This window comes from Desmodus rotundus, chromosome X, assembly GCF_022682495.2.
Source record: "Desmodus rotundus isolate HL8 chromosome X, HLdesRot8A.1, whole genome shotgun sequence".
Taxonomy (NCBI): domain Eukaryota; kingdom Metazoa; phylum Chordata; class Mammalia; order Chiroptera; family Phyllostomidae; genus Desmodus; species Desmodus rotundus.
The window spans coordinates 63,307,777-63,450,808 of record NC_071400.1 but is presented as its reverse complement, the minus strand read 5'-3'; the positions used below and the strand labels follow the sequence as shown (position 1 = coordinate 63,450,808).

The 143,032-nt window shown below is 44.4% G+C and overlaps 3 protein-coding genes, 1 non-coding gene and 1 pseudogene across 8 annotated transcripts; 2 read left to right on the top strand and 3 right to left on the bottom strand.

The window, feature by feature from the left end:
- The first annotated feature begins 21,741 nt into the window (after nt 1–21,741).
- On the top strand, nt 21,742–26,728 carry TSR2 (TSR2 ribosome maturation factor). Its single transcript, XM_024564398.3, has 5 exons — nt 21,742–21,876; nt 22,056–22,146; nt 24,867–24,958; nt 25,459–25,629; nt 25,870–26,728. The coding sequence occupies exons 1-5, from the start codon at nt 21,793–21,795 to the stop codon at nt 26,002–26,004; spliced, it is 573 nt and encodes a 190-aa protein (XP_024420166.1). The 5' UTR covers nt 21,742–21,792; the 3' UTR covers nt 26,005–26,728.
- Nucleotides 26,729–26,886: 158 nt separating this feature from the next.
- Nucleotides 26,887–66,019, bottom strand: FGD1 (FYVE, RhoGEF and PH domain containing 1). Of its 2 annotated transcripts, none has more exons than XM_024564367.3 (18): nt 64,928–66,019; nt 48,104–48,277; nt 47,621–47,798; nt 47,058–47,496; nt 45,672–45,761; nt 44,836–44,984; nt 43,138–43,294; nt 42,893–43,031; nt 36,276–36,334; nt 36,003–36,149; nt 35,518–35,610; nt 35,269–35,348; nt 31,146–31,176; nt 30,351–30,452; nt 29,869–29,994; nt 29,530–29,691; nt 28,333–28,476; nt 26,887–27,814 (listed from the first exon to the last, which is right to left on the bottom strand). In XM_024564367.3, exons 1-18 carry the CDS (start codon nt 65,232–65,234, stop codon nt 27,509–27,511), a joined length of 2,883 nt encoding a protein of 960 aa, XP_024420135.2. In that variant the 5' UTR covers nt 65,235–66,019; the 3' UTR covers nt 26,887–27,508. The 2 variants fall into 2 exon arrangements, with proteins under 2 accessions (XP_024420135.2, XP_053773364.1); XM_053917389.1 differs by lacking the exon at nt 64,928–66,019 and adding an exon at nt 50,295–50,311.
- Nucleotides 66,020–67,672: 1,653 nt separating this feature from the next.
- Nucleotides 67,673–67,779, bottom strand: LOC112308232 (U6 spliceosomal RNA). Its single transcript, XR_002975151.2, has one exon. It is a non-coding gene; the product is annotated as a U6 spliceosomal RNA (small nuclear RNA).
- A 17,141-nt stretch (nt 67,780–84,920) lies between these two features.
- On the top strand, nt 84,921–130,591 carry GNL3L (G protein nucleolar 3 like). 4 transcript variants are annotated; one of them, XM_024564349.4, is made up of 16 exons: nt 84,921–85,005; nt 87,189–87,254; nt 99,265–99,305; nt 100,252–100,347; nt 101,045–101,161; nt 101,963–102,046; nt 106,903–107,038; nt 115,640–115,743; nt 117,387–117,531; nt 119,645–119,732; nt 120,246–120,420; nt 120,505–120,647; nt 120,872–121,008; nt 122,804–122,931; nt 128,507–128,711; nt 130,248–130,591. In XM_024564349.4, the coding sequence occupies exons 2-16, from the start codon at nt 87,236–87,238 to the stop codon at nt 130,328–130,330; spliced, it is 1,701 nt and encodes a 566-aa protein (XP_024420117.2). In that variant the 5' UTR covers nt 84,921–85,005; nt 87,189–87,235; the 3' UTR covers nt 130,331–130,591. The 4 variants fall into 4 exon arrangements, with proteins under 4 accessions (XP_024420117.2, XP_024420116.2, XP_045054567.2 ...); XM_024564348.4 differs by having other exon boundaries at nt 84,980–85,113; XM_053917225.2 differs by lacking the exon at nt 84,921–85,005 and adding an exon at nt 91,686–91,821.
- Nucleotides 102,538–106,655, bottom strand: LOC112308161 (DNA (cytosine-5)-methyltransferase 3B pseudogene; annotated as a pseudogene).
- Nucleotides 130,592–143,032: the final 12,441 nt, after the last annotated feature.

Here is a 143,032-nt window from a genome sequence, read left to right as displayed (position 1 = left end):
TCTTTCTCTTCTCCCTCTGGCACCCCTATGATGTGAGTGTTGGACCTCTTCAAGTTGTCCCAGAACATTCTTTTTCTTCTTGTTGCTCTGATTAGTTGTTTTTGCTGCCTTATGCTATAAATTATTGATTTGATTATCGGATTCATCCGCTCTGCTGATGTTTTGCTGTAAATTGTTCTTTATTTCAATCAGTGTATCCTTCATTTCTAACTGGATCTTCTTTATGCTGTGGAGGTCCTCACTAAGTTCCTTGAACACCCTCATAACCAGTGTTTCGAACTCTGCATCTGATAGATTTCTTAACCTCCATTTCATTTAGCTTTTTCTAGACTTTTGATCTGTCATTTGGCCATGTTTCTTTGTCTCCTCATTTTGGCAGCCTCCGTGTGTTTGTTTTTCTGCATGAGGTACAGCTGCTTTGACTCCATGTCTTGGTAGTGTTGCCTAATGTAGTAGGCGTCCTGTAGGGTCCAGTGGCACAGACTCCCCTATCACCCAAACTGGGCACTCAAGGTGTTCCCTTCATGTGGGCTGAGTACACCTCCTCTTGTAGTTGAGCCTTGACTGCTGTTGGCAGATCAATGGGAGAGATTTACCCAGGCCAGTCAGCTGCAAGGGCTGGCTATGACCACTGACCGCCAACCTCCGCCCTCCGTGGAGAATCAGCTGTGCGGGGGCAGGGTTATGGTGCTCTGACGTGGTCTGTAGCTGTCCACTGGGTGCGCAGGTCCTGGGGTTTCCTGGGTGGTGCAGGACAAAATCAGCCCCCACCTGTGTTTTGCCCAGGGCTACCCTGCCTGAGTTACAAAGCAATCTGAGATGGCTGCTGCGTGTGCTGGGCTTCGAGATTTCTAGGTGAAGCCAAGCTCTGAATCTAGGCTGCTAGCTCTGGACTTGGGGCTCACTGAGGCCAGCTGCTGCTTGGTTGGGAGGATTTAGGAAGCTGTGAAGCATGAGCCAAGACCAGCCATTTATATGGAAAAGCAGCATGGGTGGGCCCAGAAGTTGGGTGGGGTAGAGTCTCTGGGAATCTCCAATGCAGGTAAAACAGTGTTAGCCAGATTGACAGAGTCTCAGATATGGCACCAGTTTGCCAGCTATGTGTGGGAAGGGTTTAGAAAAAGGACAGTGTCCTCTGCTCACCTTGATGTCAGACACTTCAGTTCCTTCCTGTATGCCACTGGTGCCTTTCAAGCTGCTACCCTGGTGCTGGAGCTCAGAGGGAATGAGTCTGAGTAGGTGAGTCTGTGTGTGGGTTCTTTAAGAAGAACTGCTTGGGGCTATAGCAATTTCTTCCACTGACTCAGGCTCTGCTGGTTTTTAGCCAGAAGTTGCAGGGACTTATCTTCCTGTAACTGGAACCCTGGGCTGGGGATCCTGGTCTGGGGCTGGGACTCCTCACTCCCAAGATATCCCTCCCAAGTTTTTATCCACCATATGTGGGTGTGGGACCAGCCCTTTCTGCACATTCACCCCACCTACCAGTCTGGATAGATTTGGTTTCTTTAATTCCATAGTTGTCAGATTCCATTCAACTCAAGTTCTGCCAGAGCTGAGTGATGGTTGTTCTATATTTTAGTTGTAATTTTGATGTGGTTGTGTGAAGAGGTGAGCCATGTCTGACTACGCTGCCATCTTGCCTGGAAGTCCCCACCAGTTACTACTTGAGAGCCACTTGATCTGATAAGAGAAAGACAAGTGTAGTGATAGTGATCTTAGAGGAAGTCAAGAGGCCTAAGGAGAAAGGATTGAATGGGGTCATCATAAAGAGGAGCAGAAATAGTGTGAAAACAATGCTAAGCAGTGTTCGTGGAATCTCAGGGAAGCCCCCAGTGAAAAGAATTGCCCCTGGTGTATGTAGCAACAGGAATGGCTCTGGCACCCAGCAGGGCAGTGTATAGTAGCATAAGGGCCCAAAATACGTAGGAAATCTGGTCAGGCAAATGAGATTCTTCCAAGAATCTTTAAAGATATTAGGAGATATTCTGGATTTTTCAAGTGGCTAGTAATTGATGCACTTCATGAAAATGTTAAAGAAGTAGGAGATCCTATCAGGTTGTACTTTTTGGGTACATCCAGGCAGAAAGCCTGTAATGACTTTTGGATTTGTCTAATATGAATGCCTTGTCTTGAAGGCACTACAACATTGACACCCCATCACATTCATTTATTCAGTAAATGTTTGTTGAGTACCTGCCATATATTAGGTTCTGGGGATGCAGGGATAAGTAAGACAGGCAAAGTCCCTATCATCCTTGGTGTTTTCTGGTTGGGAAGAGAGACACTGAACTAATAATTAAGTAAAAATATATGTAGACTCTGAATAACTTTACAACTTTTTTTTGACAGATCCTGCCTCAGGTTTATTTGTATAAATACCACAGGAGGATATCAACCTCATTCATACAGCAGCTCAGGTGTCACACCAGTCCTTTCATCCCCACATCAGCAGAGGCCTCTACTCTGGGTTCTCCACAGGGGCTTGGCACTTTTGGGAGCCTGAACAAAAGCCTGAGCCAGAGCTATAGCATGAGCCACAGCCACAGCCGCAGTCTGGGCCTTGGTTTGAGCCTTGGCCTTGGCCTTTGGCCACCACAGCCAGAGACCCATGACAATGCAGGCATGAGCACGGTTCCAAGCCTGGAGTGAACAATGTAAGCAAGTTGACTGAGCCTGTGGCTGCTGCGCTTTGGGACCTTGGACTTGACCTCTTGGGGCTTTAGCAGGGCCTTGATAGCCTTGGCACATGTGCTTGTGGCCTTGGCATTGTTGCCCTTCATCCTCTCAGGCCCTTCTTGTTGTGCTTGTTGGCAAGGCACATGTTGTTCTGGAATTTGGGTTCTAACCTCTTAAGAGATTTGAATCTTTGTGATCGGGGTTTCTTGATTATTGTATGTATTTTATTGATTATGCTATTTATTTGTCTCAATTTTTCCCCTTTGCTGCTTCCACCTGGAACCCCCTTTCCATCCAGCAGTGCCCCCCTAGGTTCATGTCCATGGGTCTTGATAGAAGTTCTATGGCTTCTCCATTCCCTATACTATTCTTAACATCCCCCTGTCTATTTTTTACCTGCTAGCTATGCTTCTTAATCCCTGCACATTTTCCCTCATTCACCTCCTCCCTGCTCCCATCTGATAATCCTCCAAATGATCTCTATATCTATGATTCTGTTACTGTTCCGCTTGTTCACTTTGTTTTTTAATTCAGTTGTTGATAGTTGTGAATTTGTTGACATTTTAATGTTCATAGTTTTGATATTTTAAAAATATATTTTATTGATTATACTATTACAGTTGTCCCACTTTTCCCCTTTATTCCCCTCCACCCTGCACCCCCTCTCCCACCAGCATTCCCTTCCCTTAGTTCATGTCCATGGGTCATACATACAAGTTCTTTGGCTTCTCCATTTTCCATACTATTCTTAACCTCTCCCAGTCTATTTTGTACCTACCATTTATGCTTCTTATTCCCTGTGCCTTTCCTCCCCATTTTCCCCCCTCTCCCTCCCCACTGATAACCCTCCATGTGATCTCCATTTCATGTTCTAGTCGTTTGCTTAGTTTGGCTGTGTTTTTTCCTGTTGAGTTGTTGATAGTAGTGAGTTTGTTGTCATTTTACTATTCATATTTTTGATCATCTTCTTTTTCTTAGATAATAAGTCCCTTCAACATTTCATGTAATAAGGGCTTGGTGATGATGAACCCCTTTAACTTGACCTTATCTGGGAAGCACTTGGTCTGCCCTTCCATTCTAAATGAAAGCTTTGTTGGATAAGAGTCATCTTGATGTAGGTCCTTGCCTGTCATGACTTTGAATGGTTCTTTCCAGCCCCTTTTTGCCTGTAAGGTCTCTTTAGAGAAATCAGCTGATAGTCTTATGGGCACTCCTTTGTAGGTAACTGTTTCCTTTTCTCTTGCTGCTTTTAAGATTCTCTCCTCTTTAATCTTGGGTAATGTAATTATGATGTGCCTTGCTTGGTGTGTGCTTCCTTGGGCCCAACTTCTTTGGGACTCTCTGTGCTTCCCTGGACTTGTATGTCTATTTACTTTGCCAAATTAGGGAAGTTTTCTTTCATAATTTTTCAAATAAGTTTTCCATTTCTTGCTCTTCCTCTTCTCCTTCTGGCACCCCTATGATTCAGATGTTGGCTCTTTTGGAGATGTGGAGATATCCCGGAATCTTCTTATACTCTTCTCATTTTTTTTTTTGAGCTCTTGTTTTCTTCATTCTGTTCTGGGTGAATGTTTATTTCTTCCTTATGTTCCAAATCGTTGATTTGATCTCTGCCTTCCTTCCATTCACTGTTGGTTACCTGTGGATTTTTATTTATTTCAGTTAGTGTAGCCTTCATTTCTTCCCTTATGCATATGCCATACTCAGTGAGTTTTCTGAGCATCCTTATCATTAGTGTTTTGAACTCTGCATCTGATCAGTTGGCTCTCTCCATTTTTTTAAACTCTTTTTCCAGGGTTTTGTTCTATTCTTTCATTTGGGCCATATTCCTTTGTCTCCTTAACTTGTCTGCCTCCCTGCATTTGTTTCTGTGTATTAGATAGAGCTGCTTTGGCTTCCTGTCTTAGCTCACCTGTTAAGTTGTATGGGGCGGTGCCTTAGGTTGCACTGCCTAAGTGTGCAACCCACTTCACTGCTTTGTGGCTCTGTATATGAGGGAGGGTGTGGAAAGGGAACAATGCTCCTGCCTGGCTGCTGGAGGCTTACTTGGCACCTGCCCTGTTTTCAGTCACTTCGTCCACTTCCTGTATGCTACTGGTGCGCTTCTAGCTCTTGCCCTGGTGGTGGTTCCCAGAATGTGTGAGTTTGCATACAATCTATGACTGTGTGGGCCCTTTAAACAGACTCTTCTGAGAGGCCCACAGTTTCTTCCACCACTCCAACCCCTACTGGTTTTTACAGTCAAAAAAAAACAAAAAAAAAAAAAAAAAAAAAAAAGAAGTTGTAAGGCTTTATTTTCCTAGTGCTGGAATCCTGGGCTGCTTGGTCTGGCCTGGGGCTGGGATCACTCTCTCCCAAGGCATCCCTCCCAATTTTTCTGCAGATACATGTATGTGGGACCTCCCATTCTTCTGCTGCTGCTGTCTCACTGGTGCCGCCTTGCTGCCACCACACCAAGTCCTCTCCACCCCAGCTCCCCGTCTCCACCCCTCTTACCTATCTGGATGAATATGGCTTCTTTAAATCGTTGGCTGTCGGACTTCTATACAGTTCAATTTTCTGGCAGTTCTGGGTGTTTTTTGTTTTGAGGTTAGTTGTGATCCTTCTTGTAGTTCCAGAAGGAGGTGACATGTATCTACGTATGCCTCCCTCTTGACTGGAAGTCTGTATCTTTGTGATTGGGGTTTCTTGATGCTGTGTCTGGGCCTTTTTCATGACTGGTTATGCCTGGTGTGGCTCTTGGATTTGATTATATGTGCACTGGAGCCCACTGCTCCCAAAGCACCTAATAGAGGAAAAGAAGAGGGAGGCTGCAGTGCAGTGTGGGAAATATGGTCATGAGCTTTACAACTCTTAAGGTGCAAGTACAGTCAGATCTTTTGTATTTATCAAAATTAAATCAAAACTGGCTTGAGCCTTCATGGGCCAGATTAACAAGAAATTTAATACCACCCTCTTTGGCTCTTCTCTTCCTCTGGCTTATCCAGGGGTTTACATAGTCCACAAAGGTGGTTGACTTGATGGCCATGTCTCAGTAGAGAAAAGCCTCCACTTCCATGTCTGCCATTGTGTTTCATTGCCACAATGTGTCACTGTTGAACACTGGCTTGCTTCCATCGGGCACTGCTGGTCTACTGCAGAGCAAAGCTTTCCTGACTCCATCTTCCAGCTTGTGTTGTTGTGGTCCTTCAAAGGTTTCCCAAATTGCAGCTCTAAGTGACCAATGTTTCTAGGTGTACACCCTGGTCTTCTCCTTAAAAATATTTTTAAAAATATTTTATTTATTTATTTTTAGAGAGAAGGGAAGGGAGAGAGAAAGAGAGGGAGAGAAACATCAGTGTGCAGTTGCCTCTCAAGTGGCCCCCACTGGGGACCTGGCCGTCAACTGAGGCACGTGCCCTGACTGGGAATTGAACTGGTGACCCTTTGGTTTGCAGCCCACACTCAATCCACACCATCCAGGTCAGACCTCACTTTTTCAGAGGTACTAGGTTCAAATTGAATTACATATTTGCTCATCACAGACCCTCCTTCTTTGCATTCCCTGTGGGTTTATCCTAGGGTTTGAGAGGCTTTCCTCTTCAAGCCCCTGAAATTTGCTTTCATGGGCTAAATAACCGCCTTGCCTCAAAGGAGGGCCCAGATCTAATGAATCCACAGAGCTTTGTTAACCCTTCCTGGGGGAAAATACCTTCCAAACCTCACTTTTCCAAAGATGACCAAGGGTGGAAGCAGATATTTATTTGATATTTGGCCACCCAGTATTCATTCTCCATTCTTTTGGTAATAGCACCCTGATTTATGAGATTAGAGTTATCACTGCCCCCATTGGATATAGTCTGGCAGGACTGTCAATGATGATATCAAGGGATGGGCATATGACCCAAACTAGATCAGCTGGATCTTGAATAGGGAGGGCAGTGCTTCTCTGCACTCTAATGTGCATATTTATGAATCACCTGGGATTCTTGTACAATGCACAATCTGAGTCAGTGAGGCCTGAAATTCTGTATTTCTAAAAAAAAAAGTCCTGGCTGATGCCAATGCTGCTGGGCCACAGACCATCAGTCCAGAGCTGCTCTCGATCCTGTCCTCTCTGACCAGAATCTTTACCCTTTCCTTCCATTCTACAAGTTCCCTATATTGTTACAGCAAATTATTTTTTTATATTCAAGGTGACAGACTTGATTCCTAATGCTTCAATGTACTATTGTGTCTCCATATAGCTAGCACCTAGTTTTTAGCTTTTATGTGCTGCTGATGTCATCAAAGACATTCTGTTTTGTGTGCCGCTTTGTGAAACTATTAAGGCTCTCGGGCATCTTCAAAGGGATAGAAAGTTTCTTTGTCCAGCAACAACTGGAAGAAAGCTTTGGGGAGCTATGTACATAGATGCTTGACTGTTCATCTAGTTTTACTACTTTTGTAAAGAAAGAATGTCTGCACATCACTGTGATTTTTTGCATTGATGTCAAAGTTTCCTTTAATAATTATTCTAGTTCATCATGTTGCTAGAACGCCGTGTTCAAAAGATTTGGTGTTACAAAATCAGAACCTTGTTAAAGGGAGGCAAGGAGAGAGATATGGTTATGGGGTGATCTGAGCTCCATGTCCCAAACTCACTGTTCTCACAGTTACAAATGCATGACAAAGTACAAGTTTCTCAGTGTGTGCCTGAAAGATTGTTACTAGGCTGGTAAGGACAATTCAGAAAGTTCCTCCTTATAAAAAAAATAAAACTTTGAAAAAAGGACTGATCTCTGTGAGGGTTAATCTTTGAATAAAGCCCTCATATGAAGCCCTGGTTCCCAGAGATGGAATGAACGCCTGAGGACATAGTCATTATTATGGATGAGGCCCAGCAGCTGGGAATTCCAGGAACTATTCAGCTCTGGTTTCTCCCAGGCAAGGTAATGAAACACTCTTATGGGATTTCCAGCCAGGGTCATATTTGGTATGGAGCAGATTCCATACTGGAGGAAGCAAAAATTTGAGTGAGCTTTGCTTGTCCACACTATTCTCACAAGCAATGGCCCCAGCCTGCCCAACATTTTGACCTAATGACTGTGTCTCCAAGGCTCCAGAAATTTTCCAGCAGCTAGTAGCTTGAGTTATTATGTCCACTGGCACTTTGGGTTACAATAGGCTTATTATGACATAGTAATTTATTGAAGTCTCCTCATAGGGAGCAAAACTTGAATCCCTAAGACTTTATTCATTAGTACTCAGAATGCTATTTGAGGGTATCCCTTCAAAATCATTTTTATAAGGCAGAAGATCAACCTTATCTCCTCACTTATAACTGTGGGTTTTGATCAATATTCTTTGGTTGCAAGTAATAGAAAGTGGTCCTGTCTACCTTAAGCAAAAAGGGAATTATGTCAAGGCCGGGGGAGAACTCACAGGATTGAAAGGAAGGCTGGATAGACAGAAGTTCTTCAGCTCATAAGGGAACTTGTTAATAGCAGAAAGTTATTAACAGGTTCTCCTACATATCACTCGTGGAATGAATGAATGAATGAATGAATATCAATATTTCTATCTTTGCATCACTAGATACAAAGCTCTGACATCCCAATTAAAAAAAATAATGATGGGATACGAACAGTCCATTCACAGAAAAGGAAATACAGTGGAGGAATGAGTGTTAGAGTAAACTGTGAGAGATACTAAATAAACAGAGGTGGTTCTTGCCCACAGGTGGCACATACACTATTGGGCTGACTTCCCTAGGGCAGGACCCAGGTCCCACTATTCTCTTCAGGGATCCCCATCAAATGCTTTGCATAAATTAGCTACTTTAATCCTCACAACAACTCTGTAAAATAGGTATGATTATGCCCCATTTGTTCAACAAAGAAACTAAGGCTCAGAGAGGGGATGTGGCTGGCCCTAGGTTGTCTAGCTAGGAGGTGGCAGAGGGAGGTTGACCTCATACGGTTATTTCCCCTACACATGCTGCATTGGTTGCTATAAATGGTTGTGCAGTTTAGAGGATGAGTGGGAACTGAACTGAAATCTAGTCTGTGATCCACTCAAGCCTACTGCCCCTTTCTGAACCTGTGTCTATGCAAAAGTGGTTCATTTTAATTTTTTTTATTTTTTGAGGTTAGTGAGGTGTGTGTATATATGTGTATATATACATGTATGAATGTACTTATTATTGATATATCTAAGCTATTCTTTTTTAAAATTTTTATTTATTTATTTTTAGAAAGGGGAAGGGAGAGATAAAGAGAGGGAGACAAACATCAATGTGTGAGATACGCATCAATATGTTGCCTCTCTCACACCCACAACCAGAGACCTGGCCAGCAATCCAGGCATGTGTCTGGACAAGGAATTGAACTGGTGACTTTTTGGTTTGCAGGTCGGTGGGTGCTCTATCCACTGAGCCACACCATCAGGGCAAAAGGGGCTCATTTTTAAAAAGTTGTCCATCCAGGAGCGTGCCTTTTGCACTACATTCAGAAAATGGCACTGTATGGGCTAGTAGCAGCCTAACCTGCTGTATCTCTCTGTGGTAGGCATGGAGAGCTATAATTGTAGGTATGGAGGGGTGGCTGGTTAAGAAAGAGGATGGTTAACATAGGATGAAAAAGGCTGTTAGCTTGAGAGAGGTGGAAAGAAACTAGGTGGAACATTGCAGGAGGGAAAAGGACATGCTAGAGGCACATGCTGTCCCTGTGAATTTCCTCAGGCCTATGTGAGCTTCTTGGTTCAATCTGGGGGCTTGATTTGGGGGCCAGAAAATCTGTGGGGCTTATATCAGGATTTCAGTTTGAGAGCTGCATTTAGAGGGGCTTAGTTTATGAGGCTCTCCTGCATGGCTAGTTCTTGGATGTAGATGACTCCAACATCCTGGGCTCTCAGTTCTCTGACCTCATCTCAAATCTTGTCCTCCAGCCACCTCAGCCTCCCACTTCCATGGTCACAGCCTAGCCCTTGACTTTAGCAAACATGGAAACTCCTCTCCAAATCTCAAATTCAAACATACCACTCTCTAATCATCACTTCCTGGTCCTCTAGCTGAGTTACTGTCATATCTGCTCCGCATAAGAATTTTTCAGCCACATCTCAACCCCTAAATCTTTCACCCCACAACCTTTTCACTGCCCCTCACTCCCCTCATGATCTCACTTCCCGTCTTATCTAGTGTGATAGGCAGAATTCTAGGATGGCCCGCATGATCTCTGCCCCTAGTGTTATGCCCTATATAATCCTCTTCCTTGGAGTATGGGCAGGACTTGTGACTTGCTTCTAACCAGTAGAATATGCCAAAGGAGATGGAAGGTTATCTATCTATCTATCTATCTATCTATCTATCTATCTATCTATCTATCTTATCTATCATCTACCTGGCTACATCTTGCTAGTACACAAGGAACTTAACTAGTAGCCTTGAGGAGGCAAGCTGCTATGCTGTGAGCTGCTTACAGAGAGAACCACATGGTAGGGAACTTGAGGCAAACCCCAGGATCTGAGAGCCTCAGTTCTGCAGTCACAAATGACTGAATTCTGCCAACAACCACATGAGCTTGGAAGAGAATATGAACTAATATATGGCCTCGTATGAGACTGCATCTCTGGTCAATAACTTGATTGCAGCCTGTGAGACACTGAACAGAGAACCCAGGGCTTCTAATACATGGAAACTGAGACAATAAACATGTGTTGTTTTAAATTACTAAGCTTGTGATAATTTGTTATGTAGCAATAGAAAACTAATATGCTCAGTTTAGATTTCATTATTCATCATAATTACTCCCTTGCCAACTATTCTAGCCCTTGTGGCTGGCAGAAACTGAAGTGACCCCCAGTGATCCCCAATGCCTGGTGTTCATACCCTGTGTAATACCCTCCCCTTAATTGTGAGTAGAACCTGTGAGTTTCTTCTAGCTAAAAGAAAATGACAAGAGTGATGGGATGTCACTCGGTTTAAGATGGTATGTCCATCTTAGCATGCTAGAGTTAGAGAGGTTCTCCCTTGCTAGCTTGGAAGAAGTAAGCTGCCATTTTGTGAAAGAGCCTATGGAGCAGGCTATGTGGCAATAAACTTGGCTTCTAGCAGCTGAGATCCATCCTTGTCTGAAAGCTAGCAAGAAAATGAGAACCTCAGTCCAACAGTTTCAAGCAGTTAAAGTCTTTCAATCCCTGAGAGAGCTTAGAAGTTGACCTGTTTTACCTAGTCAAGATTCTGATGAGCCCTGGCCGGGTAGATTCTGTTGGTTAGAGCATCATGTTGATATGCCAAGATTGTGGGTTCAATCCCCTGTCAGGGCACATACAAGAATCAACAAAGGAATGCATGAATAAGTGGAACAACAAATCGATATTTCTCACTCACTCTTTCTCCCTTCCTCTCTCTCTAAAATCAATGAAAAAAAAAAAAGACTGATGAGAATGTAGCCCCAGTAGACGTACTGAAGCCTGATGAGAGCCTGAACAAAAAGACCCAGCTAATTTGTTCCCATACTTCTCATAGAAATTGCGAGAAAATAAATGCAAGTTGTTTTAACCCTCTAAGTTTGTAGTAATTTGTTATATAGTATAGAAAATTAATAGAGCTCAGTCTCCCATCTTTATGAGGCAGGATATTAACAAGCTAGGAAAATGCCTTGGCAAGTGGAATAGGGAAACTGAGACAGATAGCTAAACAAGCTGGCAGAGCAATTTACATCCAGGTGTGGATGGTCACCAGGGTAGAAGGCCCCCAGTGCCTGGCAGGAGGCAAAACTAGGATAACAAGGACCTTGCTCCCAAAAGCAGCAAAACCAGACAAGCCACCCAAGGCTTACCTCGGCTAACCTCGCAACCAGCTGCACTGAATAATAACCCCCTGCCCTGGCACCCAGAAATCATCAGAGACTGACCCTGAGAGGACACACGTGGAAGGCTGCTGAATACTCTATTGAGATCATCCCCTGGGGCCTCCCCTAAAACCCTTCCTTTTAAAACAAAGGTGACAAACACAAGGCCCTCAGGCTGAATCCGGCCGTCACCTTGTTTTATCTGGCCTGCCGTTTCTACCCTGCGGCAGCTCCGAGCTCCTTGCCCCTACTTCAGTAGTTACATTTATACAGTCCTGAATGACATTCAGCCCTTTGAAGGAAACCTTGAGGCTGATGTGGCCCCTAGGTGAAAATGAATTTGACACCCCTACCTTAAAAGCTTTTAGGATGTAGGACTTGGCTCATGTCCTCCCTTTCCTGTCCTTCCCCTCCCCCTCCCCGCAGGCACGCACCTCCTAAACTCTGGGGGACCTCAGGAGGCTTGTAATCAGGGTAGCAATGGGTAGTGGCAGTTTGTCCTGGGCAAACCCCCTGAACCTGTCCCCAAGGCCCCCTTTTCTCTGACCTCTAGTGAGCTAAAGCAGCCCAGCCAAGGCTCATTTCTTTCCTATAACATTTCCAGAGAGTCAAGGCAGCCCTGCTTAGGCCCTCCTGCTGCTGCTTCTATGTTAAGCCCTTCCTTGTTTCACTTTTCCGGCTTTAATAAACGTACCCTCATAATCACCTGGGCTTGTGTTGTGAACTCTTTCCTGCATGAAGTCAAGAACCCATACGCTACCAGCCAGCCCCAGGCAGATCCACTAAGGACCAGGTCCCCTTTCCAGTAACATTTATACTGACCTGCCCAAGCACAACCCAGGCGAGTCACAATGCCCCACCTATTCCACATGTGTATCAGAGCAGCTGAATGGTACTAGAGAAAAACCAAAAACCACACAAGTCAATTGATTTCACTCTAAATTATTGATTGCAGACCTCAAATGGGCATTAATAGCAGAGCAATCCTGCTATGCTCACTTCCACACTCTCAGAGTTAATTTCATACCTTCCCCTCTGTCTCCAAACCTGCCGCATCTCAGCTTCTCCCTCACCTTCAGCTGATGACCTCATGTCACCCTTCATTAAGTAGATAGGACTCAATAAATTCAATTAAAAAGAAGAAGATAAATGAATTCAAGTGGGAATTTCCCTATCTCATCACCAGATCTACAATCCTCTTGGCATACAACTTCTTCTTTTTCTGACTTGTCACATGGAGGAACTGTTTCTCCCCACATTGAAGACCATTGCCTCTAATTCTGCTTTAGGCACCTCCCACCTGCTTAAGGACTTCATTCCTTCAGTTGCTCCCACCTCTTCTGCATCACCAGTTCCTCCTCATTTGGGCTATTCTTGTCAGTGCATGCATATGCTTTACTAACTACCATCTTTATTAACTCCTTTGAATTCCAGGAGTTCTTACTGCTACTGTTTATTTCTGTTCTTTTCCCAGCAAAGCTTCTCAAGACATAGGTTACACATTTCTTTCTCTACTTCACTTTCCAGTCACTTTTCAACTAACTCCAGTCTAGTTTCACACAACTGCATGCAACCTGATCTTGCCAAAGTCACCAAAGACTTCATGTTGTCAAGTCAAACAGACAGGTTCTATTCTTTTCTACTCCTACTTGTCCTCTCAGTAGCATCTGACACAATCAACCAGTCCCTTCTTCTTGAGATATGTCAATTTCTTCTCATTTTCCTTTGCTGACCTCTACATGTTGGCATTCTCTGAACCTGTAGACCCAGTTGCCCCCTTGTCATCTCCACATTCATATCTCATAGGCACCCCAAATTGAACATGTCTAAAATGGAAGTCCTGGTATTTCTCCTAAGTCTGTCTTCCTGCCACATTTCTCTATAGTAATTATTGGACCAGAAAGCTGAGAATCATCCCCTTCCCTCACCTCTTACACACTCAGTAGTATTTATTACAGAGCATTGTTGGTTTTAGCTATAAAACTTATCTTAAATTTTGTTTACGTTCCCCTGTCTCCACTATCACTAACCTACACCAAACCACCATATCTCTTCCCTATGGTCTCTCTGCTTCCACTTTTGCCCCTCTACATTTCCTTTTCCACACAGTAGCCAGAGTGGTTTTTCAAAAAAGTGAACCATGTCATTTCATTATCCTGCATAGAACATTTTGCATTATATTTCAAATAAAATTCAAGCTTCTTGACATGACTAATAAGGCCCTTGTCTGTGTCACACACATCATCTCTTGTAGCTCTTTTCCTCTCATAATAAGTTCTGTTACCCTGGCATTTGTGTGTGGAACCTTCTTCCTCTGGCCCTCCATTTCCTCCTTATGAGTGCAGCTTAAATGTTACATCCTTAGAAGCACTTTCCCTGGCCACCCTATTAAAAACTTCTGACCCTGGCTGATGTGGCTCAGTAGATTGGGTGCCGACCTGCAAACCAAGGGGCCGTCAGTTTGATTCCCAGTCAGGGTACATGCTGGGGGTGCAGGCCAGGTTCCCTGGTAAGGGATGCATGAGAGGCAATGACACACTGATGTTTCTCTCCCTCTCTTCCAATCTTTGTAAAAATAAATACATAAATAAAATCTTTATAAAAAACTGTTCCTTTCTCTCCTGTTATGCTGACTCAAATGTAGGCCCTGTAAAAGCAGAGCCTTTTTCTGTCTGGTTAGCACCCTAGTGCTTAGTGCAGTGTCTGGCACATATGCAGCACTCCACCAATATTTGGTAAATGAGTGAATGAGGCCGTTTATCTGAGAATCTGAGACCGATGTACCTCAATGAGAAGACTGAGATTGGTATGAAAGGCAAAATGCACTAAACAATTTAGGGGATGATTTTATTCAAGCTATTGCAATAGAAAGACTGTACACTAATGAGAAATGTCTCAAAGAAAAGGGAAACTGGGATTTTATGGAGGAAAGTAGAAAAGGGTAGATGATTTGGGAGTCTTATGATGTGGTGAGGAAAGATAGAGGCAGGTCTTATCTAAGGAAATGAAGAAAGGAGGAGCTGTGTTTTATCTTGGAATATGTGGGAGCAGGAAAGTCCTTTGCAGTTAGCCCTTTATCAGAGCACAAAAAAGTGAGAGGATTTTTGACCATGGCTGTTTCTCAAAAACACAGGGCTCAGAAGAGTTTCAACATTGTCACTGGTGCCCTTCCTGGGTGCTCAGTTGGTGGGAGCATTGTTCTGTACACCAAAAGGTCGTGGGTTTGATTCCTTGTCAGGGCGCATATCTAGGTTGTGGGTTCAATAACCCCTCAGGGCACATATGGGAAACAGCTGATCAATGTTTCTCTCACATCTGTCACATCATGTTTCTCTCTTCATCTCTCTTTCTCCCTTGCTCTTTCTCTAAAACCAATAAACATATCCTCTCGTGAGGATAAAGAATTGTCACTGGTAAAATCTCAATGTTAGTGTAGGGGCTCGATCTGAATATTCCAATCTGAGGAATCAGTTTGGAATCCTAGTGTAGGCATTCCCTCTGGGAGTCTATATTTGGGTTCAATCTGAACAAAATGAGTGGATCACCTATGGCTATCATTGCAGGTAAGTCAGTCTGGAGGCTTAGCCTGAGGGATTCAATTTCAGGACCTCTATTTGATAGATCAATTTCAGGGAGCTCCAGCTAGGAATTTCACTCTGGAGAACTCAGCTGGACACTTCTAACTGGGTGTCTGTCTACTAGGCACAAAGGGCTCACTCTGGATGTGACAAGCTGGTGCTTCATCCAGGGGTTCATTGTGAGGTTGGTGACGTGAGTTTCATTTGGGGAGGCTTAGATTATGCCCTCAGTATGGAGATCTGAAACTTCATTCTGCAAATGGAGTCTCTTGTACACAGCTTGTGGAGCTTCTTCAGGGAGCTCCAGCAGGGTGTTTGTTCTGAGAATATCATTTTGGGAGTTCGGTCTAGAAATTGGACCATGTACTTTATGGTTGCCTTCTAGGGGCTCAGGCACTGCTATCTTAGTATTGGGGATAAATCTTACTGTATGTGTTAGTCAGGAGTTCTGTCTGGATCACTCATTGTTAGGTGCTCAGCATCAAGATTCAGGCTTAAAGTGATGAATCACTGTGGCTCAAACATCAGCCCATTTACCTGGCATTGGATATGATTACATGTAACAGAAAACCACCAAATAATAATGATTTAAACAAGATAGAAAGCTTTATTTCTCTCATGTAGAAATATTTCCAAGGAACTGCTCCTCTCTTCCATTTAAATCTCGTTGGCCAAATATTATATTCTATGGTTGTACCCAGTTTCAAGGGAGACTGGGAAATATAGTCTTTCAGTTAGACTTGGGTCTACCCAACTAAAAATACAAGTTCTGTTCCGAAGGAGGAAAGGAAGAGTAGAGTGTGAGGCTAACAGCCTTGAGCCCCTGTCTTGGCTTGAGCCCCTGATTCTGTGATACCATTTTGAGTACTCATTCTTGGGTATGAATTGAGAGTCTGAGAGGTTAGAAAAACTCAATTTGTAAGAATCAGTTTTACAATTACAATTGGGGGGACCTTGGTCTAGAAGCTTACTCTAAAATATTCAGTTCAATTTCTGAGAGTGTGGACACTCTGGTAAATTCAATCTACAGATTCCTATTCTTGGTGTTCTCTTTATAGGGTGCCCAGACTGGGGGATCATTCTAGTATTTCAATGTGAGAGTTCAGTCTGGGAGCCTGATTCTTGGGGTTCTATCTGGTGGCTCAGTGCAGGGTCAGATGAGCCTTTATATTGCCAGTCTGGTGCTTCAGTCTGGTCTTTGGGTTTGTGGGCCCAGATTTTGAAGCCTCAGTGTGAAAGGGCTAGCTCAATTTCGGGGATTAGCCTCAAGTCATCATTTTGGGGATTCACTGTGGCATCCTTAGGCTGGATTGTCAAGGACCCCCTCTCTCTGGATTCCCGTCTAGGGACTCATTTTTGGCATAATGTCTTGGGAGCTCAGTCTAGGGGCTCAGTGTGGGAGCTTCTTAGGGGGGTCAGTTAAATGGATAACCTAGAAGTTCATTCTGGGACACTTACACTGCGGGCTCAGTCTTTGACATGTCAATCTGGTCATCTTCATCTGATGGCTTAATTTAGCCTGAAATGTTCGCTTTAGAGTAGGATCTAGAGTAGGAGCACTTAATCTGGACTTCTAAAGTGTCATGCATAGAATTCAATTTGACTGTATGTGTATTTGAATGCAAAAAGAATCTATATCTCATTTTCACTAACCTCCAATGAAATTTGACATTTCTTTCAATAATGAATGTAGGCAACCCACCACAGTAGTATTAGCAGTAGCTATGACTTTATCACCGATACACGGATATTTTTCATAGCAGATCTCTTAAAATATTGTTCACACTTATCATTATTTTGAAATTGCAGTACTGTAGTCATTTAATATGTTAATTGATCATAGTATTTATTGCATTAATAAACATATAATTCATTGTTGTAATATTTTGATAACTGTATTTTAATATAATTGGTTTCCTTTGTAATCCTATATTTTATTTTATGCACTTAAAAACATTATTCTGGGGAGAAATATATTGGCTTCACCAGATTGCAAGATAGGTTCAAGGCACAAAATAAGTAAACATCTCTGTCACTTAGTATAGTCAGCCTGAAGCTCAGTCTCAAGGCTATCCCAGCTTTCATTCAGAAGCCTTGGCTTGTTGGAGCCCAAAAGGGGGCTCCATGTGTGGGGATTTCTAGCAGGCCTGCTGTGATATTGTGATTTATAATAAGGTATAAGCATTTGGAATTTGGTCTTCCACCTCTTTTCTAGCACAGAACCCCTAATCCCCCTTTAGAATTTCCTAAGTGATGACAGTGGTGAAAGGTGTCTTTTGTCATGCTAATGTGTGACTTTTGGGAAATTCCTAGGTAACCTAAAGACGGGGGCTGGGAGCCAACCAAGTGATTGGAGGGTTGGAGCTTCTAGTCTTATCCCTGAACCTCCTGGGAGGGGAGAGAAGCTGGAGATTGAGTTCAATCACCAATGGCTAATGATTTATTGAATTATGCCTATGATGAAGCCTCCATAAAACCCCCAAAAGACAGGGTTTAGAGAGCTCTCAGGTTGATAATCACGTGGAGATTTGGGGAGAGTGGCGCTTTTGGAGAGCGTGGAATCTGTACACCTTCTCCATACCGTGCCCTATGCAGAATCTTTTCCATCTGGCTGTTCCCATTATGTCCTTTTGTAACAAACCGGGGATCTACTACTAGTAAAATGTTTCTCTGAGTTCTGTGGGCTGCTCTAGCAAATTAATAGAATCTGAGGAGATGGTAGTTGGAAGTCTCTGATCCATAGCTGTTGGTCAGAAGCACAGGTGGCAACCTGGATTTGCAATTGGCGTATGAAGTGTGGGTATGGGGGTGAGTCTTGTAACCCTTAACCTATGGGATCTGATACTACCTCCAGATAGATAGTGTCAGAATTGAGTTGAATTGTAGGACACACCCAGTTGAATGTTGGAGAATTGCCTGGTGGTGTGGGAAAAAAAATCCACACTCTTTGGAACTGGAGACCAGAATCTAATCTCCATGTAAGTTTGAGGCCTCAGACCCTAGGAACTCAGGCAGAGGTGCTTAATCTCAGTTTATTCATTTGGGCCTCTTTGAACTCAATCTAAATTGCTGTGTCTGCCAGAAGGAGTCCCTGGAGCTGGGTAGGAGTTTGTGCTTCCTGACTTTATCAGTCTGGGAATGCTCACGATGCTCCTCTCACACCACACAGTTTCCTGCCTCTGATTCTTTGTATACACTATTTCTTCAGCACGAAGGATTCTTTCTTTTAGGAACAATCCCACTCTCATGCAGAAATTCCCCATCTCCAGGCAAAATTCCACTCAAATTTTGTATCACCTTAGGCATCATCTCTGAGAGCCTTGTCACAACCCCCACTGCTGGGTCAGGGACCCCCTCTGCTGGTCTTTCTGGGCTCCTGTGCTCCTTTCTCCTATGACATTGCACAGAGCTGGAGAACTAATAAAGTTTAAGTTTCGGTGCCCTACACTTACACAGGCCAGTTCCAAGTCCCAGGTTGTTTTATTGAGCATTGTAAATTTCAAGCACATTTAACATTTGTCACTGCACAGGAACAATTAAAAACCTGAAATTTTACAGCTTACATGTAAAAGAAACTAGATAGAGACTTCCCCAAATTTGACAACCATCTTAAAATGTACATTACTAATAATAACATGTTGCAAAGTTGAAGGTTTTCTAAATACCAATAATAAAAAAATTGATCAACTGAATGGGATTGAATTCATTTTATTTTCTCTAGGAAATATTATTACTAAATTGTCATATTTATTTACAAGAGGGTATCAAAAATGAAAACATTAGTAGAGGGGTGAATCTTCTACTAGAGACAGTTAGAAAGGCAATTACCATTAGAGAAGCAATTAATAAGAATATTTTATTTTTCTGGATTTGAGGATGTTTGTGGTGTTTGTCAGCTTAAACATTATAATTTGTAAAATTCAAGATTTCTTTTGTATATCTGAAGCAATATTCACTGTCATACTTAAATTTGTACTATTTTTCTCTTTTTAAAAAATATTTTATTTATTTATTTTTGGAGAGAGGAGAAGGGAGGGAGAAAGAGAGGGACAGAAACACTGATGTGTGAGGGATACATGGATCAGTTGCCTCTCATGTGCCCCCAACTGAGGACACAGATTGCAACCCAGTCATGTGCCCTGACTGCGAATCGAACTGGCATCCCTTTGGTTCACAGGCCAGTATTCAATCCACTGAGCCACACCAGCCAGAGCTGTACTATTTTTCTTAAACAGGGCTTGCAAAATTGTATCTCCTTCAGGCCCTTCAAAACTTAGATTCACCCTGAGCACTGATCATATTCAATGGTCCTTGGACAAGTTTTGCATGCCACACTTTGAGCTTCTTGAGCATCTGACCAAACCCCATGACCCAGCAGCATTCAGCACAGGGCCAGGCACAGAACCATCCAGTACGGTTTATTAACAATGAATGGTCTAGTCCAAAGTTTGCAAACTTTGCTGTTAGAGGAAGTCATCTATAATACTTTTCTAAGAACAGCTTTATTCTTAATTTTGATGTCTCTGGTTATATTTAGGATTGAAAGTGGAAGGTGGGGGTGGGTAGGGTGGGGAAAAGTGGTGGTGGGAAAATGGAGACAACTGTATTCAAACATTAATTATAATAATAATAAAAAGAACAGCTTTATTGAACCCTGGCTAGTGTGGCTGAGTGGATTGATCACCAGCCTGCGAACCAAAGGGTCACTGATTCCCTTCCCGGTCTGGGGCACATGCCTGGGTTGCAGGCCAGGTCCCCAGTAGGGGCCACATGAGAGGCAACCACTCATTGATGTTTCTCTCCCTCTCTTTCTCCATTCCTTCCCCTCTGTAGAAATAAATAAATAAATAAATCTTTAAAAGAACAGCTTTATTGAAATATTATTTATAAGTTTCACTCATTTAAAGTGTACAATTCAATGGTGTTTTAGTATATCCTCAGAGTTGTGCAACTGTATTAGTTTGCAAGGGCTGCTGTAACAAAGTACTACAGATTGGTAGCTTTAACAGTAAAAATTTATTTTCTCTAAAGTCTGGAAGCTAGAGGTTTGAGATCAAGGTGTTGGCAGGTTTGGTTTCTTCTGAGTCCTTTATCCTTGGTTTCCAGATGTCCACCTTCTCTCCATGTTCACATGGTCACATCCCCATGCAGGCATGTGTCTTGGTGTCTCTGTCTCTGTCCTAATCTCCTCTTCTTACAAGGACACCAGTTATATTGGATAAGGATGTACCCATATGGATTCAGTTTACCTTAATTATCTCTTTAAAGGCTCTATCTCCATATAGTTCTACATTCTGAAGTATTGGGGGTTAGGGTTTCAACATATGATGAATTGAAAGGGGCAAAATTCAGCTCCTACAACAACCATCACCACATGTAATTTTAGAACATTTTCATCACTCCCAAAAGAAATCTTGTACCCATTAGGAGTCGGATACCATTTCCTTCCTCTCCAAGCTCTGAGTAACCATTGATCTATTTTCTGTGTATAGATTTGCCTATTCTGTACCTTTCGTAGAAATGGTATACAATGTGGTGTTTTAAAAATATATTATTTATTTATTTTTAGAGAGAGGGGAAAGAAGGCAGAAAGAGAGGTAGAGAAACATTGATGTGAGTGAGAAACATCAATCCAACATTGATCAGTTGCCTTTCACATGCCCCCAACTTGGGGAGCAGGCGCAACCCAGACATTTGCTGGATAACACCCAGAACACTGAGCCACACTTTTTTGACTAGCCAGTAGTGCTGTCAACTTTTTCATTCCTGATTTCAATAATTTGAGTTTCCCCCCTCTTTTACTTAGCCATCTACCTAAACGTTTGTCGATTATGTTGATCTTTTCAAATAATCAACTTTTTGTTTCATTTGAGTTTCTCTGTTGTTTTTCTATTTTCTATCCCATTTCTGCTTGCTTTGTGATTACTTGGTTCTTCTTTTTCTAGTTTCCTGAGGTAGAAGGTTAAGTTATTAATATGACTTGTCATATGGGCATTTATAGCTATAAAATTCTCTTTAAACATTGCTTTAGCTGCACCTCATACATTTTAGTGTGTTGTGTTTTCGTTTTCATTCAATTCGAGATGTTTTCTAATTTCCCTTGTGATTTTTTTCTTTGACCCATTTGTTGTTTAGAAGTGCGTTAATTTCCACATATTTGTGAATTTCACAAATTTCTTTCAGTTGTTGATTTCTAATTTCACCCCACTGTGGTCAGAAAACATCCTTTGATTGATTTCAATCCTTTTAAATCTATTGAGGCCTGCTTTGTGATTTAGCATATGGTCTGAACAGGAGAATGTTCCTTGTGCACTTCAGATAAGTGTGTATTTTGCTGTTTTGGGTGCAGTGTTCTACAGATGTAACGATGCTTTTTTAAATGCAGATTTTTAGGCTATGTTCTCTGAGGTTGATTCTTCTGCCCAGGGACTGGTATCTGTATTGTTAATAAGTTCCTCACATCTTTTACGAGCAGTACAGCCCAGAACCCAGGGGCTCGGAACCCATGGACCCACGCGTCGCCCACTTCTGGCTTCATTTGATTTAAATAATTGCACGCTAGTAACTATGTTGGTGCCATCCATTGCTCCGATCAATTTTTCTATTGCTCTAGTCTTGCTGCCAGGTCAGCGGAAAGAAGACTCGGTTCTCAGGCTCGGTTTTCGATTCTGCCTGGGCCTTGCTGAGGAGGGATTGGTTTGCCTGGGCATCACGTGGCGCTTGGCCAGATGATGGCGGGCGCCGGGGAAGATTTGAGAGCCGTCTTCGGAGCTGGCGTTCGCGCTGCCCTGGAGGCCTGGCCTGCCTTGCAGGTGAGAGGGGCCGCGGCCCGGGCAGGGGCCCGGGCCGGGAATGGTTAGGGCCTGGAGCAGAATAGGAATTGGCCGGGATTGGCGCTTGACGCTCGGCGGCACAAGTGGCGAACTCCTACGTCACCTCAAGCGAGTTCTTTCTCCGGGCTGACGTGGTCCACTTGGGCCTATGTTCACAGATCGCTGTGGAGAATGGCTTCGGGGGAGTGCATAGCCAGGAGAAGGCCGAGTGGCTGGGAGGTGCGGTGGAGGAGTACTTCTTTCGCAATGGTGAGTGTGAAGCGCTGCGACTTGTGTGTGTGGGGTTGATGGTGTTAGGGAACGGGGGAGCGTGGAGGCTGGAGCAGAAGGCAGGTGTTGGAGAGTCCGCATTTACTCTTGAGCAATTGTCGGTTGGTACCTGAGGGCTAGGTGGAATGAATACAGGCTTTGGAGTCAGAATCCTGAAGTCAGATAGATGCCTTTCAGGGGTATCACCCTGGACAAGTCATTTTACGTCCGTGAGACTCACTTCCCTAATTCTTAAAATGGGTATAAGATCCATCCCCGAGTCACATAATTTTACTTAAAATTTTTCTGCAGCAACTTTCATAAAGTAAAAAGAAGCAGGTGAAATTAATGGTATTAAACTCAATATATCCAAAATATTTCAACATGTAATCATTATAAAATACTATTAATGATATGTTGTACATTTTAGCATTAAATTTTCAAAACCTGCCGGGTGCCCTGGCTGGTGTGGCTCAGTGGATTGAGCGTGGGCCTGCGAACCAAACGGTCGCCGGTTCTATTTCCAGTCTGGGCACAGGCCTGGATTCCGGGCCAGGCCCCCAGTAGGGGGCGCATGAGAGGCAACCACACTTGGATGTTTCCCTCTCTTCCTCCCTGCCTGTCTCTCTAAAAATAAATAAAATCTTTAAGAAACACAAGCCCTGCTGGGTATTTTGCACATTTAGCACATCTCAGTTTGGCCTAGCCACATTTTAAGTGCTCAGTAAACACATTTGTCTATTTGAACAACAGAGATCTACACCTTTGTTGTGTCTTGAGGATCGTTTAAGAAATAAGGGGCCCTGCAGAGGGCCTTTTGCATAGTATTAGTTTTACAGAATTCTTCATTCAGTTTTTTAGTCTTGGAGATGACATTAGGCAAAGACCTTTTTTCTCAAGAAGATTACAATCTAGTGAGGGATCCATATAAAGTAAACAGGCATTTACACACAGGGTAGAAGGTGTTCAGTAAAGAGGAACTCAGGGTGCTTGGGTAACATAAGAGTTGGGAGGAGGTTTCTCTTGGAGACTGTTAGAGGAGGTGGGGATTGAGCTGAGGTTTTTTTAAAGATTTTATTTATTTTTAGAGAGGGGAAAGGAGGGAGAAAGAGAGGGACAGAAACATCAATGTGTGGTTGCCTCTTGCATGCCCCCTACTGGGGACCTGGCCGGCAACGCAGGCATGAGCCCTAGACTGAGAATCCAGCTGGTGACCATTTGGTTCATAGGCCAGCACTCAGTTCACTGAACCACACCAGCCAGGGCTGGGCTGAGTTATAAGGGATAAGAAAGAGTTAACTAGTTGTGGGAGGCAGGGATAGCAACATTCAAATGAGTTCTGTGGTATGAGGAGATTATGTTATATTTGGAAAGTGGTAGGGTGCTCAGTACTGGAGTTAAGTGTGTGTACGTGCACGTGGCTTTGGGTGTGTGGAGGAAAGGACTGGTAGAGAGTGAAGCAGAGGGTTGGGGAGGCCCCTGGAAAAGGGTAGGATGTGGAAGGCCTTACATGCCTTTGATTTTGTCCTTTAGGCCAGCGTTGACCAAACGGCATAGTATGGGAGAGTAGTTCTGTTAGATGTTCATTGAGGAAAAAGATTCTCTAGTTAAATTATGTAAGAAAAGCACTTTCCTTCAGCTCCTACTTAAGAGTCACAAGAATCATTAACATAGTGAAGGCTTGGATAAGGATAAGAGTTAACAGGAAGCCTGTTTGCCTTTGTTTCCCTGCTAGCTTTCTAGACAGATTGCTTTAAAACCCAGCAGGACAGTTACTTCCCAAAAGCACAATATGAACACTGCAGTAGGTGAGAAAAATTAATCGGCAGGTTCTAAGGTGAGTAATAGAGTGGGATTTGCTGACTAGGAAGTTCAAATAGTAATCAGTGTGGAGCAAGGACTGGAGAGGGAAAGACTGATGAGGAGGCTGTTTCTGTGTAGAAAATGATAATGTCCTGAACTAGGGCAGTGGTGATAGTCATGGAAAAGAATGGGTGTATTAGGGACTTGGAGATGGTTTGGCTGTAGAGGAGGAAGGAAAAGGAGACAGGTTTCTGGTATGAGTGCCTGGATGGATGTGGATTGGGTGCCTTTCATGGAACAGAGGAACCCTGCAGGATGGGAAGCAGGTTTTAAGGGTAAGGTGATGAGTCTGGCTTTGGATATGGAGGGTCTTAGGCACGTGTGAAACAGGTAAAGCATAGTTTGGGTTGGAGACAGATTTGGGGGATATTAGGTTAGAGTGTTTGGGAATGCCAAGGGGGTGGATGAGGTCTCCCAGAGGGAAAAGAGAGCGAGGAGCTTTGTGGAAAAGAGAGCGAGGAGCTTTGTGGAAGACATTCTTTAGACATTTTCTAATTCAGAAAAAGAATATGGGCCCATGAGGTAACTGAAGCCCTGAAAGGGAGGCTTAGCCAAAGTCACACAATAGGATGTTGATGTCAAGGCTATGATATTTCATCATCGCAAGTGCTTATGTCCATTTCTTCTTACCTATGCCATTGGTCTGTGGCCTCCTGTATCTGTGGAGCCACAGTTATGAAGGGTCTTTCATGTTCAAACCTGGACATGCAGAGCACTTCAGCAAATAGAAGGCTCACTGTTTGGATCCTTACTCACCAACCAGATGTGAACCCAGCACATAGGTATTGAAGAGTAGCAGGCAGGAGTGATGAAATTGGTTGGTCTTTGACCAAAGGGCCCTATTCTTTCCTACTCAGCTGACTTGGAGCTAGATGAGGTGGAGGACTTCCTTGGGGAGCTCATGACGAACGAGTTTGATACAGTTGTGGAGGACGGGAGTCTGCCCCAGGTGAGCATGTCATGGACACAACCGCCATCTCTTTGCCTGCAGTCTTTCTTCTCCCCAAGTATTTTTTTAGGCTAAGACTCTTGGCTCTAACCATTCTTTTCTCGAGTCTTGCATAAGAGCCTTTTCTGACCCCCTATTGCCTAATGGGAAATGTAGTCTTTCAAACCCTACTTCTTCTCTTTTCTCTTGAGACATTATTCTCAGCCAGGTCTATTCCTCATCTGCATCCCAAGGGCAGGTCAGGCCAGGTACTTTTTCACCCCTGCTCTGGTTAACATCACTCCCCCTACTGGGATTGCCTTCCCTGCTAGGAGGCCCTCCTTCAGTGTCTCAGGCCTTTATCTGAGCCCTTCATAGGTGGTTCCTTCATTTGTGAACTTGGGGAAGAAAAGAGCCCCATTCTCTTCTGGAAAAATCCAAACCCTTCCCCACTCTTTCTGCAAACATGGGCTGTTGTGGGTTCTATAGACAATCCAGCTGGCTGAATGTTTTCTTGGTAGGTGAGCCAGCAGCTGAATACCATGTTCCACCACTTCCAGAGGGGTGATGGGACTGCTCTGAAGGAGATGGCTTCCAGCATCACCCAAAGAAAGTGCAGGGTTAGGGCCACCACACTTAAGACAACCAGAGAGACAGATGAGGATGATGCGGACAGCGTGGAGGACATGGAGGTAAAAGGGTTGCCCCTTGGGTGGGGAGATGTAGGTATTTTCAATTTTCTGGGAGATCAGCTAGTATCATAGGGAAGTGATGGGGGTGGGATGGCAGTGGTTGTATTATTATCTAGAGAGGGCAGGGAACTTTCCTAAGGTCATGCAGCCAATCCTTGCAAAGTTGGGAGAGCCTGGATCTCTCATTGGCCACAGCTGGGAGGCATCGTATTTAGCTGTTTTTTTTTATTTCTCCTCCAGGTCACAGCTACGAATGATGGGGCAGCTGCCGATGGAGTCTGCCCCAAGCCTGAATCCTCTGGTCCAGACTCCCAGACTATTAAGGAAGAGGATATAGTGGAGGATGGCTGGACCATTGTCCGGAGAAAGAAATGAGTGGGTCTGGAAATGGTTTGGGCTCTTATTTGCTAGTTGTTTTTGAGATTTTTTTCGAGGCTTGTGGGCCTTTGGACTGGTTATCCCATCTCCACCCTCTCCCTCTTCCCCTGTCAAGCTTCCTCCAGGGGAAGAAGAGCCCTAGGATCCTTGGTCTTGGGGTGGTAGGGCCTGGTTAACCACACCCCCTAGGGTCATAAGTTACCATCTGAATGAATGATGATGCCTGGTTTCCCAGCGCAGTGCCTTGGGTGCAGTCAGTGGGAAGAGAGAAGGGTGAGTGGGTGTGGCTGTGGCTGAAGTAGCTGAATGCTGTTTGAGAGCGGACAGGTAGATTTATGAAGGGAGAGGACCAGCAGAACCAATATTTTCGCTGGGTCAGGAATAGTGAGATGAACATGCAGCAGGGAGAGATTCATTGATGATGTGAATGAAAGTTATGACACCTCTCCCACTTCCCTGCTGCACACACACACAGCAGGAGCAGCAGCAGCTCTGTACCCCTGCCAAGAAACTGGAACCTCCCAGGGACACTCCCTTCTTGCAGCCCATCCTCCAGCCCTGGGTTCCTTCAGGAATTCTAAGACCTTGGCAAGGTGGTGAGCTTGGGTGACCTGGGCTTTGTTTTTTGTTTCCTCCAACCTCTTTCCAAACTCTTCATCTAATTCCATTGAAGTCCAGGGATGAGGCCTAAGACCTGAATAAATAATACCTTAATGTCTAATCTGTTGCTTGACCTGTTGTAAGTAGCCTTGGAGTCATCCTTCTGGAAGCTGAGGTTCAAAACTCAGCAAGGGAGCAGTTTTGGGGCCCACCCTAGCAGTCCGGGACTTTGGACAAACAGACAGACAAGTGGAGCACAGCAGTGCTCTGAAAGTTTCCGTAAGCCTGAAATAAACTGTATTTTTCTTTAAAAAACAAAACCAAGAGTATCCATTGTTCTCCCCCCTGTTCCCCTGTCCTGCCCGGTGGCCCTGCCATGGGTCTGGACGATAAAATAATGGGTAGCCTTGGGGCTGGGTAGAAGCTGTAAGCCATGGGGAGGCAGGAAGGATCCGGTCACTGCCCCACCTAGCATACATGTGGAGACACTGGCTGAAGGGGCAGGGGTGGGCCAGGGCCAGGAACTCACTGGAAGAACTGGCACTTGACTCCAGGTGTCCTGCCTCTGGTACTTTGGGGTGAATTGGGTGGAGGCAGGATCTGCAGGGTATTGAGGGGATGGGGAAAAATGGCCTAATTCAGGCAGGTCTAGCAACGATTCCCACCCCCTCCCTGTGGACAGGGATTACAAAAATTTAACATCACTAGGAATATTTTTTAAAAGCCCACGTTTTGTGAAAAGATGAATTTAAAAAAACCCAAGACCCAGCATTTGGGATTGCAAGTGCCCATGATGGGAGTTCAAGTATTAACTGAGCTGGGAGGGGAGAGGGCTGGGGCCCCCCATCGGACATGGGCAGCTAGAGTGTGGGGCAGGGGGCCCCAGTTCTTCCCAAACCCTCTAGGTCTTATCTCGGGTCTGGGGGCCTTCAGAGGGTTCAGCAGTGGCTCCTGAAGCTGCCACCTGTGCCTCCTCCATCTCCCTGTCCTCAGACAGTGTGGGCCCTGGGCAGAACGTGTCACCACGGCCTGCCCGGCCAAGCACAGCCATCCAGCGCCGCTGCAGCTCCTCTGTCTCAGGACTGAAGTACCAGCTCAGGTGGCTCTGGGTGATCTTGAAGACGTGCCGTCTGTCAGGCCGCTCTCCTGCCTCAGGAGGCCCCACCTCAAAGCCAATGAGGGGCAGGCTGCGCTGGGCTTTCACATCCTGGGGAAATGACAGAGCCAGGGTCACCTTGGAGTTTGGCTTCTCACCAGCTTTTCACCTGCTAAAACCCCTCTTTTCCTTCAGTTGCTCAAGAACCTTCTAAGGCTCCACTGAGAGCAATAGGAAAATGTCAGAACTGGGGTTAGGATGCAGGTTGGGCTCAAATACCCGTTTCCTCCTATACCCTAAAACAGCTGGGCTAGTCTCGTTAGTGTATACCAAAGTTTTCAGGCCTTTGCCTAGGCCGTTGTCCACACTTACATGTTTACCCCATTCAAATGGGATCTAGCAGTGCCCCATCTGCACTCTGGCTTCCTCCAGGAAGCTAGACCCCTCCCATGACTCACCCCACTTTCCCCTACATACATTGGCCCACAATGCTTATTTCTAGATAGTCTTTATCTCACAAGGGTGGGGGTTGTGATTTCCACTTAGGCTCCCCCAATTTGCCAAGGCCGAGGAGAAGTCAAGGAATGAAGGGAAAGGGCTGAAAGGACCCAAGGGAGTAGGATGCACACCTGAGGGGCTCCATAGATGTACAGCACCAAGGGTTCATTTTCAGGGACCACAAACCATGCCTTGTGCCAGCCTTTTCCGCCTTTCTCCATGTAGTGCAGGAAGCTGCAGATGACGCTGTTCTCTGCAGCCACTGAAGCCTGTTTCTGTGACCAGAGATATAGGGGACATCAATGTTGATAGAAGGCCTAGCCTGGCTCCTCTGGGCTTCAATACCCCGTCAGTGTAGGTACTGCTATGCCCATGCTTCAGGTGAGGACGCTGAATTCAGGTGGCAGTGCTGACTTGCCCAATGTCTCCCAGTGAGTCAGTCCCGCCATGGCTGCTACCTCTTCTAGTTAGGTGGGAGGTGTGTGCAGCTCTCAGCAGGGACACCTGAATGCCAGTCAGGCATTCTTCTATCAGTCCATTTATTCCTCAAGTGATTTATGCATTTATACCTCACCTTTTTGTCATCTTTTGTCACATATCCATTCCCTATACTCAGTGAGAGGCAATCTAGCATTGTGGTTTAGGGGCTGGGGGCTGGATAAGGCAGAGTGGCTCAGAATCCCAGCTCTAGGTGAAAATGTATTGACTTGGAAAGAAAGCACGTAGAGCTATTATAAGGATTAAATGAATTCATAGATGCAAAGTACTTAGAATAGTGCCTGGCACAGAGTAAGGGTTCTTTAAATGTTAAATAAAATAAATACCTCGATTTGGTTAAGAAACAAAACCAAAATGTGCACGCGCCTAGAAAGATAGGAAGCATAAGTGTTAGTGGTTATCTAGTGGGTAGAAGAAATAGGGTGCTTTTATTATTTTTGTTTATATTGTCTAATTTTCTCCAGTGCACATGTCCTACTTTATAATAAGAAAAGAATTTGTTAATTAAACATGCAAGCTCTGCCACTCACTGGTTGTATAACATGGGTTAATAACCTCCTTGGGCCTCAGTTTCCGCATTTGTATAATAGGGATAGTAATAGCATGGATAGATTAATTACTGCAAGATTAAATGTCTAAAGCACTTAAATAAAATACTGGCTCATTCACTCACTCTTGCATTCATTTTACTCACTCCAAGCCTGGATGTTCCATGGATGTACATGGCACCATGCGGTTTCAGAGATAACCAGGCCTCAGTCACAGTGGGTGGTGGCTGGGATCCATGTGGTTCATGTGTGAGGGTTAATGGTCACAGGCCTGGCTCTTACCTCCAAGATGGACCTCCGGCGCTGAGGCGTATGCTGGCTGCAGGCTGGGCTACTCCCAGGCACCCCGTGCAAGGCCACGTAGCAGTCAGTGCACACACGGTTGGAGCGGTTGTTGTCATAGATGAGGCGGGCCCGGAACTCGGAGCACTTCCCACAAACCACCTGGAGTGGCAAGTGGGCAAGAGATGCCTGATTCCAGAAGGCCTTCCCCTTCAGTGTATCAATTCCCACAGCTGACTCATGGCCTCTTCCCCACTTGGACCATGCCCTCTCAGAAGTGGGCCTTCAGGCTGCTGGCCCATCCCCTCCCTAGCTCTGCCCCTGCCTCCCAACACTCACATGCCCGCAGGCCTTGCAGTGGTGCCTGCGCTTGGTGATGGAATTGAAGGGCTCCTGGCAGCGCATGCACATGGTGACTTCCTTTTCTCGGATGGGTGTAGGTGCCCGCTTCCCTAGATCCACGTTCTGGAGAGAGGGCCAGGTCCCAGGTCAGAGACAGCTACTCCCCCGTCCAGTTCAGCCAACCCTTGCGCCTGCCCCAAGACTTGGTTTATCATTAGGAGGCAACAGATACATTCAGAAGACCTGTGTTTGAGTCCTGCCTCTATCCCTACCTCACTGTGCTACTGAAGACAAGTCCCTTCTACTTACTGGGCCTCCATTTCTCCAGTAACTTTTCTGTGGCCCTACCAACAGAAAACTGCTTTTGAAGTCATGCACTGCCTCTCTGATCTTTATTCTCTGGGAAGGGGAGAGGAGCATCTCAAGGTAAGGTGGGGACTTGGAGGCCCAGTGTAGATGGAAGGCATGAGGACTCTTACTGGAGAGTTAGGGGGTGTGTCTTCATCTTCCCTGTTTGTTGAGTTCAACAGTTTGAAGGTCTCCAGCGTCTGTTCATGCTTCAGAAGGGTGGAGTTGATGGCCTGGGGAGAAGATATAAGAAATGAGAGGTGAGATCACCTCACAACCCACCCATTTCCAACCTCACCTCATTATCTTATGACCTAGCCCAGAGTCAGAAAAGTTGGGTTCTAGGCACAGCTCTGCTCCTTGCTAGTTATACAACCTTGAGCAAGTCCCTTCCTATATCCAGGTCTCAGTTCTTTTTTTGTTTGTTTGTTTGTTTTTAGAGAGAGGGGAAGGGAGGGAGAGAGAGGGAGAGAAACATCAATTGGTTGCCTTTCATATGTGCCCTGACCAGGGATTGACCCGCAATGTAGGCATGTGCCCTGACTGGGAATCAAACCCACAATCTTTCCTTTTGCAGCACGTAGCCCAATCAACTGAGCCACACCAGTGAGGGCTCAGTTCTTATATTTGTGAAATGGGGGAGGGGGATCAGTGGCTGCAAAATTGCAGAAGGCCTTCCTAGCCACCGTCTGGGCTTAACTCACTGGAGTTACACTCTCAGAGGAGCCAGCTCTCTAAAGGAAGAATTTGTGAGTTTCTGTTTAACATCTGGACCTCAGTGAGCTTATCTGTAAAATGGGGATGGTAAAGTTTGTTGTCCAGGCCCATACCGGTCAGATGTGAGTATTAGGAGAAAGTTCACCAACCCCTGGGAGACCTGTTAATACTCCTCCAGCCCCCTACCACAAAGCCTTCTTGGATGTTACCTGGACCCAGTCTTTCTTTTCCTCCTCAGTCCTTGGGGGCAAAAAAAAAAAAAAAAAAAGATGTTGGGTTAGGCAGGCCAAGCAAAAGCAATTGGAGTGGTAAAGAGCAAATGTTTTGGAGTCAAAGAGACCTGTGTTTGACCCTCTCCTCCTTCACTTATAACTTATGTGACCTTAGGCACATCAGTTAACCTGTTTGCGCTTTTTTATTCAATAGTTACTAATACCTTCTAGACTCGGTGCTAGGAACATGGGCCTCAGAGAGGTCCCTACCCTCAAGGAACTCATGGTCTGAGGTTGGGGGAGAGACAGGGACAATACAAGGGTATCAGTGCTGTGAGAGTGAAAATCGGGCTGAGGAGTCCAGAAGAGGAGACCTGCCCCAGCCTGGAGTTTGAGTGGGGGCTGGTACACAAGGGTTTCCTCAAGGAGGCGCTAAGCTTCAGGTAGAGGGATAAAGGTGAGGTGTGTAAAATAGTATGCAACATACAACAAACCATCAATAGTTCCCTCTTGCTGGAATATCAAGTTTGAGAAAGGAGGGTAGTTTATTTTTCTTCACTTGTAAAATGGAGATGACAAGTATTCGTCTGGGTTGTTCTGAACAGTAACTGAGGTGACACACACATGCCCAGCATAATTCCTGGTACACTAGGTGCTCAATTAGTGTGAATTTCCCATTTTCTTTGCCTTTCTCCCCCAACTACTGTTTGCTCTGCAGTTTCCAAGACCTCTGCCCTGGTTGCAGCTCCATCAAATGTTCACTAGGAATTGGACCCAGCCTCTTGGCTGATTCCCTCCTGGTCTCTTCTAATCCCCTTCCATGTCTACACTTCAGATATAAAAAGTATTTTTCTACTGTGAAAATATAAGAGTATATACCCTTAGAACCACTTCATGAAAAACTAAGGATGTGAAACAATATTTAGCTATAAGTATGTCCACTGCAGTGCTATTTATTTTGAAAAATTGGAAGCAGCCTAAGGGTCTAACAGGGGATCAGGTTAAAAAAAAAAAAGTACATCGCTACTGAATGGTATGTCATTCACAACGTGAATGAGGTACAAAGCTGTTCATAATATGTCAAGTGAAAACAACATATGTAAAATACACATAGCATTCTGTTTTTGTTTAAAGAATATATGTGATGGGAGTGTTTACATTTGTCAAAACTCATCCATGGTACACTTAAGGCCTATGCATTTATTTCACTGTTTAAAAATTTTGCCTCAAGAAAAGGAGAGGACCTAAAACAAATAATGAACTTTAGTTAATGATATATGTACCAATATCTTTAGGGGTGAGGTGTAGCAATGTCTGCAACTGACTTTGAAATGCATTTTAAAAAATCAGATGGATTGGTGGATGGATAAAAGAATAGATTTATAGGAGCTACTATAAAGGACACAAGGACAAAATCAAGGGGGAGGGTAGAGGTGGGGGAGGGAGGTGGGACTGGCTGGGGTGGGGTGGAGGGATGGGGAGAAAATGCAGACAATTGTAACTGAATAAAAATAAAAAAATAAAGAATAGATTTATGATAAAGTAAATATAGCACAATGTTAACACTTGCAGAATCTATACAGTGGGTTTATGCGTGTTCACTGTACAATTCTTTAAGCTTTTCTGTATTTTGGAAATTTTTCCTAATAAAATATGGAAGGAAAACACATGTGTGTGTGTGTATGTACAAATATGCAAAGAGAGGAAAAGCCTCAAAGGGGATCTACCAACATATCAGTACTGGTTCTCTCAAGGTACTACCGTTCTAGGGAATTTTACTTTATTCTGATGGTATTCTTTTCAAAAAAATTCTTTTTTGTTTATATTCTATAATTTCTTTGCAGTAGAAAATATTGCTTTTGATTTTTAAGAGCCACAACAGTGTATTTGGCAATGCAAATCGAATACACAGGGGTAGAGTGTCATGTCTATAATTTACTTTAAAATGGTTCAGTAAAAGGCACACATGGCAAAATGTCAATAGTTGGTGACTTCTAAGTCAGTGGTTCTAAACCCTGTTGCATGCATTAAAATCAACTGGGGAGCTTTAAAAACTCCCCATATTTAGACTACAACCCACACATATTATTAAATCAGGGTCTGTAGGGGTGGATGCCAAACATCAGGTTTTTAAAAAGCTGAGGTTGTAACCAAGGTTGAGAACCAGTTGTCTAAGTAGTGGGCATATGGGTGTTTGCTGCATTTCTACTTTTCTCCATATTTGAAAATTTTCATCAAAATACAGGGCTCCAGCACAAATAACGCCCCTTTTTTATTGCAAACTTTTATTACAAAATCATAAGAATGCAATTTTATAACATAACAATATCACGCCCAAGCACATCATATGACATTTTAGGTGAAATGTTCAAATTAAAACTATAAATTATCACATCCATATTATTACCCTACCAACTATACTCAATGGCGTTCCTTCTGCTGGATCCTGTATATTTTTAAAGGGCAGTAAAAGTCATTGCAGAGCAAACCCTCCATGCCTTTCTTCAGCCACTAGGAGGAAACCTAACACTGCTCAGTGCACCCATCTGGGTCCGGCATCTCTCAGCAGCCCCCTCTCTCATCCTCCCAGCCATGTGGCTTATTACTCAGACTCTTCCTAGGCAGTACTGGGCCCCATACCTGCCCTCCCCGGGATGTGCCAGTTGGCTTTGTTCTCCTTTTCCTGGCTGCAGGCCTCCAGGCTGCTCTGTCTCCCAGAGATTCAAATACCCTCTAGCCCACATTTGTTTCTCTCTAGCCTCTCTATAGTCCCAGCAATGAGGATTCCGACTCTTATTTCTCACTTCCTTGCAGCCTGTCAGAAACAGGTCATCTAGCCATGTGCATCCATTCTCCAGCCCTGACCATGACTTCGACACCTATCCCCTGGGCCCTCAGAAGGCAGCATGAGCTCCAATCCCAGCTCTGTTCCTTTCTAGCTGTGGGACCTTAGGCACGGTGCATAACTTTTCTGTGCCTCAGTTTCCTCATCTGTAAAATGGGGTAGATGGTAACAGTAGCTACTTCAAGGGTTGTTTTCAAGCATTGAACTAGTCAATTTATACTCAAATTGTTTAAGTTAAAACAGTGCCTGGCATAAGAGCAAGTATGTCTTCATTAAATTTGAGCTACTATTATAATCATCCAAGTAGAGGAGAGATAAGAAAGAAGCCTCTTCGTGAAATGGTTGGGTATTACTTTTAAATTTGTTACTATTTAAAATTTTTTCTTATGGAAAATTTCAAGCATACAGAAAATCAGACAGTATAGCACAGTACATTAAATATATACCCACTATATAGATGCAAAATTTTCTTTTTAAAAAGATTTTATTTATTTTTTTAGAGAAAGGAGAAGGGAGGAAGAAAGAGAGGGAGAGAAACACTGGTGTGTGACAGATACATCAATCAGCTGCCTCTCGCATGCCCCCTACTGGGGACCTGGCCTGCAACCCAGGCATGTGCCCTGACTGGGAATCAAACCAGCGACATTTTGGTTTGCAGGCTGGTGCTCAACCCACTGAGTCACACCAGATAGGGCTAGATGCAAAATTTTCAAATATTTTGCTATATTTACTTCATATATATTATTTATATACATTTTATATGTATATAAGTATGTGTGTATATATGTATGTATTTTTGGTAGATAAATCATTTAAAGATAAATTACAGATATGATACTAACTCCTCAGCATGCATCATAAGAAAAGAAGGCCATTTCTCTTATATAACCACTATACCATGACCACACCCGAGGAAGTAAGCAGTAATTCCCCAATAGTAATGCTCACTTCACATTTAGTCGATCCCTATTGTCTTGCCAATATCTTTTAGGGCTGTATTTCTCAAACCAGCCTCACATCCTGGATCGACCATTGCATTTGGTATTTCTCTTAAATCTCTGAATGTACAATAAACTATTTGTGTTGTTGTTATTCGTGTTCAGATTACTATCTTCCCTCTTTTCTAATAAAACCCACCAGAAGAACAAGCCTGTATCTGGGGAAAGGTGCCCATGCTTTCTCTGGAACAATCTCTCCCCTAGGGAGGTAGCCTAATGAGCATGGCCCTACCACAGAATATCTGAAGAAAAGCCATAGATAGGCAAGGGAAGGTACCTGGCCTGGAGCTCCAGGGAGCGCTGCTTTCCTGACACCAGGAAGGTTCGAGGCAGATTGAGGTTGGAGCTTTCCTTTAGCTGAATGGAGGGAGAAAGAGGCTTTGTGAGGCCTACTGCGTTCCACAGGGCCCTCATCCTCTGCACACATGCATGCACAGATTTGGGGTGAAGTCAGAAGGTTTTTGTTACAACCTCCCAGCACCAAGGCCCCACTTAGGGTCCCCATTTCCCACCTCCTCGTGCTTACCTCCATGCCATCTACATCAATGCGTGCCCGCACGCTAAACTTCTGGCCAAGGAGCCGCAGCCTGGGCACGCAGTAAAGGAGGCGGTCATTGAACTAGGAAGGAAAAGGTTTGGGTTGTATGTGCGGATGACCCAGGAGGGCTGTGGCCCAGCTCTCTTCTGTTATAAGACCCCTGAAGCTTTAGTACTGGGGACTCAAAGCAATAGATAGAGAAAACAGCCTAGACAGAGCACAAAGGTCACAAGGAAAGAGCCTAGGCACGAGAGTCACTTCATAGTTGGGTGACCTTGGGCAAGTCACTTCTCTCTCAGTCTTAGTTACATCATTTGTAAAGTACAGGGAAAAACATTCCTAGTGTAGACAGTGAAAGGACAATAAGTTAATGGAGGAAAGACTTAGTACCAGGACATAAGAGTCTCGAGTGATTACCAGGTCAACATGTGTCGGGGGCATGGCCCACCCACAACCCCACACCTGGCACTTACTAATATGAGGTATCGGTCTTGAGTGGTCCCATTCTTCGCTGACAGCTTAAGGATGTGGCCTTCTTTTATGAGCTCTTTAGTTGGGCTGACAATGTCTTCCTCACCCCCTAGCAGCTCATATACTTTCAGCAGCTTGTGCATTCGCTCCTGGTAAGAGACAGTAAGCAAAAGGCAGGGTTGTGGTGCTGGCCTCCCCTCAGAGGTTCACAAGTTGCAAGCCCTCCAGGACACAGGTGGGTGGCCAAGGAAGGGCAGGCTAGGAGAGTCACTCACCATTTTGCGGATGGCAGCATTAGAGTGTTCCGCTGCTGTGGCTATCAGCTCCAGAGACTCTGCAGGCAGAGTGGCAAGGAAGTTGGATGCAGGACTAGCAGAGATGCTCTTGGGGGCATCTTTGCTTTCTGAATACCTCTCCTGGCCTCACTACACCCTCCTCATTCCAGAAAGCAAATATGTCCATAGCACATAAAATCAGAAACTGTCTCAATTAATGCCACAATAGCAGAATCATAATACAAACAAGAGCTGGCAGCCAATAAAACCCAAGCTTGACAACATTATTATTACCATTAAAAATAACAACAATAATAGTTATTAATGTACTTGGAAGGAAACATACCCATGTTTTAACAAGTTGTCTCTGGGTGGTGGGACTATTGGTGGTTTCTATTGTCTTTAGATTTCTCTGTGTGTTTCACATTGTTGATAAAGAACATGTATTACTTTTATAATCAGAAAGTCATACAAAGAAACAAAAAGATGATCCTATTCTTTGTCTCAGTAATTCTTTTTGTTTTTTAGATTTTATTTATTTTAGAGAGAGGAGAGGGAGGCAGAAAGAGCGGGACAGAAACATGAACGTGTGGTTGCCTCTCATGCACCCCCCCACCAGGGACGTGGGCCACAACCCAGGCATGTGCCCTGACTGGGAATCAAACCGGCAACACTTTGGTTCGCAGGCCAGCACTCAATCTACTGAGCCACACCAGCCAGGGCTGTCTCAGTAATTCTGATTATAAGAACTATACTAAGAAAATAAATGTTCTAGGTACAAATGCATTTTGGTTGCAGTAGTGTTTATAACAGTGTCAAACTGGAAACAGAAATGGCCAACTGTAGGGGTTCACCTAAATGAAGTAATGTGCATTCATATAATGGTCTACTAAACAAACTTTACAAATGATGCTTGTGTATGGTTTTTCATCATTTGGGAAATGCTCAGGATATTTTAGGAAAAGTAAAGGATATGAATCGGTATATACGAAAACTTCTCAATTTTATAAATACTCACGTATAAAAAAACAGCAGAAAGAGTATGTCAAAATGTTCCTTGTGCTGATTCTCTGGGGGCTTGTATCACAGGTGATTTTTCCCCCTACCTCTTTCATCTTTCCTTTAATTTCCATATTTTCTGTAGTAACCAGGTATTATCAGGAAAATAATTGACATAAATTCCTATACATTTCCATACAGCAAAAAATCCTGCCCACCATGCTTGAGGCCCAGCTGCACTGCACCCACCTTGCACCGCACCCCTCTTGTCTGTTCAGTGCTAGGTTTTCCCACTCAGAAAATACGTCTGTAATGGAGGAGCACAGGTGCTTCTGATGTGGGCGCGTATGGTTGGCAAACTAAGTCTTGCTCTCCTAGGAGGCCCTCCCTCCATGACCAAGTCTTGGAGCTAAAGATCCGTGGCCTCTTTCCCAGACCAGGCCTTTCAGGTGCCAAGCTCCAATCTCCAACCCCTCCTCTACCCTAGCTGCCAGAGAGCTTTCTTATACACGGCTGGCTGTCACTCCTCTACTCATATGTGCCAATGGCTCCCCCATGCCTATAGGATAAGTACCCAGCCTTTTAGTCTGGCATTCAAAGCCCTTGGTGATCTGGCTTCTGATGACCTCTCCAGTGTTCTCTGCTTGCCTTTCAACATGTCCTGTCTTGCCTCACCTGGCCAACTGCCACTTAGTCTTCTGGATTCAGCTCACCTCCTCCAGTAAGTCTGCCCTGAATTCCCAGGCTGGGTTATGACCTTGGCTGGGTTCCCACATTTCCCTTGGCTCCACCTTCTGTCCTACTGGTCACACTGAGCATTCATTGTATGTTTATATGTCCACATTTGCATCCTGCAGTAGATCAAGGAGCCCCTAGGATGGAGTCAAGGTCCCACTACCCTCTCCAGGGCTCTCCAACAGATGCTTTGCATAAATTAGCTTTTTCATTCCTCACAATAACCCTGTAAGTGTGATTGTGCTGTCTGTCCTATGGGGAAACTAAGACTCAGAGAGAAGAGGTGCTGGCCTTAGGTTGTTTACCTGGGAGGCAGCAGAGTTGACCTCAGAGCTGGAGCTGCTTCTCTCAGTTGCCCTTTCTCCTATACATTCTGCATCTCCTCCATCCCAGGGAAGGGAGCATGCTGAGTGGTAGAGGTAGGGAAGGGGACAGGAAGAAGGCTCTGGCAAGCAGTGGGCATACAAGCTCAGGCCTGCGCAGGTTGCTGGACTGACTGAGGCTTTGCTATTGGGAACTCTGTCTGGAGATGTCTTGTGTGGGAAAAGACTGGCATTTCCAGTGTGTGCAGGCTCTTTCTGGAGGTTCAGTGTGGGGATCTTAGTTCAGGAATTCATCTGGGGGTTTAGGCTAAGGAGCACAGTTTGGGGAGATTGGTGTAGGAGCTTGGTATTGGGGGCTTTGGCAGTGCCTGATCTGGGCTTGGCAGTCTGGGACCTTATTTGGACTTCTGTCTTGGTCTCAGGGTGGGCAGCTCAGGCCAGGTGTTCCAGCTGACCTGGCTTGGTGAGCCCAATCTAGGGTCCAGGCTCAAGAATTTAGTCTGAGAAGTAGAAAGTGGAGGAGTCAGTCTGGGGAACCAGAGATATGATTCAGTGGGGCTCAGACCTGAAAGCACTTTCTGGGGCTCCACCTGAGGGTTTTAGTCTAAGAGGAAAACATAGGGAGGTCAGCTTAAGATCTTGGCTTAGGGAACTTAGTGAGCATATATATATTGGGCTGACTCTCATTCTGAGAAGCTCAGAAAACTCGACTGGGAAGTTCTTAGGGTGGGGGGCTCATCTTTGTGCTCCATGTGGGGAGCTCAGTCAGCCATGCTCACGCTCTGAGATTCCTTCTAGGGACACAGGTAGGGGTGAGATTGGTATAACACAGGAACCTAAATTTGGTGAACTCAATTTGGGGACTGATTTTAGGGGTACTTAGTATGGAGGGTGTCAGCCAGGGCACTCAGTAATGAAAACAGCTAACATTTCTGAGCCTTTACCATGTGCCAGACGTGGTGCCAAAAGCTTTACCTGGATGATTTCCTTTATTCTCCAGACAACTCTTTGGCGTAGGTATCATTATCACCACCACTGTACTGGAAAACTGAAGCTGAGAGACTGAGAGGCTCGCCCAGGGACATAAAGATGGAAAAAGGGACTCAATCTGGGGCTCAGTCTAGGGAGCAACAGTGGCAGCTCACTTTGGGGGTCCAGTCCAAGGAGCTCATTTAGAGCATTTCAGTTTGGAAATATCATGCTAGGGATCCAGTATGGAAGTAAAATTGCAGAACTCAGTCCTGGAACCTCAATGTGGACATGTGATTCTGTAGAATTCATGGGCTCTGAGTGGAGAAATGAGACAGGAGGCTTCCTGTGGGGGCCTCAGTGGCACTGAGGTGTCCTACGTTCTCAGTATGGGGCCCAGCCTGAAGACCTCGATCTACCAGACTCAACCTGGGAATCTCAATCCATAAAACTAAGTCCGGGAGGTAGAAAATGGGGGGCTTTGTCTGGGGGAAGTCAGTCTGGGAGTTGAGACTGAGAAGATCAGACTTGGAGCTTAGCATGGGTAGCTTAATTTGGGGGGCTTGGGCTAAGGAAAACACAGTCTGGAGTTTCTGTGCAGTGCTCAGTCTGGGCAGCTCAATTCCAGGGTTCTCTCTGGGGCTCACACTGGGGAACTCTAGAAGTCCATTCTGAGGGCTTGGTGGTCTGAGTCTGTGGTATGGGTCTTGAGTGTCAGTCTCTTGGGCTTGGGCTAGAAGTGTCAGTCTGAGGGACAGTACACAGAAGGGTTAATCTCAGGTGCTCGTTTTGGCAATACCCGTCTACAGAATGGTGGCCAAGGAGATCAGGCTGGGAGGCTCTTTTGGGGGAATCTCACTCTGGGACGTCAGACTGAGGGCTCTATCTGGGAACCCTAGTCCGGAGATCTCAGTTTGGGAAAACCAGTGTGGGAAATCTATGACTGGGACCTCAGACTGGTTCAGCCCGAGGGCTCAGGTTAGAGATGTCAGTCCATGGGAATCAGGGTGGAAGGCTTTTTCCAGAGATTCAGGTTATGTAGCTCATCTTGGCACCTCAGTGGGGGCTCTCATTTGGGGAAAGGAATATGGTACTTAGTCTTCAGATATTTGTTTGTAGAGCTCAGCTATCAAACTTTTTAGGTTTCTATCTCTTTCTCCAGGTCCAGGCTTGGTAGGAAAGTGCCCCATCTGGTGGTGTGGAGAGGGCTCACTTGGGAAGTGGATACAACTGTCTGCTACCGGCTCTTGTGGTTTCCAGGACCCCACACACTTTCCTAGTTTTCCTCCTACCTTTAGGGCTGCTCCTTTCTAAGTCTCTTTTGCTGATTTTACCTCCCTCAGCTTTGTCCTTGGTCCCCATCTTCTCCATGTACACTCACTCCCTTGGGGTTTGTGTTCAGCCTTATGGCTTTGCATACTGTCTATGCGCCAACGGCATCCAGATCTCTCTCCCTGGGATTGTATGCTCATCTTTGGCATGAGTTTAACTGGCAGCTCACTTTGAATAAGTCCAAAATCAAACTCCTAAGTGCATCTTAGGAACTATTACCACCAGCCAAAAAATTTGCAAGTCATTCTTGACTCTTTCTCCCGAGACCACACCCATTCCACCCTAGTTCTTTCGGTGCTACTCCCAAATGCAGCAACTGTGAGCAACATGGGTCTGAACTGTGTGGGTGCGCTTACACATGGATTTTATTCAACAAATTCTATAAATGCATTTTCTCTTTCTTATGTGTTTCTTAATGACATTTTCTTTCCTCTAGCTTACTTCATTATAAAAGTACTGTATGTAACACACACAGCATGTGTAAATCAACTATCATATGCTATCAGTAAGGCTTCCGGTCAACAGTAGGCTATTTGTCATTAAGTTATATGTGGATTTTTGACTACAGGGGGGTTGGTGCCCCTAATCTGGCATTGTTCAAGTGTCAACTGTATAATATATCTTGAATCTAACCATTTCTTACTACTTTCACAATTACCATCCTAGTCTCAGCCAATTTTTCTTACTTAAATTTTTGCAAAAAAGGCCTCTAACTGGTGGTGTCTTGGCTCCCTCTCTAGCCCTCGATCAATACCTTCTCATGACCACCCTCTGCATTCAGAATAAAATCCATCTACTGATCTCTGCCTTCAGAGTCTCACTTCTCTCTCCAATCCTACTTCTACCTTTCTATCCTCACTTGTCATGCTCAGGTCACACTGGCCCTCTTGTTGGTCCAGAGACAGAGCTGCCACCTCCTCTCCTAACTTCCATCTTAGGAACTCTGCACCTGCTGTTGCTTCTGTGTGGAATATGCTCCTTCCGAATCAGTGCTCTTCCCCAATTGACATGTGGCTCACTTCTTGTTATTCAGGTTTGATTCAAGTATCTTCTATTCAGAGAGGTCACCCAACCTAGAGTAGGTCCCCCAGGCAGTTATCTCGCTCTCTTATTCACTGAATTACACATAGCGCCTATCTAATATTTTCCCATGTATTTATTACAGTAAGTCCTCAAGGTCATCAACTGGTTCTTGGAATTGTAGAGAAATGATGTATAATGAAACTAGCTTTACCATAGGCTAACTGATACAGGCAAGAGTTGAGTTCCTATGGCATCTCATCAATGTTCTAATGAAATGGCATTGAAGGAAATGACATTATTCGAGGACCTGCTGTACTTTTGTTTATTGTCTATCTTTCTGACTAGAATATACACTCCCTGAGATCAAGGGCCTTCTCTGCCTTGTTCATCTTCATTTCCCCTGTGCTTAAGACAATGCACAGAACACAGAGGTGCTCAGTACATAGCTGTTATGGTAAGGAAGGAATAAAGTGAAATAAAAGTCTGGGCTGAGAAAGTTGGGAAGACTCTGGGGAGTACTTTTTGAGGTGTGATGCTGGAGGGTGGGTTTTATACTGGAGGAATCAGAATTAAACACTTTTCTAGTAGTTAAGGGTGGGGAGGCAGTATCTCAGCCTAGAGATCTATATCTTGGAGCCAGAAAATATCGAATCCTGTCTGGGGTGCTCAGTTCTGGAGAGGTGATTCTGTGGGGCTCTGATCAGACTTGGAGTTTCTTTTGCGAGGTTCATTCTGGGCAGAGGCTGTCAGTTATGGAGTGGAGCTCTAAATGTGGAGGATGGAAAATCAGAGGCTCAATAAGATAAATCTCTTTCTGGGGAGCTTAGCTGTGGAGATTCAGTTAAGAGGTGTTGGCCTGAGGGGTCAGTCTGGGTTCTCAGCCTTGTGGCTCAATCCCTTTGGGCTTGAAGCAACTTTATTTGAGGACAAGTCTAGGGGTCAGCCTTGAGGTCTTGGCCTGGGAAATAGGTGGCTCCCTTTATGGGATCATTCTGGGCATGCCCCTCAAACTCATGGCATTCCTGTTGGAAACTTCAGACTGGGGAACTCCTGAATGTTCTGAGTCATCAGGCAGAGATCTCAACCTGGAGGTTTATCCTGGGGTCTCACTCTAGAGCCTCAATGTGGGCCTTTCAGTCTGCAGATCCTATTCTGGGATTTCAATTACATGCAATGGAAGGCTGCCCCTGTGAAATAAGTCTTGGTGCGGGACTGGGCCTGGGTGTGTGCACTCACTTTGGGCGTCCTTGCTGTCCGGTGAGCCATGGGGCAGCTTTAACAGATAGTCCTTCAGAAGCAGCTCATAGCGTGGGATGCGCTGTACAGGCTCCAGCATGTGGTGCTGCAACGTCAGGTTGCCACAGGCTTCCTCCTTCTGTGACGGGCAGAGGCAGAAGGGCTCAGGTCTGGCCATGGAAACCCCCACTGGGTCCCTGAAGACCTCTCCTCCCTAGTCTACTCCATCCATCTTTGCCACTTACCTGCACCTCATGGATGATCACTTTAAACTGGGTGGAGCGCTCCGTCCAGGTGTTGACCAGCTCTACAGCCCGGTCAAAGTTTTTTACATACTCGCCATACATCTTGAGGAAGGGTGCCAATTTTTGCAGGATGTCTCCAATGCGTGGGTAGCGGTCCCTGGGGTGGAAGCAGAGGCTGACACAGTTCTGTCGATCCTTGTCCCCCAACCCCCTCCCACCCCATAGATCTCCATCTCCAGGCAGAGAACTATGGGGTCCCTTAGTCCTGGAAATCTACCTTTCCACCAGTCTACTTCTTAGGAAATTCTGCTTATATTATCATTCAATTAGGCCAAGAGGCTCTGCTTGACCAGAAACTTTTGCCTGGGCTGCCACACACCCCAACCCTGCCCTGCTCAAGCACCAGGAATGATACTTCTTGGAATACCTGTGCTGATCTAATTGCAAGGGCTACTTCAAACACTGAGTTTATTTATTTATTTATTTACTTACTTACTTACTTACTTATTTATTTATTTATAAATCTTCGCCCAAGGATATATTTATTGATCTTAGAGAGAGAAGAAGGGCAAGAGAGAATGAGAGAGAGAAATGTTGATGTGAAAGAGAAACATCAATTGGTTGCCTCTTGTATATGCTCTGACTGGGGACCGAACCTGCAATCTTTTGGTGTATGGAATGATACTCCAACCAACTGAGCCACCTGGCCAGGGCCATATACTGATTCTGTACCCAGTCCTGTGTTGGGTGATTCTGGGGGCACAAATGAGTCATACTTAGTGGAGCCCTGAGAGGGTAACAATCTGGTACAGAAGGCAAAGTGACCAGGCCTGGCTGCACTCCACAAGGGTCTCAGTCAGCTAGGGGACACACAGGACTGTGACTGGCCCAGCCTTCAATGATCACAGTCAGTTGGGAAAATGCAGGAGTTGGCTTCATGCCAGCCCTCCCTGGTCACAGTCTGGTGAGGGGGACATACTTTATCTCATGGGTGTGGGGAGTATACAGATGATTTTAAGCAGGAAATGACATGGTCTGACTATTGTTCTGAAAGACCATTCTGGCAGGTGGTGCATACTCTACAGGATGGATTCAAGAGGAGAGCCTGGAGGCTGGGAGACTGCCTGTCACCCCTGCATATCTACCTGAGGCCTCAGCTCAGGCATCACCTCCTCCCTGGATCCTTTAAGTTTGGTCCATTTATCTGGATTCCCACAGCCTCCCATTCTGAGCTATCATAGCACTGATAAAAAAAAAAAGCGCACATTCATGAGCACTTATATACTGGGTATTATTCTAAGCTCTCTACATGTATCAGCTAATTTAATCCTTAAAACATTCCTACAAAGTAGGCTATTATTACTACCTTTATTTTATAGAGAAGAAACTGAAGCACAGTAATTTAAGAAACTTAATGTTACAAAGGTACAAATAACAGACTTGGAATGTGAAGCCAGCCAGTTTGGCTCGTAACCTCATACTCTTAAGGGCTTTGCTATTCTGTAATAATTTTCTGAGTCCTAGACTGTGTTTCCTTTTAGTTTGGGAGGGCCTAGAAGGCAGATCTTGGGCCTGATTCTTTTTGTGACAGGGGGTAAGAGGAGAGGGCAGGCAGGAATGAACTTGTGCACACATCTAGACTGGGCTTGACAGGAAAGCGGACAGGAGGGTAGGCAGCTTAGATCTGGGGCCCCTCACCATTCTTCCATGCGCTTCTCTAGCTCAGGCAGCAGAAATTGCTGGTGGAAGCAATAGATGGAGCAGATGTTAGAGAAGATGCCGTGGACAACATCGGCCGGGAAGGAACTGCGGTTCCGAGCTTCTTCCAGCAGCCGGGCACAGAACACCTGTGGGGCAGGGCAGGAGCGCTCAGTGCAACTGAGCCTGGGGCTTGGCTAGGGAAGGGGCCGCTTGCAGGTGAGGGCAGTGTTTGAAGACAGCTCTGTGGACCTTTGGGATCAGTATGGTCTTGAGACTGAGGGCAGAGGGAATGGAGTTAGGTTTGCATGTGGGGTTGGATTTCAGGTTGTCAAGGTTAGGACCTGGAGGTAGGCACTGAAACAATGACAAGTCAGGATCAGGGTCGAGGTCAGAATTAGATTCAGGGCCAGAGAGAAGGTTGGAATTACATCTGTTCATTTAGCAAATATTTTTGAGTGCCTACTGTGAGCTGGACAGTGAAGAACACAGACAAAAATCCCTACCCTTAGGGATTCTAATGACTTTGAGGTCAGGGTTAAAATGAGGTTCAAGGTCTGGTTTACAGCCAGGGGTAAATTCAGGGTCTGGGTCAGAGTTGCAGTCAAGGCTGGTGTACTCTCCTAGGGTTAGGAATGAGGGTTAGTACAAAGATCAAGCTTGGGGTCATAATCAAAGTTGACTTTGGGGACAGGATAGGGAGCAATGTCAGAGAGGAGCCTTAACACCTCTAGATTCTGGCTCCAATGGGAGGGTTGGGCTCAGGCCCTATCACGTCTTTCTTGGTGTCCACCTACCAGATACTAGGGATTCGAGACCCCTGAGGGGCTGTTCACCTGATCCAGGAGATGGAGCCTGGAAACATAGGCCTTCTCAGTTTGCAGGAGCTCGTTGGCAATGTGGAACACCTTCTGTTGCACGGTCAACTGGAAAGGAGAAGAGGCACCAGGTGACCCATTATCTTGTACCCTAACACTCAACCAAGCCCCCAAAATTCTCAGAACAGCTCAAATGTTACTCTAAGTCTAATGCTTCTCAGAGAAAACCCTACATCCCGCATCTAGGCCTATAAATCCCATAGCTTCATCCCTGACTCTCCAGTGTATCATAAAAGCCACCCCTCAATTCAGATGCCATGCACACTCTTTCACTAGGCCACTCATTCACCCAGCGATCTGCTCTATTCATTCAGCATAGTGCAGTGATTAGGTGTGTGGGTGGGGAAGTCAGACTTCCTGGGTTCAAATCCTAGCACTCCCATTCATTAGCTTGCATAAATTATGTAACTGTTCTGTATTTAAGTCTTTTTATGTATTCAGATAATAATAGAGCCCAAGTCCATTTGTAATTGAGACAATTAAATGATTTAATATAAATAAAACATAGCAGACTACAGATTAAGCAGTCTAGAAATGTTAGTTATTTATTCACCCACTCAGCTGACTGTCAGGAAAGGCTTGTTAAGTAGCTGGAGTGGAAGGAAAACACAAAAGTCTAAAAATGTATAAAACTCATTGCCTGTTGGCCTAGTTTCCTATTCATTGGGCATATATTTGCTGAGACCCTGGCCTTAGCCCCCACATTTAAGCTGGGTTCTGGTGGAGCAGGCATTCTGGCTGTGACCTAACTTCTGCCCACAGCCGAAGGGTGCCTTTGGAAGCAGTGCTAGGCTGCTGGGGCCGAGAAAGAGGTTCCTGCTGCTGAGAGCCTTTATCCCCAGAGCCTCAGGTCTCTGGAGGATTCTAGAGCTCTTGTGCCCCTCCACAGGCCAGCTGTTGAGAAGTCTCCCTGGATGTGAGAGACTTTCCATTTTACAAATAAAGAAACTGAGGCTTGTAGCGGGGGAGCAGAGACTTGCCCAACATCACGTAGCTATTAAGTCATGGGATTTTGCAGCTAGAACAGGGCTTTAAAGATCCCCAACCAGGATGCCCATCTTTAAGTTGAAAAACTGAGACCCAGTCAGTGGTTCTTCAATGAGGGTAGAACAATTTTCCAAGTGGGCATTTGGAACTGTGCGTGGTCACTTCGGTAGTCACAGCGATAGGGGGTGTAGGGGTTTACTACTCGTATTTAGTACTAGGGGACCAGGGAAGCCTGAGGTCCACAGTAGAAACATTCCGTGTTTTGAGAGGTACTGAGCTAAGAGAAGAACCAAGCAGACCAGCCGGGCTCCTGGTTTCTCCACATGGTCCTGCCACTCAGTGAACATGGGTGAGTACCTCCACAGACTCCTGTCTCTCCATCAGGGGCACTGGGATTTCTCTGTCCTTCTCATCCTCTTCTTCGTCATCTTCCTCCTCCAGGTCACTATCAACCTCCTGGGAGCTGGGTCGGTGGGGGTCAGCCAAAGCAACAGGAACACTGGCCAGGGCAGGGGGACCGGGGCAGAGGCTGTGGCTGGGGGGCCCATCCTCACTGACGAAGCAGGTCTCCTCACTGTTAGATGGTGAGCTGATGCTGTCAATGCCGCTGTCTCGGTTGGGCACCTTCTCGCCATCCCGGGGCCCGGGAGCCAGCAAGAACAGGCAGCGGGAGGCCTCACCCTCAGGGAGCTGGGGCGCTGGTGGCTGCAGAGGTGGCTGTGGCAACATGGCTGGCTCTGTGGGACCTGGGCTGGGGCCAGGGGCTGGCCTGTCCGAGGCAACAATCACAGGCTCTCTGAGGTGGGTAGTGGACACACATGGAGGCAGAGTGTGAACTTGACTGAGGTCTGTCTTACAACTGTCCTTCCTACCCCAGGTCCGCCCTCACTCCTAGGGGGTCCCCTAGGGACCAGACTCACCTTTCAAATTTCTCAATCAGTGAGGATACTGCTGCTGAACTGGGGCTGGCCTCTGCCCTGGAAGCCAGGCCCTTGGCCACTCGGGGGTCTGCAGGCAGCGGGCGTGATGGTGGAGGGGGGATGGGCTCAGGTGGAGGGGGCATCCGGGGCATCTGCAGGTAGCTGGGCTTCGGAGGGACTGGAGAGATGGACAGGGAGCAGAGAGAAGGGATCGCAGTGAGCTGGGTTTGGATAAGGCTGTCATGGCCAAGCCACAAGCTCCTCCACAAACTCCCAGTTTGCACCTTTGCCCAAGGCAGGCACAGAGCAGGCCTGAGGTGAGGTCCAGTGTGCATACATTAGCTCCAAGCCACAGCCTTCTGCCCCTAGACCACCATGCTTCCTATTCTTCTAACATGCCTTCTTCTCTGCCACTGGCCAATCTTTATCTTTCTTTGTCCCTTCTTCTGAGCCATTTCTCTGCCACTCTCTGGAACAACTTACCCTGTGGCTTTGGGCCTGGTGCCCGCTTCAGTGGTGAAGGACGCTGGCTGGGGGTTTCAGTGGGGGGGCCAGGGTCTGAGCGAAGCCTCTGGGGACCTTCTGGATGAGGCTCAATGCTCTGACCAGGGTCAAGGGACAAACTTTTAACCAGGATCCGGTTTCCCTGGTGCAGCCCTGCAGAAAGGGAGAAACTTGGTATGAAGCAAAGGGTTACTACAAAGTGGACTGGAGAGTAGCACATCTTAACAAGTATTTGGGGTGTCTTGCGTTTCCCTGAGCCCCTTTTCTAGCTACAGTGCCTTTCTGGGAAGCCCCTATCCCAGCCCTTGGATGAGGAATCAAGCCCAGGACTGTGGCTGGCAGTTTTCATCAATACACAAGACCTTTGGCAACATGACGAGAGTTCTTTGTGATCAGTGCATTGATTCCTCGTATGTCACTAGGCATTATTTACTTGGGAGTTTAACCAGGTGGGGGGTGGGAGTGAACACCCTACAGTTTGCTTATGTGTTTACAGGCCTTGTTTATGCAGATAAAGTGGGTATGCTGAGCCGAAACCATTCTTTACCCTTTTTCTTAGGGTCCTGAGGACACGTGGACTTCCTTATCTACAATTTTAAATAGCTGAATGTCTGGCAAGTATTAAAATTGTATTTCATGAGCAAAAATTTTGCTTCTTAAAATCCCACATTCTCACTAATCTGAACTACTTTCCTCTACACTCACCCCCCGCCACCAGAGTTCAGGTCACATGAACAGCTTTAAGACAGCAACAAACTCAGAAAATGGGAGGCCTTTTTGCACTGTCCCTCCTGTCTCACTGTGGGCTCCCTGAACCCACCTCTTTGGTTCTGGGAGAGATGATAACCACACTTGGGAGAGAAGATTTGGTCTGGCTGCAGTAAGGGACCCCCTCCCCTGCCAGGGATGACATGCCCTCAGCGAAGAAGTGTGAGGCTCAGGTGGGCCGGGCTGGGCAGAGAGCTGTGGGGGGTCTGAGATGATTGAGAAGTCAATGGAGGTCAGAGAAGAGAAGGGAAGGCCTGGATGGCAGGCTGAGGATCAGGGTGACCATCCTGTGGGCAAAAGGGGGCCATGAAAGGCCATCATGTAGGGCAGGATACAGGCAAACAAGTTTGAGGACAAAAGAGTGGGTGGCAGTCAAGAGCTCCCACAGCCACGTGGCCTCTCACAGCCACAGAGGGTATGTTACCGTGTGACATATACTCTCATACATGAGCGACAACAAATGGGCTCACTCAGTCACAGAGATACATGGTGTTATTTAGTGTTTCACACAGCTGCAGAGGCACATACATTCGCATATTCAATCACATGCCATCATGCTCCTGAAAACCTGGTCCTATACAGTCAGAAAGACCCACAGTCACACCCTTCCATATTATCATGCAGCCCCACGGTATTACATGTACTGGTAACCATGTTAATGTACAGTCGCGAAGACACAGTCACACAATGCAAGCCTACCATTTCACATTCTCACACAACAATCACCCAACCATTTATCATCATATACCCATGTATACACTCCTCAAACATGGTTCCACTAAGTCCCACAAAGATATGTAACGTCACTTATACTGTGTTTCACAATTGCAAGGCCAGAGTATCATACCGTTCACATACCTGCAAACAGTTCACACAGTCACAAAGACTATAGCCACACAGGGTCATTATCCCATGTCAGATACAACCTCAGCACAAAGTCACACACTACCATGTACCCAGAAACACAGATACACTATCACAGACACATGGCATAACTACTCTGTCATACACATGAAACAAGCATGTCCTTGATATCCCGGGCTCTTAGGGGCTCAGTCATATACACACACACACACACACATGACATTTGCCTCCTAGTCTAGTCAGTCACATGGCCTGTGTTACAAAAACACAGTTAAACACACACACACAAACACCATACAGGGTCACATAGGCAAAAAAAAAAAAAAAAAGGAGTTGCAGGGAAATTTAGGTCTCCCAGTCCTAGAGGGAAGGAGTATACCAACCCCCAGGGTTCCAGCAGCTTCCCTGAGTCCCTGACACCACATTGGCCACAGTCTAGCCAGATAGGCCTCAGGGGTCTCGGTCATGGTTCCCTCCCAGTCCTGAAGGAACATGGTGCCCCAGGCCCCAGATTGAGCCCTCTTCCCCGACTCTGTACCTTGCTTTGGGTGCAGTTTCCTCACTTCCTTTCCCACCTGAGCAGGCAGGGCCCTGGCTGGGAGGGTGGAGGTGTTCCTCTCAGCTTAGCTGGGCTGTTCACTCTGCCCTGCTCAGCACATCCTGGCCTGGTCCTGCCCTGCCCTCCCCCCTGGGTGTGGGGTTGAGGAGGATGAATCACCTGGAGGGTGGCACATGCAGAAACATAGTTGGAGAGACACATGGCCAGAGAAATGAGAGACACAGAGTAGCTGACATGGCCAGCGATCCAGGGAGTAAAGCCAGACACTCCCTCATGCAGAGACCTTGCTCAGAGATACACACATAGGTGCTGGAGTCCCAGATGCTCCTTGTTTGTGTCCTCAGGCCTGGGGGAGCTAACCTGGCCCTGTTTCCATACCTCAAAGCAGGCAGTCCTCCCTGGACAAGTCCTCCCCACCCAGTCTGTACAGGGCAGTAGGGTCCCTGGCTGGGCCTTCTCTCCCTTTGCTTCAGTGCTTGTCCTGGGGATAGGGTGACAATACCACCCTCCATGGTTCTGCTGGGTCCCAGCGTCTGTTCCCTCCTCACCCACCTCACCTGGGAGTCCACAGATGGATCTGCCTCACCTTTCTTCCTGCCTCTGTACAGGCAGCCCTGCAGAATGGGAAGCTGAATGAAATTCATATATTCTAGGATATCTTGGGTCCCTGTGTGACAGCGGCAGGGATTTTCAGCCCAGTTTCTAATAAGGGAATGTAGACAAAGAGAGGGGCTATGTATTGCCCGAGATCTCACAGTAAGTCAGTCAATGGCTGACTGTCAGCAGATTGGTCCTGGACTGGACTCCTTTTTTAACCATGTTCTCCAAAGGGAGTCTGGAAAGAAGGGGAACCAGGAGGAGCAGGAGTGGACCTCAGTGCTTCAGAAAGTGGTGAGCTGCAGTGTGGCTAGGAAGAGCAATGACCCCAAGCCTGCCCACAGAGATGAACAGGGTTCCAGTTCAGGAGCCTAGGCCTGGCCAAGAATGAGTAGGGGCTCCACTGAGGTAAAGAAGGTTCAAGATCCTTCCTTCTATTCTAGTGTCCCCCTCCCTGTCCCTCTGCCTATATTTCCCTATCTCCTATGTTTTTCCTCAGTGGAGCCCTTGGCCCCAGGTCTTGTTCCTTCCAGGTGGTGGCATGAACCTTCAGCTCAGGTCATGCCACTTACCTGCACAATAACCTTCTGTGACTCTCATGGGGAAAATAGGAACTGCTGAGCTAGGCCTCTGTGGCCCCTCATGACCTGCTGGGCTTTCTGGTTTCCCTTGGGTTCATTTAATTCCCCAAATATTTCTGAGCTCTGCTCTGAGCCTGGTAGACTCTGTGCTGGGGAATATAAACATCCCATCCCTGCTCTCTGGGAGCTCCTGGAGAGGTCCTCGCCTTCTTAGATACCACAGCCCTTCCCACTGCCCCACCTCCTTCCCACCCAACTACGGCCTGCATTGGTTTTCTCCAGCCCATTTTTTATGGGTGATAATCCACAAAAGTCTCTCTCTCACACACATGAGCACACACACATCTACACACCCGACAACGTCCTCCATTAGGACTGCCCCCCCCCCACCACTGGGGTCACCAGAGTCCCCAGCGCCCTCTGGAATGGAGGCCACAGAAGGCCCCCACCCCACCCCACTCCACCCCAATAAAGTCACACCACCAAACCTCATAACACTTTGTGAAAATGTACCCACACATACACCAAGTGTGCAGTCCTGGAAAACCTAGTGAGAACCTCTTGGCACAATGCACACACACACACAACCTCTGGTACAACTAGGGTATCTCCCATCATCCACGGGAAGCACATCCTGGGCACTGCCCCCAGCACTGCCGTAGGGTACAGGTGTGGGTTTCTACCCTGACAAAAGAAGAAAAAAAAAGATAAAAAATATAAACAATAAAATGGCAACAGCCCTGGCTGGTGTGGCTCAGTGGACGGAGAGCCGGCCTGTGAACCAAAAGGTCACTGGTTTGATTCCCAGTCAGGGCACATGCCTGAGTTATGGGCCAGGTCTCCAGCTGGGGGCATGTAGGAGGCAACAGATCGATATTTCTCTCAGAGATTGATGTTTCTCTCCCTCTCTTTCTTCCTCCCTTCTCCTCTCTCTAAAAATAAAAATAAATAAAGTAAAAACAAAGGTGAAGGGATTAAGAAGTACAAATTGGTAGTTACAAAACAGCCATGGGGATATAAAGCACAGCATAGGGAACATAGTCAATGATATTCTAAAAAAAAAAATTCTAATACTATGTGTGGTGTCAGATGGGTACAAGATTTATCCGGATGATCACTTAGTAAATTATATAATGTGTAATCACTGAAACTAATATAATAATGTATGTCAACTGTAATTGAAAAATGAAAAATGATTAAATGGCAAACAATGTACACACATACAACCACCACTGCTGCTAGGGCATCGTCTTCCACCGGAAGTACACCTGGGGCACTGTCCCCAGCACTATTGTGGGGTGGAGGTACATGTTTACACCCTGACACACCCTCAGCAGGCCAGAGGGCAATCTTGACCCTGACCTTCAGTGAGCTCCCAATCTCAAAGACAAGAGACTCTCATTCAGGAGAAACTCAGTGTGGCTCACTTGTAAGTGCAAGGGAGTCAGCATGTTGGGGCCTGGGGAAGTTCAGGGGAGAGAGAGGCCAGCCACAGGTTGGCCAGATAAAGTACAGTTAAATTTGAATTTCAGAAAAACAATGAATAATTTCTTGGTGTAAGCATGTCTCGTGCATACTTACACTAAAAACTTACCATGCTATACTAAAAATTATACCTGAAATTCAAATCTAACACTACTTTTTTGGGTGAATTCCAGTGACCCTAGGAAACGAGGGCTTCAAGTGAATGAAGCAGAGCCAGGTTTTCAAGGTGGCACTTGGGAGCCAGGGCCACTTGCAAATTTGTCCACTTAAGCCTCAGGCAAGCTGTGGGCTCTACGCTATTACCCTGCTCTGTGTGCTTCTGAATACTCATAAGGGTGACATTTATTTTAGGGATAACCTTGACTCTGATCTTATTTATTAAAAAATAAAGTTAATAGCCCTGGCTGGGTGGCTCAGTTGGTTGGAGCATCGTCCTGTACACCAAAAGGTTTTGGGTTCCATCCCCAGTTAGGGCGCATATGGAGGCAACTGACTGATGTTTCTCTCTCACATCAATGTTTCGCCCTCCCTCCTCCTCTCTCTAAAATCAATAAACATATCCTTCGGTGAGGATTAAAACACAAAACGAAACATAAACAAAGTCAATAATTAAAAACCTGTGGTACTTGGCTATTCCAAAGATGAATGGTGAGATCACAGTCGCTGACTGCACTGCCTGGGTTAAGGTGTTGCAGCACCTTCATTAGGAATTGCTAGTTCAGGAGTCGGTCACACAGATGGCAGTTAAATCCCAATACCCCTACTTACTACCTGTGTGACCCTGGGCAAGCCTCTCCAGCTCTCTGAGCATTGCTTTCCTTGTCTGGAAAATAGGGTAATAATCACAACTCCCTGGTTTCGGGAGTACATGAGACAATGAAGGGAAAGGGCATAGTGTCCCCCATCCACAGAGCAATGTGGGTTAAATGTGAAAGCCAGCAGAACTGCACATCCACAAAGACATGAAACTACTCACACAGATACACTCACACAGATATGTAAACCCACAGGCCACAACCCAACACAAAGCCATGGACACTGAGAAACAAGCAAACCACCCAGAGACGGACACTGAATACAGTCCCACTGTCCACCTACAGCTCCTCACATCGGGGGGGATTCCTACTAGAGTCAGGTGGCAGTGAAAAGACAGTGGTGCCTCATCTCCTCCTCCCCCACCCCCGTTCAAATTCAATCCAAGCTATAAACCATACAAAATTGTGAAAGTAGTGTTAAAAATACAACAAAATTTTGAATTTTCCCATGACACCTTATTGTTATTGAAATAGCAAAATCATTCCAAATTTTTTTCTGGTTGCTGCAAGTCCCTGCTTGGTAGGCACCATGAGCACATGCTTCTGGGCTTATTGGAAGAGCAGGTCTACCCTGTAACTGAGTTTGAGGACTAGGACTCCTCTGGTGGCCCATTCCCAGGGGAAACAGCCCTTGCTTCTCCCTCAGCTCTTTCTGGGAATTTCAGCTCCCAGCTTTCCCGCTCCCCAGCCAGAAGCACCCCCTCTCTTTTTTCCCAGCTGTAGGCTTGGCTTAATCTCAAGACAGCTAATAGGGCCTCAGACTGGACCTCAGCCAGGCCATTAACTTCCTGAGTGATCTGGGGAGTCACTTCACAGCTCTGGACCCCAATTTCTCCATTTGCAAAATAAAGAGAATGTGTGCGCTCCTCCTCATTGTGAGGAACTGGTGAGATGCTAGTGTGGGATGAAGCCAGTCCCAGCACTCAGGCCTCCTGATTCCCTAATGCATGCCCACATCTCTGCTTCTCCAGGCTGAGAGGTAGGCCCCAGGGACTGCTGGAATTCCTGGGGGTGGGGTGGGGTTGGGGAAAGGGAACATAGGGTGTGGAGAAGAAAGAACAACAGCAAATAAGAAAGTGCCTTTTGGGAATCCAGCTGTATGGGGGGGCAGGGGAGTCCCACACCTTGAGGAAGAAAAGAAGGGATAAAGGCACAGTTCCTCCACCTCTTCCCACCTGCCCTTTGAACATGAGGTCCAGTCCAGCTGCACCATTACATCTTTGTGGCCAGACTGCTCCCAGGCAATGCTTGACCTGGCAGATGCTCTCTGGAAGTTCAAACACAAAGCTCTGTCAAGTTTGACAAGTGCAGGGGTACCCTGTGGGTAGCTGGAGGGTTCCTTCCCTGAAGCAGACCAGTCTTCTGAAACATAGGACTCTGCAGAAAAATGAAGCCACCTTCTACAGAGTGAAGGCACTTTTGGAAAGTGGGAGCCATTCTGGCAAGTAAGGAGCTGCCCAGTGTCCCCTCCTGCAAAATGGAGAAATTTTCTTTAAGATGGAGGTCTCTTTGATAAAGAGAAGGTGCCTTCTGTGAAGGGAAGAAGTTTCTACAAAGCGGAGGGACATTCTGTAAAGTGAGGAAGAGTTCTATAAAGGCCCTTTTGCAAAATGGATGACCTGCTTGTAAATAAAGTAAAGACTCCTTGACAAAATAGAAGAGTGTTTTATAAAATGGAGGAACTCATTTTTTGCAAAGTGAGACACCTTTTGTAAAATCAGGGATGTTTCTGTAGAGTGTGGACCCTTGTGTCAAATGGGACAGTAAGGCAAGACGGAATGGTGAAGATTAGGGTAAACTGGACAGCACATGCCTCTCCTAAAATATCACCGCAGCTCCTCCCCTCCATCTAATTGTTGCATTGAAGTAACAGAGCCCTGTATTTATTTTCAGATCCTCCAATATTTTGAGAGAATGAGAAATCCAGAATTTAATGTGAAATCCCCCAATTAAAAAACAACAACAACAAAAAACAGTGAATAGACCAAATGAAACATGTGAGTCAAATTCCACTTGTAGGCCACTATTTTGCAATATCTCAATTAGATGGTCCTTAAAGCCCCTTCCACCTCTGTCGTTTACCTCCTGTCCTGTCTTATGTGCTGTACCTCTTGGGTGGCAGCCTTGGAGGCTCCCTCTTCCATCCCCTGGAAGACTCAGTCTCCACTGGATCAGAGAAGGCCCAGGCAGCTGGCTCATGCAATACCTGTCAGCAGTTTCCTGAACTAGAATCTGCCTTTTGTTCTATCTGCTCCATTTCACGGTCTGCCCTGAGCAGGACACCTGGAGAACACAGCAGGGGATTACAAGAACTTTCAGAACTCTCTGGAACTTAAGGTGTTCACTTTTTAATGGAGAATATAAAGTATGGGGATTCAACTGTTTGTTGAGCACCTACTCTGGGCCAGGCATTGTGCTGATGCTTGCCTGTATGGCATCCTGCCGACAAGCCTGTGCGCTATTAGCTCCATTTTACCGATAATGAAACTGAGGCATGGAGAAGCGAAATCAATGGCCTGAGGATACACAGCTAGAAGTGGGTGAACTGAGACTTGATCCCAAGTGTGCCTATGCCCAGAGTCACAGAGCACATCCTCAGTCAGTGCCTGCTGAGTTGGGGGGGAAACATCACATTGGGGGATGGGGAGAGGACCTTCCAAAGGAGGGGGTTTTTGAATTCAGCTGTTCAGGATGGGTGTGTTTTTACAGGTATGGACTGACTGAGCATGGTCCCGCAGGCAAGGGAAGAAAAGTGAGCAAAGGTGTGGACACTAGACATGGGGACGTGAACAGTGTATCTGAGGGCACAGTGAACAAATAGCCTGGACTTGCAAGAAGTTTCCACAGCAGGAAGGGTCGGGAGAAGCAAAGACATGCAGGCACCGTGCCCCGCGACACATCGACCACCACCACCAAGATATTAGGGAGTGTACAGAGAGAGACTACAGCACAGAGACACACACACACACACACACAAAGCTACATACGAAGATGTATGTAGAAATCTCCAGGGGTTCAGACACAGCCAAGGCGACATACACCTAGGCACACAGGAACATACAACATATACAGACTCAAAGACACACATGGATATACAGACATACTCGAACATACACAGGGACAAACAAACATGAACATTAAGATATACAAAAACCTAACCTACAGGGGAAAAGACAGCCAGACAGCCAGGCACATGTGTGCGTTCGTGCACACACACACACACACCCCCCCTACAAACACAAGGGAATACAGGCAGCTCTTCCCTCTTCTAGTTGCTTGATTGCCTTGAGGGCCGGGCTACCTCCTCCCTGTGTCTCTGGACCTAAGGCCAGAGAAGGATGGGGGTGGTTGCTCCACCCCCGGGAGGGGCTGGGGACTTCAGAGGACAGGAAGGGAAGGGAGTGGAGCTGCAGCTGGGAGCACTGGGGGCAGTAATTACCCAGTGCTGGGACTGCCACGCTGGCTGGGATTTCCCTCCGGGTGAGGACAAAGCCACTATGGGATGGCTCCTGTGACCCCTGCTGTGTGTGTGACCCCAGGGACCCCAACACCCGCCCATCTCCCTTCCTCTCTCAACCAGAGGCCTGGTCAAAATAGAGAGTTGGTGAAGCAGAGTTTACGAAGGAGAGAGACACTGGGACAAAGACAAGGAGGGAGAAGACAGGAAAGGAGACAGAGACAGTCAGAGATGCAGGCCAACAGAGGCAAAGGGGCAGGGACCAAAAGGGCAGGGCCATTTGTTGAACATGGCTACACTGTGCTGTGATGAGTGCTGAGGGCTTTACCTGTGGCATTTATTTCTTACAACAACCCTAGGTGGTGGGATGATGACCCCATTTTCTAGATGAGACAACTGAGGCTCAGAGAGTTGAGGTGACTGGCCCGAGATCACATGAAGCTAGAAAGTGTCAGGGCTGGATCTGGGGGGCTCTCAGCACCGCCTGACCCTGCCAGAGCCATGGGGTGCAGACAGAGATCTCTGAAGGAATTCTCTGGAGACAGCAGTCAAAGATCTATAGGCTGGAGCCCCTAAGAGATGCAAAATGAGAGACCCACACCCTCCCTGCCAGCTCCAGCAGCCCCAGGGGTGGGGGGAGGGGCCGTGTCCACACCTGGAACACATTAGGCGGGGAGGCCCCGCCTAGGGGAGCTCGCTGAAGCTGTGGGGGGAGCAGGGAAGGTGAAGGTAAAGGCGAAGGCGGTGGTGTGGGCGGCGGTGCAGGCCTAGGAGGCCCAGAGGAAGGGCTTCTATGCCAGCTGCAGCTCCTTGGGGCCAGCCCTGCCAGTCCTGCCTTTCCCGCTTTCTCCAGGCTCCTTCCGTCCATGACTTAACCCCTTCCATGCACAGGCCATGGGGAAGCGCCTGGAAGGCTAGAAGCTTCCAGCACCGGGCAGAACCTCCTGCTCCCTCCCTCTTTGGGCCTCAGTCACACACCTGTGCCCTTCACACCCCTCCCTGCCTTACTCTGGGGCCAGGATGGGCACAGCTGATGCCTATTGGACACCTAGATGCCCTGTCTTCAGGCTCCTCAGAGTCTGTACCCTAAACCACACCCCTACCTCAGTCCCTGGATGGCTTCTCTTCCTGCCTCCCCCATCTAGGAATGGCACCTCCATCCACCCAGCTCCCCAAGCCAGAGAATGGGCTTTCTCCATGACTCCTCCCTCTGACTCAACTCACGCATCCAGCCAGACCCCAATCCTGCAGACTCCACGTCTTAGCTCTACAATCCATACCAATATTTTTCTGCTTCAGCCTAACTGGTTTCCCTGCCATCCTTAGAGCCCTCTACAAGGCACTTTCAACACCACAACCAGCTTATGAAAGCACAGTCCCCTTCAATTCCTACAGCCCCGTGAAGGGCTCCCTTTGCTTTGGCTCCAGGATGAACTCCAAACTCCTGAACATGGGGACAAGTAAGGCCCAGCTCAGGAACACTTCCCCACCCCCATCCTCCAGCCACAATGGCCTCTTGTCTGTTCCTCGAAAGTGCTCTCTTCCGCCTGGGGCTTTGGCACATGTCGTTCCAGTGCCCTGAACGGCTTTTCTGCTTCTCCTTACCTCCAGACTATTTTTCCTTCGGGTCTCAATGCAAGTGTCGTCGTTTCCTTACCCACCCACCCCTTCCTCATATGTTCCTGCAGCATTTGCGCTTGGACCTGGTTGTCTTCCCTGCTAGAAAGGAGCTCCACCAGGATAGGGATTGTGCCTGCCTCAGTGCCCATCCATTACCTCTCACAGGGCCAAGCAAATACTAGGTACTCGATAAATGTTTGTTAAATGAAGAAATGCCCTCCTTCCTCCCCTCTGTCCTTCTTTTTTTTTTTTAATCCTCACCTGAGGACATACTTACTGATTTTAGAGAGAGGGAAAGGGAGGGAGAGAGAGGGGCAGGGAGAGGAACATTGATGTGAGAAACAACATGCAACCTAGGCCTGTGCCCTGACTGGGAATCTAGCCTGTGACCTTTCTGTTTAGTTTACTGGACACGGCTCCAACCAACTGAGCCACACCAGCCAGGGCCCCTCTGTCACTCTTACTTAACTGTTCACCAAGTTTTAATTAACACTCTATTATATCAGATAAATGGGATGCATGACTTACAATGGGGAAACTGAGGCCCTGAGCGGAGAAAGGAAACCTCAGTGAATCAATGGCAAAGCCAGGAGGGCTGAGGCTTTTTCCACTGCTGCCCTGCAGCTTTGTCTTCAGCCCTGTGTGTGTTTTGAGGTACCTTTTGGAGGTGTGATAACCTTCAAGGTCTAAGGAACTGGGTACTGGAGACTGGAGAAGCTGGACTCACTGAGCCAAGGATATCTGCTCTCACCAAATGAGAAAGCTTAACTCTGTGGGATTGGCCAATGGCAGATTGTGCTTCCTGCCCTCCATCCAGACAGGTCTTAGCCCCACCCCACCAGCGTCTGGCCAGCTCCACATCTGCCTAAGGCATTTAGCTAACTGGCCCCCAGAAACGCATTGTTTGAATCAGTCTCTGGAACTGTTAGCTGCCACTCCCCCTTGAGGCACCAGGTAGCACCAGCTGGGCCCTGACCCAGGCACAGAGGCACCTAGGAATGGGGATGCCAACCATCTGCAACTTGAAAACTTCAATTCTTTTAGTCCTGTCTGGGGAAGTGTTTTTCCCAGCTTCCCAGAGTCTTTACATTTTGTTGTGTTTGTCTAGAAGGCCCCAGCTGACTAGAAACCAAATTTGGGTCTTTTCTCAGACACCCCCCTGGAATCTCAAACTGCTGCTCTCCAAAAAAATCCCCAGCAGAGCCCTCTCCTATTATGAGTCCCTTCTTCTCCTTACTTCGAGCAGCCTCCCCCCATGGCCTCTCAGGATGCCCTCAACAGGGAGAACATCTAGGGAGCCATAGGAATTTACTTTATCAATGTGTGACTTGGTTTCCAGGAGTAGTCCCTCAGTTCTTTGCAATAGCCACGACCCTGGCTGTATGTGAAATGGGTCTCTTCTTTATGAAAATATCCTTTAAAAACTACCCCCCGAGGCATTTCTAAGGCAGAGTATGGGCAAGTAATGAATGATCCATCCAAGCAAGGGTGACTGCTACCTTGCTGTCCAAGTCTTCAAGGGTAGGACTGGCTCCCAGAACCATGCAAGCTCTCCCCATGATTGGCTGTGTGGTCCATGGTATGTGTGGGTAGTGAGAGCTCCCAACATCTCTGGCCAACACCTCTTTTCTGAACTTTCCAACCTTACTGGCCACCTCCACCTGGATGTTCCCCCATGCCTCTCAAGCTCAGCATGTCTCAAACACAATTCAGTATCTTTCTCCAGACCTGCTCCTTCTCTTACATGTAGATGGCCCCACCACTACCCATCAGACTGATTCTGGACTTCTCCCTCTCCCTTGGCCTCTATATCCAAGCCACCAAATCAAGGCCCACCCATGTTAGCACCTAAACATCTCTCAGATATTACCCTCCTTGCCTGCCACTGCTGAGACCAAAGCTACCATCATTTCTTGGTGAGATGACTGCAACCCCCCCACCGCCTGTCTCCCTGGTCCCATTCTTGCACCCCTACCATCCACTCTCCACATGCAGCTATTGGGATCTCTCAAACACTCACATCTGAGCATGTCATTCCCCTGCTTAAAAAACCCTTCAAGGGTTCCCCGTTTCCCTCAACATGAAGTCTCTCTGCCAGCCTTATCTCTCCACTCCTCCCAATGCTAGCCCCTGTCCCCAGGATGCCCCGTATCTCAGTGCCTTAGCTCCCACCAAACTTCCTATTTAAACTGCCCTCCATGTTCCTCTCAGCTCTACAAACCTAGCTGACACCCCCCCCCCACCCCCCCCAGAGCCCTTCTTTAGGACTAGGTTCTGTTCTGGGCACTGCTGATGCCAGAATTTCCTCTGCCTAGAGTCCCAGAACCACAACTGCCTTCCAGCTTGAATTGCCAAATGGTAGCCATTCATGAGAGCTAGGCATAGAGGGTAAACTGAGGCAGCCAGTGTTTGTGTGTATGCAGGTGAGGGATTGACTCACTTTCTGTAGCTTAGATCCCATGCCTCCTTTTGGGGTTGGGAGTGAGTGAGGCCCACAAAGGCCCCGGGGAGAGGACCTTGGAGGGGCGCCCAGTGCCTTTTCTGGGTCCTAATGATACTGACTCACTGTAGGACCATGGGTAAACTACCTCTTGGAGCCTCCAGTACTCCAACTGGGAAATGGGCTTGACCAGTGGTTCCTACTCTAGGCTGTACATCAGAATCACCTGGGGAGCTTTGAAAATATATTCCTGGGTTGCAACCCCAAGATTCTGGAGCTCTGGGGTGGAGTCTGGGAATGACATTTATTTTTTCAAAGTCAATAAGGGATTCTGATGCTCACCCAGTTTGGGAAACCCAAAAACCAGAAGGTGTCTAGAGCTTTTCCAGTTCTAATTCTAACTCCTGCAGTTTCTGAGAATGCCCCCAGCTCTAAATCAGAAGGAGCCAGCCCCTGTTGCTGCACCCTTCAACTGGCTCAGTCTTTCTGCTACCCACAAAAAAACATCAGTTGCAACTCTTTTGACTGGTAGGGTCAGACCCAAAGCAACCCCCTCACCTAACATCTGGAAGCATATTCTAGGCCTCAACTCTGAGGAATAGGGTAGGGTTCCCCAAAAATCTGCGTGAGCAAGCCTACACCTGAGAAGTCCTTTCTGACCTCCTCAAAGCCCTCTCTGGCTTCTCACTGCATTATCTCAGTAACCCAATGAGGCCGTAGGTTTTGTCAATCTGGGAAATGGGCATATAAATGATTGCCCCCATCACAGCAGGAACCAAGGTAACTAAAAGAGAAAGCACTTTGAATCAATTCAAGGCTCTTTACATGGATAAGATATAAATATTTTAAAGAGCCCCTCTGCCCAGGATGGGCCACTTGGTCCTAAGGATGACGATTCAATAAAGGCCTCAGCAGTCTGAGAGAGGAAGTTGGCAGGCACACAGAAGTCTTTCCATGTGGACTAAAATGTTTCAATGCTTGAAGCTCAGGTCTCTCTCTTTCTCTCTCTCTCTCTCTCTCTCACACACACAAACACACACACACACACACACACACCTTACAACCACCAACCCTGCCCTCTCTAGATCAATTATAGGCGAGTGCTGTGGAGAGAGAAGCAAGTCACTTGTGCCTACCCCTGGGCTGGCTGGACAGTGGGGGAGGCAGGCCTCTCATGCCCCATGCTGTTGTGAATCACATGGTCCAACACCCGCCTTGCCAGGCCTGAGTAATTCCTTCACCTCCTCTTCAGAAGGTTCTTCTCTTATTTTTTAAAAAAATTATTTCATTCTGCAGTCTTTGCAACCAGTATCTCATAGATGCCTCATGGCATTCTCTAGATGAAGAAATTGAGGCTCAGACAAAGGAAATCACTCACCCAGGGTCACACAGTGAGTCAGTTATGAATGGCTGGATGGGAGGCCAGATCTTTCCCTGACAACCTTCTTAGTCCCAATCCTCATCTTGGAGTTAAAAAAAAAAAAGACAACCACCAATTACATAGGCAGGGACTCCATTGGGAAAAGGATCCTGGAAACTTTTTTCAGGGAGGAGGGGAGTGGTTCAGGGTGGGTATTGTGATGGATAATTGGGAAGGATTGGTGGAGTGGGAAGGCAACTCAGAATTAGCACCATGCACTGATCAGAGCCCAGGGACCAGCACTGTAGATGCTGCCTAGCTACAGAGTTGCAGACTGAGAGTGTTTGGAGGGCAGGAGTTCAGTTGTCCTTCTCTTAGACTATAGTTACTGAGGGTCTACCATGTGCTCCCTTTGAATTTGTTCAGTCATCTGTTCAACCAGCATTTATTGAGCACCTACTGTGTGCCCGGCACTGCACTAGTCTTGGGGATACAAGAATGAACAAAGCAGATCCAACCCCCTTGCCCTTATGGAGCTCGCATTCTAGTGGAGGGAGATGGGCAATAAACCAGAAGACACATACGATGAGATCAGTACAGACTGTACTAAGTACAAGGATGGTAGCACACTGGCAACTGCGATGGAGACTCACAAGTGGCCCTACCTAAAGTGGTCAGGGAAGGTCTCTTGGAGGAGGTGACATCTAAGCTGAGACCTGAAAGATGAGGAACAAGCCAGGTGGAAAGCAGGGGGAAGAGCTGCCAGGCATAGTAGAAAAGTAGATGCAAAGGTCCTGAGGTGGGATGTGGCATGTTTTGGGATCTGAAAGCAGGTGCTGTAATAAAGTGGATGAGTCTTCTCCACACAGTGTCTATCAGGGGGAGTTTGGAAAATTGTAGGGGCAACACATAGGGTAGGGGGTTAAAGGCCTGTTGTCAGCAGGATATCTCTAGCCCACACTGAGGAAACCGCTGAAAACTACCAGAGGTTCTATGACTAGCCAAGGTTATAACAGCAGCAAAGGATCCATCTTGTTTGCATTTTATGCTTCACTACTGCTACCTGGTGCTGGGCTACAGTCCCCAAAACCTGTGGAGCCTGGGGTGTGAGCCCTGAGGGCCCCCAGAGGCTCAACAGCTCCATCAGTGTAGCCCAGTAGACATGCACTGCTCTTCCTTTATGGCTACTAAGCTCAGGTTCACCTAGGGGGATGTCCCCAGATGGGGGAGGCCCTGCTGGGCTCCTCAGACACTCAGGTCTGTGCAGTGCAAAGGCCTCTCCAAGCAGTGGTCTGTAACCTGACCAAGAGCTGCTCCATCTCTGCAAATCCAAGTTCAAGCATCCTGATTTCTCCTCACAACCATGTAGCCATGTACTTCTCCAGTTCTGCTACAACTGGCTTCTACCTGGCCTGACCCTTCTGCTGTCTCCCTACCCATCAGCCCCTCCAGCCCTCCCAAGGCTCACTTCCACCTTTCTCTCTCATCAGCACCTTCTATTCCATCCTTCCCTTGCTCTCCTCCTACACACATCTGGCAAAACCCCAACCTTGGATCAATTCGCCATCCTTATTTTTTTTCCACTCTTACTCCAGAGCTGATGAACAGTACAGGAGAAAATCACCTAAGCAGAAGGCTTGGCATTACTTTCATGGTCTCCAACCTCAGTTTGGGGAAAGCAGAAACACCACAGACTTTGGATTCAAATAGATCGGGTTTTGAATACTGACTCCACACTAGCTGTGTGACCTTGGGCAAGATACTTAACTTCTCTGAGCCTCAGTTTCCTCCCCTACGAAACGGGGCTAATGATACCTTCTTCACAGGAGGCTCCTGAAGATTAAATGAGAACCCGTGTAAAGCACCTAGCCTAGTGCCTGGCACAATGTAGGCACTTGGCAAATGTAGGGACTCCTTTTCTCCTATTCCTCCAAACAAACCCTGTTTCACCAACCAAATCCCCCTTACTGCCTTGCAGTCTTGTCCCTTATTCTTGGAGTGCTCTCTCTCCCATTAGCCTCATCAGATAGAAGGGGGTCAGAGGGAATGAGGGGGCACAGAGGATAGAGAAAAGGCGGGGGACAGAGGTTGAAAGGACTGGATGAAGGCCTAGGAAGGAGGGGAGGGGTTGGAGGTTGAGAAGATTCGAATGGTTGGGGTGGAGGGGCCCCGAGGTGGAGCTTGGGGAACCCGAGAACAAGAACCCTTTCCCAGTACCAGGCCCGTGGCCGAGCTCCCATGCTCTCCAATCACTCACCAGGCCGGGGCTGCGAGCCCTCCAGGTGGTAGGAGAAGCGCAGGGCCCGGTGGTGCTGTGGACTGGGGCCGCAGGGCAAGACCCGGGGGCCTGGAGTCGCGCCGAGGCTGGCGTCCGAGGGGCCGACAAATTGGGGATCCTGGGGTCCGCCGAGAGCCAAGCCTGAGTCCCTAGGCACCGGCAGTCCCGGCTCCAAGACTCCAGGGTCCGAGTCGGCACAGGCCGGTGGAGCGGCGCCGGGGGGGTTCACGGTCGGGTGTTCGGGCTCAGAAGGCCCGGCGACCCCCAGGGCTCGGTGGCCATGCATGGTCCGGGCCTGGGCCCGGGGCCCGGGCTCCCCGCTTGGCTCCAGCTCCTGGGGTGGAGGCGCGGGCGGAGGAGGCCCGGCGCCCGGCAAAGCAGCGGCTTCAGGCTCGGGGGGCGGGGCTGCGGGCTCGGCCCCACTTCGGAGCCTCGAGTCCCCGGCCCGGGCCAGCAGCCGTGGCAGCGGTGGCAGTACCAGCAGCAGCCGCGGCCACCGCCGCTGCAGTGCCAGGCATCGCCGGCCCGGGCCCCGCGCGGGGAGTGGGCTCAGCGGGGCCGGGGGCCCGCTGGGGAGCGCTGTCTATGCAGCAGCGTCCGGGTGAGGGTCGGGGGCTGCGCTGGGCGCGGGCTCTCCCAGAGGCGGCGAGCCACTTCCGAGGCCCCGGGCGAGTCGGTCTGTTCGGGGAGCGGGGTCTCTTCTTTCTCCCGGAATGGGAATTGATCTGGGCTCCCCAGGCTGGTCGGGAAGGGTTCTTCCTCCCGCCGCAGCGGAGGCTGGGGGGCGGAGGGGAGGGCAAGGGAAGGGAGGGAGGGAGAAGAGGACGGCGGTGGCGGGGGGCGCGCTTGTGCGCTTCGCGCTTGGGCTGCGGGGCTCGCCCTCAGTCAATCCCTCCGGACGATGCTCCAGCTGCGGGTGCAAGGGAGAGGCCACAGCCCGGCTCCACCGTCCTCCCCAGCCTCAGCCTGGATCTCAGCGGCAGCGGGCGGGAAGGAGCCCAGGGAAGGGGGGTGGGGAAGCGAGAGCAGTCTCTGAGACAGCCGCAGGCACAGCGGCGCTGGGACCCAGTTACCCGGGCCCCGCCCCCTCGCCCGGGATTGGGGCTTGGCCACGCCCCCTCACTGGGGGCCGCCTCACTTCTGGCTGTGACCGCCTCCAAGTCCCTCCTTCCCCTCCCTTGAAAAGTCCCCCTCAGCCTGCCTTCCCCATCCGTTCCTGGTCCTATACGGGCAAGTCTCCTGGCTCAACTCCCTAAATGTGCCTTTCTGCCCCATCTCAGGTCTTCCTCCCTCCACTTGTCCTTCAATCTCTTTTCCAGATTTTCCACGTTCCAGCGTTTCCCTATGGATTGGTTCATAGAGGACTTGTCTTTGATACTCTTCACTGTGCTCAGACCAGACTTCATGGTCCTTTACTTCGCCCCTTTCTTGCCAATAGCCCCAGTTCCCAGGATTGTCGCATACCCCTGGCAACATCCCAACCTTGGTACAGTCCAACGATCTGCCTTTTCCATGCCTGTACCCAGGCAGCTAAACACTGCTGGAGAAAACTGTCCAATCTCACTGATTTGTGCCACTATAAACTCTTGGTACCTAGCTTCTACCAGGCCCTCAGTGCTGACCTACAATTCTATTATGTGTCCCTAGGCAGCTCTCTCTCCCATGTTCTACAGCAGCCATTTTAAACCTCCCCTCTCCTCACAAACACCCAACCTCTCCATCTGTCCCCTAATCCTCAGCAGATGACCCCACCTCCTACTTCGCAGATGAAACACAAGTCACTGAAAAGGAAGTTTTTGACTTTTTGCCACCAAACATACAGAGCCTATCACTCGGTCCTTCCCATACGCATCTAAACATACTCAGGTCTCTTCCATCTAAAAGCAAATTAACAATTACCAAAAAGTCTTCCTCTCCAATCACCTCCCTCTCCTCTCTATAAACTTCTCAAAAGAGTCGCCTACACTTAACTGTCTAATTTTCCCACTTCCCACTTATCTTTCAACCCACTCCAATCTGCCTCCACCACTTGCCTGATACTGCTCTCTCATCAAGGTCCGCCGTGGCCTGTGTCACTAAATCCAGCAGAATCTTTTCAGAGGTAATCCTACTTGACTTTTTGGTAGAATTTGATCCTGATGACTACTCCCACCTCCTTAAGCCACTTCCGTGACACTACACTCTTATTTTTCTCCTACTTTCTTGGTAATTCCTTTTTACTTTCCAGGCTCTTTGTCCAACCTTTAAATGTTGGTGCACATTAGGACTTTGGCCTGAGCTCTCTTGTCTTCTTTCCCTATATTCTTTCCTTCGAGTATCACATTTGCTCCCATGGCTTCAATTGTCATCTCTTTACTGATACCAGAAGTCCAGATATTTCTTTTTTTAAAGTATATTTTATTGATTATGCTATTACAGTTGTCCCATTTTCCCTCCCCTTTATCCCCCTCCTCTCGGCATCCCCTCCCTCCAGCATTCCCCCCCTTAGTTCATGTCCATGGGTCATACATATAAGTTCTTTGGCTTCTCCATTTCCTATACTGTTCTTGACCTCCCCCTATTTTGTACCTACCAATTATGCTTCTTATTCCCTGTACCTTTTCCCCCATTCTCTCCCCTCCCCCTCCTGGTTGATAACCTTCCATGCGATCTCCATTTCTGTGATTCTGTTCCTGTTATAGTTGTTTGCTTAGTTTGTTTCTGTTTCTGTTTTTTTTTTGTTTTTTAAATATGGAACGCTTCACGAATTTGCGTGTCATCCTTGAGCAGGGGCCATGCTAATCTTCTCTGTATCGTTCCAATTTTAGTCTATGTGCTGCCAAAGCGAACACTCTGTTTCTGTTTTTGTTTTAGGTTTGGTTGTTGATAGTTGTGAGTTTGTTGTCATTTTACTGTTCATAGTTTTGGTCTTCTTTTTCTTAGATAAGTCCCTTTAACATTTCATATAATAAGGGCTTGGTGATGATGAACTCCTTTGGAGATATTTCTGTTGACCCTTGTATTCAACTGGTTACTAGACACCTCTGCCCGAATACCCCAGAGACACCCAAAACCTTAGCTTCTTCCCAACTCAAGGCATTCTCCTCCCAACCTGTTTGTCCTTCTTTGTATTTTACCTTAGTGACTGACCTTAGTCAAAGCAGAAACCTGAGCTATACCCCTAATTCTTCTCACTGTTCAACCCCCCTGCAATCACCAAGTCCTGTTATTTTTACCTCCTGAATATCTCCCAAATTTATTTATGTAGTCTCTTCATTTCTGCTGCCACTTCCCTAGTCTAGGCCAGCATAATTTCTAACCTGCAATAATGTCACTGCCTTCCCATTTCAGTCTTGTTTCCTGGAATCTATTCTCTACACTGTAGGCAGTGTGATATTTTGAAAAGGTAAGTCAAATCATATTGCTTTTGTGTTTAGAACCCTTCAATGAATCCCCATTGGCTTAAAAGGAAACCTACCTTCTGCAACAGGGAAGATTAAGTTGGACCCTGCATGATCTGGCCCCTCCCAGCCTGTGGAGACTCCACACGAGTGAAAGCTGAAATTTTTAGACCATTTCTTAGTCTCTCTATCTAGCCTTTGCATATGCTGTTGCCTCTGCATGAAACTGTCTCCACATCTCCCCAACTGGACTTCATTTGTTCTTCAGATCTCTACTGATTTTATGAATGTCTTTTGAGCACACACTATGGGCCAGGAACTATATGAAGCACAAGTTCCATAGTAGTGAATAAGACAGACATGAACAAGATTGTGGTGAGCAAAGTTGGACCTCGAATTTCATACTCTGATGCTGGAGGGACCATAGAAGTAAACACACATAATTACAACACATAAACGTGGATAATTACTAATTGTGATAAGGCTATAAAGGGACAGAATAGGGTGATAGGAAAGATAATAATGGATGGGGGCAATTTATCTTAAGCGGTCAGACAAGCTCTGATATTTGAGCTGAGACATGAAGGAGTAAGAGCAGATGATGAGTGGAGGCAAAAATGTTTCAGGCAGAGGACACAGCAAGTGGGAGGGCCCTGGGGGGAAAGGGAAATTGTATACCTAGGAGCAGTAGGAAGGCTGGTGTGGCCGGAGCATAGTGAGCTGAGGGGTGGGAAATGAGGTCGAAGAGGTAGGCAGGAGCCAGATTATGTAGGGCTTTATTGGCATGGTAAAGAGAATAGGTCTTATTCTATAAGCAAAAACAAGGTATTGAAGCAATGGTTTTATTATTTATTTATTTATTTATTTATTTATTTATTTATCACTCACAAAACGCAGTATTTATTTCTAGGGCACTTCTGAATTTAGAAGGAGAAAAAGATTTCAGTTAGGTAATTAAATATGCAAATGCATGTATATAAGTGTATGTGCATACATATATATACATGTGCTTTTCTCCAGTAAATTAATTTACAAGTATTTTTTTCTTTATTTTTATTGTTGACACTATTACAGATGGCCCCATCTCCTCCCCCTTTGCCCACCTCCACCTAACCCCGGCCCCCCTTCCCTCTGGCCATCACCACTCTGTTATCTGATGTGGGTCAAATTGCAGAAGATATTGAAATTGATTTGAGAAAAGAATAGAAAAGATCAAAATGTATACTAGGCTCAGTATCAAGAGTATGTTTCATGAAACCTTTGTTTTAGTTTGTATCACAGATGAACTGAATCATGATGAAATAGTACCTCTCTCTTTTAAAAAAGATTTTATTTATTTATTTATTTTTAGAGAGAAGGGAAGAGAGGGAGAGAAACATGGATGTGAGAGAGAAACAGTGATGGGTTGCTTCTCGTACCTGCCCCAACTGGGACTAACCTGCAACCCAGGCATGTGCCCTGATCAGGAATGAAATGGGCAACCTTCCACCTTGAGGGAGGATGCCCATCCAGCTGAACCACAGCGGTCAGGGCAACAGTATCTCTTTTATAGATAAATCCTGAATATACTACATTGAAAGGTTTTAAGCTTGGGATTGACATGATATAGTTAATGTTTTAAAAAGATCACTTTGGCTGCCACGGGCTGCACTGGAGATGGACAAGATTAGGAGCCTGCTGTCATCAGATGATGGAGAGTGGACTAAGGTGGTTTGTGGTGGTGGTGGGGGATGGAGAGAGGTAAACAGATTTGAGAAGTATTTAGAATTGAAAGGGCTTGGAGTGGTAGCTTGGGGGTGGGAGGGAAAGGGAGAAATCAAGGATGCCACCCAGAATTCTGGTTGTATGGAGCCACATCATTCACTGAGATGAGGAAGACAGAAAGAGGGATGTGTTTTTCAGAGAAGGTCAAGAGTTTAGTTCTACATGCCATTGAGATAACCAAGTGGAGAAGTCAAGCCAATAGCAGTACATCCCAGGGGAGAGGTCAGGGTTTCAGATATAAATGAGAGTTGTCCATATAGAGATGAGAGAAGAGGTTAGTCTGAAACAGAGCAAAGAAAAGAAGAGGATCTTTGACTGAGCTCCAAGGAAATCAAACGCTAGAGGTTGGATGAAGAAGCAGGAGGTGGCAAAAGAGACTGAGACAGAGGTAAAGAGATAAGGACATACTGGGGGATGTGTTGGTGATGTTTCAAGAGTGCTCAGAAGTCAACAAGATGAGAATTAAAAAGGGTCCTTTGGATATGGACCCCTGATAGAAGTAGTTTTGGAGGAGTGGTGAGGGTAAACACCAGAATGAATGCAGAGTGAACATATAGCCCTGGCTGGTGTGGCTCAGTGGACTGAGTGCCATCCTGTGAAGCAAGGGGTTGCTGGTTCGATTCCCAGTCAAGGTACATGCCTGGGTTGTGGGCCAGGTCCCCAGTAGGGGGTGAGTGAGAAGCAACCACACATTGATGTTTCTCTCCCTCTCTTTCTCCCTCCCTTCCACTCTAAAAATGAATAAATAAAATCTTTTTTAAAAAAAAGAGTGAACATATATACCATTGATGAGAGTCTAAATTGATACAACTACTCTAGAAAAAGTTGGACATTTTCTAGTAAAGTTAAATGATGCACATATTCTATGACCCAGCAATTGTAGGGATATATCCCAGAGCAGTGGTCTTCAACAGTGTGGTCTGGTGATCCTGGGGGCGTGGTGGGGTAGTAGGGTAGGGAGCCAAAACCATAATACTAGTTAGATGTCATTTGCTTCTTTTATTTGCATTCTCTCAAGAATGTAGAGTGGAGTTTTCCAGAGGCTATGTCACGAGTGATATCACAATAGATTGAATGCAGAAGCAGATATGAGAATTCAGCTGTCTTCTATTAAGCCATACAGTAAAGGGATTTGCAAAAATATAAAACAGTGCCACTCTTCTCACTAAATTATTTTCATTTTGGAAAATAGTTATTTTTCATAAAAATATGTTATTTGTGTTAAATGTAATAGGTTTTTTATAGTTATTTTAAACTTAATATACTTAAGCTTTCTCAGTTTTCATTTCTAATACAGCAAGTATCAATTGATATAGTCCACAAAGACCAAACCTCCTTGGGGTCTGCAATGGTTTTTAAGAATATCCTTAAATGAAGTCCTGAGACCCGAAAGTCTGAGAATTGCTTCCCTAGAGAAATCCTTGCACATCTGTACTGAGAGACAGTACAAGAATGTTCACCAAAGCCTGTTTTTAACTATGAGAAATGGAAACAAGAGTATAGGATGAACAAATTGAGACATATATAAAATACTATATGAAAATAATAAATGAATGAAGTGTAGTTACATGTGTCAACATGGATGAAACATAGGAAACCTAACACTGATGCAAAAAAGTCATAAATAATGTTTATATAAAGTGGAAATTGTGTAAAATTACACAATATATGGGTGCATTCGTATGTTGTAAAATCATGGAGAAAAGCAAGGAATAAAAAATAAAAAATTTAGGACAGTGGTTACTTCAGGGGGAGGAAGGAGGTGTGACTAGGGAGGGCTGGCTACGCAGAGGGTTTTGTCATTCAAAAATGATAATTTTTTGCAACTGGGTGATGGGTATACAGGTTATTTGTTTTATTATGTATTCAAACTGTACATACATGCGTATTCTAAAGTGTGTAATATATATCTTGAAAAAGAAATAAAATTAATTCAAAAAACAGGAATAGAATAGTCCTGGCTGGGTGGCTTAGTTGGTTAGAGCATCATCCTATGTATCAAAAAGTTGCAGGTTCGATACTCAGTCAGAGTACATTCCTAGGTTGCAGGTTGGAGCTCTTGTGGGGGGCACATGCGGGAGGCAGCTGATTGGTGTTTCTCACATCGATGTTTCTCTCTCCCCATCTCATTCTCTCTCTCTCCCTTCCTCTCTCTCTAAAATCAATAAACTATCCTTGGGTGAGCATTAAAATAAAAAAAAATAAAAGAAAAACAAGAATAATTGGATAGAGTGCTGGTAGGAGTAGCTTATTACAAGACCATCTCTGAAGTCAGAATAGAACAGCTCCCTCCACCCCACTGAAGTACAGCTAGGTGTGTAGGCAATGCCCTTGAAAAAGCTGGTTGTGAATGCGCACACTGCTCAGAGACATAATGTGATGGTAGGAGGATGATCAAAGAGTAATTTTTTTAAAGATAAGAGATACTAGACTATGCTTGTTTGCTGCTGGGAATGATCCAGTAGAGAGGGAGGGGATGAAGACACAGGAAAAAAAGGGAATAATTCAGGGAAAGGAGGGGGTAGGATCTGGGGCACTAGGCCTCAGAGAAGAGGTGAGGTCCTCGGGCCCCTCACTGTAACAGGAAGAAAAGAGGCAAGGATGAATGCAGACACTGGGAGGTTTAGAGACCCAGTGGTGGGAAGATGAGGGCCCTGTAACAATTCTATGTCTGGGGGCTTCTATTTTGTCATTGAAGCATGAGGTAAGGTCATTTTCAATAGAGAGAATAGAAATAGTAATCAGTCTTTCTTCACAGCATGGCTGATAGAAATTTGTTTTTCACTACTGATAGTTTAGAATAAAGTTTCAGCTTCACACTAACGTGCATTTTTAGGACTGTTGTCAAATTTGGGAAAATCTGTTTAGTTCCTTTCATATAGGAGCTGTTAAATTTCAGGGCAGTTCAATTTTCTTGTACAGTGACAAACCTTCAGCACTCTTTGATCTTTCACTGTTCATTAACCAGGGGCTTGGAAGGGACCTGTGCAAACAAGGGGCCCAGAAACTTCATTGACTTCTACAAAAATCTTCCTCTGGCCTCTTAGAATTACCTCCTCCTGCAGAAAGCATTCTCTGATTTTCTCAAGCTGAGATCCTCCCACAGGGCTTTATTCCTGCCACTCAGTGGACTTTTCCCTTTCTCTCTGAGCAAGCTAGGTCAGTCTCCTTCACCACAAGGAGGGAGCTCCAGAGTAAGGAGTCAGGACACACTTACCTTGGCTTGGGAGTCAGGCAGACTGAAATTTGGTGTTTTGCGCCTCGGGTGCACAGACAGAGTAGGATTTATCCTGATCCTCGGTTCATGATATACCGGTACTCTCACCATTGGTCCAACCTAGGGCTTCACTCCTAGCTGTTCTGTGTGACCTTCAGCAAATTTCTCATCACTTGGAGTCTCAGTTTTTCCATCTATAAACTGGGGATGATACTAATAATACCTACTAGATCAGAGTTGTAAGGATTCAATGACATAATCCGTGGAATACATGCAGTCCCTGGCACCTAATGTTTAATGAAAGCTAGCCCTGCATGTGATTGAGATGGTATTACCAATGTAGGATACAGTAGTGAATGACAAAGGCCCAGACCCTGCTTCCTGGGCTCATAGTCTAGTGGGCACCATACAGAAGAGTGCAGCCCTGATATATCGAAATGACTTCATTGTTTGTTTCTATTTCTCCTCCTTACTTTTTACTCTCTTCCCCCGAGTTCACCATCACTGTCACCACCTCTCAGATATCCACCCATCTCTGTCTCTATTTTGCTTTCTCTTGTCTTTCTGTTTATAGCTCTCCGGCTTTTTCTCTTTCCTGTCTCTAATATTCTCTCTCAATTTCTCTCCCCTTCTTGCTCTTGCTTTCGCTCTCACTAGATTGCCTACATTGGGGGGATCACCTTGTCTCCATCTAACTTACGGTTCTCACTTGGTCCGTGTCTCCATCCTCACATATATAATACATTTTCTCATCTGCTTCTGAATTTCTGTGTTCCCGAATTTCTGTCTTTTCTGTTTCTCTTTCTATTTCTTTTGGCTTCTTGGCTTCTTTTCTGTCTGCCTTTCTGTCTCCATCATTCTCTCCCTATTTATTTTATCACTGCCTATTCCAGAGTCCTCATCTATTTGTGTTGCTGCATTCATCTGTCTCTGTTCCCCACCTACCTTTCTCTATTCTCACCTTTCTGTTCTAATCTCTGTCTTCACCACCCCCCAATATTATTTTTTTTCTGTTTCTATCTCTCTCTTGTGCACCCACATCCACCTCCCTATGTTGGTCTTCTTGCTCCCCTTCCCTAAAAATTGATTCTCATTTTTCTCTATCACCCCTTTTCTCTCTCTGTTACCATCATGTTGGGTTGCTCTCCTCAAGTGCCTGTTTCTGGTCTCAATCCCTCTATCCCTCCATGTGTTTCATCTGTTTGCTATCTTGTCTCCAGCTCCCCATCCCTCTGTGTCTATCTCTGTCACTGAGTATGTAGTCAAGAGTATGGTTGCTTGTGCTAGATGGTTTGGGTGCCAATCCTAGTTGTGCTACTGACTTGCTGTGCCTCGGTGTCCTCATCTGTAAAACAGGGATAACAGTACTTGCTTCACAGTATGACTATGAGCATTGCATGGGCTAACATGTGTACAGCTTGTAGAACCATGCCTCAGACATAAATGCTCAAAAGTGTTAGTTTCTATATCATTAACCTCTTCCTCCTAATCTTCATCACCCTCTTTTCTATCTTTATCTAATCCCAGTCACTCCCGCTCTATCTACCTGGCTGTTATCATCTCTGTCTCTGTCCCATCTCTTCTCTTCTCTTCCTCTGTACATTCTTGCCTTATTTCTGTCAGTACCTCTTTCTCTGCACAGTCCACTCCATCTTTCTGTATATCGTTCTGTCTGCATCTTTCTTTGCTTACCCCCATTTCTGACTGTCTGCTCCCACCTTTCAGGCCCTATTTCTTGGTCTCTGTGTTTTTGTTCTCATTTCTCTATCTGTTAGAGAAATATATCTGTCCCTATATCTATCTTTATTTATCTATTTCCTTTTAAAAAAGTCTTATTCTGTTTCTTTGTCCTCATCTCTGTGTCTTCCTCTGGCCTCTCTGGACAATTTAGATTGGAATTGGTCTGGTAGATAACGTGGAGCTATAAAAAGGTTTAGGAGAAAGAAGTGGGCCTGGCAAGAAGTGAGTGGCAGGGTGTGGAATTTCATGGCTCTGCCAAATCCTCCTGAAAGACGTGGCCTCTGAGGTCAAGGTTAGCATAAACCCCTTCAACTCAGCCTCCTGAAGAAAGACAAAGAATGCTGCAGTTATTGGGAGGACCAGGAAGGGGTATTTTTCTGAGTGAAATTCCATCCGGAAGCTGGAATCCAGAGCATTTCCTGTTGTAATGCTTATTCCAGACTTGGAAAGTCTGAACTTGCCACGTAGCATGTGCAGTCTATGCATATATTTCTACAGTGAAACAGAGATGCATACGGAATCCTCTGCCTTTAGAGATGCAAATATGTACAGAGACATATGGATACACAAAGAATCCCAAACCCTCACAGTTGCAGATACTCCAAGACATGAAAAAGCACACAGAATGAATCACCCACTGCTGGAGATGCAGATGTCCACAGGGACATTGAAAGACCCGTGGAATTACCCCCTCACAGCTCAGGGACCCAGGCAAACAGATATAGAAAAATAGCTACACAGAGAATTATCCAGCTAATTTCCCTGTGAAAAACTTTTCTTTTTCATTCTGATATTTTTGTATAAACAGAAACATACCAGATAATTATGTATAAACACACATTTATAGAAGTGTGAACGTTCATATACAATCACAAATATCCAAATCAACAGAGAACCACTCACAGCCATTGCTTTGCTGGAAGTGCAAAGGCAGTCAATCTCCCTCTGGCCCCCAAATGACAGACATGCTGTCCTTTGGTACCCTCTCTTTGTGAAGGCACCACCAGGTACTCAAGCTAGAAACTTGACTGTTAGGAACTAGACTGAAATAATTTAAAAACCCAGGTATATTTTTTCCTCAAAAAATATAAAATGACAAAAATGGCATAGGAAGGCCCTGGCTGGTGTGGCTCAGTTGGTTGAGTGTTGTCCTGCAAAGCACATGCCTGAGTAACAGGGGGAGAGTGAGAGGCAATTGATAGATGTTTCTCTCCCGCTCTTTCTCCCTACCTTCCCTCCTCTCTAAAAATAAATAAATATTTTAACAAATTTAAAAAAATGGTGTAGGAAGAAGTAGAGAACTTGAATAGAATACTAAATATTAATGAAATTGAAATAGTAGGCAAGGACCTTGTTTTTCCCCAAATCCAGGCCCAGGAGGGTTTACAGGTATATTTTGCCAGACTCTTAAGGAACAGTTACTTTTCTTCTTATGTAAGTTATTGCAGAAAATGGAAAAAGCAGGGAAAGCTGTCCAGCTCATTAGTCTAGTATTATCTTGACATCTTGACTCTAAAGCCAGATAAGGACAATTAAAAAAAAAAAGAAAATTATAGGCTTATTTCACTTACTAATATAGACACACAAATCTCAGATAAAATATTAGCTAATCAAATCTAACAGTATGTTAAAAATATATCACGGTCAAATGAAGTTTATTCCAAGAATGCAAGGATAATTTGTTCAGCTTCAGAAGAATCTATCAATGTAATTTACCTTAATAGACTAAAGGAGAATAATCATATGATTCTGTCAATTAATGTAGGGAAAGTACATTACATGCCTACTTATGATAAAAGCTCTTAGTGAACTATGAATTGAGGGCAAATTTCTTAACTTGGTGAAGTTTACATAGCCAAACTTTACAGCATATTTTATACTAAATAAGAAAACTTAAGATAATTTCCTGGAAGATTGAGAATGAAAATAGATATTTACTCTCACCAACCACTGTTTAACATAGAATGGAAAGTCTTGGTCAATACTATAAAGAGGGAAAAAGAAATGAGAGGTGTAAGGATTAGAAGAGAAGAGGAGAAACCAACAGATTCAACAGAGACTATTAGAATTAAAGAGTTCGGCAAGGTTGCCAGGTACAAAGTCAACTTATAAGAATCAACAGCATTTCTTTTTTTTTAAAATTTGATTGATTGATTGATTGATTGAGAGAGAGAGAGAGAGAGAGATCGAATTGTTGCTCCACTTATGTATGCATTCATTTGTTGATTCTTGCATGTGCCCTGACTGGGGACTGAACCTGCAACCTTGGTAGTATCATGACGATGTTCTATCCAACTGAGCAACCTGGCCAGTGCATCAACTGTATTTCTTTACATTAGCAATAAACAACTAGGAAAAAAGTGATAAAAAATAAGATACCTAAAAGTAATCACTAGACCAAAATAAAAACTTTTCTTTAGAAATCTTAGGATAACAGAAAACAAACAGAACAGACTGCATGGTAAAGTGCTTTTAATATATAAGCATATAACTAAAAAAGAAAAATACTTAAAATAATATGACTATATTAACACCAAAACATCTTTTGTATCAGTAAGTATAAATGGTCTTAGCTCACCTATTTAAAGAGAAACACTTTCCATTGGATCACTGAGCAAAACCCAACTGCTGTATTCAAGAGAGACAACTAAAACAAATCTATTCAGAAATGCTAAAAATATAAGAAAGGGCAAAGGTATACTAGTTAAATGCCAATAAATAAAGCAGTCTTAATGATCAGACAAGTTGAACCCTCAGAATGAAAGGCATTAGTTAACTGTGAAGGTCCTTATAAACAAGGAAAGACTGAGGAACTGTCACAGATTGGAGTAGATATGATGACTAAATGCAATGTGGGATCCTAGGTTGGATCCTGAAATGGAAAAAAGAAAGCTAAAATCTGAATAAAGTCTGGTGTTCAGTCAATAGCAATGTACCAATGCTAATCTGTTAGGTTTTTTAAAAAATATTTTACTTATTTATTTTTAGAGAGAGGGGAAGGGAGGGAGAAAGAGAATCTCTTAGTTTTGAAAATGAAGTTACACATTTACATGATGGGCAACTAGGTGACATATCTTTGCAACTGTTCTTCAAATCTAAAATTATTCCAAAATAAAAAATTATTTTAAAAGGCATTAACTGAGGCAAAAAGGCCATGATTTGCAATGAGAATATAGAGTTATGCCTTTTTTTTTTGTACCAAATAACAGCAGTTTTACAAAGCTGAAATGTTAAAAGGTACAAGGAGAAATAGAGAATGGATTGAAATACACTAAAAACAGGAGAAATTTAACTCATCTTTAGGGTAGGTCAAATCAACAACAACAAGAACAAACCAGTGAGAATGTAGAAAACCTAAATAACAAAATCAATATTAAGAAGAAAATTTCAGTAAATTTCAAAAGTGGAACTAATACAATGTTTTCTGATCACAAGTGGATAAAACTAGAAATCAATGTAAATGGCTTTTCCATCTGAATATGTTCAAAACTCTATCAAACAACTCTTGGGTCAAAGGGGAAACTCAAACCAAAGTTGCTGAATGTCTAGCCGATAATGATAATGATAATTAATAATTAATAATAATAATTTCTAGGCACTACATATCAGAATCTGTGGATACAGATAAAGCAGTGGTCAGAGGAAAGTTCACAGCCTTAAAATACTTACATTAAAAATGAGTGAAAAAGAAAAAGCAAGCATCTGACTCAGAAAATTAGAAAAAGAAAAACAAAACAACTTAAGGGGAATAGAAGGAAAGAATTAACAAAGAGAAAAGTTCAAATAATTGACTTAGAAAACATAACAGCAGAACTAAGAGATGAGCCAATTCTGTGAAAAAGAAATATATAAGCCATTAAGTAACATAATCAAGAAAAGGAGAAAGCACAACTATACAAATTCAGAAATGAAAAGTTGGGCATAGTCATAGTATGAGGACATTTCAAACAACATAAAAGATTTCCTCATAAAACTTTATACAAATTGTTTTAAAGACCTAGAAGAAATGGAAAACATCCTAGGAAAATACACCAAAACCAAGTCTATTCAAAAATTTTTATTTATTTAAAAAGTCCTCACACAAGGTTATGTTTATTGATTTTAGAGAGAGAGGGAGGGAGGGAGGGGGAGAGAAAGACAGCAAGAGAGAACATTGTGTTGTTGCACTTATTTATGCATTCATTGGTTGATTCTTGTATGTGCCTTGCCTGGGAAGGGGATCAAACCCACAATCTTGGTGTATCCAGACGATGCTCTAACCAACTGGGCTACCTGGCCAGGGTCAAAAGTGATTCTAAAAGAGAGAAGTTCATTTAGACCAATTTCCAAGGAAGAAATATGGTTCTAAAGAGTTACCTTCCCCCAAAATACCAGACCATGATGCTCTTACAGGGGAGGTCTATTAATGCTGGAAAGCAGATAATCTGAATGCTACTTTTATTTTCCTAAACCTAGATAAAGAAGGAACACTTTCAAATTCTTTCAAATTCTTTTTATGAAATGAGTATAACATTGATACCAAAAGCTGACAAAGATTCCACAAGAAAAAGAAAATGATAGAGCAATCTTCACTTATGAATATTAATACAAAATCCCCCATAAAATATTAGCAAACAAAATCCACAACTGTGTGGGGTTAATTCCAAGAATGCGAGAACCACTCAATATTAAAACTAATATATCACCCTGGGTTGTGTGGCTCAGTGGATTGAGTACAGGCCTGCAAACCAAAGGGTTGCGGGTTCAATTCCCAGTCAGGGCCCATGCCCAGGTTGCAGGCCAGGTCCCCAGTAGAGGGCGCTCAAGAGGCAACCACACATTGATTTTTCTCTCCCTCTCTATCTCCCTCCCTCTTCCCCTCTCTGTAAATATAAATAAATAAAATAAAATAAAAAAGAAACTAATATAAAATAATATTTAATGTCAACTATAATTGAAAAATAAATAAATCTCCCCAAAAGAATCATTCAATATTAGGAAATTCATTAATAAAGTCTGATATTTTAAATCTAAGGATAAAAATCTTATTTTCAGAGATGCAAAAGAATCATTTGACAAAATTCAACACCCATTCTTTATTTAAAAATGCGCAATTGCCCTTACTGGTGTAGGTCAGTTGGTTGGGCATTGAACTGCAGGGCAGAAAGTTGCCAGTTTGATTTCTGGTCAGGGCACATGCTTAAGTTGCAGGTTTGGTGCTGGTCTGGGTGCATACAAGAAGCAGCTAATCCATGTTTCTGTCCTTCTCTTTCTCCCTCCCTTCCCCTCTATCTAAATTAAATAAATAAGTAAATAAATATTTGAAACGTTCAATAAAAGAGGAACATATGGTTTTTCCCTTGATATAGTTACGTCTGTGCATGCATGTTTTTATGTGTCCCCAAATCCAGCTATCCATCATTTCACTTAACCAGCAAACACTAGCAGCATTCATACACTAAAATCAGACACCAGGTAAGGGTATATACCCTCTCCACTACAATTTAACATTCCTATTGGAGGCAGTAAGCATTGTAATTAGAAAAGACAAAGAAATTAGAAGTATACCATTGGAATGAATGAGGAAAAGCTATCATTATTCATAGGTAAGATTGTATAGCCAGAAAACCCAAGCAAACTAATTACTACAAACAAGATAATTCAGTAAGGTAGAGGATATAAAATTAATATATGGAACTCATGGAAGAGAAAGCTCCATTTATTAGAGCAACAAATAAGATAAAATACTATCTTAGTCCATTGGGGCTGCTGTAATAGAAAACCACAGACTAAGTGGTTTATAAACAACAGATATTTATTTCTCACAGTTCTAGAGGCTGGGAAGTCCAAGATCAAGGCATGGGCAGATTCAATGTCTGTTGAGAGCCTGCTTCCTGATTCACAGACTGCCTTCTTCCAGCTGTATCCTCACATGGTAGAAAGGGCAAGAGAGCTCTTGGGGGCATCTTTTCTAAGGGCACTAATCCCATTCATGAGGGCTCCACCCTCATGACCTAATCACCTCGCAAAGGTCCCACCTCCTATTACCATCACATTAGGGATTAGGTTTCAAAATATAAACTTTGGGGGTACACAAACATTCAGTGTATAGCAAATACTTAGAAACAAACTTAAAAAGAAATGTCCAAAATCTTTTTTTAGAAGATTTTATTTATTTATTTTTAGAGAGGGGAGTGGAGGGAGATAGAGAGGGAGAGAAACATCAATGTGTGGTTGCCTCTTGAGCACCCCCTACTGCGGACCTGGCCTGCAGTGCAGGCATGTGCCCCGACTGAGAATTGAACCAGCAACCCTTTCATCTGCAGGCCAGCACTCAATCCACTGAGCTACATCAGCCAGGGTGAAATGTCTAAAATCTTTATGAGAAAACATTTATAAAACTCTGGAGGAACAAATGGAAAGGCATCCCACATTCTTAAATAGGAAGACTCAAAGTTATGAAGATATCAAAATAACTTATAAGTTTAATATAAGCTCATTAAAAATATAATTTTCCCTTGAAACTAGACAAGCTGAATTCAATTTTGAGTGGAAAAATAACAAGCAAGCACAGCCAGGATATCTCTGAAAAGGAAGAACAATGATGGAGGACTATTGCCACAATATGCTGTGTAAAAAACCAAAATGAACATTTATGTACCAAAACTTAAGAGTCTATGGGTCACTTGGGAGGTTCTACAATCTGGATCAGGCTCTGTTGATCTCAAGTGGGCTATTTCCTGAGTTGGTGGCTTGGCTGGAGACTGGCTGCTATAGGACGCCTTGGATGGGAGGACCAGGCTCATTTGTACATGTGTCTCACATTGCTCCAGCAGGCTAGCCTGCATATGTTCTCATAGCAGTAGCACAGTTCCAAGAGAGGAAGCAGAATATGCAAGAGTTTTTTCAAGTCTCTGCTTATATCAAGTTTGATATTATCTTGTTTGTTAAAGTAAGTTATATGGTCAAACTCAGAGTTAGTATGGGAGGGAATTACCAAAGGGTGTGGATACAGAGACGCATGACAAATTGGGGTCATTAATGTAATGCATCGCAAAACTATCTCCTCAAAACCTAGAATTCATAAAAGAAAACACAGATAATTTTTTACATAAAAATAAAATTTGCTTGGAAAAATTCATTAGCAAAGAAAAAGAATGACAAACTGGGAGAAAATTTTGACAAGTGATATCATTCAGAGTTTAACATTCATATTGCAGGTAGTAAGCATTGTAATTATATAACAAGATTCTAGAAATCAAAGAAAGGCCAACAATCCAACAGAAAAATGGAAAAAGTATTTAATAATACACTTTGTTGGTGAGGTTGTGGTGAAACAAATAACCCCATACATGGGTGGTGAGTGCGAAATGGTACACCAATGGTGGGACATTTTTGGCAATATCCACCAAAGGTACAGATGTAATTGTTGGAAGTTAATCCCACAGAAATATGTCTGTATGAAATGTCTAATGCACCCAAGTATTCATCAATAGGGGACTGCAGTCATTAAATAAAATATTGTACATCCACATAATGTAACATTTTGGGGAAGTACTCCACCCACTTTCATACAATGACTTTCTATATGTACTGGAAGCTCTCTAATGCTGATATGGAAAGATCTCCAAGAAGTATTATTAAGTGAAAAAAGCAACATGTATAACAGTATGTGTAGTATCTTACTATTTGTGTAAAAACATGAGGGAAATAAGAATGGGAAGAGTTGAAAGTGAATTTAAAAAATAGAAAAAACCTCCCTAAAGTAATAGCTATTCGTTGAATATGTGAAAACCCAGAAGCCCTGGCTGGTGTTGCTCACTGGATTGAGCGCCCGGCCTGTGAGCCAAAGGGTCGCTGGTTCAATTTCCAGTCCGGGTACAAGCCTGGGTTGTGGGCCACGTCAGGCCCCCAGTAGGGGGCATGCGAGAGGCAACCACACATTGATGTTTCTCTCCCTCTTTCTCCTTCCCTTCCACTCTCTCCAAAAATAAATAAATAAAATATTTAAAAAAATGCTTCATGTATCCTTTTACAACTTGCATTTTATCTCAGCGTTGTGATTTTTAAATTTATTTATATTGATACATGCAACTCTGGCCCATTTTCTCTGCTGCATAGTATTCCCTTGTGGGGCTATACCACTATTTATTTATTAATTCTCCTGTTGGTGAACTTTTAGATTGTTCAGATTTTTTCTCTATTACAAACAGTTCTGCAATGAATATTCTTGCACATGCCTCTTTGTGTATATCTATAAGAATTTCTGTAGGACTTAAAATTCTATGGGATGGATATACACACATACAGACATATATGCATCTATGACAGTAGAATTGCTGGGTCCCAGGGCTATTTGCAACTATTCTGGATACTTTCTAATTGTTTTCCAAAGTAATAATACCAATTTTCACTTCTATGAAAAATTTCATTACAATTTTTTCCTTATAGTATGTGCATTTAAAACTGTTTAAAAATCTGTACCTGTCATAGGTTACAAAAATACTCTCAACCCTCTTATATGAAAATAAGTAGGGATCCAGTTTTATTTTTCTCCTATGGTGAGCCGAATTTCCCAATGCTATTCACCAAATACCCATTTTCCCACTGGTTTGTGGTGTAGGTCTATAATTTCACCCATTTAACAAACATTTGCTTAAGTCTGCCTCGTAGCAGTCTTGTGCTGGGTCTTGTGGAGGGTTTGAAGATATATAGCCCGTAGTCTTAAGGATTTCACTCTCCTGTGGAGATACAGCTATGTAAATGTTTCCGATATTAAGTGATTAAGTGCAACAAAGTGCCTTGGGTTTCTAAGTCCGTTGGGAAAATTCTTAGAAGTGACAAGGGTAAGGTATTAATGAAACAGAAGGTTTGCTAACCCCGGCGTAAAGGTGAAGGTGACCAGGGCTGGTTTGGGGTCCACAGGAGTTTTGTGTGTTGTCTATGGTGAAAGATTAGAAACCTTCTATCGATGTTGGGGCGGTGAGTCTTGTGTACGTAAGGCGTATAACTAGGCAGAAGGTGTCATTTTCTGCCTGGATTTGGTGGGGGCACCTACCTTGGTGTAGAGGGGCTCGGCCCTACCCCAAAGTTTAGGCTAGAGGAAAAGGAGGAGCTGGAATTAAATTGTCAGAAAAACATTTTCAGCCTTATATTTATGGTTTTTAGGAGGGGAGACCTCATTCTCCAGCCAGGTCAGGAGCTCCTTGAGATAGTTGGAAGAAACCCTTACTTGCTCCCACTCCAGAGATATAAATTCATTCCCTTCTGCAGGCACTCCTCCGGGTCCTAAGAGAAGGGGTGAGGAGGCGGGGAAGAAGGCAAACGGGTGGGAGAGGCTTTCATGTGTTCGGCTCCTGCGCCTGGCCACGGATCTCAGATACTACAGAAAGAGCAGGAAGGGGCTGCCTACTGGTTTGTCTGGGGCTCTGCAAGCCGGGAAGGTTGCTGGGAACAGCTAACCAACTCACTTCAGGTGAGGAATACTCGGCAAGACATGTGACTCAAGCGGCCATTTTCTCACACCCTGCCCGTCGCCATCTTCCAATGTAGACAAAGGCACTGATTCCCATTCTTGTCTGATACGGTCATGGTTGTCTCCTGGTGTTAAAATGTCAGGAACACGCGTATATAGGCCTAAGCAGAGGGCATCAGAGAAGATTTTGGTTTACAATAGGTTATATGGCCACACCAGTCAAGACGCCGTTAACCCTTCTCGCATTCCCACCTCTTCTCCCTCCTCCACTGTTTCCTAATTTATGGGCCAGCCGGGGAGGCGGGGTCATCGCGGCTGAGGGGAAGGGACAGGCGTACGCGAGATGTCAATCCGAAGCTCCACCTCCAGGAGCGCAAAGTGGGCGGAGCTTCCCATGGGAGGCTGGGATCCGGAAGTCTGAACCCAACGGCGCCAGCGCTGCTTCCGGGCCAAGAGTGTCGTGTCGCTGTTTTCTCCTCTCAGATCCCCGCCGGAAGTGGAGGTAAGAGATGACTCTTTTTTATCCGTGAGCATTGAGCCAGCCGACCGCGCGGGGAGGGTCGTCTATTCAAGGTGAAACAAGAGGCGCACTCCACTCAGGAATAGAGAGGTAAAGAGCCAGCTTCCAGGGAAAAGGGCTCAGATGAAGGGCAGGGATCGTTGCGCACGTGGACATGTGCCCAAATGCACTCTTTCGGGGTAGAGAGGCATGGCCCCACCCCATTTAGACAGCTCTAGACCCGGTACACAATGTAGAGTCATAGACTCCCGCTTGTGTGGAGAAGCGTCGAGTGACCTCCTCCCTTCGTGATAGTGAGGCTGCATTCCGCAGTCTCCAGGTGTAGACCTCCCCGCCCCCGCTTTGCCCTGTCCGTAGGTGTGGCGATGTCGACCCCACTCGTGTAGAGACCTGGCCTCTTCTCCAGGAGGCTGACAGGCACAGACCTCTGCGGGCGCTAAGGCGCACACAGATCCGCCTTGATGCACCTCTTCTCTTAGCTTAGGACAAGAGGCTTTGATGTATTTCCCTCTCTGCACCCGCCCTTGGCCGACCACCAATATAGTGGAGCTCAGTAATTTAATATACGGAGAGGGGAAACGGACATCTTTCCCTTCGTGTCAAGACCTAGACACCTCCTAGCCTCGCTCCGGTGTAACTAATAGACGGAAGCCCCACCCCCGCTCCAGCAGAGGCGGTTGATTACACCTCCCCAAATGATTGGAGGCACAAGCCTCAGCCTACCAAAAACCATGGAGATTTACTCCTCTTAGGCTAAGAGTGAGTACCCATTGTGGAAAATCAAACCACTCCTTAAGGAGGTGCTGCTTTACTGAATTTGTGAGGGCTCGACCCCCAAAATTCCCCACAGCAAACTGCAATAGACCATAAACCACAAAGAGGCTGTCAGATCTGCCTTGTGCAGGGTAGAGGGGTTTAGATTTGTTCTCCTGTTTTGAGGTAGACGGAGATCATCCCCTCGGCAAGGATTTAGAATCACCAGATGTAGCAAAGAGGAGACTGCAATGGAACAGAGAGATCTCCCTCTCCCCAGTGTTGAGAGGCAGTGACGTCAGTGATCACCCACTGTTGGTGCATATGGGCTCTCCACTTACTCAAGATTGGGGAGCTTAGTTTTCTCAACATCCAGGGTAAAAACACAGGACCCCTTCACCCCACCCTGCAAGTGTAAGAACCAATCCATTGAATTTATAGCTGGGTTGCCCCACCCCCACCCCCCAATGCAGAGAGGCAGAGTCCTATTCCCTTCAATGTTAGTACACTGCTGACTTCAACCCGTATAAAAGATAAATAGACCTTCCCCATCCCACCTCCCATGGAAGGGTCTAGAATAGCCCACAGCAAGGTGCAGACCTTACTCATGCAAAACTGTAATCTCCCCTTTGTTAGTGTGGTACTAATGTTACCTTGTAGTAAAGACAGGCATATCAGTCCCACCTCACAGACCACCTCAGGGTAGAGTCCCAGGACCATCATCTGTATAACTTAGGGAAGGACAGACCCACCCTTCTCCCCTATGCAGCAGAGATGCACACAACCACTGTACCAGCTTCCCCAGTTCCTCTGCACCCTAGAGTAGAGGGACAGAAGGCATCCTGTCCCCCCCACCCCCAGTCACCAAGGAACAGACATCAACCCCACACACAAGCACAGATTTTCTCTCCTCCCCCAACATTTTGCATTGACCTCAGTCCACATAAACACATTAAAAAACACACACACACACACCTTGTTCTGAGGTCCCTTTTCCTGGGATTTGTCTTTATCCCCTTTTAGGGTAGATGAGACACAGAAGCCCCTACTTAGGAAAAGAAGTACTGTTAATACCTAATGTAGAAATAGATTGTCCTTGCATACTCCCCTCAGTGTAGAGAAGTTCAGTGCTATTCTCTTACCTACAGGGTGGAGAATTGAGGACCAACTGCCCCATTTGATGCATTGTGGCATTGACTCCACCCAGGAAGAGAGGTTTAGACCTAGCCTCCCTTCGGGTAGTGTGACACGGCCTTCCCTGTGTAGCCCAGCTTCAGTGTAGCCCCCTCTCTCAGTCCCTGTAATTGTTAGGGCCTCCTTATCATGTTATTTAACATTTTGCCTTCTTGGGTTTAGAGGATTGTGGCATTGTAGTTTCCCACTATAAATTGGTTCTCCTTCCATTCTGACAGGAGGAAAGCCTGCAGATTTGAACTTATATCCTTTTAAGCTGGTCATCATGATGAAACTTAGACACAGTGAGTTTCTTTTACCACCCCCTCCCAATTCTAAGCTTTAATCAATAGTCATAGTATTTCATGGCAACTTTAAAAAATTGCCCAGAATGTACCAGGTCACTCTGTCTGTATTCTATATATGGTATCATTGTTGTCTTCCCAGTTTCCTGTGAGATAATGCTCCCCTTATCCCACATTCTCATTTTACAGATGAGAAACTGAGGCTCAGCAAGGTTAAGTGATTTGATCTGAGGTGAATAGCAGTAAATACTGTATCATACTGCCCGGAACCCTAACAAACCCTACCATTTTTCTTTTGGTACCATAAATTGTACCAGTGGCTAAGAGAATGGACTCTGGAGCCAGGCTGAGTTTGAATCTTAGGTCTTCCACTTAACTAGTTGTGTGGTCTTGTGCAAGTTGCTTAACCTCAGTCTCTATTTACAAAGTGGGGTAATAATAGTACTTACCTAATAGCATAATAGTATCTGCCTAATAGTGTTTGAGGATTTAATGAGTTAAAATAGGTAAGATACTTAGAACAGTGCCTGGCACTGTGGATGGCACACTCTGTAGACTGGATGGGAGTCATACAACCCCAGTAGTCCTGTATTCTGTATGAATGGTGGCCCTGCCTATGTAGGGCTTGATGAAAAAAATTCAGTACGTTTACTTTATATAATCATAAAAAATATCATCATGAGTCAGACTTTGGTATGTTAATACCAAAAGCAAATAATCATTTTTTCAGGTAATACAAGAAAAATGAACAAAATCAACTATAAGATCATCCAATACTGGATGATAGTAAAATTATTGATAGTGATAAAGAAGACCCTAATTAGTAGGTTACATAGAGTATATGCATACAAAACAACCTCGGCAATTTAAAGTAATGAGGAAGTATTACATGGGAATATTATATAGAAAGGCTGTATTGTATGGAAACAATATTAGATGGAAAGATCTCCAGGATTTGTTAAGTGAAAAAAGCAAGTTGCTAATAACAGTACATAGTATGTTACCTTTAGCAGGAGAAAATAGGCAGAAATAAGGGTATATATTTACATTTGTATAAAGAAATTGAATGATGCACAATAATAAGTGGTTTCTTTTCTTTTTTAAAGATTTTATTCATTTTTAGAGAGAAGGGAAGGAAGGGAGAAAGAGAGAAACATCAATCTGCAGTTGCCTCCCGTGCATCCACCACTGGGGACCTGGCCTGCAACCCAGGCATGTGCCCTGACCAGGAATCGAACCGGTGCCCCTTAGGTTTACAAGCCTGCACTCAATCCACTGAGCTACACCAGCCAGGGCAGTGGTTTCTTTTTAAAAAATTTTTATTTATTGATTTTAGAGAGAGGTAGAAACATCGATTTGTTGTTCCACTTATTTATGCATTCATTGATTGACTTTTGTATGTGCCCTGACCAGGGATTGAACCTGCAACCTTGGCACATTGGATTGATTCTCCAACCAACTGAGCTACCTGGCCAGGGCATAAAGTGATTTCTTATTGTGGTGAGGGGACTGCCATGGCTAGGGAAAGTGTGGGAAGGGAGACCTCTCAAAGTACACCTTTTTATTTTGGAACCCTGTTACCCGTTAAAGAGCAATCATGCACATTTACATTAGTGGCAAAAATGGTGAACATTAAGTTGAATAGAAAAACTTTACTTGTGCACACAAAACAAAGGTTTTCACTGGTGAATTACAACTAAGTATGTAATGAGTAACTGTAATGATTGCAGTGGTAGCTGGGGGCAATGCTGTGTGGTGCAGCTACAGATAACCTTGGACCCAAATGGTAATGATAGTGATTAAGTTTGGGAACATTACTGAGGAGCCCTACAAAGAGTGTTCAAATACAGTTTCAGCTGTTGTACATTTTTTTGTTTTTGGATTTATGTTTTATTTCTGTTGTACATTTTTGAATAGCTAATAAAAAGGAGGGTGTGTTTTATCACTTAAAAGATTTACACTCATCTGCCCTGGCTGGTGTGGCTCAGTGGATTGAGCACTGGCCCATGAAACAAAGGGTCCCGGGTTCGAGTCCCAGTCAGGGCACATGCTTAGGTTGTGGGCCAGGTCCCCAGTAGTGGGTGTGTGAGAGGCAACCGCACATTGATGTTTCTCTCTCTCTCTTTCTCCCTCCCTTCCCCTTTGTCTAAAAATAAAATCCTAAAAAAAAGATTTATACTGATCAGTGATTGGTGGCACAGGTATATAATCCATTGTAGTGGCAGACTGTAAATGTAAGCTGCACAGGGAGGAAAGGGGGTGGCTGATGAATAAGGAACACAATGGAGGCTTCTGTGTTTTGGAAGTTTCCAGGAGGTTAAACAAATGAGGGGTGCCTGAGACTGCTTTCTGAAGTACAAGGAGTTAGAGATGATGATCATAGAAATCACATAGCAGTGGGTGGGCAGGTGGCTGCATGGAGTAGGGGGTCCCTGGAGGTGAGGATGTTGAGGAAGTGGGAAACTGGAGTGTTGGAAGGGACTCAGAGATCACCAAAGTTATCCAGGTTGATGGTGGCAGGAGTTGGGTTGAAATTAAACCTCCAAGCCAGGTGCTTCCATAAATGAGGAAAAGTGACTCATAGGTGACAGGCATAGAAGTGGTCTCAGAAAGAGCAGGATTTTCCTCCCTGCTTATTTTTCTTTTTTGCTTTCATTTTTTTAAATTATATTTTATTGTTTATGGTATTACAGTTGTCCTGATTTTTTACCCTTTACCACTCTCTACCCAGCCCCCCCACTCCCTCAGGCAATCCCCACACTGTTGACCATGTCCATGGGTCGTATAAGTTCTTTGGCTACTCTCTTTCCTATGCTGTACTTTACATCCCCATGACAATTCTGTAACTACCAATTTGTACTTCTTGATCCCTTCACCTTTTTCGCCCATCCGCCTGAGCCTCTTGACATCTGACAACCATCAGACATTCTGTGTACCTGTGATTCTGTTTGTGTTCTGCTTCGTTGTTTATTTTGTTTTTTAGATTCGATTGTTGATAGATATGTATTTATTGCCATTATATTGTTCATATGTTTGATATTCTTAAAGAAGACCCTTTAACGTTTCATATAATAATGGTTTGGTGGTGATGAACTCCTTTAGCTTTTTCTTGTCTGGGAAGCTCTTTATTGGTACTTTGATTCTAAATGATAGCTTTGCTAGGTAATATTGGTTGTAGGTAATTGCTTTTCATCACTTTGAATATTTCTTGCCAATCCCTTCTAGCTGCAAAGTTTTTGAAGAAATCAGCTGATAGTCTTATGGGAGCTCCCTTGTAGGTAACTAACTACTTTTCTGTTGCTACTTTTAAGGTTGTCTCTTTATCTTTAACCTCTGGCATTTCATTATGATGTCTTTTGGTGTGGGCCTCTCTGGGTTCGTTTTGATTGGGACTCTCTGTGCTTCCTGGACTTGCATATCTATTTCCTTCACCAAGTTATGGAAGTTTTTGTTCATTATTTTTTCAAACAGGTTTGCAATTTCTTGCTCTCTCTTTCAGGATCCTGGCACCCCCGTGATGCGAATGTTGGTGTCCTTGAAGTTTTCCTAGAGGCTCCTTACACTATCCTCATTGTTTTGGATTCTTTTTTCTCCTTGCTATACTGATTGGTTGTTTTTTGTTTCCTTATATTCCCAATGATCTATTTGATTCTTGGCTTCATCTATTCTACTGTTGATTTCCTGTAAATTGTTCTTTATTTCACTTAGTGTATCCTTCATTTCTGTCTGGTTCTTTTTTATGGTTTCCATGTTCTTTTTTAAGCTGTTGAAATTCTCTGTGAGTTCATCTGCTCTTCCCCTAAGTTCAGTGAACATCCTTATAACCTGTGTTTTGAACTCTGCATCTAGTAGCTTGCTTGTCTCCATTTTGTTTAGATCTCTTTCTGGAGTTTAGTTCTGTTCTTTCCTTTGGGCAATGTTTCTTCATCTCCTTATTTTGGTAGCCTCCCTGTGTTTGTTTCCGTGTATTAGGTAGAGCTGCTACCACTCCTTGGGTTGGTAGAGTGGCTTAACGTAGGTGTCCTGTAGGGTCCAGTGGCACAGCCTCCCCTACCACCCAAGCTGGGTACTCAAGGTATGCCCACTGTGTGGGCTGTGTACACCCTCTTCTTGTAGTTAAGCCTTGATTGCTGTTGGCAGGTCAATGGGAGGGTTTTATCCTAGCTGATCAGCTGCTAGGATTGGCTGTGACCACTAACCACCAACTTTTGAACATTGTGGAGGATTAGCTGTGCAGGGGTCCACCCCACATAGCATGACTTACCTCTGCAGGGTCCTGGTACCCTCTGAGTCCATCCCCTGAGTGTGCTGCTTATGGAGGTGGTTGAGTAGTGGTGCTCAACATGGTCTGTAGATGTCCACTGGGTGTGCAGGTTTGGGACTTCCTGGGAGGTGCATGCCAAGGTAAACCACTGCCTGTGTTCTGTCCAGGGCCACCTGACACAAGCCAGAAAGCAGTCTGGAGATGGCTGCTACTTGTGTTGGACTTGGAGGTGCCCAGGAGAAGCCAAGCTGTGAACCAAGGCCAGCTGCTGCTAGTGCCAGGGCTGGGGCTACTTAGCAAGAGGTATGGGGCTTGCTGATGCCAGATGCTGCTTGTATGAGAGGATTTAGGAAAATATGAAGCATGAACCAAGAGAAGCCATTTGTATGGAAAAGCTACTGGAAACAGCTTGGGTGAGCATGAAGGTTAGGTGGGGTGGAGCCTCAGGGACTCACCAGGGCGGGTAAACAGAGTGAGCCTGGTTGATAGACTCTCAGATATGGCGCCTGTCTGCTGACTCTGTGGGGAAGGACTCAGAAAAGGAACAGTGGCCTCTGCCAGCTTTCTGTCTGGGAGAAAGTGGCCCTTAGCTCTCGCCCTGGTGCCAGACATTTCACTTCCTCTCTGTATACCTCTGGTGCCTTTCACGCTGCTGCCCGGACCCTGGAGCTAAGAGAGAGTGAGTCCAAGTAAGCCCGTGTAGGGGTTCTTTAAAGAAGAACTGCTTGGGACTCCAGCAGTTTCTGTCTTCCATAGCCTCATTTTCCACTTATTTTCACAAACAGAAGTTATGGGGACTTATCCTCTTGGCACTGGAACCCTGGGCTGGGGGGCCTGGTGTAGGGCTGGGATCCTGCACTCCAGAGATATCTCTCCCAATTTTCATCCGCCACATGTGGGTGTGAGACCAGCCGGTTCTGTATCCCCACCTCTCCTACCAGTCTCGATGTGGTTTTTCTTTAATTCCATAGTTGTTGGACTTTCATTCAGCTCAATTTTTGGCGATTCTGAATAATGGTTGTTCTGTACTTTAATTGTAATTTTAATGTGGTTGTGTGAGGAGGCAAGCTGTGTTTACCTATGCTGCCATCTTTGCTTTCTCCTATTTTACTTTATTTTTAAGGTATATTTTACTCATTATACTATTATGGTTGTCCCTTTTTTTCCTCCTCTTTATTCCCTCCACCCTGCATCTACCCCTCCCACCAGCATTCCTCACCTTTAGTTCATGTCCATGGGTAATACATATAAGTTCTTTGGCTTCTCCATTTGTTACACTATTCTTAATCTCCCCCTGTCTATTTTATACCTACCAATTATGTTTCTTATTTCCTGTACCTTTTCCCCCATTGTCCCCCCTCCCCGCTGATAACCCTCCATGTGATCTCCATTTCTGTGATTCTGTTCCTGTTCTAGTTGTTTGCTTAGACTTTGTTTTTGTTTTAGGTTGAGTGTTGATAGTTGTGAGTTTGTTGCCATTTTACTGTTCATATTTTTTATCTTCTTTTTTTTAGATAAGTTCCTTTAACATTTCATATAATTAGGGCTTGGTGATGATGAACTCCTTTAACTTGACCTTATCTGAGAAGCACTTTATCTGCCTTTCCATTCTAAATGATAGCTTTGCTGGATAAAGGAATCTTGGATGTAGGTCCTTGCCTTTCATGACTCTGAATACTTCTTTCCAGCCCTTTCTTGCCTGCAAGGTTTCTTTTGAGAAATCAGCTGATAATCTTATGGGAACTCCCTTGTAGGTAACTGTCTCCTTTTCTCTTACTGCTTTTAAGATTCTCTCATTTTTAATCTTGGGTAATGTAATTAAAATGTGCCTTGGTATGCGCATCCTTGGGCCAACTATTTGGGACTCTGAGCTTCCTGGACCTCCTGGAAGTCTATTTCCTTTGCCTGATTGGGGAAGTTCTTCATTAGTTTTTCAAATGAGTTTTCAATTTCTTGCTCTTCCTCTTCTCCTTCTGGCACCCCTATGATTTGAATGTTGGAACGTTTAAAGTGGTCCTGGAGGTTCCTAAGCCTCTTCTCATTTTTCTGAATTCTTGTTTCTTCATTCTGTTCTGGTTGAATGTTTATTTCTTCCTTCTTGTCCAAAGCGTTGATTTGAGTCCCAGTTTCCTTCCCTTCACTGGTTGGTTCCCTGTATATTGTTCTTTATTTGACTTTGCATAGCCTTTGCTTTTTCTTCTATTTTGTGACCATACTCAGCTATTTCTGTGAACATCCTGATTACCAGTGTTTTGAACTCTGCATCTGATAGGTTGGCTATCTCTTCATTGCTTAGTTCTATTTTTGGAGCTTTGATCTGTTCTTTCATTTGGGCCGTATTTTTTTGTGTTGTTGCACCTGTTACATTGTAAGGGGTGGAGCCTTAGTTATTCACCACGGTGGGGCAACCCACGTTGCTGTGTTATGACACTGTATGTGGATGAGTGGTCAGAGAGGGAACAATGCTGCTTGCTTGGCTCTCACCAGACTTTCAGTCATTTCTCCCACTACCCATAGGCAAATTGGGTCCTGCTGATGCTGATTCCCGGGTGGGTGGGTTTGTGTAGTTCTAAGACCCTCTGGGCCCCTCCAGTGAACTCTCCTGTGAGACTGGGAGTTTCTCCTGCTGCCATAATCCCCTCAGGTTTTTTAGTCATAGGTTTTGAAGCTTTCTTTTCCTGTGCTGAAACCCTGGGTTGCGTGGTCTGTCTCACTCCCCAGTTGTTCCTCCCAGTTTATTCGCACACAAACGTGGGACCACCAGCTGCCACCTTCCTGTGCATCTTCTTTGCCCTGGCTGCCTGTCTCCACCCTTCCTACCCGTCTGGATGAATGTTTCGTTTTTAACTCCTTGGTTGTTGGACTTCCATATAGTTCGATTTTCTCACAGTTCTGGTTATATTTTGTTTTTAAATTTGTTGTTGTCTTTCTTGTGGTTGTGTATGGAGGCAAAGTGTATCTACCTACGCCTCCATGTTGGCTGGAAGTCTTTCCTATTTTACTTTTTTAACAAGAGGGTGAAATAGTCTTGGTTTGGCGATGGTAAATCCAGAGTACATTTCCTGTACCTACTGGCCCCAAGATATTTGTGTGCTGGAGAAAACAACAGCCACCTTTCTAGAGGCCTGCAGGTGAAGCAGTATCTTCAGAGCTGAGTCTCTATTAAGGCAAGAGGTTGAGCAATTATTTCTGAGGAGAGATGGAAGAAGTAGGAGAGCGCTAAACTCCCAAGTGGAAAATTTGAAACAGAGGCAGAAGGAGGATGTTGATGGTGGAGTTACTTGCAGGCTGAGTATATTGATATGTAGTGGGGCAAGAGTATGGGAGATGATAGGTAAATGGGGATCTGCACCTTTGAGTATTGATTGATGTCAGAGTTGGTGGGTGGAGACTTTGAAACTCAGAGATTTGAGAAAATTCTTCCATGTCATATAGCTAGGCAGTTATTATGCTAGAATAGGACTTAGGTGTGGCTTGCTACAAAATTATAGCTGTTTTCTGTCTGAGCTGTTAAAAAAATAGATTACCCTGACCAGTGTGGTTCAGTTTGGTTGGGTGTCATCCCTCAAAGCAAAAGGTTGTGGGTTTGATTCCCAGTCAGGGCACATGCCTGGGTGGCAGGTTCAGTCTCTGGTCGGGGGACATACGAGAGGCAAGTAGGGGTTGTTTTTGTCACACATCGATGTTTATCTCCATCCCCCCCCTTTTCCCTCTAAAAATAAATAAAATTTTTGTTTTTTTAAATTCTTTAAAAAAGATTTTATTTATTTATTTTTTAGAGAGAAGGGAAGGGAGGGAGAAAGAGAAGGAGAGAAACATCAATGTGTTATTGCCTTTCATGCACTCCCTACTGGGGACCTGGCCTGCAACCCAGGCATGTGCCCTGACTGTGAATGAAACTGGTGATCTTTTGGTTCACAGGCCTGCACTCAATCTACTGAGCTACACCAGCCAGGGCTACAAGTAAAATCTTTTTTTAAAAAAGATTAACGGTGGCTCTTGGGTGCTGCAGTGCTATCAGTGATGACTGCACCCTTCCCCTCTTGTCTTCTTTCCCTTCTCTCCTCCTTTCTCTTGTGAAGCAGATGCTTTCCTTCTCTCTACATGATGTATTGGGTTGGTCAAAAAGTCTGTTACATCTCTAGTAGTGCTTAGTTGTCTTTAACTTCATTCAAAACAATTTTGTTAGGTTATATTGTGACAGCTGTCATATCAGTGTGCATTTAAAAAGACATCAAAATTGGTGAATTTTTGTGCAGCCGTTTTAATATTGAAGATGGAAGAAAATATGAACATTTTCAGCATATTGTGCTTTATTATTTTAAGAAAGGTAAAAACACAACTGAAATGCAAAAAAAGATTTGTGCATTGCATGGAGAAGGTGCTGTGACTGATCAAATGTGTCAAAACTGGTTTGCGAAGTTTCTTGGTACTACTGACATTTTGGCTTTGGCCAAATATTCTTTGCTGTGGGGCTGTCTGTATTACAACATGTTTAGCAGCACCCCTGGCCTTTGCCCACTAGAAGCCAATAGCGGGAGATAGCCGACATACTCAAAATATCCAAATCAATAAAGTTATTGGTGAAAATGAAAAATGTGTCTTTTATTTTACCGAAAAAATGTAACGGACTTTTTGGCCAACGCAATATTTTCTTTCATTGTGTGCCTGTATCCAGCCCAAGCTCTCAGTTTCCGGGGAAGTTAGTCAGATGGAAACTGTTGAGTAAAATGTCCAGATCTGGTTCATTCCAAACCTCACATTCTTTTCGTTGCTACATGAATACTTTGGAAGAAAAGGAGACTTGGTGGTCTTTTGTTGTTGTTGTTACAGGGAAATTCGAACCATTCACATTCGTTGTGATATGTTTGGTCTAATTTCTACCACCTTATTTTATGTTTTTGTTTATTTCCTCTTATTCCCTTATTTATTTACTTTTAAAGAATTAAGTTTAAAAAAAATCCTCCTCCAGTAATTATAGTTATGTTGGTAATTGCATTTATATTGATAGCAAACTTAATTAAATTTAAATTTCTCTATCCCTCTACCAGGTTAAATAATAACTATTTTTATCTTACTCTTTCAAAGTAAGACTTTTAGCATACTTTCATGCTTTGGCTTTTCCAACCCCTACTGCTTGATTCCTGGATTTTGTTGAAATAATTTGGCATTTTAGTTCTGAGCTATTTTCTTATGATATTCTTCCTTGATTTTAAAAATCCTTTCTTGATATGTATCATAGTTCTTAGCTACATTACTAGAATTTTTTAAAGATTTAATGATAAGTTTTGATAGATTTCCTCACCACCATTTATTTTCTTTAGCTTGAGATGCTTAATCTGATTTAATTTTTATTTTTGCTAGTATACTTCCTCAAGTAGTTTCACCAGAAAAGGAACAGGTGGTAATTTTCACACACCTGAAAATGTCTTTCTTTCAAACTTCATGTAGGAGTGATCTATTTGTCAGGTATAGAAATTTAGCTTGGAACACAGTCCCTTGTCTCAGAACTTGTAATGGTTATTCTTCTGTCTTCAGTGTTCAGAGATACAGATTTGAGAAGTAGGCTGTTCACTTTTCTTGCCTTTGCTGGAAATTTGTTCTGTTTGGAAGTTTGTAATATTTTCTCTTTATCCTTGGAGTTCAGAAATTTCAGTCGGGCTCTCTCTGGAGCATGCCCATGCCTTTCTTCCCTCTCAGGTGTGCATTTTTACTTTTCTCTCCTTGCAACCAGGTGAGCAGCAGGCAGTGGTAGCTCGTCCTGGGCTTACCCCTGAAACTGTCTCCAAGGCCCCCTTTGCTCTGACTTTTCAGTGAGCTAACAGCAGCCCCACCTTGGCTCACTTCTTTCACTGTAACTTTTACTTCTCAGTGAGTCCATGGCAACCCAGCGTGGCTCACTGCTTTTCTATAATGTTCCTAGAGATCTAAAGCAGAGCACCGCCTAGGCTCTCTCCTACTACTCTTCTGTTGCTTCTACCCTGAGTCTTTCCTTTTTTTCACTGTCACCAGCTTTTAATAAACGTACTCTCAAAATTAAAAAAAAAAAAGAAATTTCACTAGGATATGCCAAGGATATGTCTTTTGTGTTAATCTTGGTTCTTGGTGCTACATGAGCATTTCTAATCTGAAACCTCAAGCCTGTTTTCAACTAAAGGGACTTTTATTTATTATTTAAAAAAAATGTTTCTCCAGTTGTACCTTTTTTCTTTCAGGAACTTCTATTATTTATATAATAGCTCTCCTGGGTCATTTTATAAATTTACTCATAATATCCATTAAAAATTTTTTTTTTCTGTTTTAAGCAAGCACTTCCCTTGATTTTCCAACTTACTAATTTTATTGTTAGTGATGTCCTGTTTTTACTTCACCTGTTGAATTTTTATTCAATGTCAGGTTTGGGGAGCCTTTATGTCACATAGTTCCTTTGCAGTATCTCAAACCTCCTTAAGAATTTACAGTTCAGTGGTCCTCTCTTATCCATGGTTTTGCTTTCTGCAGTTTCAGTTACGTACAGTCAACTGCAGTCTGAAAATAATAATGGAAAACTCCAGAAATAAACAATAAGTTTTAAATTGCACACCATTCTGAGTAGCATAGTGAAATCCTGTGCCATCCAGTTTTGTCCCACCTGAGAAGTGAATCATTCTTTGGTCCAGAGTATCCACACTGTAGATGTTTCCCACCCACTAGTCACTTAGTAACTGTCTCTGTTATCAGATCGACTCCTCTGTTATCAGATTGACTCCTCCGGTATCACAGTGCTTGTGTTTAAGTAACTGTTATTTTACTTAATAATGGCCCCAAAAGTGATTCCTTTAAGTGAAAAAGTATGTATGTATGTATAGGAAAAATCAGTACAATATATATAGGGTTTGGTACTATTTGCAATACTATTTGTTGGGGGTCTTGGAATGAATATCTTGCAAATAAGGGGGAACTACTGTAGTATTTAAATTCTCGTTTCCTACATTAACTCTGGTGTAAACCACATGATGTGATTGGGGAGCCTGTTTTGGTAATCTCAGTCTGGCCCTATGTTTGTTTACACCCTGAACTTCCAGAATCTCCCCCTCTAGGAATTCCTTTAGCCCCCTTGCAACTGGTGAGAATTAAGGAAAGCCATTCTTCCCTAAGAGGCCAATTGTGAAGGGATTGACAGATGGGACTTCTCATTGAAGGTGGAGAGGCCTCTCAAATTTCTGGGCTTTGTTGAGGTTTGACTGGAGAAAGTGAGCTCTCTCCTCCTTGTGTCCAAGGGAGGCCACAGTTTAGCTGAATAGGACAAGTCCCTTTGGAGGCAATGGCCTGAGCAGGGTTGGCAGGAAGGGGCAGTTCTCTCCCCATCTGCTGAGGGCATCTACCCTGGCTAAGTCATCTGGGACTCCTCAAATCACCTTCCCATGCTGCCAATCCCTCACCTCAGCCTGGTGCTGAAATTGTCAAGTTGCCTCCTGCCAGAAGTTGGGGGCTAGAGAAGAGTCCTAAGCAGGTATTCAGGTCACTCTCTTCATAGGATTCATTGAGAATTATTTTAGTTTGCATTGAAATAATGCCTCAAGCATGATTACTAGTACTTCTTCTAACAGTGTTGATGCTGTATCCCTTTTGATCTTCTCCTGGGCCTAGACAGACATGGTGTCAGAGGCGTCCTTAGGCCCTAGTGTGGCCTGGCCTCGATTAAAGTGTCAACAAATGTTGGGTAGGTGAATGATGGCTCTTTTTTTTTTTTTTTTTTTTTTGCAGAAAATAAAAAGCCAGGTAAAGGTTCCAAAGGCTGCAAGAAGGTAAGTTGGCTGCACCCTCAGGTAAGGTTTGCCCATTTTTGGGGTAAGCTAGGAACGTGTTTCCTACCCTAGAAGAGGCCCACGGATGTTGGGTGACTCTAGACAGAGTACCACATTGGACTCAGTGGATCTGGCTTTTATTCCCTCTCTGGGTGACTGCAGCAGAGCATCGGCAGCATTTATTAAGTTTATACCATAGGTTACACGCTACATGTTTTAGATGAAGAAACTTAGCCTTAGTGAGAAAGCTCCTAGGTTCAAGGTAGTGCAGCTGGGACTTGAGTCTGTCTGAGTCCCAAATCCCTATCATTCGTGGAAAGGAGAAAGGCCAGAATATAATCTTTGGTTCCAGCTCCTGGATCTCCTGGTCCTGCTATGAAAGGTATGGGCAAGTAAGACTGGGGCCAGAGCAGTGGTCCTCAAATTTCAGCATGGTTAAAGGTCTCACACTTTAACCAGGGCTCCAGAATTACCTGAAGGGCTGGTTAAAACACAGATTTCTGGGCCCTACCCCTGGGTTTCTGATTTAGTGGGTTTGCCATGACATCCAAGAATTTGTATTTCCAACAAGTTCCCAGGTGTTGTTGGTTCTGGTCCAAGGACCACACTTTGAGAAGTACTTAGCTTTTCCCTTGGCCTTTACTTGGGATGCCTTCCCTGTTGCACACACCGCCCTCCCCCCCCCACCCCTCCCTACCCATCCTATTTCCTGGGATTCTTCAGTCAGTCCCTGCCTGGCTAGAGGAGGGATGGTGTCTCTCTAGCCAGATGGGCATACCTCTGGGGCAGAGCACTTCTTTTTGCTTGCTCTTTTCCTTCCTTTTCCCCAGCAACTACACTTCTGAGGAGCTTTAATGCCCCTGCCCCAGGAAAGGTGATTTCCATGGCTTCATTAGCTCTGTTTGATTTTTTTCCCCTATTGTGTGGTGACCATCCTACAAAGCAGCATGGGAAGAAAATAGCCTCGAAGGTGGCCTCCGTTCCCCAGTTTGTTCACTCCAATGATCGTGCCATCCGGGAGGCTGGATTAAAGAAGAAGAGGGTAAGATGGGAGAAAGAGAGGGCTTGGCTTGACTGCCAGATCCACAGGAGGGGTAAATGGAAGAGCAAAGGCCAGAATGGTTACGGTTGTAGGGGCTGTTGTGGAAGAGGGAGTGGAGGGTGTTGTTTTGATACTTGATTTAGTATCTGCATTTGCACGCCTTCCAGTCCATTGCTGCCTGGCTTATGTTCCCTTGGCTCCACTGAAGTGCCTCCCTCCCCCAGTCTCATCAGACCATTCTCTTAACATCAGACTTATGGATAGTTTTCATCTCATCTGATCTGAATTCTCTGCATTTGAGAGATGCTTTCCTTGAAACACTCTCACTTTGTCTTTCTTGTCATCTCATTCTCCTAGATGTCCTCCTTCCTCTCTTTCAGTCTCTCTCTGCTCTCTAAATTGTGGGGCAACCCACAACTTTGTTATCTTTCCCCTCTGGTCTTTAGGGATTTCCTCTGCCAGGAACACATTCTCGCTCAGCTTCCCATACCGCTTTCCCTTCCTGCATCTGTGTCTTTTTCTTTTTCTCAAACCCCTTATCTCCTGCTATCATATCTGCTTTGTCCCTATATCCTTGCTCCTCCCACCTCTGCCACCTCACACTGTTTCCTCCTTCTGTCATCTGCTATTACTCTCTGTCTCCCAACCCTCCCTTGTGGCTGCAGACCTAGTCAGCTGCTGTGTGTTCACTTGTTAGGTTGAGGAGATGAGGGAGAAGCAGCAGGCTGCCCGGGAGCAGGAGAGACACAGACGCAGGACACTCGAGAGCTACTGTCAGGATGTCCTGCGACGCCAGGAGGAGTTTGAGAGCAAGGTAAAAGAGCAATCTTTGCCCCTGGGCAGGACTGGTGTGGGTTTACTCAAGAGCATCTTTTGCTGTTGGTCTATGAAAAGGAAAGCAAAAGGGTGTGAGATGGTTGGAAGGGAAGCAGGGAATCAGTGCAGTGAGGATGGGAAAACAGTGAGGATGGAGGGAGGGAAGGAGGGTGAGAGGGAGATAAAGGGCTATTGTTGAGCCTTTTGTGTGACTGAACAACCCTGAGTAGGTCCTTTCTCCCAAGCTGGATCCCACAGATGGGTGGGAGGGGGTGGTTGGGAATTGGGGTAGGGAGATGTAGGACTAGAGAAAGGGGGAGAGAGGAGAGGGACTGAGTATGATGGGAGGGAGCGAGTATGAGAGAGGAGTGTACATGTGAGGGAGATGTCCTCTCCCTTCTAGGGCTTCTTACTGCCTTTTTGGCACATACTCTCATCTCACAGAATATGTACTTTCCAACTCATAGTTCCTTTTCTAACATAAAGTACATATTTTTCCTTCCCCATTCCATGTCTGCCATAGCTTGTTTTTCTCACACCTTCCTCTCACATTCCTCCCTAACACACCCATGTGCACACTCACACCTCTGCTGGTGCTTGAACACACACACATAGGCACCATGTGGGTCTGTCTCTTCTAGTTCCCAGCTTTGTTGACTGGTCACAGCTACTGTTCAGTAGGCTAGGACTCACATGGCTCCCCAGCCTCACATGTTTCCCAAGCCCTGGCTCTCACTCTATTTCTGTCCCTCTTGCCCCGACCCTGGACCATTCTGTCTCTCTTTTTTTTTTCCTTTAGGAAGAAGTTTTGCAGGAATTAAATATGTTTCCTCAGCTGGATGATGAGGCCACAAGGAAGGCTTATTACAAGGAGTTCCGTAAGGTATGGGGACCCATTTTTTAAAAATGATTTTATTTATTTATTTTTAGGGAGAGGGTAAGGGAAGGAGAAAGAGAGGGAGAGAAGCATCAGTGTGTGGTTGCCTCTTATGTGCTCCCAAATGGGGACCTGGCCTGCAACCCAGGCATGTGCCCTAGATTGGGAATCGAACTGGTGACCCTTTAGTTCACAGGCTGGCACTCAATTCACTGATCCCCACCAGCCAGGATGGGGACCCGTGGTTTTAAAAGAGAAATAACTGATTTTAATTTAACATACAGTAAACTCTAGGCATCTTTCAGCCTAAAAAATATCAAAACTGTTGAAACAAGGCACAACTTACCCTCATTCTTGTTTTTTAAAATATTTTATTTATTTATTTTTAGAGGTGGGGGGAGGGAGAGAAACATCCGTGTGTGGTTACCTCTCACGTGACCCCCTCACTGGGAACCTGGCCAGCAACCCAGGCATGTGCCCTGACTGGGAATCAAACCAGTGACCCTTTGCTTTGCAGGCCCTTGCTCAATCCACTGAGCCAGGGCTATCCCCATTCTTGTTACATGGCTCCGGTTACAAAAAAATTTTTTTTTATGAAAATGGTAAAACAAAAATAGAAGTCAGATTTTTTTAAAAAGTGTATTAAAAATTTCCACGAGACTTGTTAAAGTTACTACTTATTCTATAAAATAGCACCAGTAAGATTATCAAAAGGTGTTAAAAACCATTACAGTGTCATTTCTGAAATGCAGCTTGTCCGACCTCCTATTATCCCTAAAAATGATTTATCATGGAATGAAACAAGAAAGACTTTAAAATCTCTGGAGGCAGGGTTGAGCTTTTATTGCAATTTCCCCCCTGCAATGTCTTAGATGAGGGGAAGGTGTGAGGAATGTGCTTCTGCCCCTGGTCACTGCTTACGAGTTCAGAGAAAGGCTGAGGAATTAGGGTCATACTTATAATCTGGGGGACTGTGTCTGCAGAAGTCTGGAGGGTACATTTGGGGGGGTCCTTACCTAAACCTCCCCTTTTAGTCCCCTCACATAGGGAAGAGATAGCAAGAAGCCATTCCTGCCTACATAATATATGTCAGCTTATAACACAACCCACCACCCTTCCTGAGCTTCCAGGAGGGTTCTGTTGCAGTCACTGGGAGGGATTTAGCTCAGGTTGGCCCTGCCTTTGGGTCTATGGGAAGAAGTAGCCCTGAATGTGAGGATAAGGTCATCCCTGCTGAAATCATCATTAGTGTGGAAAATACTCTCATGGGCCCCCAACAGTGAATCCCAGCCCTTTATATTGGGTCCAGGGGAACATGCTGGGTAAAATTCAAGCATGATAGACATCATTTCCTCTTCTGCCCTAGAAAAAAGCATCCTGGACCTTTAAAATGTCCCTTAGCTACATGTCTACCATTGTACACTCCTGGAAACAAGTTGCCACAGATGTTTAAAAAAAAAGTCTTCCAGTAACTGTCTCAGGTGACTTTCAGCCTTAACCTGAGTATTGGAGCTGCTGGCATGGTGGTTTTGGTACATTAGCCATTGTTATTGAGCGGTGAACCTAGGAGGGGACAAAAAAGCCATCTTTTTACTACTTCAAGCTTCAGAGTTTTGGAAGACAAAATGAGCACTGTGTTTGGTCACTCTAAGCAGCCAAGTTGAATTGTGCACAAGAAGGTGACTCCTTGGGCTCCCCTTGCCAGGAGGGCATTGGGTGGTTCTGGTGAGGTACATGGTGTGACCCTACACAGCTGAGCTGAGGAAGGGCAGAGCCTGGGATGTATCTCTTGGGTTCTGGTTCTGCTCCGTACACCTCAGTACCCTAGAGTGCCTGGGGGACTATTAAAAGGACTATTAAAAGTAGTCCTTCAGGGGGGCAAAGAGGTGTTGGGTGACAGGCATACTGCAGGACTTCCTGAGCAGCTTCTGGTGGGCACCACTGCCCATGTGGGACACGTCTGTGTAGTATGCGGGGAGACTGAAGATCCTTTCTAGGTCAGTGTACCACAGAACATCTTCTTTGCCATTCAGGACAACAGGGAAAAGTTGGTTTTTCCCCTGTCTGATCGAGTTTGACTTGGTGGTTATTGTCTGTACTTTCTTTAAATTTGCTGTCCTCTTGAACTCCAAGCAGTCCTGTAGCTCAAGTTTATCATTCTTTGATGCTACCAAGGGCCGGTTTGTCCAGGGCAGGTTGTCCCAGAAGTATTGGGCCCAGTGAGCAGCAGAGACTTTGATGGCATCAATCATTGCTGGATTACACTCCAGGAGCCACGAGATGTCCCTCTTGTTCCCAGCCTTCATGGCTACCACAGTCTCAAACATCCTGAAGAAGGTCCTCACCGTCCTTGGGGCATGAGTAATTCAGCAGGTGGTAGAAGTTGAAGAAAAGGCAGCCTTTCCTGGCGGGATTCACATTTGAGAGATCATTACATAGGCTTCCACCAGTCACCAAGTCAAAGCGGCCCCATTCTTCATTATTTTTCTTTGTGATGTTCCCGACGTCATTCACATATTTGGTAGTGCCTTTGTGTTTAACAGTGCCAATGGCAATGGACTCTTCACGTATTTCAAAGGTGACATACTTCTCTACTTTGATGCCCAGTTCTCTGAGGACCAAGTACCCTGTGGCAGTTCCATCAAACAGGGACAAGACTCGAATGGGCTGCCTTCGGGCTGCATGAATTACAGGGTATAACGTGGGGCTTTGTATTTGAGACTGGTGTCGCTGGTGAAGAAGGACTGCAGGTGCTCATTCCTGTCCTTCCGGCGCTGCAAGACCCTGTGACAGTGCTGAGGGAGGCATATGTAGCTACTCCAGGGCTCCCGCAACTTGGCATGTGCTGCTGTGCCGGTGCCCCCCAGCACTTCCAGGCACTCCACATGGAAGAAGCAGCTCATGTTGCTCACAAGGAGCATCTCGCGGCCCTCAGCGCACATGGTGCAGTAGGCCTGGTAGCCATCATCATCGTACATGTAGAACAGCTTGAGGAACCAGTCCCGGCATGTCTGGCAGAGCCCACCCTCAAAAAGAGGGTGGAAGGACATAGGGTTTTTTTTTTTTTGTTTTTTACCACAGGACAGACACCTGTCTTCCAGACTACTCATATTTGTTGGCAACGTCCAAAGCCATTTGCTCTCAACTCTGGTCCTCTTCTCATTCTTTGCCATTGTTATAGCAACTTGTCTTGAGGCGCTTGGATGGGGGGCAGTAGTCAGGGGAAGTGACTGAGTCGTCAGGTATGCATCTTTGAGTCTTGTTCTTGTATTTCCTTGATTCTCAGTTCCCACTGCCTGCATGATGCACCTTTGACTTACTAACCTCTGGTTGCTTGTTGTTAGGTTTGAGGTCCTCAATCCTAGTGGACTTAAAGCCCCCATGGCCTGACTCCAACATGGGCTTCAGCTGGCCCTCCAGTGCATCTCCGGGGCTGTTGGGGAAGGTCTTGCCAGCCCACACCCTGGCTTTCTCCAGAGCATGGTACATGGCCTTCCTATAAGAGACCAGTTTATTGAAGGTTGCCGGATCAAAGTGCTGGCTCAATGGCCCCAAAGCCACCAGCTTAGCTATGGAGAAGTTGGAGAACTTGCCATTACCAAACTGCTAGACCCACTGCATGCCATTCATGGCCTGGTGCTTGGAGGTGGCCTTTCAAGACACTACTATGGCAGGCCACCAGGAGAAGCCCTTGATCTTTCCCCACACAAGGTCCCCTATTCCAAACTCCTTCCCACCCTGATACTCTGTGCCATCTGTATCTTTGCCTTCTGCATCCACCTGTGGGAAGTTCAAGTTCTCCTGTTGGCTGTCCTCAGCCATGCAGGTGTAAGGGGTACTGCTGCTCTGGGGTACTATACTGTCATCTGTGAGGTTGATGGTGAGGTAGGGGCTATCCAGGGGATAGCCATCGTGTGCCTACTGAGGAAGCTGCCCGCTGCCTCAGGGACCTGGTAGCTTAGAACTCTACCAGGGACTCTCCCGCGTGATGTGATTGCAGCCCTGCCAGCCTCTGGTGGAATGTAGGGAGAGCCTGTGCTTATCTTGGCTAGAGGAACTGGTGTTACTTGGGGTTCAGACACCTGGGCTTTCAGGCTGAGTCCTGGTTTCATGAAGTTTTGGCATCACTTGCATGGTGGAGCCATCTCCATCTTCCCCTTCATCTCCATCACCCGTTACATCCTGAGTATAACTTAGTAGGCTGGAGACCTCCGTCTTGGATAGTTGTGAACTTGATTTGTGGCCTCTCATCTCTGGGGTGCTACAGCCTCCAGAATCCGGGGTGAGGGTGTGTCCTTGGAGTCAGAAGACTGGACGCTGCAACCCTCATTGGTGATGATGGAGTCCTCCCTCCTGCTGGCGGTGTCCTCTGTTGTCTGGTGTCTCCTCCTTCGTTGTTTCTTGCTGAGAGCCTGACTTGGGCATGGCTTCTGTGGAGCTGTGGTCATGACAGGCTGGTGCGAGGCCAGTGGGAGGCTGTGCATAGTACTTGGCTCATGAATGTCCAGTGATCACGTTTTACTTGGGCCACTTAATCCCCTTGTTGCTGACTGGGTGTGGCTGTTCCCTTGTCAGCCTGCCAATAGACCAGTGGTGTAGGCCACGGATGCTCGGAGTGTTTTCCATGCAGGCTGTGGCCGGGGAGGTTGGGGGCAGCTGCTGCAAGGAAGTAGTGTGGGCCAGATGGCAGAGGGAGATGGTTGGACACCCATTTCTTAAGGTCCTTTAGGGAGTGCACTATACTAGTTTCATCTCCTCCATTTCTGTTTCTGCTGATTGAGATGTAGACCTTTTTTCTCTTGGGCCTGTGTGATTGCTACCCAATCCTTCCCTGCCTTCATCTCTCGTCCTCTGCCCTGTAGGTGGTGGAATACTCTGATGTGATTTTGGAAGTTCTGGATGCCAGGGACCCATTGGGCTGTCGCTGCTTCCAGATGGAGGAGGCTGTCCTGCGGGCAGAAGGCAACAAGAGGCTGGTCCTGGTCTTGAACAAGATTGGTGGGTATTGAGAAGGAGTAGGTAAGGCAGGGCAGGGGCCAGGCCTTCTTGAAAATTAGCTCAGACGAGATCCTGAGTACCAGTAACTCAGTGGTGCGCCTAAGAGTTATGCAAGGTAGGAATTCCTGTTCCAGTTTTTAAGGCCAGGAATCTGGGAGGTGAAATCATTTGTCTAAAGACACACACAGAATGTAGCAGAAGTGGGCAGTGGAGTTAAAGCCTGTGTGCCTTTGATTCCCCCTTGCCATTTTGAGCCATATCTGACTGGCCAACTCTGGAGAGTTGCGTCTTCTCTAAGCTGGAACCCCAAGACTAGAGCATGGGCTCAGGAGTCATTCAGGTCTGGGTCCCATCCCAATTGTGCTATATTTTTGCAAATTAAAACAATTTTTATTGTTGACACTGTTACAGATGTCCCCCATTTCCCCTCTTTTCCCACCACCAAGCCCTTCACTGCATATTTTTAATAAAAACTTTGATATGAACATGTTCTAAGTGCATAAGTAAGTGGCTGCATAATGTTAGATGGATGGGTGTAGCACTATTTACTGAACTAATTTCATATTGATAAGTATTTAGCTGCAGGAAGCATTCTCATATACTTTGTCACTCATGTAGTAAGCATCATAGGAATAAAACCTAGAAATGTGGTTGCTGAATCAAAGAGTGTTCCTCTTTTAACTGTTACATTATACAACCTGCTCTCTATAGAAAAGTTGTATGAATTTACCTTTCCAGAATGTGAATACCTATTTTCTTTTTCCTGTCATTTTTTTATTAATGTTCGAATATAGTTGTCCCCATTTTCCCACCACTACTTTCCCCCTCCCCACCCACTCCCACCCTCAATCCTACCCCCCTTTGACTTTGTCCATGGGTCCTTATACATGTTCCTTGATGGTACTTCCCCTATTATCCCTCCCCGCCCTCCTCTGTGGTTACTGTCAGTTTGTTCTTTATTTCAATGTCTCTGGTTGTATTTTGCTTGCTTGTTTTGTTAATTAGGTTCCACTTATAGGTGAGATCATACGGTATTTGTCTTTCACCACCTGGCTTACTTCACTTAGCATAATGCTCTCCAGTTCCACCCATGCTGTCGCAAAGGATAGGAGCTCCTTTCTTTCTGCTGTGTAGTATTCCATTGTATAAATGTACCATAGTTTTTGGATCCACTCATTTACTGATGGGCACCTAGCTTGTGCCCAGCACTTGGTGATGGTAAATTGTGCTGCTATGAACATTGGGGTGCATAGGTTCTTTTTAATTGATGTTTCAGGATTCTTAGGGTATAATCCCAGCAGTGGAATTGCTGGGTGAAAAGGCCATTCCATTTTTAGTCTTTTGAGGAAATTCTATACTGTTTTCCACAGTGGCCTCACCAGTCTGCATTCCCATCAACAGTTCACTAGGGTTCCCTTTTCTCCACAACCTTGTCAGAACTTACTGTTTGTTGATATGCTTATGATGGCCATTCTCACCTGTATGAAGTGGTACCTCATTGTGGTTTTAATTTGCATCTCTCTGATGGCTAGTGATGCTGAGCATCCTTTCATATGTCTCTCAGCCCTCTGGATGTCCTCTTTGGAGAAATATCTATTCAGGTCTTTTGCCCATTTTTTAATTTGATTGTTTGTCTTCCTGATGTGGAGTTGTGTGAGTTCTTTTTATATTTTGGAGTTCAAACCCTTGTCAGAATTATCACTGGTAAATATATTTTCCCATACAGTTAGTTCCCTTTTCATTTTGCTAATGTTTTCTTCAGCTATGCAGAAGCTTTTTATTTTGATGAAGTCCCATTTGTTTATTCTTTCTTTATGTCCCTTACAATAGGGGACATAGTGGTGAAAATATTGCTGCATGGAATATCTGAGATTTTCCTGCCTATGTTCTCCTCTAGGACTTTATGGTATCATAACTTATATTTAGTCTTTTATCCATCTTGAGTTTATTTTGGTGTATAGTATAAGTTGGTGATCAAGTTTCCTTTTTTTTTTTTTGCATGTAGCTGTCCAGATCTCCCAACACCATTTGTTGAGGGGGCTATTTTTACTGCATTTTATGCTTCTGCCTTCTTTGTCGAATATTAATTGACCACAGAGACTGGGTTTATTTCTGGGCTCTCTATTCTGTTCCATTGGTCTATGTGTCTGTTCTTATACCAGTACCAGACTGTTTTGATTACTGTGGCCTTGTAATATAGTGTGATGTCAGGTATGGTGATCCCTCCTACTTTGTACTTCTTTCTCAAAATTTCTGCAGCTCTTCGGGGTTGGTTATGGTTTTATGCAAATTTTTGAAATGTTCGTTCTATATCTGTGAAATATGTCATAGGCGTTTTAATAGGGATTGCATTGAATGTATAAATTGCTTTGGGTAGTATGGACATTTTGATGGTGTTAGTTCTTCCAGTCCATGAACTTGGTATATGCTTCCATTTGTGTCTTCCTTAATTTCTTTCTTCAGTGTTGTGTAATATTCTGAGTACAGTTCTTTTACCTCCTTGGTTAGATTTATTCTTAGGTACTTTCTTTTTCTTGTTGCTATATCAAATGGGATTTTTTTTTTCCTGATATCTGTTTCTGATATTTCGTTGTTGGTGTACCAGAATGACTTCAATTTCTCAGTATTGACTTTGTGTCTCACTGTTCTGCCAAATTCACTTATTAGGTCAAGTCTTTTGGTGGAGTCTATAGGATTTTTAATGTATACTATGATGTCATCTGCAAACAATGACAGTTTTACTTCCTCTTTGCCAATTCGAATGCCTTTTATTTCTTCTTTCTGATTGCTGTGGCTAGGACTTCCAATACTGTGTTGAATATAAGTGGTGAAGGCAGACATCCTTGTCTTATTCCTGATCTTAGTGGGAAAGCTTTTAGTTTTTGTCCATTGAGTATGATGTTGGCTGTAGGTCTCTCATATATGGCCTTTATTATGTTGAGGAATGCTCCCTCTACTCCCACTTTGCTGAGCATTTTTATCATAAATGGGTGCTGTACCTTACCAAATGCTTTTTCTGTATGTATTGATTTTTGTCTTTGCTGTTGTTGATGTGATGTATTATGTTTATTGATTTGCGAATATTGTACCATCCTTGCATCCCTGGGATGAATCCCTGGGATGAATCCCACTTGATCATGTGTCTTTTTAATGTGTTGCTGGATGTGGTTTGCCAATATTTTGTTGAGGATTTTAGTGTCTGTGTTCATCAGCGATATTGGTCTCTGGTTTTCTTTCTTTGTTGCGTGTTTGTCTGGCTTGGGGATTAGGATGATGCTGGCCTCATAAAAAGTTTGGGAGTCTTCCCTCTTCTTGGATTTTTTGGAGTAGTCTGAGAAGTATAGGGGTTAGCTCTTCCTTAAATGTTTTGTAAAATTCTCCTGTGAACCCATCCGGCCCAGGGCTTTTGTGTGCAGGGAGTTTTTTGATTGCTACTTCAATTTTGTCAGCTATTATTGGCCTATTCAGGCTTTCTGCTTCTTCATTGAGTTTTGGAAGATTATACTTCTCTAGAAATTTGTCCATTTTAACCTAGGTTTTCAAATTTCTTGGCATATAGTTCTTCATAGTAATTTCTTACAATCCTTTGTATATCTGTGGTATCAGCTATAATCTCTTCTCTTTCATTTCTGATTGTGTTTATTTGGGTCCTCTCACTTTTTTTCTTGATGAGTCTGCTTAAAGGCTTGTTGATTTTGTTCATCTTTTCAAAGAAGCAGTTCCTGGATTTATTCATCTTTAGAATGGCACTTTTAGTCTCTGTGTCATTTAACTCTGCTCTGATCTTGGTTATTTCCTTCCATCTACTTGCTCTGGGCTTTGTTTTTTTTGTTGTTCCTCCAGTTTTTGTCAATGTAGGGTTAGGTTATTTATTTGAAATGTTTTATATTTTTTAGGTAGGCCTGTATCACTATGAACTTACCTCTCAGGACTGCCTTCGCTGTGTCCCATAAGTTTTAGAGTGTTGTGAGTTCACTTTCAATTTGTTTCGAGAAAGTTTTTATTTCTTCCTTGATCTCATTCTTAACCCATTCATTTTTTAATAGCATGCTATTCAATCTCCATGAGTTTGAGTGTTTTTGAATTTTTTCCTTGAGATTGTTTTCTTTTTTCCTTTTTTAAAAAAAAATTTATTGTTATTCAATTACAGTTGTATGTCTTTTCTCCTGAGGTTGTTTTCTAGTTTCAGGCCCTTGTGGTCTGAAATGGTACTTGTTATGATTTCAGTTTTCTTGAATTTGTTGAGGCTTATTTAGTGTCCTGTTATATGGTCTGTCTTTGAAAATGTTCCATGTGCATTTGAAAAGGATGTGTATTTTTCTTCTTTGGGATGAAAGTTTCTACACACACACACACACACACACACCAGTTAAGTCCATTTGATCTAGGGCATTGTTCAATGCTACAATATCCTTGTTGATATTTGCTTGGAAGATCTATCCATTGTTGACAGTGGGGTGTTGAAATCACCTAGTATAAGTGTGTTGTTGTCTATATCTTTCTTGAAGTCCTCCAATATTTTCTTTATGTATTTGGGTGCTCCTGTGTTGGGTGCATATATATTTATAATGTTTATGTCTTCTTGATGGATTCTTCCCTTGAGTTGTGAAGTGTCCTTCTTGGTCTCTTTTTATGGCTTTTGTTTTGAAGTCTTTCTTGTCAGATATAAGTATTGCTACCCTGGCTTTTTTTTCCCTGTCCGTTTGCTTGGAATATTTTTACATCCTTCCACTTTCGGTCTGTTATAGATATTTTGTTCTGCAGTGAATCTCTTACAGGCAGCATATGTGTGGGTCGTGCTTTCTTATCCATTCAGCTACCCTATGTCTTTTGATTGGAGCATTTAATCCATTTACATTCAAGGTTATTACTGATATGAACTTATTCATTGCCATTTTACTCCCTTCGTACCTGTGTTCCTCTCTGTCAGTTATTTTCTTCTTCTTAAAGCAGTCCCTTTAGCATATCATGCAGTGCTGGTTAGGTGGAGGTGTATTGTTTTAGCCTTTTGTGTGGAAGCTCCTTATTTGACCTTCCATTTTAAATGAGAGCCTTGCTGGGTAGAGTAGTCTTGATTGCAGGCCTTTACTTTTTATTACTTGGAATATTTCTTGCCATTCCCTTCTGGCTTGTAATGTTTCTGTTGAGAAGTCAGCTGCTAGTCTTACTGGGGCTCTCCTGTGTGTTCCTTCCTGTTTCTCCCTTGGTGCCTTTAAGATTCTCACTTTGTCTTTGAATATTGCCATTTTAATTATGATGTCTCTTGGAGTGGGCCTGTTTTGGTTCCTCTTGATTGGGACCCTCTGTGCTTCTTGGACTTGTGTGGCTTTTTCTCTAATCAAATTAGGGAAGTTTTCCATCATTAGTTTTTGAAATAGGTTTTCTATCCCTTGCTCTTCTTCTTCTGGTATCAGCATTAAATGGATATTATCATGTATCATGTTGTCCAGCAGTACCCTTAACCCCTCTTTGTTCTTTTCGAGTCTTTTTTCCTTTTCTTGCTCTTTTTGGGAGTTTTTTTCTACTCTGTCCTCCAGTTTGCTGATTTGGTCCTCTGCTTTATCAAGCTTGCTTTTGATTCCTTTGACTGTGTTCTTCAATTCAGAAATTGTGTTCTTCATTTCCTCTTGGCCCTTGTTGATTGTTGCTATGTCCCTTTTTATGCTGATACAGTTTGCAGAAAGTTCCTCGTAGTTTCCCTGTAGTTTTTGGTGATTCTCACTAAGCTCGTCGAGCTTCCTTATAACCATTGTTTTGAACTTGTTATCTGATAGTTGACTTGTCTCTATTTTATGTAGCATTCTTTCTTAGGATTCCTCCTTTCCTTTTGATTGGGGGTTGTTTCTTTGTCTTCCCATTATTTGTAGGGCTCTTCTTGCTTGCTTTTGCTTCTTAAATTGATCTGTTTTGACTTTCTGACTGTGGTGTGAACTTCTGTGGTAGGAGATCTGTGAGATTCAGTGGTGCAGTCTCCTTGATCTTCTGAACTTGATGCTCTTGGGATGCCCTTTATGCCCGTTATGCTGGTTCTCTGCATGTAATTGGGTTTGATTGTTGTTGGGTCATTCTTTAGTGGGTCCTTCCCTTCAGCCGTTTGACTGATGGTCAGTATGCCCACCACATCTTATACCCTGTTGTGCAGGTGCTGCCAGAACAAAACTACAAAGCCCAGGAAACAAACCCACACCTATAAAAATAACTCCCCCCCACAATCCCACTATCAACAGCAAATGAGCCAGTGTTAATAAGGGTGTCAAGAGATTAAGACTGTTATAAGAAAGGAGAGTGGATATGAGATGACCTACTGAAAGAAAAATGATTTTGATAGGGTAGAGGGAGGAGCACTAATAAGAGTTGGAGCAATTGTAAGAGAGAATGTAAAATTTACCTCATGAATAAAAAAGGGAATGAAGAATGTGGAATGCAGTATGAGAAGGGAAACGTATAGTATTAGGTTTAAGCAAATTAAAATAATGTAAAATAAAATAAAGTGAGAGAGAGAAAGGAAAAGAAGGAAAAATAGTAAATAATTAATAAAAATATAGGAGCCACATTGGAGAGAAAGATCCACCCCAGTACTATCAACAACAAACGAGCTAAAATTAATATAGGTGGTATGGAAATAAGAGGGGAAAAAGAAACAAATTCTAAGAGATCTTTAGAAGAATGGGAAGTGATTTTGAAATGATATAGGTAGAGGGAATGCTAAGAGTGAGGAACAAAAAGCAGGCTAAGAGGGAAAAATTAAAATTTGGGATGTAAGTAAGAAGAAAAAAATAGAAAAAAGAATAAAGAAAAATAAAAGGGCAGAATGAAAGAGAAATAGAAGAAAGACCAAAAAAAAAAAAAAAACCAAAAACAGGCTAATACAGCAAAATTAAAATTTGAGATGAAAAAAAAAGTGTAGGAGAGGGGACCAGTAAAATTTGATATTTGAAATACAGAATTAGTGAAGTTCTAGAGATAAAATTAGAAAAACAATGCAATAACAACTACCCTAAAAAGAAAAAAAAATCTACCCTACCCACAACCAACTAGCAAAGATTGTTAAAGGTGGAGGGAGAACATGGGTATTTTAAGGATATGAGATGACTATTAACAAGAATGTTGGTTTTGTGTGTCTGGACCGAGGAAGAAATAGTAAGAATGCAGAATGGAAACAAATTGTAGCAAGAGAGAAAACAAAATTTGAAATGAAAATATTGCAAGGGAAGAGGAAGGTGAAATGGGCTCAGAGGAGGGAATGTCAAAATATGTGAATTGAAATACACTGTAATATAAATTCTAGTGTCCTAACATGTACCAACTTGCTGGACAAGAAATGAATGTTTAAAAGCTCTGCAGGAGAGAAAATATAGCAAATTATAAGGAAGACCACAGTGGCTTTTGTCTCGGTAGCCTCTTGTATTTACCACTGTTTTTTTTCTTTGTGGATCTGCCTCTGGTGATGTCAGATGTTGAACCCATCTGACCTTAGGCAGCCTGTGGATACTTCCAGTGATTTGTCTTCCTGGCTATCTCCTTCAGGCTTAATGTGGTCACTCTGCACTCATCAGTCAGGCTTAAGCATCAAAGGGCCAGGGCAGAGGCCCTTCTGGGGTTGGGCTACTGTTTCCCCTCAGACTTCTGCAGCTCGGAGGGGAGTGGTCTGTCTGAGCATGATGGCTGCTGAATATGGGGGATCAATCAGCACTGGATCCTGGCATCTACTCTCTCAGTTCTCTCCCCTAAGCTTTAGTCCTTAGTCTCTCCTCAGGTGTCACCAGCCCACTCTGCTGCCACCTTTGCTAGAGCTCAGGGTAGCAGCTGGAAATGAAAATTTGTGCATTGGCCTTTTAAATGGCTCTTGTGTCTCCAGCAGTCTATCTCTGCAACCCTGCCCCTTTTCGCTGCTGGTTTGTTATCTGTGTACTTTTTGGGCCCTGGTGCTCTAGGCTGGAGATCCTTGCTTAGGGTTTAGACCCCATTCTTCTCAGGGGGATCCAACTGGCTGCTTAATCATTTCTGTGGCATTGCTGCCTGTGGGCACCTAGCCAGCCTTCTTGAGTCTCTACCGCACTCCCTACCAGACAGGTTGTGCTGAAGCTGATCCCATTTGATCTATTTTGTCTGGGATCTTGGACAAGTTATATCACCGAAGCGCTTCCATTTCTCTAGCTGTAAAATGGGCTGTGATTGTCCCAACCTCTCAAGGTTGTTGTGAGAATAATACAGTGCTTGGTATATGTGTGGTCAGTAGCTCACAAATGGTAGTCATTTTTGCCCATGTTATTTTTGACATTTGGTCCATACTAGAATGATCCAGAGAGGGGACGGGAAGCATAATCTTTGGGAGGCCTATGGCACCCTGGCTTGGAAGGAAGGCATCTGGGACCAACTAGTTTTCCCATTCTCCTTGAGGGAATAGAGGTCCCATCAAGAAGGGCCAACTGGTCCCCTAGAATAGAATGTCCTTTCTAACTCTGACGTTGGGAGTGGCAGGGCCATGGAGATATCTGTTAGCAGGAGGTAGGCCTAGCCTTGAGTATTGGTAGATGCCTCTTTGGAGTGAGCCATTGAGGTCGTGTTCTTACCAGTTCTATCTGTTCCTATTTTCCCCAGACTTGGTCCCCAAGGAGATTGTGGAGAAGTGGCTGGATTACCTTCGGAATGAGCTGCCAACCGTGGCTTTCAAGGCCAGCACTCAGCATCAGGTCAAAAACCTGGTAAGCTATACCCAAGGGGCATGTAGATCCTTTCAGGGTAGTCTGGTGCCAGGGATGGGGAATCATGAATTGGACCGGGGTCTCCAGCTCTTTCATAATTGAATTGGGCCTTCAACTTTGAGCTTTTTGCTTTATTGGATGACTTAATATTAACTTCTTTCCATTTCTTCCTACATTATTACTCTTTAGGGAGCATTTTATTTTGAGGTGTAAGGGTAATAAAAGTTGGAAAATACAGTTAACTTTGTTAAATTTTAAAATACATGACTGTTTTTTCTTTAAAACATCACCCTTCCTAATTGTATCATTAACACAAATACATTTTTATTGTAAAATATTAAAGTACACTGAAACATTGATTGCTTCCAGAGGGAGAAGCTGGGTGCTGGGGATATTGCTTTAATTTTGTACCAGGTGTAAAACTTATTTATTAAAAAATAAAGTAGAAAAAATAAAAACAACTATAGATAAAACTTAAATACCTTTACACCAATACCCCTAATTCCAGTCTCCTTTATCCATATATAATCAGAAGTAACCACCATTGTCAGTATGGAAGGATCCAGATATTTTTCTGTACATTATATATACAGGGAAGTATATATAAAGGGAAAATAGTGTTTGCAGATATAATGTATCATCCTGTGGCTTGCTTTTTTTCCCTTGGAGATCTTTTTATAGACATCTACCTTTTGATGCTCAATAAAATTAATTTCCAATTTTTTATTGTTATAACCATTACTTCAACACACACCCTTGCACATGTTTGTATAGGTTACGTATTGAGAAGTGGAGAGGCTGGGTCATAGGCTTTATGCATTTTATATTTCCCTAGACACTGATAAATTGCACCCCCAAGTGGCTGTACCATTTATCTTCCTGCCAATGGGGTAGATGGATGTGTGAGAGGGCCTATTTCCCTCTGTGTTTGCCAACATTCGATATCATTAAATATTTTAATCTTTGCTAATCTGGAAGACATTATATTTCATTAAATTTTTTTTTACCTTTTTGATGGCAAAAATGTAAGAATCCTTTGCTATCAGGTTTCTTTTAGTTGTTTTCTACTTTAAAGTATATCTCATTAACCTGTTTGTTATTGATGGATATTAAGGTTAATTTCCATTTCGCAGTGGTGTGGTGGGTGAGTAAGGAAAGAGAGAGATGGAAGGGCATTCTGGTCAGAGGAGGTGGCATCAGGAGTAAAGGGATGGAGGCTGGAATGGCCTTGTCCTTCACAGGCAGGGATGACGGGCATCCCTGTTGTGCAGACGAGGGCACCAAGGCCCTGAGAAGGGAAGCAGGATTTGCTGGGCACACACCTGTGAGAGGAAGAGTTGTAAGTCCAGTCTGGCCTGTCTTGAGGCTAGGATGCCATCCTGTCCCTGCTGAGGTAAGTAAGAGATGTGTGTAGGCAGAGGCGGGGACAAAGAAGGCAGTGGAAAAACAGAACTTGTGGGTCTCTGAGGGCAGCAGAGAAATAAATGGCAGGTGTCCAGAGCCTGGGTGAGACGTCTTCCACATTGGGGTGGGGATCTCGATGATCACAGGCAGATCCTGAAATTTTCTCTGAAATTTGAAAATCTGGGCTCAAACCACATCTCCCACTTGACGCCTCTCCCATAATATCCCTCCTTTTCTAGAATCGTTGCAGTGTGCCAGTGGAGCAGGCCTCTGAGTCACTGCTGAAGAGCAAAGCCTGCTTTGGAGCTGAAAACCTCATGAGGGTTCTGGGGAACTATTGCCGCCTTGGTGAAGTGCGCACCCATATACGTGTGGGTGTTGTGGGTAAGGCACCTGGAGGGAGGTCACAGGGCTCTTCCTTGGCAAGGGGATTCATTGGGGAAAAGGATCCTGGGAACTTCATGTCACTGTTTTTGGGGAAGAGCTAAGCAGTTTAGGAAGGCTTTCGTGATTTGTAATTTGGGTCATTGGACACAGGAACACATACTTAGAATCACTACCATGCATTGAGTTCTAGAACCGTGGACCAAGTGCACAGGGCTAGGCTTGGAGTTGACATCATGTTATCCTACCAGCGCTAGCGGAAGGAGTGGCAAACATTTCCCTTTTACAGATGAGAACCCTGAGGCCCATAGATGACAAAGGGATTTGAAGGACACAGCTCTGTGTGAGACAGCGCAATGCTGAGGCTCAAACCTGGGCCTGTCTGGATCCCAGGGCACTGGGGGGAGGGTGGTAAGTTTGGAATAGGGGAATGGAGAGAGATGGAGGTAGACCATCAGGGAGAGGAAGTGAAGTCAAGAGAGAAAGACAGTGGAGAGAAAGCTGAACATTGAGAAAAAAGGTAGAGATATACATACCGGAATAGACACAGAAAAGGAGTTGGGAAGCCAAGTGGTGAGGTTGGTGGCCAGTGGAAAGGGGAGACACATTTAAGTGACAGAGGCATGCAGAGAGACGGAGATAGGATCAGAAAGAAATACCAGATGGACATAGAGACAGATGTGCATAGAGTCCTGCAAGGAGAGACATAAGAGGGCTAAAGACACCACCTGTGTATGGAGAGGCAGACACATACACATATCCAAAGAAAGAATGAGAGACAAACAGGGATAGAGAGACAGATGTAGAGATATGCACAGAGAAACAAGCAGGAACAAAGATGGAGACACGGAGGAACACACAGGCCTATGCACACATACAGATACATAAACGTAAGTGCTGACCCACATGCGTAGAGACATGTATACGAGCAGACCTAGAGGAGGCACCTCTAAAGACAGACTGACCCAGGAGCAAAACACAGGCAAACCAAGCCCTTCCTACACGCTCACCCCAGCTCTGCTTCTTTCAAGCAAATAGAGCAAAAGAGACACACACGTGCCCAGATATACTAGGCCCTCAGACACAGCCACACACACGCCCAGATTCACAGAGACAAATACACAGACATGTCTGTGATGAGATAGGTAAACATGCATAGGGGAGAGTAGGGAAGGGGATCGGGAGACACGGGGAGAGAGAAAGAGACAATGAAACAGGTACAGAGGAGCATGCATGAAGAGAGACCAGCCCACTGACGGACTGAAGGTGCGAGGAGTTGATGTGGAAGGAATTAGAGAGGCAGAATTGGTGGGGTGGGGAGGAAAAGAGAAAGAACAATGGCTACAATGAGAGACAGTGAGACAAACCGGCAAAAAAAGAGATGCTTATAAACAGAGATGTACAGAGAAAGAGAGTTGTGATAGAAAGACTGAGTAGGAGAGAAAGTAAAAAATGGAAAAAGCACATATTTAGAATGAGAACAAACAAGGTGCACGTACGCGCGGACCCACACGGGGAGGGAGAGGGAAATGGAAATATGTATAGAGACTTGCACACACGCAGGCACATCTGTGAAAGAGTAGTAGATGTGTAAGTTCTAGGGCACAGGGAATTGTGATAATGTGAGACCCAGGGAGGGAGAAAAAAAGACATCCGCAGGTCCGGAGGTGCTCATAGATGCCCAAACAGAAAAACACTACAAGCAGACAGCTGCTCAGAGAAACGGACATCTGGAGATGAGCTCCCACCCCGGTTAATCACACACCAATACAGATAGTTTTCTGTTTCATGGACACTTCCCGATGTGCATCCTCTGTTGGATCCTGTCACAAAGGCTTTGCATTGGGCACCTTTCCCAGGCTGGTTATAGGTGGGAGGTGTCACTCCTAGAAGAGGGACACATTGACCCAGTGTGTTTACAAATGGAGGGGAGGGGTAAAAAGGCCATGTAGAGACTTGCTCGGGGCCTGGGGTGGGAAGGCAAGAGGCCAGACTCTGATTTTGGCTTCCTTGTGTCCTGGTCATTGCCCCTGCCTGGGCCTCCCACACACAGGCTGGCCCAGATGTTCCTGAGGGCCCTTCCTGCACTGAGCCATCTGCCATTCTTTTGTAGGCCTTCCTAATGTTGGGAAGAGCAGCCTGATCAACAGTTTGAAGCGCAGCCGTGCTTGCAGTGTGGGAGCTGTTCCTGGGGTCACCAAGTAAGCACATGCCTCCTCCCCCACTTCCACTGACTCTACCATTCCCCCTCCTCATGTCTTCAGCCCGTGTCCCTTTCCTTATTTTGGAGTAACATCTGATTCTTCCCCGGGCATGGGAGTCTTGTTAATAGTCCGTATTTGCCTGGTATACCCTAGGTGTGGTCTAGACACCCAGCTGTGTGGCACCCTCCCTGTTAGCTCCTGACGCCTCCCCAACAGCCACACAAGAAAGGGCTATGAATAAGCAGCTTCACTTCCTAGGTGAAGCAACAGGCTCAGAGAGTCAAACACTGACCCACGGTCCTGCAGTTCAGTCCCCAATGGTAGGGGCTAGACTAGACTCAGTCCCAGGTCTGTAGGACCCCAGAGGCTCTGGCCCCACATCTCTCCACCATCATCTGTATGCCATACACTCCTCATACCTTCTCCCAGCTGTGTGCCTGCAGCCTTGAGGATGCCAGACACATCTGGACTCATCAGTGTCCTGCATCTTCTGATCTCTCTGCTGTGCAGGTTCATGCAGGAGGTCTACCTGGACAAGTTCATCAGGCTGCTGGATGCACCAGGCATTGTCCCAGGACCCAACTCAGAGGTGGGCACTATTCTGCGCAACTGTGTCCACGTGCAGAAGCTGGCAGACCCTGTGACCCCAGTGGAGACCATCCTGCAACGCTGCAACCTAGAGGAGGTGCGCAGGGCTCTAGCTCATGTCCTACCCCACTACAAGGGCCCTTTGTTCTCCTTTGTGATTTTTCTTCTTCCTCTCCACCAGATTTCCAACTATTATGGTGTCTCTGGGTTCCAGACCACTGAGCACTTTCTGACTGCAGTGGCCCAGCGCTTGGGGAAGAAGAAGAAGGGAGGCATATATAGTCAGGAGGAGGCAGCCAAAGCAGTCTTGGCTGACTGGGTGAGGTGAGGAGTGGGTAGGAGGAGGGGCGAGGCTCCATGAAGTGGACTGGACTGAGTTGTAGCACTGTGAGTCAGGGGTTAACCAATGACTCAACCTCTTGTTCAGAAGCCACTGGCTGGGTTTGGTTGTTTACCCTGTTTCTTACTTGAGAACTCATTCTCTCTTTGATTGGTGATTTGCTCTCTTAATGACAGCACTACCAGTTTCTTCCCATCTCCCAATACAGTGGGAAGATCAGCTTCTACACACTTCCACCAGCCACCCACACTCTGCCCACCCATCTTAGTGCTGAGATTGTTAAGGAGATGACTGAAGTCTTCGACATTGAGGATACAGAGCAGGCCAATGAAGACACCATGGAATGTAAGTGAGGGCGAGTGGACTGGCCTGCGCCGCACTTGATCTTGCCCTAGTGGAGCCACGTGGACCTGACCACAAATTCCGTATTTGATCTTCCCCTTCCCTGGCCCTACTCTGCCTTTCACAAAACTGTTTAACCAGCTCTAAGCTTAATGCTTTCACCCATGGGGTGGAGAATTCTTATTTGGGCCATGGGGATAGTTGTGAGCTCTTGGTATATAGGGAAGAAAATTAACACAGTACTGTGTACAGAGTGAGTCGTTCGGGAAATGCAAGCTTCCTTTCCCTCTTTCTCTTGGGACCTGGAGTGGACTGAGACTCTTCTCTCGAAAATCCCTTCTCATGCTGCCATAGGCCGCCTTGCCTTAGCCACTGCATGTCTATCTAATTCCTAGATTTTCATTCTTACCCCCAATGCTGAGTGAGGCATCTGAGTCACAGACAGATGATATTTTATGAATGGTGCATAGTCAGTGGCAGGCAGAGGTGACATTCAAAAAAGCTCTCCAGCCCTGTTGATGAAGACTCCCAGCTTAGAGTGGCTCAGTGGTTGAAAGGACGGACTGCCTGGATTCAAATCTAAGTTTTGTTTCTTGTTAGCTGTGTGATGCTACTACACAGGTGACTTCACATCTTTGTGTCTCAATGACATAATTTGTAAAATGGGGACAATAACATCTACGCATTGTTTAATACATAAAAACACTTAGAACAGTGCCTGGCATGCACATACATATTTAATTACTTTCTTGGTAAATATTAGCTGTTCCTGAAACATGTGGCTTTCAAAAACTGTGGAAGAAAGTTTGTTCTCTTCATGTACCACCGTCGGCAGCCCTAGCTTGTGGCTCCTCCTTCCTTCTCTACCCTACCCAAGAAAGGTACCCAGTGCTCTCTGGGCCTGTCTGTGGACACTCTGGAGTAGTAGAGAAAGCCCTGGCTGGCTTGCCTTCTAATTTCTCTGTTTTTGTTAAGGACAACTAGTTTTCCTTCTCTGGGCCTGTTGGGGTCCTTGGATTACAAATGAGGATAAGAGAACTTGCCTGCTTTAAAGTTTATTTCCCAGATGGCTTCAGGCAAGTCATCCTCCCCTTTCTGAACTTTATTTTCCTCTTCTATTAAGGGGGGTGGTTGGGAGGAATTCCCACTCCCATTCTTACATTGATGCTTGACCCTGGTTGCATGTGAGGGCAGGAGGGGCTCCGTCACTGAGAATGGGCTTGGGTAAAAGATGGAAGTCTGGGCAATTGAGAAGAAGGGGAGATTACCAGTGAGAGTTTCCTAAAGGAATTGGCCCTGTTGTTGGATCTTGAAGAGTGACTCAGGATTAGAGGCCCAGGGAAGGGAATAGAAAGGACGTTTAGAAGCAGATGTGAGGGTGGTGTGGGCCCAGACAATGGGCACATTTGTGGTTTGCAAGGGAGGCCAGCTTCAGGCAAGGGGCCAGAGGGAGGGAGAGAGAGGCCTGGTCCTGGGGAGGGCATACCAATGGTTGTCATTTACAGAGCAGTGTGTCAGGCGAGCACATTGCGGGCAATCCTCTGCTGTGATTCATAGCAGCCCTGTGTCATAGGGCTTGTGGCATTCTCGTTTTCCAGATGAGGAAGCTGAGGCTCCAAAACCAGCTCCCAGCAGGCAATTTCCCTACTGTAAAACCCATGCTTTTAATCCTTTGTCCTGTGGCCTCCCTCCCAACTCCCCTGGGCAGTGTCCACATATCCTTTCCACTGAGGCCTGACCAGGAGGCTAGCAGCAGGGAGGAGCCAGGGCCCTGACAGTGGTGTCGGTTGTGTTAAAGGTTTGGCCAATGGAGAATCTGATGAGCTATTGGGTGACATGGATCCGCTCGAAATGGAGATCAAGTGGCTCCATTCTCCGATGATGAAAATAGCAGATGCTTTGGAAAATAAAACCACCGTCTGTAAGGTACTTGTCCCCTTTCTTCATGGCAACCCTTTCCTCTATTTGGGGCTCTGCGAAGTGGTCTGTCCCTTCTGCCTGGCTCCTACCAGGTCTGCCTATAATGGTGGGGAGATGAGGGTTGTTCTCTTGTTCCCTGTGGGCTCCCTGGGCACCTGGTGGGTTGCATCCTTTGTTAAAAAGTGGCAGGTCCAAGGAGGAGGCATGCTCTCTTCAAGCAGCTTTCCTAGCCTGGCTCTAGCCCAGAGAACAGGTATGCCTGTCCAGCTACCTAGTTGTTCAGGTGGCAAAGCTGGGTATCCCTGATTTTTCCTTACCTCAAGCTAGTATCTGGGGTCTCATACACCAAGTCTCATGGCTTACTCCTCTGAAATCCCTTGAGAAGCTGTCGGCTTCTGTCTGTCTCTACCATTCCTATAACCCAAGTCTAAACTTCTAGTCCTTTCTCACCTGGACATATGTCCCATGGTTTCTTGTGGCCCAATCTGACCATGTCACCTCCCTTTCCATGGCTTCCCCTCCCCTGTTAATTGCTCCCCAGCACCCACTGGACCAAGTCAGTATGCCGTGCTCTGACTCCTGGAAGCTTTTTGAGCCTCTTCTGCCAGTTTTCCCATCTCTGCCCTTCCTGAGGTCACACTTTAGGGGATTTCAGGCACACACATCTTCACTGTGATGGGAGACACACAGGCTAGAGGCGGGGACAGAAATTAGAACATGGATCTAAGGGCCCTAATCTCTACTACTTGTGGGTCAGGGAAGCCTCTTGAAGGCTGAGGAATTCTCTGGGGGAGGGTGTGGCAGCAGTCCATGGATAGGGGCTCAGCCTATGCTCATGCCAAGGCCCAAAAGGGTGAAACTTGGGTGTGTGGAGAAATTACTAGTGCTGTTGGGTGGCTGGAGTGGGATGGAGGCAGGGAAAGATGAATCTGGAGTTAAATCACACAAGGCCCTGAGTTAGACTTTAAACCATGGGTAATAGGAAAACCCTGAAAGGTAGTTACTTTCTTATGGGTTAAGAGGTTTTATTTTTTTCTGTTTTGTTTACTTAAAATATTTTTTGACTAGGTAATGCATGCACACAATATAAAATTTAAAGGTACTAAAGGGTGTAGAGTGAAAAGTAAGTCTCTTTCCTGCTTGTCTCCCAGCTACTCTGCCCTCTCCTTGGACGCAGTCCCTACTAGTAGACTTGAGTGTCTTTTCAGAACTATTTCATCTTTATACACATGCATATACACATACAAGCAGATACAGAGATCTATTTTAATTCAAATAGTAGCATGCTATTCATATTCTGCACTTTGTGTATTTCACTTATAAATTCATCTTGTAGATTGTCCTACATGATTACTTAAAGAGCCGTCCTTCATTTTTGATGGCTACATAACACCTGGAAGGATTTCTTAAGCAACATGGTCAGGTTTGTTTGTTAGAAGTATTACTCTGGCAGCTGGGGTAAAAATCAGGTAAGAAAGAAAGGGGCCAGGTGGAGGCAGGGCGTGTAGGAAGGAAACTGTCATCTGCATTCTCTAAGAGATGATGAAGCCTTACTTCTGGTCAAGATGGCAGTGTAGGCAGACATGGCTTGCCTCTTTGAACAACCACATCAGAACTACAACTAAAATATAGAACAATAATCACTAAGAACCATCAGAAATCTAGTTGAATGGAAGTCTGATAACTACGGAATTAAAGAAACCACATCCATCCAGACTGGTAAGGAGGGGCATGAACGTGAAATGGCCTGCTCCCACAACCACGTGGATAAAAATTAGGGAGGGATATCTTGGGAGTGAGGAGTCCCAGGCACACACCAGGCTCCCTAGCCGAGGGTTCCAGTGCCAGGAAGATAAGTCCCCACAGCTTCTGGCTGCAAAGACCAGCGGATATTGAGTTGGTGGAAGAAACTTCTGGAGCCCCAAGCAATTCCTCTTAAAGAGCCCACACATGGACTCACCTACTCAGACCTACTGCCTCTGAGCTCCAGCACCAGGGTAGCAGCTTGAAAGGCACCAGTGGTATACAGGGAGAAACTGAAGTGTTTGGCATCAAGGTGAGGAGAGGCCATTGTCCCTTTTCTAAGCCCTACCCCCACAGATCCTGCAAGCTAGTGCCATATCTGAGAATCCATCACCCTGACTGACACTGTTTGACCTGTCTTGGAGATCCCCAGACTCCGTCCCACCCAACTTACGGGCCCACCTCAGCTGCTTTTCCATATGAATGGCTGGTCTTGGCTCATGCTTCACAACTTCCTAAAACCTCTCAAACGAGCAGTAGCTGCCTTTAGTGAGCTTGAGGCTGGAACTAGCAGCAGCCAGCCTAGATTCACAGCTTGGCTTCACCTGGGAATCTCTAAGCCCAGCATGTGTAACAGCCATCTCAGATTGCTTTACAGCTCAGGCAGGGTGGCCCTGGGCAAAACCCAGGTCAGGAATGACCTTGGCCTGCCCCACCTGGGAAACCCCAGGGCCAGTGCACCCAGTGGGCAGCTACAGACCATGTCAGAGCACCACAATCCTGCCCTTGGACAGCTGATCCTCCATGGAGGGCAGAGGTTGGCGGTCAGTGGTCACAGCCAGTCCTTGCAGGTGACTGGCCTGAGTAAGTCCCTTCCATTGATCTTAGCAGCAACCAAGGCTCAACTACAAGAGGAGGGTATACCCACCCACACGAAGGGCACACCTTGACGACCCAGCTTGGGTGATAGGGGAGGCTGTGCCACTGGCCCCTAAAAGACACCTACTACATTATACATTAGGCCACACTACCAAAACACAGAGTCAAAACACCTCTGCCTAATTTGTAGAAACAAACACAGGGAGGCTGCCAAAATGAGGAGACAAAGAAACATGGCCCAAATGAAAGAACAGATCAAAACTCTAGAAAAAGAACTAAATAAAATAGAGGTAAGCAATCTATCAGATGCAGAGTCCAAAACACTGGTTATGAGGGTGCTCAAGGAACTTAGTGAGGACCTCAGCTGCATAAACAGGGTCCAGCTAGAAACGAAGGGTACACTGAAATAAAGAACAATTTACAGAGAAACATCAGTAGAATGGTTGAAGCCAAGAATGAAATAAATGATTTAGAGCATAAGGCAGCAAAAAGCAACTAATCAGAACAACAAGAAGAAAAAAGAATCCTCTCAGACAACTTCAAGAGGTCCACCATTCACATCATAGGGGTGCCAGAGAAGAGAAAGCCACAAATTGGAAATCTATTTGAAAAAATAATGAAAGAAAACTTCCCTAATTTGGTGAAGGAAATTGACATGCAAGTCCAAGAAGCACAGAGAGTCCCAAATACGATCTATCCAAAGAGGGCCACCCCAAGACACATCATAATTAAAATGTCAGAGGCTAAAGATAAAGAGACAACCTTAAAAGCAGAAAGGGAAAAGAAATTAGCTACCTACAGGGGAGTTCCCATAAGACTGTCAGCTGATTTCTCAAAAGAAACTTTGCAGGCTAGAAGGGATTGGCAAGAAATATTCAAAGTCATGAAAGGCAGGGACCTACAACCAAGATTCTTCTACCCAGCAAAGCTATCATCTAGAATTGAAAGGCAGATAACGAGCTTCCCAGACAAAAAAACCTAAAGGAGCTCATTATCACCAACCCGTTATTATACGAAATGTTAAAGGGACTTATTTAAGAAAAAGAAGATCAAAGTTATGAACAATAAAATGGCAAAAAATACAAATCTATCAACAATTGAATCTAAAAAACTAAGACAATAACAGATAGAATCATGGATACGGGAGAGTGTTTTGATGGTTGTCAGGTGAGAGGGGTGTGGGGGGGGGATGGGTGAAGAGGTGAGGGGATTAAGAAGTGGAAATAGGTAGTTACAGACTAACCATGGGGATGTAAAGTACAGTATAGGAAATGGAGCAGCCAATGTACTTATACACTTGACCCATGAAAAGTGATGGGGGGATTTTCTGAGGGAGTAGGGGGTGCTGGGTAGAGGGAAGCTAAGGAGAGGAAGTGGTGACAACTGTAAGACCATAATCAATAAAATGTAATAAATTAAAAAATAAAGGTGAGGTTTAAGAAAAAAGATGAAGAAGCCTACACTGGGGCAGTGGCAGTGGAGCAGTGGGGCAGTGGATTTCCAGTCATTCCCATCCTCACTTAGTTTCAAAGGTTCCCCTGGTGCTTATAGGAAGATCAGTGTAAAGTTGTGTGTTTAAGGGCATCCCATGGTAGTATTTCTCACTGACCCCATAAGCCCCAGAACAAGCAATTTTTCCTCAGGGACCTATAGTAGTTCCCCACTCTATACTAAAAATAGTTAATGTGTGTGTGTGTGTACATGTGTGCTTAGAATGGTACATGGCACAGAGAAATTTGTGTTACTAACTTAATACACACATGTACCTTCAATTCCAGGCAGACAGACATCTTTTTGGATGCCCAGGTATGCTCTGTGTTTTTCCAATGTTTAGTGAGGAGTGACTCGTATCAGTAGAAGTATGTTGACTACCACCATTCCCTCAATCTCTGCCACTTACACTGTGTCTCTTTGGTTGGCTCTTACTTACTCTGACTTGTAGTATTGTTGGTCATATCCTTTTTAGCCTGGCTTCTTGAAGATGAGCTGCATGTGACTCATTTCTCCAGTATGTCCCTGCACAGAGCTGGGCACACAATAGGTATCAGAAGACATTTGTTAAATTGACTAAGACCTTGAAGGGTCACTTGAACAAAGAATCATTGTAATATCAATTGTCACTGATCAAGTAACTCTGCTTTTTCATTTTCTGTTTTTTATTTCTGTACATATTTTAATAGATTTTGGTTAACCAGTTTTTAAAAGGCATAGCACAATAATATATTTTATCTGACTCTCCCAGAAGCCAAATTTTTAAACAAGACAATCATGTAAAATCAAATAAGCTTATGCCAACGTAACTTTTGAAAAAAGTCTCACCATGCAAAAACAGACTTTAACTTAGTTATTACATAAAACCACAAGTATTTTATCCTGCCATTCATGCCATGTGGTGAATTGATGATGTCTCCTTGAGAATCACTGACCGATTCTATTGTGAGGCACAGGCTAACCTTCAGAAGTAACGGTACTTACATAAGAGTGGTTCACCCTCCCGTTTACACATTAGCCTCTCTCTGCTCAGTAGAATAAGTCCTTCCTCAGCCCACACCACAGCCAGAGGGTGTGGAAAGCATGGTTCTGAATTCCCCTAGTGGGCAGCTGGCTGTGTGCTTCTCCATGGCCAGGCTGCCCTTGGTGTGGCTGGGAGAGGAGGCCTGCTTTGGTACATGCCAGTTTTCCCCATAGGAAAATTTCAAAAAGTGTGCCCAATTAAAGAAAATGTGGGAGTGTAACACTTTCTCATTTTCTTTTGTGAAAGCCATGGAAGCTCCCCATTATTCATACCCTTTGACAGATGATCAGAATTTTTCTTAAGCATCTGCTAGTCTATGGTGGAGCCAGAGTTGGAGCTAAGTTCTGCATGGCTCCAGTCTCCCTGTTCTTATCCAAACCTGTTCTCGCCCCCTCCGCAGATGTCTTTGGGTGCCTAGACCTCACTGCTGTTCTCTCTCACCAGACTGGAGAACTCACTGGGTATTGCACTAGTTCGAACCGTCATCAGAAGGGGTGGGCTAAGCGCAATGTGGACTACTGCCCCAGGAGTGTCTGCGCAGTGGACCGCCGCCCAGTGGTACAGAGGATCATGGAGACGGACCCCCTGCAGCAGGGCCAGGCTCTGGCATTCGCCCTGAAAAATAAGAAGAAGATGCAGAAGCGTACAGGTGGGGTTACCAGACAACACCTCTGTGCTCCAAAAAGGGCCCACCTTGGGCCTTGATTAGGGGCTCCTGAGTGAGCACCTCCATGTATCCAGTCCAAGGCAAGGGTTAGGGGGCAGGGATGGGTTAGGAGGCTCACCTGTGGGCACAGTGGTTCTCAAACTTGAGGTTATATTAGAACTGCCAGAGGGCTTGTTAAAAGACAGATTTCTGGGACCCACCCCCAGAGTTTCTAGTTGAGTAGGTTAACCATGGGGACTGAGAATTTGTGAATCTAACTACTTCCTGGCTGATGCTTTTCTTAACTCCTCCTGGGACCACAGTTGGAGAACACTGGCCTAGTTTGTGATCACCACCGGTTATTTGTCAGCTCTTTCCTATGTAATGGGAAGCTTATGGCTGTATATAATGTTTACTTTACCAACAGGCAATATACTCAAAATCCAAAACATAGAAAAGGATATGCAGTTAAATATCTCTCTTTTTCTAATCCCGTAGTCATCCAGGCTATCCTCCCAGAGGTGACCAGCTATTTGCTTGTATCTCATTCCTGAGATAAGTACATAGGCAAACATCTACATATTCTTTATTCCCTTTTTCTATACAAGTGCTGATCTATTGAACATACAGTTTGCCACATCATTTTACATTCAATATATATATGAGATATTTCCATGTCAATTCACATGGAAATTTCCTCCATTTTAGTGGCAGTCTGTTGTGTGGCTGACCCATTTATGTCTTCATGCTATACTAATCTTCACTAACTCAGTGCAAAAGTCTTGCTCACATGTGATAAGTGAGGAAACGGAGCCCTAGAGACATTAAGTGACACACTCAGGGTAAGACAATTAGTATTTAATGGAGCCAAAATGAAAACCTAGGATTGATGGGCCCCATAAGTTGTGGTTTTTGAACTAGGTTGTGTTTCTAACCATTCACTCTTGGCTTGGTTCCATGCTGAGGCCTGGGAATCCTGAGATTAATAGCCCTGGAACTCCGGGTGTTATTGGGAAGTGGGGAGGAAAACAAGAAAACAGACATTGACAAAACAGAGCGATCACCATGAAGACACTGAGAGCACAGTGATGGAGCCTAACCCTGTCTGGAGATGGTAACGGGGTAGGGGTGAGCAGAGAAGGCTTTCCTGAGGACCAGTAGGGTGTGGCTGGAGGATGGGAAGAGGGAATTCAGGCTCAAAGTCCCTACTGTCCCTTTGCTCTGAGAGCCTTGAATGTAATGACAGAAGCTAATAAATTCAGCCCAGTAAAAAGAAATTGATGTTTTGACGCTAGGAAGGGATGGAAATACTTGGAACCCAGTGAGTCTGACATTCTAAGGTAGAATCTGTGTTGGGGTGATCATTGCACACAGACAAATGGATCTGCCTGACAGGTTGAGCAGCGGCTGCTAGCAGCCCGCCAGTTTTGTTTAATGTTGGGGGGTAGGCGAGCCAGTGTGAGAGTTTGGTGCAGCTCCTGCGGGACTCCTGTTGGCAAGCCAGCCACCAAGTGACTGCCCACATTTCTCCATCTGCAGATAAACTCGCCAGTAAGCTGTCCGATTCCATGATGTCTGCCCTCGACCTCTCTGGCAATGCTGATGACAGTGCTGATGACTGACTGACTGATCTCGCCCCTTCCACTCTCCAAGTGCCAGTTCCAGTGGGATGGGGGAATACAGATGAAATAAAGTGGTTTGCTTTCCCCTGAAGCACCTGTACATTAAAAGAATCCCTCCACCACACCTCCTCTGAGACTGTTCCCTCCATGCTCCGGGGGAAAGATAAGAGTCCCAAGTAGCTGGCACCAGTTAACCCAATACCCTTTATTTAATCCCCACTGTGTTTTACAAGAGAAATAAAAGCAATTAATGATAACAGATCTGATGCTAACAAGTTATCCCCTACCCTGTAGGTTGGGGCTGGTTGGGGGTGGGGGGTCTGATCACTTACCAAATCCTCTTAGACACCTAAACATGCAACTAGAGGCTAGACTGCTGGTAGACCTGCGGGTCGCTGGGAGCATAATGATTTCTTTACCAGTCCACAACAGATCTCAGTGGCAAGACATTTCTGCAATGGGCTGCAGGTCACACATCTCATCCAATTCCACAAATCCTCACCTGGGTAGCAGTGGGAGGAGTAAGGTGAACAGTGATAAGCTTTCTGTGTCCAGATAGGATAGACCACAGGAGGCAAACACAAGGCCCACAGGCCGAATCTGGCCCTCCACCTTGTTTTATCCGGCCCAGCACCTTGTTTCCACCTGGCAGCAGTGCCGAGGTCCTTGCCCCTAGTTAAGGAGTAGTTACATTTATACAGTCCTAATATTACATTCAGCCCTTTGAAGGCAACTGCGAGGCTGATGTGGCCCCTGGTAAAAATGAGTTTGACACCCCTGGAGTAGAGGGAGGAGAGAACACAAGCCTGGCTGGTGCTGGATTGTAAGCACTACCTTGTTCACATGAAGGGAAAACCTGTTGGTGGTGTGGCTAGGTGTGTGACCTCACCTTAGGGCATTTTTGGGCAGACTGAGTTGGAGGAATCCCTTGGATGGAAGCACTCTGAGTGGGCCTTGCCCTTGTATGACCGTGTCTCATCCAGCACCAGCATTTGAATTCCATGATCCAAAAGGGTTCTGGTACATTTATTCACAGGCAGCATCCTCAAGAGAGGTGCCAATCAAGGGTGCACCACCCAACTCCTTTTCTGGTGTCTAGAAGATAAACCCCACTAAAATATAATTAGCCACCTCTGGGGGAGTGTACCCCATCAGACAAGCACAGAGAAGCCCAAGCAGTGTCAGGGCCCCTCAAAAAGGGACTGGGGAGGATGGCAGTAAAAACAACCTGGTGGTGTTGGGGTTAAGCGTGTGACTTCAGTTCCCAGCAATCTACCTGAGACTGGACACATTTGAAGGGAATGGACGTTAGATTGCTTCAGTCTTTGCTCCCCACCTCAAACTTCCAAGCATCTTTGGACCCAGAGTCATGCCTTACTTTGCCTTGCGCCTCAGGCTGTCACTGCCAAATTGACCTATTCAAGTCTTAAGAGTGGAACCACAGGAAGGACTGGAGAGCCCTTGGCTGCAGGCTGATGATCAGGAAAGCGCAGACTACTACACTCCGGAGCAGCCAAGGGAGAGAATTATGTGTCACTTGAGCACAAACCACTAAACCCTGGAAACCCGATCCTCTGTTAACTTTCAGTACAGTTCTGCCAGTAAGTGATTAGTCTCCCCATATGTGAAAAATAAAGAAACAGGCTCAGATAGTTGTCAGGACATACCCAAGACATACTAAGTGGTGGTGACAGGATTGGAAGGAACCCAGGTGTGATAAAAACCTTCAGCAGGCCATTTCCTCTGCATTGTAGTGCCCCTTTAACATCGATTAAGCACCTGCTGTGTGCCAGCCTGTAATATCAGCCCTTTAAATATATTCTCTCTTTATTTTGGTTTTAAAAAGTAGGGTCTTGCTAAAATTTCACTGAGTCTTCTTGGATGGGGTTCAACTTATTTCACAATATCTCATTACCAAACTTTCCCGGTAGATATGATGTTACAATGAAAAATTGGGATACCAGGACAGCTAAGGCCATTTTACAACCATATGGCAATTCATAACTTAACATTTAAAGTATTTTCTACTACTCCTAAGGGGTGCTAGTTACTAAGTACTAGAAATAGGAGGTATCTTGATGATTAAGAAATAGCATGGGAACATAAATTGGCCTAAATCAAACAAGAACTGAGGTAGTGATTGTTGAGGTAAGAATTTGGGACTCTAGATTCTCTATAGAAGAAGATCACAACTTTTTTAAAAAGCTGTTTATTGAGTTTTTTCCTTCTTTAAAAAAAGTAAAATATAATTTACATGTAATAAAGTTTACCCCTTGACTTGCCTGTTACAAAAATAGTCATGGGGATGTAAAGCACAGCATAGGGAACATAATAATATTGTGATAACTATGTGGTATCAGGTGGGTACTAGATTTACCAGGGTGATCATAAGGTATACAAATGTCTTAATCACTAGTTATACACCTGAAACTAATATAATATTGTATGTCAAGTGTAATGGAAAAATAAATTTTAAGATATTTTAAGTTTACTCTTTATAGTGTGAGTTCTGTGAGTTTGAACAATGTACACAGTAGTGAGCTAGCATCATAATTAAGATAAGCAATAGTTATATCACTCCCAACAGTAGCCAACCCCCATCCCCACCCCCAGATCCTGGGAACCACTGATCTGTTTTCTGTCCCTATAGTTTTGCTTTTTTGAATATCATGTAAGAAGAATCATATAGCCCTGACCAGTGTGGCTTGGTTGGGTGTCATCCCGCAAAGCGAAATGTCACTGGTTTGGCACCCAGTCAGGGCACATGCCTGGGTTGTGGGTTCGGTCCCCTATCGGGATGCAGAGGAGAAGCAACTGATGGGTGTTTGTCTTCCTGTCTTTTTCCCTCCCTTCCTCTGTCTCTAAAAATAAATAAGTAAAAATCTAAAAAAAAATCATACAGTGTATAGGTCTATTTTGTCTACAGGTTTTTAAATTTTTACTTTAAAATTTACATAGAACAAAAATTACATAAAATTCCCTTTAGTGTACAGTTCTATAAGTTTTGACGAATGCAGGTAATTGTGTAACCAACATAATCAAGGTGTATAACAATTCCATTATCCTCTGACCATCACCAAATTCATTCCTGCTACTTTATAATAAAAACCACCCTACCCTGAACTTCTGGTAACCCTGATTTCTTTTTTGTTCTTACGATTTTGTCTTTTGGAGAAAGTCACGTAAGTGGAATTATATAATCTGTAGCCTTCTGATACTGGCTTTTTTCACTAAGCATAATACATTTGAGATTCATCCACATTTGGGGGTTTATTTTGGGTTCCTTATTTTTGAGTCATACTTTATTGTTTGGGTGGATGTACCACTGTTTGCTTATCCATTCCTCATTTAAAGTCACATTGGGTTTCCAGTTTTTAACGATTACAAATAAGACTGCTACAAGCATCTACATGTAAATCTTTTGTGTTTTCATTTCTCTAGAGTAAATACATAAGAGTTGGATTGCTGGGATATATGGTAAGTATATGTTTAACATTCTCAGAAACTGCGAACCTGTTTCTCAAAGTATCTCTACCATTTGGCATTCCCATCAGTATGTGAAAATTTCAGTAGCTCCATATCCTTTGCAGCACTTGGCATTGTCAGTTTTTTGACATTAGGTATCCTAGAAGGATGTAGTGTTATCTCATTGTGGTTTCGATTTCCATTTCTCTTCTGACTAATGATTTGAGCATATTTTCATGTGCTTATTTGTCATTGGCATATCTTGTTTGGCAAAATGTTCAAATCTCTTGCACATTTTGCAATGTTTTTTTTTTTTTTTTTTTTTTTTAACATTTTCAAATTCCCAGTCTGTGGCTTTTTCATTCTCTGAAAAGTACATTCTTCAGCCCTGGCTGGTGTGGCTCAGTGGATTGAGTGCTGGCCTGTGAACCAAAGGGTCACCAGTTTGATTCCCAGTCAGGCCAGGTCCCCAGTAGGGGGCATGCCAGAGGCAACCACACGTCTGTGTTTCTCTCCCTCTCTTTCTCTCTCTCTTCCCTTCTCTCTAAAAATAAATGAAGTCTTTAAAAAAACATTTTAAAACACATCTTTTTCTCATTCTGAAAGAGCTTTTTTAACAGATATTTAAAATTTAAAAAAAATTGGTAAAATACATACAACATAAAATTTACCATCTTAACCATTTTAAGTGTACAGTTCAGTGGCATTAAATGCATTCACATTGGTGTGCAATCATTATAATCTATATTCAGGACTCTTTTCATCTGGCAGAACTGAAATTGTATCCAGTAAACACTAACTAATTCTCCCAGCCCCCGGCAACCATCATTCTGCTTTCTGTCTCTATGAGTTTGACTACTCTTGGTACCTCATATAAGTGGACTCATATAGTATTTGTCCTTTTGTGTCTGGCTTATTTCATTTATCATAATGTCTTCAAGGTTCATCCATCTTGCAACATGCATCAGTTTCCTTCCTTTTTGAGGCTGAATAATATTTCATTGTAGTAGATAACATATTTTGTTTACCCATTTATTCATTGATGGACACTTGGGCTGCCTCCACCTTTTGGTCTGTTGTGAATAATGTTGCTTTGAGTATGGCTGTACATCTTAGTCTCTGGTTTCAATTCTTTTGGGTCTATACCTAGAAGCGGGATTGCTGGATCTTATGGCAGTTCTATTTTTAATTTTTTTTTGGAGGAGCCACTATACTATTTTCTATAGCATTTGCACCATTTTACATTCCCACCAACAGTGCACCAGGGTTCCAGTTTCTCCCTTGCCAACATTTCTCTTCTTTTTTCTAGTAATCATCCTAATAATTATGAAGTGATATTTCATTGTGGTTTTGATTTGAATTTCCCTAATGATTAGTTATGTTGAGCATCTTTTCATGTGCTTATTGTTCATTTGTGTATCTTCTTTGAGTAATGTCTTTTTGCCCATTTTTAAGTTGGGTTGTTCGTTTTCTTGTTTAATTGTAGAAGTCCATATATTCTGCATATTGACCTCTTATCAGATATATGATTTGCAAATATTTTCTCCCATTTTGTGAGTTGCTTTATTATTGTGTTGATTATGTCCTTTAATGCACAATTTTTGATTTTGATGTAGTACAATTTTTTCTTTTGCTGCCTGTGCTTTTACTGTCATATCCAAAAAATCATTGCCAAATCCAATGTCATGAAGCTCTCCCCTATGTTTTCTTCTAAGAGTTTTATAGTTTTAGCTCTTACTTTAGGTCTGTGATCTATTTTTTTAAACTTATCCATTTTAGAGAGAGGGAAAACGACGGAGACAGAGAGGGAGAGAAACATCTATCATTTGCCTCTCATATGTAACTGGAATAAAACCCACAGCCCAGGTTATGTGCCCTGACCAGTAGTTGAACCGGTGACCTTTTGCTTTGTGGAGTGATGCCCAACCAACTGAGCCACACTGGTCAGGGTGGTCTGTGATCTATTTTGAGATAATTTTTGCATATGGATATCCAGTTTTCACTACACTATTTGTTGATCTAACACTGTCTTCTAAAGAGAAAAAAAATTAATTTTGATAGTTTAATTTATCATCTTATTCTTTTATGAATCGCTTTTGGTGTCATATCTAATGGATCTTTCCCTATTATAAGATTACAAACGTTTTCTACATTTCATTTTATGAGTTTTATAGTTTTAGGTCATACATTTAGGTCTATGACCCATTTGGGGTTAATTTTTTGTATATTGTACAAGGTATGGATCAATGTTCATTTTTAGCATATAGTTACCTAGTTTGTCTAGTAGTATGAGTTGAGAAGGCTGTCCTTTCTCTAATGCATTGCCTTTGTGCTTTTGTCAAAAATCAGTTATCTATATATGTGTGGGCTTATTTCTGGAACCTCTATTCTGTCCCATTGATGTATTTGTCTGTCTTTATGCAAGTATCACAATGTTTTTTTTTAAATTTTATTTTACAATTACAGTTTACATTCAATATTATTTTGTATTAGATTCAGGTGTGCAGCGTTGTGGTTAGAAAAACATATACTGCATAAAGCGTACCCTCTGATATTTCCAGTACAGACCTGGCACCATACATAGTTATTTAAATATCACTGACAATATTCCTTATGCTATACTTTATACCCCCATGACTATATACCACAATATTTTGATTATTGTAACTTTATAATAATTTTTGAAATCAGATAGTCTTAGTCCTTCAACTTTGTTCTTTTTTAGAATCATTTAACCTCTTTGGGGGTCTTTTTCATTGCCACATGAATTTTAGAATCAACTTGTCTATACCTACAAAAAATCCTGTTAGGATTTTGACTGGGATTGCACTGAATTTACAGATCAATGCAGGGGGAGAATTGACACCTTAACAATATTGACTCTTTGATTCATGAACAATATATATATATTTCTCCATTTATTTAGGCCTTCTTTAATTTTCATAGCAATATTTTGTACAGATTTTTCACATTGTTATTTATCTCTAAATATTTTATATTTTGAATGCAATTATAAATGGTATTTAAAATTTTCCAGTTTCTAATCATTCACTGCTGGTATGTAAAAGTAATGCCTGCTTCAGTGTGGTTGGTAGGGTAATAATATAGGTGTAATAATTTGTACTTTTAATTTGAACATTTCACCTAAAATGTCATATGGTGTGCTTCAGTATGATATTGTTATGTTACAGAATGACATGCTTATGATTTTGTAATAAAAGATTTTGTAATAAAAGGGGTGTTATTTGTGTCAGATGCTGTATGTAGTATAGTATAATGTGTTTTGGAGAAGGTCTTTATACATTGAGATAATTAGGTGTCCTATTAGCTTATTGTATTTGAATGTGCATCTCTTTCCCTGGGTGTGAGGAGTTCTCATTAATTATGCATATGAATAGACTCTTTGTTCTGTTCTTTCTCTTTTCTCCTGGAATACCCATTATCCTTATATTACCCTTTGTAATGGAGTCAGATATTTCATATCACATTCTTTTATTTAAAAAAACAGTTCTGTCTCTTCTTCCATCTGAATCATTTCTAGGTTTCTATCTTTGAGCTTATGAATTTACTCTTCCATCTGGTCTGCTCTATTTCCAATGCTCTATAATGTATTTTTTTTTTAAATCTTATTGTTAAGGTCTTCAGCTCCAGAATTTGTGTTTGGTTCTTTTTTAATAGTTTCAATCTCTTTCATGAAGTATTCCTTTGTTCATTAATTTTATTCCTGTCTTTCTGATTTTTTTTTTTTGTATCTCATCACGTTTCTTTATAACTCAAATTTTGAATTCACTGTTATTTAAATCACAGTCTTCCATGACTTTGAGTCTGGTTTCTGGGGTCTTTTACATTCTGGGTTACTAATTCCCTTGGATATGCATGGAAATTGATGGACTGGTTTTTGGCCTGTGCTTTTGAGGTATCAAACTCTTGTTTAGAAAGTTTTGCTCTTAAATCATCAGGTTGATAAGTAGTGGCCTTCTTTTGTTTTCCAGTAGATGGTGCTATAGTGCAAGTTTTTATTTTTCTCTTATCTGTGCTACTTGCACCTCTGGGGTCCTGGTAGTGAGGGTGTTGCATTGGTTTTAGAACTTGCCACATACCTCAGGGTGGTAAGTGTTCTTGTTGTGTCTGGTTTGCCTTGGTCTTTTGTCACACCACCATGGTAGGGGGGATATGGCAGGTGGAGGGAGTCAGGTTTGTGAACCTGTGGCACTACCTTCTTGTTACTAATGGCTGCTGGTGCCTTTATGCTTTTTGATGTGGCTATGCTGCTGCTACAGGGTCCTGCAGCAATTAGGTGGGGGAAGGGAGCCAGGCTGTCAGTCACAGAAGCTGCTTTTGTACTTCCCTTCTTACCTTCCCCTGGGCCAGAGTATGAAGGCAACAACCTGACTCCTCCAACTGCTACTGTGTTAGGTGGGCTGCAGCAGACGCTGAAATGCATCTGTGGACCCATCCCTTTCCTCCCCTACATCCTTCCTCCTCTACTCAGATACCCCCACCTTCAGATGTACCAATGCATGCATCTCTCATGCATGTTTATTATGTGTTGAACAGAGAAATCTTTGTTGGATTATCTTTATCTGACTTGTAAATTTAAAGGGAAATACAAAGAGGTCTTATCAATCCATCATGATGCTGATGTCACCTACATTTTATTTTTAAAATTAAGTTATCACATATAGAAATCCTCAATGAAACATTAGTAAATCAAATCCAACAATGTATATAAAGAATTATACACCATGATTAAGTGGGAATTATCTCAGTCATGCAAGGCTGTTTCAACATTTACAAATCAATAAATGAAACCTATTACATCAACTAACTAAAAAAGAAATATCAAGTGATCGTATCAGTAGATGTAGAAAAAGCATTTGACAAAATTCCACACTGATTCATGATAAAAACTCTCAGTAAACCAGGAATATGCTATAAGGGAACTTTCTGAATTAATTTAGAAAGACTATCTATGAAACATCTACAGCTAATATTGTAGTTAATGGTGAGAATCTCAAAACTTTCTCACTAGGATCAGATACAAGGCAAGAATGTTCTCTCTTACCACTCATTTTAAGCATAATAAACATTTATGTTATTTAAACAAATATTAGCAGGGACTGAAGGTCCTTACTAATGCAATAAGGCAAGAAAAGGAAAAAATGTACACAGATTGTGAAGGAAGAAATAAAACTGCCTTTGTTCACAGATGACATGCTTGCCTATGTAGAAAATCATTAACAAAAAACTGAAACTAATAAGTGATTATAGCAAGGTTGCACGATACAATGCTAATATAAGAAGTCATTTGCTTTCCTGTATACCAGATACAAACAAATGGAATTTGAAATTAAAACCACAATATCATTTTTATTATCACACCCTAAATTAAATATTTAGGTAAATATCTAACAAAATGTGTACAAGATCTATATCATAAAAACTATAAAACTCTGATGAATGAAATCAAAGGAGAACAAAATAATGGAGAGATAGTCCCTGTTCATGGACAGGAATATTCAATATTGTCAAGATGTCAGTTCTTCCCAAATCAATCTATAGATTTAATGCAATCCCAGTAAAAATTCCAGCAAGTTACTTTGTGGATACCAACAAAGTAATTCAGAAGTTAATATGAGGAGCCAAGACATTATAGAATGAGAAGAACAAAACTGGAAGATTGATATTATCTGACTTGGAGACCTACTGTGTAGCTACAGTACTCAAGACAGTGAGGTATTAGAGAAAGAATGGACAAGTAGATCAATGGAATGGATTAGAGATCCAAAATTAGATCTTGATAAATATAATCAATTGATCTTTGACACAATGGAACAAAGATAGTCTCTTCAACAAATGGTGCTGAAACAATGGGACATTTACATACAAAAAATGAATCTAAACACAGAATCTACATCCTTCTAAAAATCAACTCAATATTGATTATACACCTAAAGTATAATATGAAATTAAAACTTTTAGAAGATAACATAATAGAAAACATTGATGACATTGGGTATGGTAATAACTTTGTAGATACAACACCAAAGGAATGATCTAAAAACAAAATAATAAGCTGGATCTCATTAAAATTAAAATCCTCTGGTCTGTGAAAGACAATATCAAAAGAATTAGAAGACAAGCCACAGACTGAGAGAAAATATTCACAAAAAACACATCTAATAAAAAACTTATCCAAAATATACAATGAATTCTTGAAAATCACCAATGAGGAAACACACTACCTGATTAAAAAATAGTCCAAAGACCGAAACAGATATCTCACCAAAGAAGGTAAATAAATGGCAATAAAAATGTGAAATGATGCTCCATATCACATATTGTCAGGGAAATGCAAATTAAAACAACGAGAAACCACTTCACACCCATTAGGATGACCACAATCTTTTTTTTTTTTTTAATTTTATTATTTTATTTATTTATTATTATTATTTTTATTGTTATTCAATTACAGTTGTATGCCTTTTCTCCCCATCCCTCCACCCCACCCCAGCCTGAACCCACCTACCTCCCCCCTCTCCACCCTCCCCCTTGGTTTTGTCCATGTGTCCTTTATAGTAGTTCCTGTAATCCCCTCTACCCACTGTCCCCGCCCCCACCCCCCACCCCCGCCCTGGCTATTGTTAGATTGTTCTTAACTTCAATGTCTCTGGTTATATTTTGTTTGCTTTTTCCTTCTATTGCTTATGTTCCAGTTAAAGGTGAGATCATATGGTATTTGTCCCTCACTTCCTGGCTTATTTCACTTAGCATAATGCTCTCCAGTTAGGATGACCACAATCTTGAACAACAAAAACACCAAATACTGGTGTTGATTTGGAGTGGAAACTCTCATTCGTTGCTGGTGGAAATGTGAAATGGCATAGCCACTTTGGAAGAAAGTCTGTTGGTTTCTTACAAAACTAAACATACTCTTACCATACAATACAGCAATCACATTTCTTGGTATTTACCCAAAGGAGTTGAAAGTCTATGTTCACACAAAAACTTGCACGTGGATTTTCATAACAGCTTTATTAATAATTACCTAAACTTGGAAGCAACCAGGATGCCCTTTAGTAGGTGAATGCATAAATAACCTGTACTATGTCCAGATAATGGAAGATTATTTAATGATAAAAATGAGATATCAAGTCATAAAAAGGCACAAAAAACTTAAATATATATTGCTAAGTGAATAAAGCCAGTCTGGGAAGGCCACATATTGTATGATTCCCACTATATAACATTCTGGAAAATGAAAAACTAAAGAGATACTAAAAAGATCAGTAGTTGCCTGAAATGCTTTGTGTTTAGACTTCTGAGAGGCTCAAGGACAAAACAGCTGTATCCTGGAAGCTTCCCCTTTGATGATGGGACCCCAATGTTCCAAGGGCAAGCCAGTAATGTGTGGGGAGAGGGAAGGGCAAATATCACTGATAAAATGCCTTCCAAGGCACAGAGTGAAAGCAAATTTGACAGATCAATACCTGGATTCCCTCTGATATAGGATCAAAGCAGGCACTTTGCACACAAGCAAATGCAATAAATCAATGCTTAGAAGTACTTTTAGAAATGTAAATGTACAATTTTATGATAGCATGAGGTATCTGTAAAGCTCACAAATAAATAAGAATGTAAATACAAAAAAAAAAAAAAAAAAAAAAAAAGATCAGTGGTTGCCAGGGTTTGGGGTGGAGGGAGGGATAATTGGTGTACCATAGAGGATTTTTAGGAAAGTGAAAATATTCTTTATGATATTATGATAGATATATCTTGTTATACATTTGTCCAAACCCATATAACATATAACACCAACAATGAACCATAAGGAGAACTGTGGACTTTGGATGAATATCATGTGTCAATGTAGCTTCATCAATTTTGAAAAATGTATCATTCTGGTGAGTGATGTTGATAATAGGGAGGCTTGCATGTGTGAGGGGGAGGGCTATATGTAATACCTTTGTACCTTCTTAATTTTTCCATGAACCCAAAACTGCTCTAAAATAATAAAGTCTTCAAAAAATAAGCTTGTTGACAATCTTGAGGCTTTTCAGTCAGGAAGGTGGCATAGGTAAACACGGCTCACCTCCTCGCACAACCATATCAAAATTACAACTAAAATATAGAACAACCAACACTCAGAACCATCAGAAATTGAGTTGAATGGAAGTCTGACAACTATGGTATTAAAGAAACCACATCCACCCAGACTTGTAGGGGGGATGTGGAGGGGAGATAGGCTGGTCACATATCCATGTGTGGTGGATAAAAATTTGGAAGTGATATCTCGGGAGCAAGGAGCTCCAATCCCACGCCAGGCCCCCCAGCCCAGGGTTCCAGTGCCAGGAAGAAAAGTCCCAACTTCTGGCTGCAAAAACCAGCGGGGTTTGAGTTGGTGGAAGAAACTTCTGGAGTTCCAAGCAGTTCCTCTTAGAGTGCCCACACACAGACTTACTCAAGACTCTCTCGCAGCTCCAGCACTGGCATAGCAGCTTGAGAGGCACCAGTGGCATACAGGGAGGAACTGAAGTGTCCAGCATTAAGGTGAGAGCTGGAGGACAGCTTTCTTGCAGACAGAAATGTGAGCAGAAGCCATTGTCCCTTTTCTGGACCCCCCCCCCCCCCCACACACACACAGCCACAGAACTGGCAGTCTCATATCTGAGACTCCATCAGCCTGGCTAACACTGTTTATCCCACCCTGGAGATCCCCTGAGGCTCCATCCGACTCAATTTACAGCTGTTAACAGTGGCTTTCCCATATGAATGGCTGGTCTTGGCTCATGCTTCACAACTTCCTAAATGCTTTCAAACAAGCAATAGCTGGCCTCAGTGAGCCCCCAGCCCACATACCTCTTGCTACGTGGCCACAGGCATGGCAGTAGCAGCAGCCAGCCTAGATTCACAGCTTGGTTTTCCCTGGGAATTGCCAAGCCCTGCAGAAGTACCAGCCATCTCAGATTGCCTTATAGCTCCGGCAAGGTGGCCTTGGGTAAAAGAGAGGTGGGGGCTGACCTTGGACTGCACATCTGCACAATCCCAGGGCCTGCACAATCAGTGGACAGCTACAGACCAGCGAGAACACCTCCACCCTGCCCCTGCACAGCTGATCTTTCATGGAGGGTGGAGGTGGGTGATCAGTGGTCACAGCCAGTCCTTGCAACTGACTGGCCTGGATAAGTCCCTCCCATTGACCTGCCAACAGCAACCAAGGCTCAGCATCACCAAACC

What these genes read in the sequence shown, in the direction of transcription:
- GNL3L (XM_024564349.4), top strand. An exon ending in ATTACAAGGAGTTCCGTAAG is followed by an intron (nt 102,047 to 106,902) that starts GTATGGGGACCC and finishes TCTGCCCTGTAG; the next exon opens with GTGGTGGAATACTCTGATGT. An exon ending in TATACGTGTGGGTGTTGTGG is followed by an intron (nt 117,532 to 119,644) that starts GTAAGGCACCTG and finishes ATTCTTTTGTAG; the next exon opens with GCCTTCCTAATGTTGGGAAG.
- FGD1 (XM_024564367.3), bottom strand. Translation starts at nt 65,234, where the DNA reads ATGCATGGCCACCGAGCCCTGGGGGTCGCCGGGCCTTCTGAGCCCGAA. An exon ending in GAGAAGCGCATGGAAGAATG is followed by an intron (nt 43,295 to 44,835) that starts GTGAGGGGCCCC and finishes CTTCCACCCCAG; the next exon opens with GGACCGCTACCCACGCATTG. An exon ending in ACACACCCCCTAACTCTCCA is followed by an intron (nt 29,995 to 30,350) that starts GTAAGAGTCCTC and finishes CCCTCTCTCCAG; the next exon opens with AACGTGGATCTAGGGAAGCG.
- TSR2 (XM_024564398.3), top strand. Translation starts at nt 21,793, where the DNA reads ATGATGGCGGGCGCCGGGGAAGATTTGAGAGCCGTCTTCGGAGCTGGC. An exon ending in AGGCCTGGCCTGCCTTGCAG is followed by an intron (nt 21,877 to 22,055) that starts GTGAGAGGGGCC and finishes CTATGTTCACAG; the next exon opens with ATCGCTGTGGAGAATGGCTT. An exon ending in ACAGCGTGGAGGACATGGAG is followed by an intron (nt 25,630 to 25,869) that starts GTAAAAGGGTTG and finishes TTTCTCCTCCAG; the next exon opens with GTCACAGCTACGAATGATGG.